Genomic DNA, 144,179 nt, shown 5'->3' with positions numbered 1-144,179 from the left:
GTCAGCGTGGAACCCTGAGGAGGGGCACCTAACCCAGCCTGAAGTGCATGAGTGTGTGTGTGCACTGCTGACTAGGTGGAGATGGGCCAGGGAAGGCTGCCCAACATAAGGGAGACCTCCGCTGAGTCTTGCAGGGTGGGTAGGAAGGGCATTTTAGGCTGAGATGACAAGAGCCAAGGCACAAAGAACAGAATTGGTATGGAATGTGCATCATCACAAAGCTGTAATCGTTCCAGGAGTGACAGCAAAAGAGGCTGGAGGTCAGGGGGGGCCAGATCTCAGGGGACCCTGCACCCCAGGCTCAGGAGACATAACGGGACACGGACGTCCAAGGATAATGATGGAGATAAACAGTAATGGCAGAAAGTGTGTAGATTGCTGCACTGAGAAGGCAGGGTGGGAGTAGAGCCCACCACACAGGCAACTGCTTCCAAGCACCGTAGGAGTGATTGGTAAAGAGGGATTCTATAGGTCGACGCCTTCCAAACTTTAATGTGCACAAGATCCGTCTGGAGCACCGTGAATGCAGACTGTGATTTGGGGCGCGGGGAGCGGCTGCTAAGATTGTGCATTTTTAACAAGCTCCCAGGTGATGCCACACTGCCGGTCCTGGACCACACTGTCAGCAGCAAGACCAGGTGGAGTGTCGTCAGCCTAGAAAGGTCATTCTTTGTTCTCTAAGAAACACTTCAAAAAGGACTTGCCCAGAGCCCAGGTGTGAACTGGTTCATCTAAGGTTCCCTGCAAAACATCTGGGCCAATGATTGGCCTGGTTTGATTAAGGCTGCTCCCCTCCTCAGTCCTGAAAAATCACACGTGGTCCTCTCCTAGGCACCTGCGCTCCCCACTGCCAGGACCTGCTTCCAGCTTCTTCCTTTGCTTTCTGGGAAAGTGGAATGAAGGGATTAAGGAGTTCTGTATAGAGAGAAAACCGATGACACCGAGTCTACTCCAGGCCCCTCGGAAACTTGGCATTTGGTTTATCTTTTAGGTCATACCTTTCCCAAATTGCTCTACTGCACATATGTATTTATAGAAATTCTAGAAAATACACATCACGTTAGCTTGGAAACCTACAGAGCACCTCTCTGGGTAAACTGAGGCACAACCAGGGAGGCTGCAGAAGGAGAGCTGGAAAACCCTACCTTTGAGCTCCAGTGAGCATGCACCGGAGGGAGGCCTTCTGCCCAAGATTTTTGGGAGACACACTTTGGGGTTTCTCAGGGTGTCTCAGGGACACCATGTTGTCATGGGGTCTTTAGGACTCACAGCTCCTGAGGCCTGCTATGGAAACTCAGCACCCTTGAACAACAGGGTGCCCGGAGAGAAGGCCTGGTGGAGATGATGCGAAAATCTGCCCGGTGTTCTCCCTTCACGCATCACCAAGAAAACTGTGGGTGTGACTAAAATTGGTTCCAGCAGTCTCTGAACAAAGAGCTAGCCTGAAACCAAAGAGGAGAAACCCCAACCCAGGAGTCATACAAAATAAACTTCCACAAGGGGTGAAATGGAGCGTGGCAGCAGCTACAACAGTGAGAATCCACAGCCTAAAAATGCCATGGGCGTCGTATCTCTAGATTGAGCTCCTTGGACAAATGCACTTTCACAGCCGCCCTGAGTATTCCCTGACCTCCCAACCTCGAAATTCCACATCACCGTTGTTATTGCAGAGGCCCCAGGAGGCTAGGTCCCAGCCATTCTTCAATGACTTACCTTCTTAGCATCTCTCCCTCCATTTAAGATGAAAAGGTTTATGTTGCACAGGTATTTTTCATCACTCAAGAACCACATATGCAGACCTTTGGGGGAAAATATCCAAGTGGAAAGACGGCATCGACTTTTACATTGTATTTTTATTTCTAAGAATTTTTCTAGTCTTCAGTTGTTGATGTTATGGGGACATGCAAAATTACAGGAAAAAAAGAAGAACCTCTTGCCTAAAGGCAGCAAAGCTGATTTGGGGCAATTTACTCTCTGGTCTCTCTGCTGGGAATTTATTTGGCATCCATCACATGCTAATTGTTTCTGAAGCAACAGGGAACATGCGGCTAAAAAAGGGAAGAGTTAAAAAGTAGATTCAGTCCCAGCTGGTGTGGCTCAGCAGATTGAGTGCTGGCCTGTGAACCAAAGTGTCACCAGTTCAATTCCCAGTCGGGGCACATGCCTAGGTTGTGGGCCAGGTCCCCGGTTGGGGGTGCATGAAAAGCAACCACACACTGATGTTTCTCTCCTCCTATTTCTCTGTCTTTTCCCCTCTCTCTGAAAATAAAGAAATAAAATATATTTTTTTAAAAAGTAGATTCAGGAGATCTTTCTAGTACATGGAGGCTGTGACAATATAAACAAAATAAAGCAATAGGTAGACTTTACTCAAATTCTGTGAAAAACCCACCTTTCCTTTGTTTTCAAGTTTCTGTCTAGCATTTATATTTTCTTTCCTTGAGTAACGTGCTGCTGTTCACTTTTTGCATTGTGCATTTATTTTAAAATTTTAAAGATTTTATTTATTTATTTTTAGAGAGAGAGGAAGGAAGGGAGAAAGAGAGGGAGAGAAACATCGATGTGAGAGAGAAACATCTATTGGTTGCTTCTTGCATGGTTGGCTCTTTCACGTGCCCAGACCCGGGACCGAACCAACCCAGGTATGTCCCTGACCAGCAATCTAACAGGTGACCCTTAGCTTTGCTGGATGAAGCCCATCAATTGAGCCACACTGGTCAGGGCTGCTTTGTGCATTTAGATGAAAACTTTGGAAAGCAACCAATTTGGTGCAGCCTGGTAGTATATGCTCCAGCTCACAGTCCCAAAAAGAACAAAGTAGCCCAACCCAATGGCTTGTCTGTAAATTTACTAACTTCTCTGCTGAGCCAGTGACTTAGTTCTGTTCAGATGGAAAAATCTGGTTACCCCAATTTAAACTCTCCACACTGAAAACCCCACATTTCTTTATACACTTACTTCAGGCACTAAGACACTGGTTCCTGCAGCTCCCAACTCATATTCGAAGCTGCTAGATAGATGAAGGAATCATGGACATGGCTTGGATTGTGGGGAGGTAGAATCCTTCAGCCTGCCCCATAAGCAACCATGAAAAAGTAAGTAATTTACTACTTTTACAAACTCCCTCTGATTCTTGTTCAACAAAAATTCCTTCAACAAATGCTAGCTGATCACCAGATATGACAGTAGTTGAAATCTTGCTGAGTTCTTGTTCCATCAGTGCAACTCAAACCCAAAAGGAGAAGAGAGAGAGAAAAAAGGAACTGAAAAAATTCACTTGAAGAAAGAAAACCATGGGGGTGTCTTAGACTGGATTCCTTGGGAAGAGAGCTGGGATGAAGCGTCAGCCGAGGTTTTCTGGGGAGCCACACCTGTGACAAGGCAGGAAGGCGGGATTCGGCTGAAGAGAGGCTGGCTCACAGGGCAGCTGCGAATGAGACCTCAGCCAGTCCTTTGTGGAGCTCTGGAGCTGGAACAGCCCTTCCGAGGGTCCCACATTGAGGCCACTGTCTCCCATCAGCTGCTCCTTGGCTATGAACTGTCCTTGGGGAAGGAGCACACGGTCCACTTCTCTGTTGCTATGCAACAACTACTCTAAACTGCATAGCTTAAAACAAGTGTGCTATAATGTCTTACAAATTTATGGGTCAGGAGGTCAGACAAGGCTCAGCAAGCTGACTCTTCCAATCTATGTATCATTGACGGGGGTTGCTTGGCGGTATTAAGGTAGCGATGGGCTAGCGTGAAGAAGGGTCCAATCCAGAGTTCACTTACATGTCTGTCCTCTTGGCAGGAGTAACTGGAAAACCAAGCTCCTCTGGGGCTGTCCGCTGGGACACTCACATGTGGCTCTCCGGCATGGTGGTCTCAGAGTAGCTGGGTTTCTTGCGTCATAGCTCAGGGCTCCAAGGGAGTTTTTCAAGTGACAGAGAGTGGAAGTTGCTTGTCTCTTAGGTCTGGAGCCAAGACACTGGTGGGGAATCACTTCTGCTGAATTCTATTGATCAAAGCAATCACAGAGTCTCCCAGAATTCAAGGTGGGTGGGATTCAATCCCACTCATCAATGGGACAAGTAACAAAAAATTTTCCACCATGTTTCATTCTACCACAGAGCACAGCCTAGAAGGGACTCCTTATGGTGTTGGGGAATCTCCAGCAATTGTGAACCATCCACAGTGGATCTTCCCAGGACCTGGGGGTTGCCTGTGCCAATTCTAGAGGGGATGTGCTGATGAACCACAGTGTCCACTGCAGGGGCAATGATATATATTCCTCAGAGTTAGTCCCCATGGGCAGTTAATGTTTGGATTGTATCTTGGGAAGGAGAAAAGATTGACAAAAGGTTTGTCTAAGCAATTTCCCTAGTATTGTTCCACGTGGGGGCTTGAAAGTTTAGGATGAAGAGCAGGAGGCCACCCAGATGTTAGCAGAGTTATCAAGAAAAACGCATTACCACCCGGCAAGTCCAGAGACTTCCTGATGGGGCAGGAGTCTGTTGAACGAACCTATTGGAACTTGGGCCAAAACCTTTGATCTGTAAGAGTCACAGGAAAAACAACAACAACAACCCCCCCCCCCAAAAAAAAAACCCTACAAAAAAACCACAAAACAAAACAAAACAACATACACAGAAAAATGGATTTTGGGTCTCTATGTCCTTGGAAAACTTTATTCCAGCTTTTAAAATCATTCACTATTAGAGCTAAGAGGTACTTGTGACTATTCAGCCCCATTTCCATTTTGCAGAAGAGAAAATAGGATCCAGAGAGTGAAACAACTTGTCGAGGCTCATAGAGCTAGTTAACGCAGAGCAAGGAGCAGAAGCTGATCGCCTGGACTCCAGCCCAGCTCCCTTTCCCAGTCTGCCAGTTTCCAGACAAGAGTTCCTCTAGCGGGCATCGGTGTGGTCTCGTGATGACTGAGGAATCTGGGCCAGGCTTGGTCCAAGACAAAGAATTTCTGACATACAACTTTTGAGCGCAGGCATCAAAAATTTATAACGTTAATGCTATTTAAAAAATTGAAACTGATTCCCCTAGGGAAGAGTGCAAACCTTTGTGTGTTTGCTATTTTTCTTTTAAAGACTGAGTATCCAAGCAACAGCACTTCATGAACAGATTAGAATTTCTTTTGATTTTGGCTCTAGATTCAATCCAGTCCAAAAGACTTTTATGGACCTCGTCAGGACAAGGCTCTTTGCTTTGTGCTCTGATGATTAAAAAGCTGAGCAAGTGACAGAGTCCCTGTTCTGGGCGAGTGTACCACCCCCTTACATAGTTACTTGAAGTCAGCCCAGCAAAGGTTCTGGAAGGTTCGTTTCCAGCTGCTCAGAGATAGTGGGGAAACACTAAACATTTTAGGCCCTAGGACTGTTATTCGATCTCGTCCTTTTTCGGAAGATGTTAGGAGCCGTTTCAATGGTCCAGATGAGCACACAGAGCCTGAGGCTCTGGGGCTAGGAAGGAGGTGGCAGCTTTATTAGGATGTCAAATGTTTCATGGGAAGAGTCCCAGCCGTAGTTTTAGTTTAATCGTATAACAGGACAAACAGCTGACTCATTTATAAACAGATTGCAAAGGCCAAGCTGTAGCAGGCAGAGTCCTGACTCTTGATGTCTCTGAGAGCCCACCCTAGGTTCAGCAACGTGGTCCTGTTACTACAGGGTCCCCAGCCTCTGGCCCACCTACGGGTAGGCCCATTAGGAACTGGACCACACAGCAGGAGGTGAACTTGAGTCTAATGCGCTTGAATCATCCTGAGACCATCCCTTCACCCCACCCTCTCCCTGGTCCATGGAAAAATTGCCTTCCACGAAATAGGCTCCCGGTGCCAAAAAGGTTGAGGACCACTGGTAGATGCCTGGGGAAGAGGCTCACCTTTCAGTCACAAATGAAAACACATACAAATAAATGGGCGAAGAAGGGCCCATTTGTCTGTGTGTGCTGCTTTACAAATGGCTCAGCAAAAACATCCCACTGAGTGTCAATCATCCCATTTTCCCCTCTTCTTTTCTCTCATTACTGTCATTATTAGTCACAAAGGCTGCTCACAAAACAGCTAGTGATTATAATTTAATGCATCCTTTCTAAAACCTGCAGGGAAATTAAAGCAGGGAGCTAGGAGCGGAGAACGGGACAGGGAAATGGGTTGGGCTCATCAGAGGCAGTAGCTCTGCGTTGTTCGGAACTGCCCGGGCTGTACGGCCAGGGCTGGCTTTAGCTTGGGAAAGCCGAGGTCACGCCCTTGGAAACTGAGCCAGAGTCTGGTGGTATTGGAACTAGGGGATCCCGGTTGGAGTCCCTTCTCAACCTGAGGAGTCTAGCGTTGTTTCTGAACATTAAGTGAACCCCAGAAATGCTGTCATTGTCATGCAGCATCTAAAGTCAGCTCTGGACCAGACAAATATGTTCTATTGGCTTCTGCTCATGGGTTGAGGCAACAGCAAGCTACAGCGTTTTCTGCTGGCCTAAACATGCAGTCCCACAAAGCACCAAGAATTGATTTAGGCCCTGACTGGTGTGGCTCAGTTGGTTGGGCACCGTCCCACAAAGTGAAAGGTTGCTGGTTTGTTTCCTGGTCAGGGCATGTGCCCGGGTTGCGGGCTCAGGCCCCACTGGTGCAGGGTGGCAGGCGGCTGGTGGAGTGCAGAAGCCAGCAGATCGATGTTTCTCACTCACATCGACATTTCTCTTTCTCCCTCCCTTCCCATCTCTCTAAAAATAAATAAATAAAATCTTAAAGAATCAATTTAGAATGAAGTCTCTCTCTCTTCATTGCTCTCTACTATTTCCTCTGTCCCTGCCCTCCCAAGTAACCTGAGGTCAGATCCAAATGATAATAATACTAAAAACCGAAATCATCGAAATGAAAGAGAAAGATATCTGTTTAGTGCATGAAGTCAATGATCTTTTGACAACAGCCATCAGAGAGATATATGGCTTGTTGCAAAAGCTCAAGACCTGCACTCTCCATTACAGTAGTCACTGGCCACACGTGACTATTTAAATATAATTTAAATTAAATAAAATTTAAAATTTCCTTCTTCAGTTACTGGAGCCAGTTTCAACTACTTCATAATCAGAGGTGGCTGGTGGCTACCATCTGGGATGGCGCAAACCTCAGTGCATCCATAGTAGTAAAATGTAGTAAAATAATTGGAAAGTGATCAGTTTTGAGTATTGATTACTTATTTGAAATACAATATTTAATAATTTTTATGACATTAATTTTTTATTAATGACAATGCTTAACAACCAGATTACAAAATTCCTGGAAAGGAAAAGATCAACTCCCCAGGCCAGTAAAAACTGTGTCAGCACACACCACTGAGATGCTGCCATCAATGCAGAAAGTTCCGTTGGACAGTAATGCCCTGAACAATATACCAGCCTACAAGTGTGGTGGAAAAATATCCAAGTAGCAAAGCCAAAAGACTTCAAGTGTTGTGGCCACCCCATGGGTCATTCCCTCCATCAGACCTAAACGGAATCCCTGGCCAGTCCTTTGTAAAGGGGAACACGCGCTGAATTGCTTTGGAGTGCACCGCTGTGCCCTGAGATGCTGTGCGGTGCTCCACCATCTGCTCCACATTCCATGGACCTCCTCTGCCTTCACTTCCTCTCTTTCTCTGACTGTAAGTCTATATTTTTTTTCTAACTTCATCATCACAGCAAGCCCGAGGCCCACGATTATCCCAGGCACCGGGCCTGTTCACCAGCGTCCCTGCTGTTTTGCAGAGAATTCAAGACAATGCTGCAGGCTGAAACCTCACCAGAATTTTATACGACACCTTAATGTTCTTCGGATTCCCCGGGCAGTCTTCCCTTGATTGGAGTCTAGGATCCATTTGCTTTCTCCAGATACCAGCACTTTTATCCCTGGGTCAGAGAACGCCGACGGAGGTTTGTTTCAGAATAGAATGAGTGCACAGAAGACTCTTTCTTGTCGGCAAACCCAAGACAGAAGCTCCTTTTCTTTTCTCCAAGGAGAAAAAGCTCAAGAGAATATTCGCAGGAGGTGATGCCAGTGATTTTCGTTTTTATTTTCGCTTAAAGTAGCCAATGGCATTTTGGTCCCAAAGATGAGTGTTCTAGGGAATAGGGTCTGGGGGGTGGGAGGGGGTGGGGCTGTGGTTCCAGAACAAAACTTCTCAAGATTTATTCTGCTGTGGAAAACTCCAAGGAGCTTTTATAAAACACCAGGGCCCTGGACCCACCCACAGAGAGTCTGACTCCCATAATGTGGCCCAGACACCGGTACTTCTTAAAAGTTATTTCATATTGTAGTAAAATACACATGAACTGTTACCATATTAGCCGTTTTTAAGTGTACCTTTCTGTGGCTTTAAGTACACTCACATTGCTATCCAATCACCACCATCCATTTGCAGGATTCATCCTGCAAAACCGAGGTCCTGTACCCAGTCAACAATGACTCCCCTGTCCCCTCCCCTCCAAGCGCCTGGCAACCAGTGGCGGCCTATACATTCGGCTCCTCCAGGCACCTCATATAAGTGGTACTAGGAACTGGTTCCTTCATATATGCAGCTGCAAAGATATGAATGCAATTCTCAAAGGTGAGCAGTTTCCCATCTAGATAAAAAAGGACTTAGCTAGAGAAAAAGAGTTTCATTTTAAACTTGCCAAGTTCTTGTTTCAAGACCAAATGTCTGTTTCATGGCCTCACACCCAACTTTACTTTTTCCTTAACCTCTCAGTCAGGGTTGCCTATGTTTCCAATAATCCTCTTTGAGAGGTTAGTTATAGTAATTTCCCCCTAAATTAGACGAGATGCTAAACACGGCACATTTTTATAATTAATAGGAAATTATAAACCAAAATGAACATTTATTAATGATCAGAACCACCCAAACATGTGATTAAGGACACTAAGGAATTAGAAATTAAATCAAAACGGGGGCAAGATGCAAAGTTGGACACCAACAAGAGTACCTACCATTTGTGTAGACAAAAACGATCAGAGTGAATTTGTTAAAGATTCTTGTTCCTTTGCCCTTAGAAGACTTACCGCTAACGACTCACAGGAAGGGCCCGGGATACTCCTCAGCTCCTGGCCCCACAGAAGGCCCCCCTATCCGTGCAGGCCCCTCAGCAGCACGTCCCCGGAAAAGCCCTTTCCCCTCCTGGATGCTCTGCCCCTCCTGCCCCAGGACACTCCGCTACCTCCCAAGATGCGGCTCCACAAACTCATATTCTCCAAAGCCTTTGACAGTGAGATGCAGCTCCTGTTGCTCCCTCCGAGGCTCTGCTTGGTCAAGAACCCAAATTAACAGCTTCTTCCCGGGAAGCACCTAGTAAGAGCCAGTGGACCAGCTTTCTAGAAGAAGGGCTTAGTGTTATGGTTTGAAGATCATCAACTCCTTTATTTATAAAATGGGACTCCTAATAATAATAATAATGATAATGATAATGATGATGATAATAATAATAAAACCTACCTGTAGGGTTGCCCTGAAGATTAACTGAGAAATGAAGCTAAAATCTCCTCCCGTCTGCACTAGGGTGTATGCCTCTGTGCCCTCCAGTAGCCAGAAATAGGAGATCTTCAATAAATAACTTTTGACAGGAGTAAGTTTTGCTTCTTTCATTGCAAGGAGAAGCCAGGGGTGGGAACAAAAGTTTTCAGTAGTGCACCTATGGCGACTTAGCTGTAGTAATTATCCCTGTCTGGATCTACTTTACAGGGCTAGTGGGAAACTAAAAAGAGCTAATCTCCATCAAAGTGCTTGGAAGGGAAAGAGACTACTTATTTAACTATTGTAAACAAGCAAACAACAGTAACAGCAATAACCCGCTCCTCAGAGCCCCTGCCAGGTGCTTTGCATGGAGCCAGGCATTTTCTGTGCCCCAGTGCAACCAAGTAGGATCTGCCATGATCCCTATTTGGCTGATAATATAAACAATAATAATAGGTAACATTTACTGAGAGTTTTAGTACATGTCAGTATTATTTTATTTTATTTTTTTATTTTTTGGGGGGTTGCTTTTTTAAAAAGTCTTGTTTATTCTATTACAGTTGTCTCAATTTTTCCCCTCTTTGCCCTCCTCCACCCATCCCCCCACCCCCCACTCCCACAGTCAGTTTCCACTCTGTTGTCCATGTCCATGGGTCATTCATACATGTTCTTTGTCTAGTTCCTTCTCCTTCTTTCCACCATTGTCTTCCTTCCCCATCCCCTCTGGTCACTTTCAGTCTGCTCCATGTTTCCATGCCTGTGGTTTGTTTATTAGTTTATTTTGTTGAATAGATTCCATTTATAGTTGAGATCATATGGTATTTGTCCTTCACTGACTGGCTTATTTCATTTAGCATAATATTCTCCAGTTCCATCCATGTGGTCACAAAAGGTAGGAGTCCCTTTTTTCTTTCCTTTTTTAAAAAAATGCACATTGGTTTTATTTATTTTTTTAAATGTCAAAATCCATTATACAATATTAAAAAATTTAAATCCATTATAAAGTCTCAGCAATTAAAACAACATGACATCAGCACAGAAATAATCAAGTAGATCAATGAAATAAAATGAGCATTCTAGAAGCAAACATATATGTATCTGTCTAACAATGTAATATATGATTAAAATGATATTTCAAATCAATGGGGAAAATAAGGCTTATTCAACAAATAAAGTGCATGGACCATTATTACTTGAAATAAAACAAATATAGAGCCCTATTTCAGACGTTACACAAAATATAAGGCAGGTGAGTGGAAAATCAATATGTAAAATCTAAGGAGTTTTAGGAGAAAATACAAAATAATATTTTTCTTATCCTGAAGTAAAACAATCAAACCCAGAAGGTATAAAATAAAACATTGACAATATGACCATATTAAACATTTAAGACTATATATACAGTAATATATATAAAAATGTAAAAACAATCAAAGGACAAGTAATAGAATAGGAAAGTATTTGAAACACGTCTAAAAAAGGGTTAATAGGTTCTCTTGTGGGGGAAAATTCTACAAACATATAGTCAAAAAATGAATAAAGAATACCAAAAAGTCATTTAAAGCTTTTTAAAAATAATAGAAATAGGCAAGAGATATACAAAACCAGGTTTAGTTTCAACAAATAATAAAGTAAACCTTAAAATAACACATCATTGTCCCAATCAGATTAATAAGTATTAAAAATATTGGTAATATCAAGTCTTGGTGACTGTGAAAGGAACTGGGTATTTATAGACTCTTTTTCTTCATCTTCTTAAAGCAGTCCCTTTAACCTATCTTGCAATGCTAGTTTGGTGGACATGTATTCTTTTAAACTTCTTTTGTCTGGGAAACTCCTTATTTTGCCTTCCATTTTAATTGAGAGCCTTGCTGGGTAGAGCAGTCTTGGTTGCAGCCTTTGCTTTTCATGACTTGGAATATTTCTTGCCATTCCCTTCTGGCTTGTAGTGTTTCTGTTGAGAAGTTAGCTACTAGCCATATTGAGGCTCCCTTGTATGTTACTACCTGTTTCTTCCTTTCTGCCTTTAGAATTCTCTGTTTTTCTTTGTTATCTGCCATTTTAATCATGATGTATCTTGGAGTGGGCCTCATTGGGTTCCTCATTTGGGTTAAAAGATCATGTTTATTCTATTACAGTTGTTATCTGTGTACTTGTTGTCCTTCCTGGACTTGTGTGACTTTTTCTCACCTCAAATTAGGGAAGTTTTCCATCATTACTTTTTCAAACAGGTTCTCTATCCCTTCCTCCTCTTCTTCTCCTTCTGATATCCTTATTATATGGATATTATTTCATTTCAGGTTGTCCTGCATTTCCCTAAATGCCTCTTCATTCTTTTTGAGTCTTTTTTCATTTTCTTGCTCTTTCTGGGAGTTTTATTCTACCTTATCCTCCAGCTTGCTGATTCAATCCTCTGTTTCAACTGGCCTGCTTTTGATTCCTTCTACTGTGTTCTTCAATTCAGAAATTGTATTCTTCATTCCCTCTTGTCTCTTATTGATAGTTTCTATGTCCTTTTTCAGGCTGAAATAATTTGCAATAAGTTCCTTATAGTTTCCCTGTAGTTTTTGTAATTCTCTCTGAGCTCACTGAGCTCATTTAGCTTCCTTAGAACGATTGTTTTGAACTCAATATCTGATAGTTTACTTGCCTCTTTTTCATTTAGTTCTCTTTCTGGGGATTCTTCTTTTCCCTTCAGTTGAGGGGTGTTTCTTTCTCTTCCCATTATTTGTGAGACTCTTCTCTTTTGCTTCTGTTTCTTAAATTGATCTATCTTGATTTCCTGACTCTGTGGTATGAACTTCTATGATAGGAAACCGCTGTTTTTTCTTTGTGGATCTGCCTCTGATGATGTCAGATGTTGACCCCATCTGACCTTAGGCAGTCTGTTCGAGAGTTCCAGGAATCTACTGTCTGTGGCTGTCTCCTTCAATTGTTAATCTAATCACTCTGCACTCAGCAGTCAGACTTAGGCACCATGGGCGGAGGGCGGGGGAGGGGAAGGACAGAATCCCTCTTGAGGGCGGGGTTATTGGATCCTCTCATGTTGCTGCCACTCAGGGGAGTGGTCTGCCTGAGGCAAATGGCTGCTACCGTCTGGGGAAGGAGTCAGCACCGGGATCCCACTGGCTACTCTCTCTGTTCTCTCCCCAAAGCCTCCTTCCCCAGTCTCTCCTCAGGTGTCTCTGTTACTCTGCCCCTGCCTTTGCTAAAGACCAAGGTAAGTGGCTGCAAATAAAAATGTATGCATTGGCCCTTTAAAAGGTTCTTTGTGTGTCCAGCTGCCGGTCTCTGTCAGAGAGCAACCCTGCTGCTTTACGCTGCTGGTTGTTTTCTGTGTACTTTTTGGGCTCTGGTGCTGTAGGCTGGAGATTCCCATTTATGGTTTAGACCCCACTATTCTCAGGGGGATCCAACTGGCTATTTCAATATCCCTCTGGCACCGCCACCTGTGGGCGCTCCACTCGCTTCCTCGAGTCTCTAACGCACTCCTCACCAGTTAGGTTGTGCTAATGCTGACTCTTCTGTCTCCGAGGTTATAAGGCTCCTCTCTGGCTATTGTTCAGTTGTTTGTTCCAGGTGATTTCTCCACAATTTAGTTGTAATTCCAAATTGGTCCTGGGAGGAGGTCAGTGTGACTTCCCTTCACTCCTCTGCCATCTTGATTTCTCTGTACATGTAAATATTAATTCATTTTCATCTTAGCAGCACTTCGAGGTGGTGATGTTTTTTAAACAGATCTGTTGAGGTATAATTGACATTAAGTATACTGCACAAAATAAGTGTATAACTTGATAAGTTTTGACATATGTACATACCTGTGAAACCATCATCACTATCAAAGTAGTGAACATATTCATCACCCCCTCAAAAGTTTTCTTATGCCTTTTTAAAATCCCCCCTCCTTCTCCATTGAAATAATAATAAAGGAGTATCATAGTCATTGCCTCCAGGAACTCCAACAGGCCTCCTACAAGACTGATACTAATTATAAAATTTATAGATCACCATACCAAGACAATTCTGATACAGGGCAAGACTTACACCACTAGTTAAGTATTATTTTAAAGCCATGGAAACTAACAGGGTGAAAGTATTAGTGTAGGTATAGATAAATGTTTCAGTGAAAAGGATGGAGAATAGGGAAACAGACAGAAGTAAATATAGCACTTTACATTGAGTGTTGAGACCACTGGTTTTTCCATATGAAAAAATATGAACTTTGATTCTGACCTTGCACCATGGATTATGATCCTCAGACATATTAATGACCTATATCTAGAAGAAGTTAAATATTCAATGATAGAAGAATAATTTTAAGACTTCAAGGAACAGAATTATTTATTAAGTAACATAAAACAAAAATTGTGGGAAAAAATGACAAAGTTGACTATATGAAAACGAAAACCTTCTGAATGACAAAAGAAAATATAAAATTAAGAGAAAAGGGAGAAACTGGGATAAATGATTTTCAACATACATGTAAAACAAATAATTTTTATTTTGAATATATAAAGAACTTGCATAACTTGATGTTAAAAAGACTACTGAATTATTAAAAGATGGGCAAAGGATATCATCAAGCAATTCACTAAAGAGAAAACCTAAAAATCTTATTGAAGTGTATTTCTTTTTTTCTAATATATTTCATTGATTATGCTATTATAGTTGTCCCAATTTTTCCCCTTTTGCCACCCTTCACCTATCTTAGCTCATGTCTACAGGTCATGCATATAAGTTCTTTAGCTATTCCATTTCCTATATTGTTCTAAATATACCCTTGTCTATTTTGTACCTACCAATTTGTACTTTTTAATCCCTGTACTTTTTCCCCACTTCTGCCCTTCCCCCATCCCAACTGATAACCCACCAAAAGATCTCCATATCTATGATTCTGTTTCTGTTCTGTTTTTTAGGTTCAATTGTTGGTAGTTATGCATTTATTTCCATTTTAATGTTCATAGTTTTGATCTTCTCCTTCTTCTTCTTAAATAAGTCCTGTTAACATTTCATATAATAATAGCTTGGTGATGATGAACTCCTTTAGCTTTACCTTGTCTGGGAAGCACTTTATCTGCCCTTCAATTCCAAATGATAGCTTTGCTGGATAGAGTAGTCTAAATTCTAGATCCTTGCTCTTCATGACTTTGAGTATTTCTTGCCAGTCCCTTCTAGCTTGCAGTTTCTTTTGAGAAATCAGCTGATAGTCTTATGGGAACTCCTTCATAGGTAACTCTCTGCTTTTCTCTTGCTGTTTTTAAGATCCTCTCTTTATACTTAACCTTTGGCATTTTAATTATGATATGTCTTGGTGTGGTCCTCTTTTAGCCCATCCTGTTTGGGACTCTCTGTGCTTCCTGGACTTGTACATCTATTTCCTTAACCAAATTAGGGAAGTTTTCTTTCATTATTTTTTCAAATAAATTTTTGATTTCTTCCTGCTTCTCTTCTCCTGGCATCTCTATGATTGGGATGTTGGTACATTTGAAGTTGTCCCAGAAGCTGCTTACTCTATCCTCATTTTTTTGGAATTCTTTCTTCTTCTTGCTGTCCTGATTGAGTTATTTTTTCTTTCTTATGCTTCAATCCAAGTCCTAAATCTGTTGCAGCTTCTTTAAAAGGAGACTCCTCAGAATCCCGCAGCTTCTTCTGCCACCCCAATCCCCACTAGTTTTTACAGCCAAGAGTTACAGGGACATATCTTCCTAGCACTGGAACCCTGGGCAACATGGTATAGTGTAGGGCTGGTATCCCTCATTCCTGAGGTATCCCTCCTGATTTTTACCTCTAACACATGGGTGTGGGACCACCCAGTCCATGTCTCCATGCCTCTCTGCGCGTCTCCATACCTCTTCGTGCCCCTGTGCCTCTCTGTCTCATCTCTGTATATCTGTCCCCACTACACACATCTGGATAAATATGGCTTCTTTAATTCCTTGATTGTTGGATGTCCATACAGCTCAATTTTCTGATGATTCTGGGTGATAGTTGTTTTGTAATCTGGTTGTAATTTTCACCATGGTTGTGCGAGGAGGTGAGATGTGTTTACCTACACCTCTGTCTTGACCAGAAGTCTGAAGGGTATTTCTTAATTTCCAAATACTTCAGGATTTCATAGTCTAATTCTTGTGAATTTTATATTCTACTGTTGTCAAAAAACATGTATGTATGTAGAACGTGTATGTCCGTTCTACAGTGCATTGATTATCTGAAATTTTCTGAGATGATTTGTGGCTCAGCATAAATGACATTTAATTGCAGCATTTAGATCAGTATATTCTGTTATAGTTGCTCAGTAAATATGTGTTAAAAAGTTTAAAGCAAAGTCACAAAATAATTTATTTTCTTGTAGTTGTACTTTTTTCCTGCCCCTTTGCTGAGAGCATCAGAGCCCCCCGCGGTGACAGTCCTCATTCTGTGAGGTACAGCGGGAACTCCCCGGAACCCAGCTGCAGTCTGGATTTTGGCTGAGTCACTTATTGAATGACATAAGCCGAACAAATTTATCTCTCTGGGCCGGCTTTCCCTTCTTAAAAATGTTTACAAAAATCTTTCTTGGGGATTATGGGTAGAATTAGGAAAAAATATGCAAAAATACTAAGCACACTCTAGGGACAATTGTAGAAACACAATGGTGCCAAGTTAACCCAGCTGTCTTAAATATATGTAAATTGGCAGTTTACTCATATGTTCATAATGCCTTCTAGATTATTGATACAATGACCCAGTTTGTTAGAATAAAATCCCAATCTGAGCATGTTCTTAAATAATACCCCCAAGTGAGAAGAAAAAATCTTTTATGGCTGCAATTGCATATCCCTCTGAGATCTTTTCTTCCTCGTGGAGTTGATTCCAGAAAAAATGCCAGTAAAACTGCAAGGGAGGTGGGGAGGAACCCTCCAAAGCAACCAACGATGGACATTTCTTGAATATTTGTGCACTTGAATTAGAGACTATTACTGAAAGCATCCAATAAACATTTTCCTAGTGAAAAGCAAATAAAGTGAATGGCTGTCAAAAAATCAAAAATATGTTTGCAGGAATATTGAGCACTACAGGTAGTAGCATTTGGCTAGCAATTCTCTGGCAATGTAAAGCAGTGAAGATGTAAATCCTTGACAATTTGTAGCCTTCAGTCAAGCCGGATCACCCCGAAGTTCGTAAGTAAACGGGTGCAGCTGCCAGTTGGCGAATTGCTGACTGCGCAACACGCTGGGAGTGAATTGCACCAGCACGGAGCAGGGTGTGATGCGAATTGGATGACGGGCAGATGCTTTGCAACATGGTTCGCGATTTAGAAAGGAAGTAGTTCAAGGCCATCGAAGGAAGCAGCTAAAATATTCTTTCTTATGAAATTTTTGTTCCTAACTTTTAAATTTAAAAAAAATGCAAAATGTCGGACTGACCAGGCTTTCTCGTAAATAGGAAAAGTTATTCAGAGAAAAATTTCATCAAATCATCACAATTGTCTATCTCATACCCAGGAAAAAAATATCCTCTTTATTTTAAATGTCGATTTTCTTTTACTTACCTACTTTCAGTTGTTTATACCGAACTCTGTCACTGCACATTCAACAGTCTTTTTTTCTTTTCTTTCTTTCTTTCTTTTTTTTTTTAAGGATGTTGGTATCTTGAATGACATTCTGCCTAAAATATTTCCTCCCTCCTGGTGCTTTGGTGTTTCCTTCATGGTGATTAGCTATTAGGCACCTAAAAGAGTGTTTCTCTGTATGGGTTCTTTAGGTGCTTAGAGGAGTATTCTTGAGGGGGTTGGGCTTACTCTATAACAATTTTATAATTTAGTGGTTTTATAACATTATAATTGAATGTCCTGTAAAAGTAAAAATCTTAAAAGGAGTAAAATGGTGGAGGAATGGAATGATTTCATACCACATGGTAGGCTTTATAGACCAGACTTAAAAAAGAAAAAATCAATGTTACGGCAATCAGCATATTTTCTTATTACAAGTTTGCTATAGTGTTTTGGCGAAATAACATCATGTTTTCATGTTGATACTGGAATTTTAATGTTTTTTTTAATTATACTTGACTTATAATAAGACTACTAGCATTAGGAATTTACACCTAGTTTTATTTTTGGGTATTTTTAATAACAATAATTAAAATCATGTTTCAACCCTCGATGATATAGTTTTCCCCTGAAAAGAAGTTCCCACATATTTAAGCCTAAAAAGCACTAATCTACATTCTTCTTCAACAAGCTGATGCTCTTTCATTAAGTACCTGATGACAAAGCCAATCAAGAGAACAGGGCTGGCCCGGGCCCGCGCGGCTCCGCGCGAGGGTCGGCGCCTGCGCCCAAGGTTTCAGGTTTGATCCCCAGTCAGGGCGTGTATAGGAGGCAGCCAACTGATGTTTCTCTCTCACATTGATGTGCCTCCTTTCCTCCCTCTCTAAAGTCAATGAACGTATTTTTACAAATTCTTTAAAAAAGCAAGCAAGCAAGCAAGAAAGGAAGAAAGAAAGAAAGAAAAAGGGGCTGCGCAGAGTCTAGCTATAAGAAGGGGATGTGTATTAGGTGATTTGGTCACCGGACACTTCGGCTCCATAAGAGGCACGCGGGATGGGGCTTTCATTCCACGGAGGTCAACATAACCTGCTTGTCAGCTGGTTGCCGTTGTCCCCTGGTTCCAGCTACTCTTTCCTGCGGACGGAACCTCTGAGGAGGTGGATCGAGGGAACTCATTGTCTTCCCTGGCTCACTGGCTTCTGAGCTTTTATTTATACGAGGCCTTTTTAATCCCCTCCCCCCCAAGGGAAAAATGTCAGATCCCTTGCTTGAAAGATAATTGTACTTTTAATGGAGCAATATATACTCACATAGATACCGTAAATTCAGTAATGCTATTAAGTGAACTTTGGAATTTTGATCATCCTAATAGCACGTACATGTTCTTTAAACAAAGAGTCCTTATATGCATGAAGATTGCTGATTCCGTCTCCTCAGAAGGCTCACTGTGCATATACATGCAAAGACCACTTGAAAGAATCCCGGGTCTGCCGAGGCCCCCGGCCCTAAGCTGGGCCTGCTGCCATGGCCGTTGCTGCTTGCAGTTTGAGCACAGAAGGTGAGTTCTCGCCAAAGCAGGCCAGCGCCGCCGTGCTTCCTGGCATTGTTAACGGCTATGCGGAGGCAACCCAGCAGGCAGATAGATAGCGGAGTAATTGACAGCTGCAATGACGTACTTTTAGTCACCTGAGTTTGTGTGCTTACATATATGTGTGTGTGTCTGATTGTACATATATCCATATAGCAGATATACACATATGTTAGATGAATACATGTCAATGTATATGTAATTTTTATTATCTAATGCTTTATTAATATTAGAAATTGTAACCAAAAAAACCCCTTATGAAGTTCTACTTCATGGGAGCTATAAGGAAGAAAGAAAAAAACCCATAAATATAGACATATTTAATTCTATCATCATTCAATTACAGACCCAAGGCAGATATAATTTTTTTTGGCAAGACTTTGGCAGATTTCCTTAGGTACGAAACAGGCACTGAAAGAGAGAACTTCAGGAAGGAGAAAATAAATTATTCCTTAAAAAAAAACAAACCTCTTTCCCTTCCCAATGTTACTGCCCTGCAATGTACAACAAACAAAACTCAAGTGGCGACATGACTTCCTTTAAAAAAAAAAAGTCTTGAGCTGGGACAGGCAGCCAACTTTAGTAAGTGGCTGAATTCCAGAGCGCTGACTTTTGTCAACTGAAATACTAAAAATGTTATCACCTGTTTAAGCACCGCTGACTGATGTATATTCAAAAGCAAATCCAAACAGTCACACCCACTTTTCAAGCCTGGGGAAACCAGATGAGGCTGGTGTCTCAGAGATTTGGTGTCAACGGATACTCCCTCTCTCTCTTCTCTGCAGTAGAGTAGGGGAGAGAAGGAAGAATTGCATTAAAACGTAATGTTTGTCAATGGCTGTGATTTTAAAAAGGGAGGGGGCAGGGGAGAAGAAGAAGAAAGGGAAAACTTCCCAGCCCTTCGCCAGCCAAGGTAGGCAGCTATCTGAATACATTGGTAATGCGAGGGGCTGATTAGTCTGGGAGGCTGCCTACAGGTTAGCAGGCCTCATTTCAAATCTCTGACAGCAATATGTGTCGTTTCATGCTTCAGCCTCATTCCCCATGTTCAACACAAGCCGGGGTCACTCTGTATATGGAAATCACTGTCTTCAGGGCAAAAAAATTAAAAAAGGTGAGATTGCCGCTTTAACCTCACTGGCCTCGGAAAATATGTTTTAGTCTGATACATTATACTAGTAGGAATTATTTATCAGGAAGATACAAGCTTGATATTTCAGAAATAATGAGATGTTCTGGTTTGGCAGCTGAAATTTTATGGTCCACGGAGCATCAGCTATGAATCCAGGGGAATGAAGTAAACTTGCAATGAGTGAGGCACCCCATGCAGCCGAAGAAGAATGGCGTTGGAGAGGGTAATATGAAAGTTATAACACAGGACAAAGCTTTCTAGAGCCCACATTCCTTTGTTGCTAAGGGAGGAAATATATTTTAAGGAATGTTAAGAAAAGGTCTGCACATAAAAATCTCTCAGTCTTTCCTTCCTTTTAATTGGCAAAATCCTAAAGGATGAGGAGACTGTAATAAACATTAGTCTATGGCTTACACAAAATATTTAAAAATTCACAGCAAAATAAGCAGAAAAGCCCCATAACCTGTCATCATTGCGTAACGAGAAACCCATACCAAGAACAACCTTAGAAATGGCACATAGAAAGTGAATAAATAGATATGATAGTGCTTTTTGGAAATGTAGATTTTGCTTAGATATTTCTTGATCAGATTGCCCCAGTGATAAAAAGCCATTTACCATATTATATTTCCAGGACTAAAAAGGCACCACTCACCCCCAGGAAATAACAGGAAAACACGAATGTAAAAGACGTGAAAGCCAGCCTCCCCCTAGCTGCTCTGGTGCATGTGTAGTCCTGAGGGATTCTTCCCCACTCCACCTGCAAGTTCCGGTCTTTCCTGGTTCTAGATCCATTTTCCAAGGTTTTTGGGACCACTCACGGCACCACAGCACAAAAAATCAGGACTGGCTGCGCCCACCACCCACGCCAAGGCCCAGCAATTTAAACCATTGATTGGCGATTCCAGTACCCCTGGGATATCTAGCCAACAAGCCTAATTAATGGCTGCTCTTCATCCAAGTACACAAGTTTGCAATGCATGCTTCCTGGAAGCTTAGAAAATAAATACCAATGATTTAAAACCCTTTTGCAAACCTAATTACCCAAAGTAGCAGGTTTTAATCAGCCTCTCACAGACCTGTGCATTTTTATTGTCAGTCAAGGTCATCAAAAGGCATTAACTAAACACTTCAGAGCAAGATGTGCTGTGTTAAGCTCTATACAGGGTATCAAACAAGTAGAAGAGATTCTGTACATCTCATTTTCTCAGCTGTGAAATGAAGATAGCCACACTTTGCAGAGTTGTTTGAGAATTAAATAAGTTAATATATGCAGAGCACCAAGGACATGGTGTGCAACAAAATAAAAATCCTTGCTAAGTGCGTCAGTTTCCTATGGACGAAGATGATTAGTTGACCCCAATGTGTGTTCTTTCTTGGTAATAGAAGATCTGATCTTCTGGCCCAGTGAACTGGCCACATGAAATCGGAACTGTTTCTCTCAGCCTCCATTGCATCTAAGTGTGGCGATAAGGTGGGCCAATGGTTTACAGGATGTGTCATGTTTGACTTCCAAAAAATGTTTTTAAAGCGTTCCTTACAGCTATCTGGAATGTGGCTGTAATGGCTGGAACTCAAGCAGCCATTCTGAGCCATAGGGATAGCTACATGCTGAGTAAAGCAGCATAAAAAGAACCTGTGGTCATTACCACTTGGTAAAACTGCTTTGGAACTAGCTTTGAACTTCCTGTCTCTGGGGTTCTTTCGTATGGAAGAAATAAAGTTTTATTTTGTTTAAGCCACTGTTATTTTGGGTTTTCATCACATGCCACAAAACCCTTTTGAAATTAAATGTCCTCTAAGAAAACTTTTAAGTGGAAAAGAAGCTTGCTGAACCGGGCATCAGAGTCCCAAGCATACCTGCTGTGGCAGATATCTCAAAAAGATAAGGTCTTGACTGAGACAGACATTTATATATTAAGTTATTAAAAAAATTAACTTGCCAGGCATTTATAAGTCAAGAACAATTGAGTTCCATTTCCATTTAAACCTTGCTTGCCTTTTAAAACAGTTCTGATGGCTTTGAGCCCTGTATTCACCTGGGGGGTGGTCTTAACCCTAGATACAGTGTATGTCAACCTGGCAGGGGAAGCAACTTTCAAGAAAAATTGAGACCATTTCTCCTACAAAAAAATATTGTTTTCAAATGTGTAAGGAGGTGAAAGTCAATGACCATAATGTAATTTGATCAGAACCCAGATATGTTTTTTAATTCTTCACCTGTGGATATTTTTTTCATTGCTTTTAGAGAAAGAGGGAGGGAGGGAGAGGAGAGAGAAAGAGAAGGAGAGAGAGGAACATCGATGTGAGAGAGAAACATTCATCAGTTGCCTCCCGTATGTGCCCCGACCTGGGATCAAACCTGCAAGCTTTCAGTTCACCAGACAATGCTTGCACCAACTGAGCCACACTGGCCAGGGCAGATACATTTTAATCACAAGTTTTCATACTGCACTTTGGATTGCCAGATGGTTTCCACAAATACAGCAAACTTGATTTCAAAATTTAAAAATATCTTAAGCTGGCATATAGTATTTGCATATATACTCTAGAAATTCCATTGGTGATTATTAACATTGCATCTTATATTTTGTATTTGATTGTACAGCTTTTTCAAATTTTTGTTTAAAAGTAGTTTTGTTCCCTGCCTCAGACGCTGTGAGCTGCTTATCCAAAATCCATGCCCTTTCCTTCCTTGCTAACTCCAGTTTTGTTCAGAATAACAACACGCCCAATTAAGGAAAGTCTTCAGTTTTCCAGATCCCGTGAAGGTGGCCACTTGACACAGTTTTATTCAATTAGAAATGAGTGCACATCTGATGTGGCCCCAAAGCTGCAGGACCTATTCTCCTGCAGTGACAGGCATGAGGACAAACACAACAGGCTAGAGAGGGTCAAGCAGAAAGCCCAAAGGTGTCCAGTTTCCTCATAACAAACATCACTGAGAAGAGGAATGAACCCTTCAATTACCTACCTCCATACTTCTTTTCATGAGCAAAAATAACCTACTTGTTTAAGCCAATGTTAACTGGGTTTTTGTTACTTAAGGTCAAGGACATTCTTAACTCATATATTCTCAAGCAAATGAAATAAATATAAAAAGAACCCCAAATTCCCTTTTTAATGACTTCACACCCAATAGGTACATAAATGAAAATTTTTTATGATTTTAGAAGATTTTGAACGAAGCACATATTCTTCAACTACAACTCCATGATTCCGTTAAAAGGAAAGCAATTTTTTCAAAAGTGTAATCCATGCAATGAAGAGAAACTTAAGGGGTTCATAAATGAAGAGAGGATTGAAAACAATTCGGATCAGAGAGAGTAATGGAAAGGGCTGACCGAGACATAAGACAGAGGAGGCTGCTATTCATAATGTATGTGGAGGACACACCGCAAGAAGAGAGGGAACCAAAGCCTAACAGAATCTTGGGGAGACACAATATTTAGAAAAGGCAGGTATAGAAGAAGGCTGTTCTGAGGGATGTAATTTACAACAAGGAAATAGCTATTGGTATATGTCCACTTTATTCAAGAAGGCTCCCAGCTAATAAGCACTGCCCATCCAAGTTGAAGTCCCTTTAGATTTTCTGAAACATAAATGGTCAACCAAGACCCACCAGATATCTGAAGGAAGTCCAACAAATCAAAGATAAACAAACAGAAAAACTGATCAGAGAAAAGAAGACAATACATGCAGAAAACAAAAGCAATGCATTGTGAAAAGAAGCAGAGAAGTCTTGCAAATTAAATGCTTGATGGTTGAAATAAAAATATTAATTGAATACCTGAAGGACAGTTCAAGAATAAAAAATAGAAGAAAAAAAATGTAGAACACAAACATTCTGAACCTAGACATACGAAAAGACAAGGACATAGCTAATCAATGCAGGTGAGTAACATATAGTTTTTAAAAAGTACAGATAATCAGAGATGAGGAAATTAGCAAAACAACAATAACAACAAAAACATAATGAAATTTCCCAGAGCTAAAGGGGACACAAATCTTCAAGTTGAAGGGGATTACTAACTACTTAGTAGGTTTCATAAAAAAACCCCCGAAACCCTCACACCTAGACAATCATAATAAAATTGCAGAATGACAAAAATAATAGCATATGTTTAAAACTTCTAGTGAAAAAAATGGGTCACTCACAAAAGACCAACAATTAAACCATTACCAGACTTATCAACAATCTGGATGCTAAGAGGCAATGGACCATGCCTTCAAGGTTCTGGGGAAAAGAAAAAAAAAGAAGAAAGCATTTTAATGAATTTCTGTGCCCAGTCAGAGCATTCATCCAGGATAAGAGGAGAATAAGGGTACCTTCAGACCCATGCAAACTTGTGGGATTTCTTTTTCATATATTCTTCTTTGGGAAATTATTTGAGGATCTAGTCCTGCAAAATGAGAGAATAAACTCAAAAGAGGGATGTCATGAGATGCAGGAAACTGTTGGTGTAACCCAGAAGAGCAAAGAGGGGAGGTTCCAGGAAGATAGTTGTGCAAGAGGCCGAGAAGATGGTCAGTCCAGACCCACGCGTGCCGAGAGACGGCTCCCTGAAGGAGGTCTCCGGCCTGAGGGGACTCCACAGACGGGGTGGCAGAAACATTGAGATGTTGGAAGAACTTGGGGATTTTCTAAAGGTATAGAGTGCAAGAGATAAAAATGGGGACTAAAAACTTCATGGGGGAAAAAAGAAAAGCCATATAAGAAAGTAATGGTCCAAACATGAAGCAACTGGTTTTATTTAGCTGAGAAAGTCAGTAAATGTCATGAAAAATAATCCAGTTGAGTTAAAGTAATAGATAGAATGAGTAAGGAGTTTAAAGATATTAAAGGTGTCGCAAGAAGGCACACGATTCTTCTCTCCTCCAGAAAAGAAGAGTCAATCAATCTCATGGAAGATTAAAAAGCTGTGCAAAGCATGATGTGACTCAAAAGCAAACAACACTATAGCAGATTTTTAAATAAGTGGTTAGATATAATAAAAAATATTCCATTTTTACAGTTGTTGACTAGGTTTGGGATAATCACTTTCAAATTATAAAGACAGTAATGTAATGATATCACAACCCTTGAATCTGCAGTGAATAATGTTTACATATTGACCATGTTTTTAAAATTTTTAATTTTTTAAAAGCACAGCATGACCAGCAGAAATTGGGAGGTAAAAGGTCAAGTAGCCATCCGGACAGAAGGACAAGGGGCTAATACTCTCACCCGACCAGTTTAGGAGTTACAATGTCTCCAGTGGATGGAACGAGAAATATAAGTTTAAACAAATTTATTTAATTGACAAAGAAAACAAAGAGGTGTACAACAGTGATACTCAAACACAAATATTAGGAATGTAAGTGAAGCCACATACTGGGAAATAAAGAAGCAGAAATGAAATAGAGATATGGCAGTATTCTACTGGAAATACTAAGAGTAGAGATTATTTGATTTCCCCTCCTCCCCCTCTCTCTAGGGGGTTTGCTGAAAAGGGGAAGGTTGGGCAAGCAACTCTTCTTTCTAGTACAAGCTCTTTCTACTGTTTTCTTTTTAGTTATATGCATATATTACTTTTATTTTAATTAAAATTCTTTCCACATAGAAATTTGCCACAGGAATTGAAACAGATCATCAAGTCAATTTAAAATGAACTTAAAACAGTAGATTATTTGCTATAAAAATATTTTCATTTATCAAGAGTGTTTCCCCAAGGGCAATGAATGTTATTTCAAAGAAATCAACTTCATAAAGAATGTTTTCCAATAGTAACACTATCCAACTTTTAATGACTTTATTTTAAAAAGGAGATTCCTCATGGTTAGTTGAATTCAAATCACTTAGGGTACAATCTGGTACATTTTCAAAAGAAAACCATTTCTGCAGATGTTTGGGTCTTGTGTACCTAGTGTTTCAGAAGCAAATGTCGATCGGATGAATCTCTTAGACATCTAAGTGTATCTTTAGGTAACACAAAACTAAATTAAATTTAAATAATTCTTATTTAAGACAATCAGCTTCGTGTGAATTTAAAACTTCCAAATATCCCTTGCCTTAAAGGAGTATGGAAAGAAACATACCTTTCCTGGAATTGGTTTCTCAGCAGGCTCCCCCCAACCCCCCAAGTCTCTGCCACCTGGCAAACCCCTACTTCATATTTCAGGATTCAGCTCATGTGATTTCCTCATTGTCACGATCCCTTTGTGTTCTCACTGTACCCTGTACATACATCTGTCACTGGGTTGTGTACCCGTTTATTCCACCTACAGAAAGGCAGTACGTACGCGTGAGAGTCTTCATTTCCCACTTGTATCCCCAGTGAAAGTTGCACCGCTAATGGGTTTTGGATGGAGAGATGAGGCCCCTGTTCTTCCTAGACCTGTTTTTGATGTGTTTTGCATATACCAAATACTCGGTGTCTTGGTTCATTTTAAAAAGTGCACTCATACAAAAAGATATAGAAAAAGATATGGTTTAAAAAAAAGTAAGAAGTGTTATGTTGTCAGTGAGTGAAGTCACACAGAAAATATTGCCACATTACCCTTTCATTCCTTACTTCCTTTTCTCCATTATTTTTTCATTTTCCTTCTTCCTTATTTTCCACCTAATTCCACCTAATTTCTGGCCAAGAAAAGAATTTGAAGTGATGCGCAGTAAAACATACTCAAATGTAGAACAGAAATAGCGTAAGGAGTAAGACAACTGTAGCACAACCAGGGTATGTATTCATTCTTCTTCGATTACTTATTGATCAGCTATGTGCCAGGCAATGCACTTGGCATTGGGGACAAAAAGGTGTTATGACCCTGCTTACATGGTGACACTCCAGTGGAGTAAGATTGTTCATTAATTGGACAGTAAATTTTGGTTTTGAGATTTCATACTACAAAGCAAAAAGAAAACACATTAGGGTAAGTTGTTTCCATTTTGCGTGATAAAGTGCATATGAAGAAAATAAAGTGAGAGGATGCATGTGACATGAGCTCTCAAATAGATGTTAGTTATTACACAGAAGACATAAGTGTTTCAACAGTGGCTTTGCTGAGGTTATTGAAGCATATGCGTTGTGGGTACCCAGTGCTGGGGCACCATGTCAGCCCTCCCAGAGCCTGGAAAAGCGGGGAGACCCTCATGGGCTGAAATTAGGTTTCTACAACGGCCATGGAATGGGGACTTAAAATGGAAATGGAATGTATAGAGCCAATGAACTTAAATGCGTTGCATTCCCGAGCTTGCGGACTGAGTCATCCCGACACACGTCGGGGCTTGCCCGAAATCGCTGGGGCTCCTTGAGCAGTCGGTAGTTCTCTGCACTGTGGACTGATCGCAGACCTCAGCGCGAGCGGCAAGCCATTTGAGCAACCGCTCTGCAGTGAAGAGCTGGAGAGTAAAGACGATGTGGACTCCTGGAACTCACGTCCCAGAAACCAGTCTGCGATGGAGTTGGCAAGAAAACTAAGGAGGTTTTACACTGTCCCTGATGAGGCACAGTGTGATCAGCTGATGAAGATACAATGCAATACATAGATGATGTATTACAGAGCTGTATGCTTGAAACTTCTATAACTTGTGTATTAACCAGTGTTACCCTAATTAATTTAATTCAATTCGAAAAGCTGGGGTGGAGCAGCCTCTGCTTAGAGAGCGGGGTCCTGTATGGCTCATGCGGGAATCCTCCGTGATGTCTCTGTGCGGTTCACGGGGCAGCTAGGAGAACGAAGAGTCGTGGGACTTCAGAGGTGTCTCCGAGGTTTCATGTTTGAAACAGCTGTCCGTTGCGTCTGATCATTCAGTCAGTGGTCCATTTGGGTGAAGCCAATTCGGAGGTTTCTGCCTTTGCTAAAAGGACGATGCCCCAAAGAAGGCTGTACATTAAGCATAATGGATCATTCACACTGACTGAGAATGGATCTTGGATAGGAAGCGATGGAGATAGCGCAAGAGGACCCTGGGCACCAAAGGATGGACAGTGGACCCATGGAGGAAAGGGGTGCCGAGAAACAGGCTGCAAGTGTGAAAGACAGCGTGAGGGGGACCCCTCGGCCTGGCCTGGATGAGCAGGCTTTGCAGGGCTTAGAAGCAGCAGGTGCTGTAGAGAGGTGAGTGTGAGATGCTTGGGATTTGATTGCATTTGGAAAGCCTGCTCTCTTATTGGAATACCGGAGTCAGTCCTCTTGTATTTATTGTCTTGACGTAGATCACCCCATCTTATGTGACCAGAGAGGACCCACAGCTTCAGTTGGCCATAGCAGCATTGTCCAGTAGAAGTGTAATGCAAGTCACCAATACGAACCGTATATGCCATTTAAAACTTTCCAAGTAGATACATATTTAAAAAGAAAATGAAACGGGGGATTAATATTGATGATATATTTTATGTAACTCCATAGAGCCAAAATATCATTTCAACATGTAATCAAACTTTAAAAATTATTGAGATATTTCATTCCCCCCCGCTTTTTTGTTTTGGTACTAAGTCTTCGAAATCTACTGTCCATTTTATGCTTACAACACAACCCAATTTGGAGTAGCCACATTTCAAGCGCTCAGTAGCCACTTGTGGCTGGTGGCTACCGCATTGGACAGCTCAGGTATGTAGTTCAAGACACACCTGTGCCAAAGGTGCATGCAGGTGGTATGTGCTTTGGGCAATTAGAAAGGATCAGAGATTAATGAAGGCTGACGTTATCAGGAAATTCCTTATGGAATTTAAGATGGAGATAAAATTATGAGGGAAGGGGAAGAGAGGTAATAATAGGCCATTCCAAGACAACAAGGCTTTGGGAGAGAGGAAAGAAGGGAAAGTATTAGGAGACCCACCAGTCAAAGGACAGAGGGAGCGGAGAGAATGAAAAATCAATCTAGTGTGTAATTAGCAGAAGCAGCACCATGACTTCTTGCTCTCTTGACAACTGTTGCCATGCTGGGTGTGGCTCCCCCCTGCCCAGCTGACCCGCTGGCCAGAGCCCGCTTGAGCTGTCTCCTGCTCTGGGTCTAAACAATGAGACTGGCCTGGATTGCATTTATCGAATGTCAACTGTCTGTACCTGGGTTTCAAATGTTCAGACTTGTCCTTCGCTCCACAGCTCGCCATCCTGCACCCAGCAGCATTTTCCAAGGGCCTCGGGAGGGATGGGGCAGGCGGAGCAAAGAAAACGTCCTCACAAAACAAAAACAGTATTTTCAGAATTCCACTCTGCTGCTTTCAGACTATTTCCATCAACCCCCTTATTCATTTTGATTTATTTCTGTCCATAAGCAGACTAACGCTTCTCTATGCTTTTATTGTTCTTCAAGAATAGGCCTTCTATTGGAGGAAAATAATGTCTCTACGACCACCGCTTTGCTCAGTGCAGATCTTCATTAATCTGCAGCCACAGAACAGGCTTTTAGCGGTGAGCACTTTGGATGGGAATTGAATTTGATATTGCATTATGGTTGTGGGACGTCGCACAATAGCCTGTGTTCTTTTCTGTGTCTGAGCACAATCAGGGAGACCCAATTAAATAATTTGATGCAATAATGGAGAACAAAAGAGTATAAGGGCTTAAAGTGAGGGCTTCAGCATTTGTATTCTCCCCTTTCTGGATCATGTTAATTAATTTGCTTCAAACCCAAAAGAAAGAATACAATATAGAACAGCATAGCTCATCTACAACATGTAGACACTATAAATGCAGATGCCATACCAAATAGTCTCTTAAGAAAGGGGACGTGTATGAGTGTTCCAGGGCCGCCCTAACAAAGTATGCCAAACTGGGTGGCTTAAAACAACAGAGATTATTCTCTGCCGGGTCTCAAGGCCGGAAGTCCTGACCCAGGTGTGGGCAGGGCCACGGTCCCTCTGAGACGCTGGGTCGCCCCTTTCCCCGCCTCTTCGAGCTTTTGGTGGGCAGCACCAATCCTTGGCGTTCCTTGGCTTGCAGCTGAATCGCTTCGATCTCTGCCTCTGTCGTCACATGGTGTTCACCCTCCTTGTCCCTGTCCTTACATAGCATTTCCCTCTTCTTATAAGGACACCAGTCATATGGGATTAGGGCCCACAATGACTTCATCTTAACTAATTACATCTGCAAAGACACTATTTCTAAATAAAGCCACATTCACAGGAACCTGGGGTTAAGACTGCAATATATCCTTTGTGTGTGGGCAGGGGTGGGGGGTGGGGAGGGAGAGATTTCAACCCATAACAGGCAGTTTATGTCATTTACAAGTAGAAAGTAAAGTTGATGTTCATGCTCATGCTGAACGAGTCCCTCCCTGCTTGGTCCAGGTGACGGTGGCCGAGCTTGCTGCCTGTGCAGCTGAGAAAAGGGAGAGCTCTGGGGTCCCCCGGTAGCATCCGACAGTGAACAGCCTGACTTTAGACTATACTCGGGGATATGAAAAGGAGCACTGCTGGCCACCCGAGAGGGCGACGGCTCGGTCAGACCCAGTGTTCGTCCAGCTGCGATCCAGCACCGCAGACAGGAGCGTGCTGGGAATTTTGACTCTCAGCGGTGACTCTGTCTAAGGCTTGTCTTCGCCACATGAAAGTGAGCATTGCCTTGCCATGGTGCTTCTGCGTGAGCGAGACCTGGATGGCAGAGCTTCACGATGCGTGGCCAGCTCTATCCCTGACCCCGAGGTCTGGCATATCCTTTTGCAAACCCTATCCTGGGTTTCTGCAAAACCTGATCAAACACATGCCTGAAAAAAAGAGGGTGCTAAAGGGAGGTGGATGTGGAGTTAGCTTTGTAGGGCAGTGTTGTCTGTCATCCTGCACCTGAACAAATGGCACCTCTTTGCACAGGAGTGTGTGCTTCTAAAACTTAGCTAAATGAATGCCCACTGTATACATCATCAGCAAGGGGGGAATGGTAATGAATTTTGGAGCTAAGTAAGCATGTTCTTTGGACACCCTGGCAGGAGAAGGAGCCAGATGGGTTTTACTGGGTAAAGCCGTGGTTTAGAGGTCAGGAGGTATTGAGTAAGTAAGCTCAAGTTCACTTTGCCAGGTGACCCAGTTTTAGTCCTTATATAAGAGGAAAGGGCATCAAGGTGTGGTGCCATTGGTTTTGGATGCCTGGGGCCCAAGCACAAGAAATAGCAGGTCTTAGAAGGATGAGCACACACCAGAGTGGCATTTTCTGGTTCCATGCCACGCATCAGGGTTTGGTTCTGGTCCACTTTGAAGTCATGTTGCACCACGAGACACATGCTGGGGCTGAGAGGGAAGAAACCTCAAGAGTGAGCACACACAGGAGTGGGACAACCAAGGATTTGGGGGTCAGACCTATTCCAGGTACTTGTTTTGTAACAGGTGACCTGGGCCATCTACTTAGTATCTCTAAACCTTAGGTTCTTCATCTTTTCTTCATCCGTAAAAGGGGATTCATAGAACTTTCCTTGTCCCTGGGCAGATTCTCATCGTTCCCTATATGTTAGTTCCCATGTTTACCCCTCCATCTTTATTGGGTCTCAGAGGGGCTATTCAACAGCTGCCTGGGCCTCACAGCTCCTCTTTGCTCCGTGCAGAGGTAGACTTTCTTAGGCGGCGCCTCCTGACGTTCCCACCATGGCTCCCGGAAATGAAAATACTTGTGTGGGCCCCCTGGGGTAAACAGGTGAGCCTGCTCACAAGCCACCTCCTGGGCTGAGGCCTGGACCCCAATGGGTATATTTAAAAAATGCCCCAGAGGATTATGATGTGTTGCCAGGGTGATATCCACTGAAGTACCTGCAGTGGGCGAGGGTCTGGAAAATGTGGGAAAGCCATTATTTGCAGGGATAAAATTATCCATATTCAACTAACATATAGTTGACATGGAAACCTGTACCAGAGGGTTTTTTTAAAAAAAAAAATCTAGTTAGTATTTTAGGGCAGTTTTTTTAAATTGTGGTGAAATGGACACAAGATTTACTCTTTTAACCATTTTTAGGTGTACAGTTCAGTGGCTTTAAGAACATTCACGATGCTGCGCAACCATCACCACTATCCATTTCTGGAAGTTTTGGATCCTCCTACACAAACTCTGGACCCATCAAACAGTAACTAACTCCTCCTTCTCTCTTCCCACCGGCCACTGGTAGTTATCCCTCCGCTTTCTGCCTCTATGAGCTTGACTTTTCTAAACACCTCATATCAGTGAAATCGTGCAGTTTTCGTCCTTTTGCAACTGGCTTCGTTCACTTAGCATAACATCTTCAAGCTTCATCCCTGTTGTAGCGTGAGTCACAATGCCGTCCCTCTTTAAGGATGAATAATATTCCACTGTACTCAGATACCGCGTTTTGTGTATCCGCTCATCTATGGGACACGGGAATTGTTTTCGCCTAACGTGGATAATGCTGCTAGGGACATCGATGTACATGTGTATTTGTCTGAGTTCCTGGTTTCCCTTTTTTGGATTAAATGCTTAGGAGTGGCATTGGTGCACCATATGGCAAGTCCATGTGGGATTTTGGGGAAACTGCTGACCTGTTTTACATAGCTCCTGCACCATTTTACACACCCGTCCGCAACGCACGAGTGTTGAGTTCTCCACATCATTTCCATGTTTTGTCAGAAGCCATCCTAATGGGTATGAAGTGGTATCTTACTGTGTGTTTATTTTATTTTATTTCATTGAATTTATTGGGATGGCATTGGTTAATAAAATAATATAGGTTTCAAGTGTACAACTCTATAATATGCCATTGGTATATTGTATTGTGTGTTCCCCACCCAAAGTCAAGTCTCCGTCTATCACTCTGGCTTTGATTTGAATCTATAGTTGCCCTTGAACAGCATGTATGTTACAGGCACTAACTTCATCCCCACTCCCCATACAATTGAAAATCCTCATATAACTTTGGACTTCCCCAAAACTTTGTTGGCCCTCCGTATCTGCAGGAGATTGGTTCCAGGGCCTCCTATGAATACAAAAATCCACAGATACTCAAGCCCCCCATAGAAAGTGGCATAGATAAATTCAGATAGTCAGGCTTACTCATCTTCAGACTCCCAACCAAGGACCAAAAACAGTATAGGCATTTATTGGGGAAAAAAAAAATCCGTGTGTAAGTAGACCCAGGAACCATAAACCTGTGTTGTTCAGGGTCATCTATATTTAGTTCTGTTGCTCATAATAACCCCATGGGGTGGGCATTACCAGGCCCTGGCTTCAGAGATAAGGACCTGAGTCAACAGACCTGCCAGGAATGACTCAGACAGTGGAGTGGCAGTACCGGGCTATGTAACTACTAGGTACATTATTAAGTTCTATAGGTAACCTTTCCAAAGAGAAAAATCCTTTTGTTAAGTAGACAATGTCCTTTCATCCTAGTCTAGGTCCAGATAGCCCTAATTCACCCAATGCGAGGTCACCTTACCCAATACCACCAGTGAGCTTTCAATTTCTGCAGCCTTTCTCAAAATACGGTAGGGCTGCTTTTCCTTCAGAGAATCCTTTTGTTTTCCCCCAAACATCAGGAAGAATTTTTGCTAGTGTTACCAGAGCCACAGTAACAGCCCTTAGGAACAAGGACCAGCTCACTCTCGCTGCGGGCTCCTGCAGACGAGCCTGTGAGGGCCCCTCTCTAATATTAGCAAGACTCCCCTTTGCCCTGGGGCTTGTGCTTGACTCTCCCAGCCCTGCAGGTGAGAGGATAACAGGTGCTCCATCATGAGGACACCCAGGCGTGAACTCACCCCCCACTGCAAAGGGGGAAGGGGAGTTTGGAAGATTGGGAGGAAGGCTAGGAGTCAGATTGTTTCTCTAAGCCCCTAAGAGAGAAGCTATAGGGGCAATGTTTTCCTACCACCTGCATGGAGAGAATGAATACACCATGAATTCTTTGTAGTTAACAGCATCAGATAATAACAGCTTACAATACTTTGTATTTCACATTTTGGAAAATAGACAAACGTAATGAAAGTTATTTCAAAATCCATCAGCAGAAGACCATTTTATAATGCAAAGTGACTGCCGAGGGAAACCCTGCCTCGGTTTGCAGAAGTGGTGGAAGAGACGTCCCTCCCATTCCCACGTTATGCTGGTTTGAGTGGAGGGAGACAGAATTTTCCCCGCACCTACTAGCTGTACAATCGCTCCGCTGGGCTGGAGGCGGTGGGCTGGGGGGGTGGGGGTGGGAATCCTGCGCTGATTGGGAGGGAAGTCAGAGCGCTTCACAGATACAGGATGTTATTCATCCTTGATACCGAGACTCCTAGGGGAGCCAATAAAACCAGTTCAAACGCTTCCCTGTAAAGGGAGGAAGGCAGGCGGAAGTGGGTGGGAGAGCGGAAGCTGGGGGCAGGCTCCAGCTCCCCCGAACCTTCTGCTTTCCTGCAGCGGTCATATCCTCTTTTGTCACCGCACCTTAAAAGCTCCGTTAGAAAGAATAGTGAAGTTACCTCCTTTATAGGAAAACTGCTAAGTGTGCCTGGATACTAAGAACATCCATTTTTTTTCCTTTTTCAAGTATATGTTATTGATTATGCTATTGCAGTGGCCCAGTCCTTCCCCCTTTGCCCCCTCCACTTGGTGTCCCCCTTCCCTCCACAATCCCCCCATTTAAGGAACATCCATTTCAATGAGCATTTATCTTAGAGTCCGTCCTTGAACTTGAAGGAGAAATGATTAGCCTTTACCTTAATAACTCAGCCTTCATGGTCATTTTGCATAAAGGATGGTTTCAGTCCCTTGCATTTCAAATGGATGATAAAATATGAACCATGCCCGGCCCCATCTCCCAACAGAATTTACCCAGGTAAGTATTTCTCATGATGCTCAAAACCCACCTGTGAGCTTTTCTCCCACTGGTTCTAGGACTGCGGTGGGGGGTGCCTCAGCGCTTGGGGGGTGCCTCAGCGGTGGAGGCCACCCTGGGGCCCCATTGGCCAAATTCTTTTTCCTGCCTCAATCAGATGTCATCACCTGGTGCCACAGATTGGTGACCCCGCTGGCCCATCAGCTCGGGGATGGAGCCGGCGGCCGTTACCTTACCAGTCCTTTTGGAGGATCCTGAGGTTGCCTGTATTAGCTCTGTCCATTGTGGTGGGTCCTTGGGCTGCAGTTGACCTAAACAAGCCATGCTGTGGTTACATTACATTTTTGACCCCCTCCCAGAGGAGGGAAGCAGATGGAGACAATATAACGTTCTTGGGTCTTACATCCCTATGAGAAGTTGGCAGGTGGGGCTGGGGAGGAAAGAAAGGGGAGACGGAGCTACACTCTGCACTTCCTCACATTCTCAATTAATTCAGCCTAAAAGTATCACTCTTATTCAGCAGCAGCTAAAATGGGCTGTGATGAGAGCATGACAATTTCCAGCTAAACTAGAGGATAATTAGAAATGCCCTGTAGCAGGCAAGTCAGTGCTTCAATTTATTTGCTGTTTATTACCGAGTGCCTGCCCCTTGGGTGTAATGACTGTGAAACCGCGCCAGCAGCTTCCCCGGGTCTGATTTAGTGCCGTAAATGGGGCTCAGAGAGTAGATTAAGCTGGAATGTGATCAAACCTTATTTGCAATCCGATTATACAAACTGCTCCTTGCACTGACCAGATTGAAGTAATTTCCCTATAGAAACGTTACACTCACTTTGGTGTAAAAATGATTAACATTTCCTGACTGTAGGTCAGCCTTTCACTTCCACTGTAATCCTTTCTCAGGCAATTTGCCCATCTCTCTCTTAGGTTTGTTGCTTTCGCATGCCGTGTGGTTGTCGCACGAAGGCATAGCACCTTGACCAATTGTCAAAAAAATTATAAGTAACCGCATGGGCTTATAGTGATGAATGATTACCATAAATAAATACTCTGGAAGAAGAGGACAAATTGCGTATTTTCTTCCAGTTTAATTGTTCACCGTTATTGACATGCTTAATGGTCTAATTGAGAACTCTTAGGGATCTCCAAAGAAATTTCTAGATCCTCTTAGAAAGGACTACTGAGGTACTTTAGAAGCAAGTGGTCCATGGGCAGGGTTTTAACCACAGACGGCTGTCATTTTAGGGACCAGCATTAATCTCTGAGTTGCCCTTCAAAGGTATTTAAATACCAAGGGCAACTCTAATCCTTCCCCTTTTAAATAATCGTCCACATAGGGTGTCTGGGTTTCTAGTAGTCTCTCCACCCTCCCCACCACCATTACCATATCTGGTTGTGAAAATAGTTTTCATCCAATTAGCCTCTGGTAATGAAATACAACCAGCTCCATGCTGAACCCTGAAAGCAAACCCTTGGCTCCTCACATATTTTTGTGACAATCAAAGAAAATATTTGAGTCTGAAATTCATTATCATAGCCTAACTCCAGTACCCGCAATAACATGTTTTGTTGTACAACATATTTAAGCTGATTTTCTTCAGACATTTTTAGCCTTAACCCTTTAAGCACCATACACTCTATAAATATGTTCTCAGGCTTCCATGGGGTACGTGAAAAATGCCAAGACAGCAGAGGTTAATTATCTTGGTGAGTGTTTCTAAGCCATTTAAAGAGATGCAGATGGCGTTCAACCAAAAGGACCACGTTGAGATAAATTCTTTGTAGAGCATTTTTGGGTGAAGTCTAAATGATAGATCAATTACATCCGAAGTCTGAGCAGATGGGAAGAAAAGGCTGCTTTTTGTATTTTTCCCCTGCCCCAAAAGACTGTTTCTCAAAGACTAGAAGCTTCAGGGTAACAAAACCAAAGTGATTTTTAACCATGTTACTCATTTTCTTTGGAGTTTACAGTCCACAGACTATGTAGGAAATTACATCAGACACTTGGACTCAAAGCTTCAGGAGCACTTCAAGGTTGTACATTCTTCTCTTTCCAGGAACCAGGGAATGTTTTGGAGACAAAAAGTACAATATCATAGGACTGAATTTGACCCTTGTCACATGGTGTATGTGTGTGTATGCATGCTATGCATGCGTGGGTGTGCGTAACAGGCAGAGTTTATATTAACAATTAGAAGTCAGCTAATTAATAACAAGAAATACCTTATTGATTTACCATCTCCCTTCATAACAATGAGTCCTTGATGAATTACAAATTAGTTAATGATTCAGAAATTAGGTCTACTAAAAGTCATTCTAAAATCTGTTCTTCATTTTTGTTATAAAAATAGCTCTGTAATATAAAGCCTAAGAAAACACAGTGAAATTCAAACAAACTTAAGAACATATTAACACTCCACTAATAAAATAAATTCTCCCTGACTGGTGTAGCTCGGTTTGGCTGCAGGTTCCATTCCCCGTCAAGGCACACACTGGGGTTGCGGGTTTGGTCTCCATTTGGGGCACATTCAAGAGGCAACCGATTGATGTTTCTCTCTCACATAAATGTTTCTCTCTTTCTCTTCCTCCCTCCCTTCCCTTCTTTCTAAAAATAAATAAATAAAATCTTAAAAACCAATAAATTCTAAGGGTTTTAGAAATGACAACAACAATAGCAACAAATAAACAAACAACCCCAATATCACACACACCTCAAAGCGACCCTTTCTGTCCATTTGCTTTTGGGGTCTGACACACAGAACATGTGGAAGAGACGAAGGGGCAGCGCTGAGCAGTTACTGCCACAATTGCCTGCAACGAACACACCTGCACCACTTCCAAACCGCAGTCACCCCGCAGCGGAGTGGAGCGAGGTCGGGGGGACAAAGCCACCGGCTGCCTTCTCTAACAGCCGTTACTATAAGCCAGGACTGTAATCCCAGGTCACTATGCAAACTTAGTCCTATGGCCAGAAACGCGGTAGCGGGGCAGAGTTGGGAGGGGACAGCAGAACTAAAGGAAATGGGGACGCTGAGGCCACCCTGGTGAGCCAGGGTCAGCAGATGGCCTCTGGCGCTCAGCTCTAACTTTGTCTCGCCCTAAGCAGGGAGGAAGGAGACCAATGAGGGAAAAGAGGAGAAAGCATCCACGGGCACCTGGGAGGGAAATGAGCAGCTGTTCAGGGAACCGCCGGAGACAGGGGAGAACCGGAGGCCACAGCGAAGCGGCTCTCACACCCAGTAGACAGCCCTTTCTCCCCTGTTCATGTCCCCACCATTCTCTCTAAACGGCCAGGCTCCCTTTGGGGACACTTTTAGGAAACAAAACTGGGAAATTTTTTGGAATAATAATTCATAAGAGCAGGCAAAGAAAATTACACACATCAAGGGCGATGCAGGGGATGTGATTATTAACAACTCGTTTTGGAGAACCGCTGAATAGATGTGATGTGTTCTGGACTTTGCTCTTAAATAATCCCACCTTGAGGGAAACTACAAGGCTGGGACAAGATGTGAAATTTATCTCAAATGTGACAGCCTTGAAACTGTCTTACTAGTAATGCTTTGTTGGCACAAATAAAATATTTTCACATTGAATATAAAGGGCAGGATCTGTTTCTACTTCTGCCCCTCGTCCCAGAGATCGTCTTGTTTCATGTCATGCATTTTTACGAAGCGCTCTGACTGGCTAATTTTGTGGTGCCATGCATAAAATAAGTAGCATATGTATTATTTCTAACGTATAAAGTCCGGTATTCAAATGTCATAAAAATCACTGATTTGGGGAACATACATATTAATAGTGTTTCGTTTCTGATCTTTCATGCTGTCCAAGTAAGAAAAAGGATCAGAGGGACTCATGGAAGTGACTTACATGTTGCTCTTGGAAGATAGTTTCAAATTGTTCAACCTTTAAAAATAGTTCCTGAGCCCTGACCAGTTGGCTCAGTGGGTTGGAGTATTGTCCCACACACCAAAATGGTGTGGGCTTGATTCCTGGTCAGGCTACATATCTGGGTTGTGGGTTCCATCCCCGGTCAGGGAGAGTATGGGAGGCAACCAATCGATGTTTCTCTCCCCCCTCCCCCCACCTTTCTTCTCTCTCTAAAATCAATGAACATATCCTTGGGGGAGGTTTTAAAAATGATTGCATTAAAAGATGGATTATTTTGGTAATATACAAAGTCTTGAGCCCTAACACACCAGTCCGTGGGCATACGTAACGGCTGTGTGTGTGTGGTGAGCTCTAATTCTGTGCTTCCGTGAGATTTCTGCAGCCGTCCTATTTTAATCCTGTGGCAGAAGCTAAGAGATGACATCGCTAAAGCTAACTCTTGCCTGAATGAAAACTCGATGTCCCTTCGTGGTTTTGGCGCTATTGAAATGGCACCATGACAATCCTAGCTGCAGCCGTGGCAGGTTTCTGCTCCAGTTTCTGAGATACTTTGGTCATTATTTTACCAGCGGTAAACAGAGATGCTAAAAACCACGCCAGGAATCAGATCCAGACATTATCCTGATCTGCTCTGTTTGTTTCATGGACCCTCTTCAGTAACCAGGAAATCTTGGGACTTCCTGATGTGGTCACTGACGGGCTCATTTGGCAGGCGGGGACAAAATTCAATTTCAGAAGTGAGGTGTTAGTCATCAGACGATGTGGCACGCACAGGCTTTGACTTAGAATTTAGGGCTGAATTTCTACAAAGCGCAGTGCCATCTCTTTTGGCATACGCCTTGCGCGCAGCTTTATGGGACATTTGTCGGGCAGAGGCACGGGAATGGCAAACTGTAAGCCTTTTATTTTAAATTAGATTGGTGTGATTTGATGTTAATGGGAGTGAAAGTATGGGCTTCATCTTGTTGTAGCTTGCACTTGGGGACAGCCTGGCCTGCCAGCTTCCCTCTGCTGGCATTTTGTGTGTCTACGGGGTCTCGTCTCTGCAAGGCAGCCGCAAAGGGAAGCTGCTGAGGACAAGATGCACGGGAACAGCCCTGGGCTGGCTCCAAAGCTGAGAGGGATGCTGGAGATGGCCTTCCCAGAGGCAGCTGCAGCTGGCAGTGGACAGTCCAGGGCTTGTCCTGTGTGATAATTGCAGGGACAGCCGGCCAACGGCTACCCAGACACACGGAATGGCCGAATGACAGAAAACATCTCACCTCCCTGTTTCCGCAAAATGCTTACATGAGGCCCTCCTGCTGGTGGCTTCCTCAGGACAGAGCCTCTGGTCCCTGAATTGCCTGCCAAGAGACCCATGTGCCTCTGCTCTCGGGCCGGCGTTTCATGCACCCATGCAAATCCTGCAGGTCCATCCCAACGCTGCAGAAAGCAGAAGAGGCGCTAAGTGTATCTGGATCCAACTTCACTGGTTGGCTGCAGTCAGAAAAGTCTACATGGGTCCTGTGGGTTGGTCTAAGTTCGTATGTTGAAAAGGGAAAACTGGGTCCCCTTAACCGGCCAGGTCAGAAAGCAGCAGATGGTCTGGCATCCACATCTCCCGGTCCTTGTGATTTGGTTACTGTTGGCCTGGCGACCTGGAGAAAGCATGGGAAATGAGTTCAAAGCATATTTCTCTGCCTGTGGGCTCTGAACCTCTCTCTTTGTGCCTGGCGTCTATACTCTATTCTTCATTCAGGAATGGTCTGGACCCCCTGCCACGTGCCGGAGACTGTGCCCTGTGCTGGGTCCGCAGCAGGGACTGAGGTAGGCCCGGCTCTGTCCTTGCTGAGCACACGCTCGATGACAGCTTTTCAACAGATAATTTTTGAGTGAATGAATATAGGTTCCTTTTTAACCAGCCTGCAGTATTGGCAAACTCACAGATTTTAGTATTGGCTGAAACATTAGAAAAATAAAAACAGAACAAAACTTGTAAGTGAAAGTGTTTAAATCCATTGGTTTAATAGAGTCTGCCCTTAGTGATTTATAGAAATTGGTGTGGATGTGCCCCTAAACTAAACTGTGTAACAAAAGACTATTATAGTTGCCTTTTAATATAATGTATGTTTAATATTGGACTACATTTTTTCCCAGAAAGTATACATTTTTCTGTAATGATGTTGGCTGGGGAGAAAGGCTGTGGTAATTCAGAAGTTTGCTGTGTACTGGGAAAAAGCAACCTGAATTAAGATAAAAATAATTAAATGCGCATAGACCGGAGAATAGATGTCCTTAGGTACATTCAGTAATAATTCTGAATTTATTTTTTTGATTTTATTTATTTATTTTTTTTAGAAAGAGGAAGAGAGGGAGAAAGAGAGGGAGAGAAACACCGACGTGTGGTTGCATTTTGCACATCCCCTGCTGGGGACCTGGCCTACAGCCCTAGCATGTGCCCTGACAAGGTCTCGAACAAGTGGTCCTTTGGTTCTCAGGCTGGCGCCGCACCAGCCAGAGCAATGTAGTCCAGTAGTTCCTGTCTGCTAATGGTTATGCCCAGGGCAAATGAAATACCTTAATGATCCATAGGGCCAGGCCCAAAGTCCCTTGATCTTCCATTGTGCAACCTGCCTCTCTATTCCCTTCCCCGCAATAGCAGGAACTGGGTTGGCGGGACCCAGTTTGATGGGCTGTGGTTGGAAATGGAGAACAGCGAATGGGCCGTATTTAAATGTTGACATGGTAACGTAAAGGTGCAATACAACTTCGCACACAGTGCGCTTTACAGTGAGGTGTGTGTCTCTGTTGAATGGGGTGGGAACACAAAGGAAGAGCAGGAGCATCTTGAATCCTATAAAGTATTCCAGGACATAGCCTTGTTGTCCTCTGTACTTGAAGAGATTCCAGAAGCTTCTAGAAAATTCCCTTGTGTTAAACATGGAAACGATAGATTCTACCTTTTCATATGAAGAATTTAAGAGTAAGTTTTAAGATTAGTCCTTATTTGCTCACTGAACTTAACATGGGCATCTAGAATGAGTCCCAAGGAAATCATTAAAGAGACATTTGCCCTACAAAGTTTTTTACTGTGGTTCTACCAAGACCCCTGCAGGGTCTGCCCAACCCCAGGCATTGCCCATCCTTCCTCAGGCCCAGCAGCGGCTAGCTAAGCAGAGACCTGGACTGTGTTCATGGGGAAGAGGATGGTAGCAGGACCCTGGTGAGTAAATGGACTGACTCCTCCTCCTTCTGCCTAGCACATTTACGCCTTCCAAGGAGTGTCTGGAGTCCACACCCTCACTACAAGGAATTTCTCTAATGGGGGTTACTCCTGTGACTGCGACTGGATGTTCCCAACCTTCGAATCACACCCCAAAGAGAGCTGCAAACTCCCCAATGCCCGGGGCAGCCCTGCACACAGAAAACTAACCCCTCCGGGGACGGCCGATAGTGTGCTTGTGTGTACACGCGTCTCTTGAGAAGATACAACTGACAACGTTTTGTGTGTTTTTTTTAAATTTTTATTTATTTATTTATTTTTAGAGAGAGGGGATGGAAGGGAGAGAGGGAGAGAAACATCGATCAGTTTCTCTACGCACCCCAAAGCTGCAGCCTAGGCATGTTGCTGGAACCGAACCCGTGACCTTTCAGTTCACCGGACCACGCTCAAACCGACTGAGCCACACCCGCCAGGGCCACAACGTTTTTATTTTAAAAAATCCCACCGGTGAAGTGAACTTAGTCTCCAAGGTTTTGGTAAGATCGCCACGGCTCGTGGCGCTAGGGAGAGAGCTTTCTGGGGTGCTTTCCACGTACACGGGCAGCGCTCTCGCCTCCTCCCTCGTGGTCCTGCAAGCAGGTCCCTGGCGGGGAGCTCCTGGGCGAATGGCTGCTTCCTCCAGGAGAACAGGGCAGAAGGTGCTCCGGGCCTTGCTTGCTCGGCCTTGCTCCCTGCCGCTGCGCCTTTGCATCACACACGGGGTCGGTGTCCTTCGTGGGGCTCTAGTATGGGGTCAGGACAGATGACATTCACCTGCGGGGCTGGACCCCTGCGGCAGGAGAGCAGCTGCCTCTCCGTCCGCAAGCACAGCGGAGCCTGCTGCTCACTGCCAAGCAGGCCGGTTCGGCCTCGAATGCACCAGGCGCTGGCCAGCCCGTCCTGGGGGGAATGACGCTAAAAAGCGGGTTTGCCAGCTTTCCCATTGGGAGTACATTCTATGGGTAAGTTACTTAGGAAACCACGAACTCTTCTTTAGGCTTGTTTTATAAACCTCTGAGAAGAAACAGCTGTCTGTATTCTCTCTGAAATGTGAGAGCAAATGGTCTGATGAAGCGGGTCTTCTAGGGACAAGTAAATTGCACACAGTAATTTGGGGCAACATTTTCTTGTATTTCTGCTGGTTCTCTGAGTTCTCAGATAAATTGCAAAACCCTGAAATTATAGGGAAATAGAAAATAGCGTGAATCAAATTTTCCCTGTAAGGTGGATTTAAGAAATATCCACCATGACTTAAGCAAACCAGGCAAAAATCCCTGGTGAAGAATTTTAAAAACTCACTGTAACCCCATCTAAGCGATGCTGGAGGTCATTGTCCAGACATAAAGAATAAATTTCAGTAAATGATTAAAATGATCTTCCTGGAGTTATGGGTGTCATATAAACCTGAATCTCTCCTTCCACTTTATTTTTGTTGACTAATCAATTCTGACTGAAATATTCCTTACAAGAAGATCGTATAATGATGTTTCAATCACTTTCTTAAGCAACATCAAACTTTCTTAAAGTTTTTGACCTAACCCATAAATAAAGAAATTCAACCAAGAAATGACATGCCATTTAAGATATCAAATAAGGAAACATTTAAAATGTTAATGCTGGTGAAGGTATAGTGAAATTAGAACACCAATACTTGCATGTCTATATAAATTAGCTCAAATTTTTAAGTGAGCAATCTGGAAATAATACATATCTTTAAATATTTTAATAAAACAATTGTTCATGCATTTTGTACTGGTTTATCATCTAAGAATATGTCTTAAGTGAATAATCAGCGAACACAAAAGTGAACATTCAGAGCTACTTAGTGATTATTATCTTTTTCCTTTAAATCCTCACCTAAGGATATATTTATTGACTTTAGAGGGAGAGAAAAGGAGAGAAAGAGAGAGAGAGAAAGCGAGAGAGACAGAAACAGAGAAACATTGATGTAAGAGAGAAACACGGATTGATTGCCTCCTGTATGTGCCCCAACTGGTGATCGAACTCTCAACCTAGGGATGTGCCCTGAGCAGGGATTGAACCCACAACCTTTTGGTGTAAGGCATGATGCTCCAATCAACTGAGCCACCCCACCAGGGCAGTGGAGCATTATTTTCAACAGTGAGGAAAAGAAGAATATAATCCCATGAGTGCAGGGGACTGGACTCTCCTAGAGTTTAGTGTGGAAGTTGATTAAAGCCATGATGATCAGGCATGCTTATGAAAATAATACCTTTCCAGGCTTACTCTTTAAAGAATCTGATTCAGAATCTTCCTTCTTCCAACTCTAAATGCTTTCTGTTTAGCAAGCCTCTGTAAGATTTTGGAAAATGAAGACACATTATGGTCCCTCCAGATGAGGGGCACTGCCTATAAAGGAAGGGAAGAGCGCAGGAAACAGGTCCCGGGACAAGAGAAGTTCTAGCATGTGATCGTCCTTCAGCTTCTCTCTGACACGGCGTCTGTGTGGCTGTCTTTTCTGAGTCTTTGGGATTACAAGAGGTGGGAGTTATTGGGATCCCCTGGGCTTAGGAACAGGAGCTACCCCAGCAAGATGCAGTAGCGTTTTCTTCCCTCGGGTCTAACTGCGGGCACGTGGATGAGACTCGACTGTTTCAAGCTTCTAGCAGCCTAGTGTTTGTGTTCATCAATAATGCGTGTGTGACCCATCATTCATCATTTTAATTTTGTTATGTAAGTGCACAACCATTAATATACAGGGGGGACCCCCAAGAAACCCAGCGTTATCTTCTGGAGGGTGGGCCCCTTGTGGTACAGGCTTCTACCACTAGGTGAGTGTTCTAGGGACCCATCTATATCCATGTACCAGCTGCTGTTGCTGTAAGAGGCTCTGTTTGGCTTCAGTACATTTTTTTTTTCTGAGGACTCTTTCAACACATTTGCCCATTTCGTGATGGGTGATTTACAAGCGTACCTGCCTATACCATACTCAGTGTTCAGCAGTTTTTGACCAAAAACGGCCTGACCTCCAACCCCCCATTCACCCAATCTCACCCTGAGTGACTACTTTTTTGTTTCCTCAGATAAAAAAAGTCCTCAAAGGGAAATGTTTTGCCAATGTCAAAGAGGTGAAACAAAGAACAGCAGAAGCACTAAAAGGCATCAGAACTGATGTGCTCAAAACTGTTTTGAGCAGCGGAAAAAAATATCTCGATAGGTATAGTGCATCAAATGGAGAGCACTTTGAAGGTGACTGACATTTAAACCTATAAGCGTAGATGAACAATTTTTTATAAATACATTCTGGGTTTTTCTGGGCCCCTTTCTTCTATGCTTTCCCCATCGCTCTAACATAGCTTATTAAGTTATAAACTTTCAGTTGGAGATTTGTCATAAATTAGTGTCATATCCTAACCCTAGCTTTCAGGTTCTAGAAGCGCACACATCATGAGTGTACAGCTTGATGGATTTGTACAAAATTGAAAGCACCCATGTAACCAGTAGGTTCAAAAGAGAGGACGGTGCTGGCATTCCAGACTCTCTCGTGCCCCTCTCAGTCACTACCAAAAGTAACCACTGCTCTGCCTTCTACCACCATATGAAATCGGTTTTGCATGCTTTTCAACTTGATGTCAATGGAATCGTACAATACGTACACTTTTGTTGTTGTTGTTGTTGTTGTTGTTGTTGTTTGGCTTATTTCACTCAGTACTACATTTGTGAGAGTCATTCATATTGTAGTGTGTAGCCGTGTTTTGTTTTCATTAGTTTAGTATGCTAATGAACCACAAATTATTTATGCATTTGTACCAGCGCTGAATGTTTGGGTTATTTCCAATGTCAGCATTGCTATGAACATTCTAGACATTCTTTTGGTACACGTGTTTACACATTTTTATTGGGTATAGTCCTAGGAGCGGAACTGCTGGATTATAAATTATACATACTACCAGCTTTAGTAGATGGTGTAACAATTTTCCAAAGTGGTTAACCAGTTTACATTTTCCCCAGAAGTGCATGAGAGTTTCATCTACCCCACATCCATGTTCCACATTTGGAATATTCTCAGTTTCAAAACAATCTGTCATATTCTGGTGGGTATGCACACAGTATCACACTGTGGTTTTAACTTGTATTTACCTGGTAAATAATGAGGTTGTCTTCTATGTTTATTTGTCACTTGACTTTCCTTATTTTGTGAAGTGCTTATTCAACTCCTTTGCCCATTTTCTAGAAATTTGAGTTGTCTTTTTATTTAAAAAAAATAGATTTTCCAGGAGCTCTTTATATATTCTGGATATGTCTTTTGTCAAATATATTAATCAGAAATATTTCTTCCCTCTCTTAGGATGATGATGAACAATAGTTCTTAATTTCAATGTGGTCCAAGTTACTATTTTCTTTTCTGTTCCATTTAAAATATTCATGCCTCTCTAAAATCAAGGTATTCTTCTTTGTTATCTTCTGGAAGTTTTATTAACTTCCCATTTATTTAAAAAATCAACAGGATTTAATCTATGGTGTGAGGTAGCTGTCAAGATTCTCTTTTCCCATGTAGATTTTTCAGTGACTTGAATTCTACTTACCCTTGGCTTCTTTGCGACTTTTACTTCTAGCCTTTTCTGCTTCTCAGTCACTACATCCATTCTGAACTCTTTTCTCTTTGCCATACCATACATTTTTTTTAATATCATAGGTGAATTTTTACTTATATTATTTAGTTTATTTTTTTTATTTTTTGAATTTTTAACAGCTTTATAAGGATATGATTTTATACCATAAAATTCTCCCATTTGAAATGGAAAGTACAATGATTTCTAGTAAATTTACTGAGTTGCATCACTGAGTTGCACCACCATCCCCACAATCCAGTTGAAGAACATTTCCACCAACCCCAAAATATCCCTGCTCCCCACTTGTAGTCACCCCCCCTGCCCCAGTTTCCACTCCCAGCCATGGGCAACCTCTGATTAACTTTCTATCTCTGTGGACTTGCCTTTTCTGGACACTACACAAAGTGGGTCATGCCGTCCGCAGTCTTTGTGTCTGGATAACGCTCGGGTCCCTGATATGGCTGTCATTCTGAAATGTAGCGTTCATTGAGCCCTGATAGTGTGGTGGTCCCTGGCCTGTATCTTGAGTGCCCAATCACAGAGCATAGACCAAGGATGGCCAGCATTCAAGCTCTCTGAGGGTGACCACATTGTCATGCCCTTTGGTTCCCTAAATGCCTAGAATGTACCACGTCAGAAAAACACTCTGTGCATGATGTAGGGAGGACGGCACCACATGGTGAGAAAAGCAAGGGCTGCGAATGGGTAGGTCTGGATTTTCGTTCTAGCTCTTACATTTCCTTGATACTGTGCAAGTTGCCTGAGCCCTCAGAGCCTCAGTTGTCTCATCTGGAAAGGAGGGTCCTAATGTCTCCCTGGAAGTATGGCTGCCTGGAGTGGAGAAGGAAGGTGACATGCCAGGCATGTCACAACCTTTCAGGGAGTGGTTTCTGAAGATTGTTTTCCTGGTAAACCAAGAGCTGTATTCAGGGTTTACCCAGGGGACTAAGACATACCTTTAAAAAAAAAACAAAAACAGCGTCTTCTGCAGGAGCTCCCGATTTAAGTGGCAAAGACAGTTAGGCTGAAGCACCGTGGCTATTTAGTGACCTCAGTGGAGAAAGCTACCCACCCTGGGCAGCTCCTCAGTGCCACCTTGAATTAAGTCACTGTCATTACAATAGGCACAACAGAGAGAAAATATACAGTAACACATCACCACCCATTAATAATTGAACATGAATTTAGTTGTTTAAGCAAAGAGCTGTTATCCTAGACTCAAAGAGCTGCTCTCCGAGACAAGGGGCCCAAGATAGGTGTCCAGCCTAAATACCTGTCTGAGCTACACCCCAAGAGATGTGTGTCTAAGAGGACACTGTGCCTTGCTGCTGCTTCTCAGACATGGAAAGGGAAGAGGAGGAGGAGAAGAGGGTGTGTGTGTGTGTATGTGTGTGTTGGGAGGGGGGGGGCGTTTTCAATCTTTAATCCTTTCAACAAATATGGATCAGGCCCCTTCCTTGTGCCTGGCGCTGAGTTAGACAATGGCTATTCATCCGCAATCAACACACGAATCAGATCAGACAATGTCTGTGCTTACACTAATAAATAGGCAGGAAGAAGTGCTATGAAAATTGCTGAAGATAAACTGTGCCTGGCTTAAAGATTCTCTGACATCTAGCCCTCACTGCATAACTGAAAGGATACTGAACAAATATTGACTGTCTCCCAGTCGAGAATCTAGAATGAATGGGCTTGGATAATGGTGCCCACTGAAAAGATTGGTTGAACCCCCTGAATGAATGGGCCTTCCCCAAAGGCTGTGGAATTTGATGGAAACCGCAACGGACCTAGAGTCCAAAAGGATATTTAACATGCTGCCCATTTGCTACATTAGAGCCAGGTTTCCAAAGCTGAAGTGCCAGGAACAATCGAATAAATCACTCAGATTGCTTTGCCTTCTCTCGGCACTCTGCTCTTCTCTCTCGTGCCCTCTTTCCTCCTGATCCACGATTACTTTTGCTTAAATTGCTTAGAAAAACTACCTAACTTTTCCTTTCCTTTTGACTACAGCGATGGGGCGCATCGGACTTCACTAGTTTCTGGAATAATTTCTTCTGTCTGTTCATTCAGTAAGTGCTAGCTGAATGGGCTCAACTAAACCATATCGTACATCGGGACTTGGGGCAACTGAACTCTGGGCAAAAATCCAAAGTCATAATCAACATGTAAGTAAGGAATGTTGTTTTTTCAGTATGAAAAATAAGTATCAGTCTATAAAAGTTAGTTTTGATAAGTTATTAACTACTAGTTATAGGAAATAACCAAAAATTTTGTTGCAGTTGCATTTTCTAACAGATACACACACACACACACTCTCACATACACACACTGGAGTATGGAAACAATGTATTTTTTCTTAAACTGTAGATTAATATATTCCCTTTGATCCTTTATAACATCAACTAGCCTTCTGCAGCAATTATATGATATAGACATTTAAATGTTTATAAACTATGGCTATGAGTTTTGGATATCAACAAACAATTGTTCGAGGAAAAAGATCTAGTTTCTAGCCCTTAAGCCAATTTAGCTTCAATGCTTACCTCATGATTCAGAAGTCACTATATCACCAGAAGATTCTATTATTTCTGACGGATGGTGACCTGCTAAAAACTAAGTTGAGTTAAATATAATAAAGTCCTTCCAACAAAAGCTGTAATTCAAAAAATTATATTGCTCTAAATCAATTTTAAAAGTCTACCATAGCCAGTTTCAGAAAATCTGCTTCAAATTCTTACACACTTTTTCTTAAATATGTAGTTATATCTTGTGTTAATTATTATGGTTAAAATTGCATAGAACTATTTGGTAAGAGCTTATTATGTTTGTGATGGGAATAATCATTTCAAACTATTAATTTGCCAGGATGCAACACAATTATTTAAAAGGTGTAAAGAACTTTATTTAACAAGAAGAAACTCTAGGCAATGAGAATACAGATAAAAACTAAGATCAATTCTTTTCCCATCACATAACACTTCACTGGTTTCAGTTCAAATGGTTAATGTTACTATGAGTCACCAAAGTAAATGTTGTTTTATTGCACTGTCTTCATAATCACACTCTTGATTAACTTCATTCCAATGACTTTTAAATTGTTGGTTTACCTCCCATATTTCCCAGTCTGGTTTGGTCTTAACTTTTTATATTCTCATAAAGTGTAAAATTTCTCCAAGAAATATATAATGTAAAAGTTTATACTTTTAAATCATCTAGATAAGATGGATAACATGTAGTTTGTTATAGCCAGTTTTTAAAACTCCCATTCAAACTCCATAATCCAATGATATTGTGAGAATGTGCTCGCCTATGTTTGTAAGTGTGTGGAAAACATAGAGACTTGTCAGATACTTCAGACCGTTCTATTTTTGTAAGTAATATTGTAATATCTTGTGTCAGTTGTGCTTTTTCCTTCAAAGAACTCCAAGTCCCAACAGAACTTGTTAAAAATCAGTGTGGCCATATTAAAAGAGCTTTCTGGCAGAAGAAAGTAGCTAACTGTTCTCTATTTCTGAGTACCCAAAAAAGCAGGGGAAAATGTACTTGGGATCTAGATTTTAAAAAATAGAAGCGTTTCTCAGGAGTGCCAGGAATGAGTTAACTAATGTGAACTTAAATTTTAATGCCATGGAGAGAGCACCAAGGATGCGCCACCGGGCACTAATTCTGTTGTGTATTTCTAAGTGTTGGAGGAGGAGGGTTTAGGGGCACAGTGCGGGTTAAGGGATAATAGGCGGCATGGGACACATGGGAAGAAAGTTTTAGAGGATGTGCACCTGAGGCCAAGAGGTGCATTTCTCACTTTGACAACTGATAATGCATTTCAGTCGCTTTCCCTCGGTGAACTACAGGGGTGCTGGCTTGGTAGAGCGCTGGGCAGGCTGGGGGGTGGGCGGCCGGGACAGCTGGGCTGGGGGTCTCATCTGTCCTGTCTGCGGGGTTCAGTAGGAAGGAGGCCGGCAGGGGCTGCTGGAGGAGGTGGAGTCTTGCTTCACCCGGGGCCAGACCGTGCAGAGCACCAGAGGACAGGGGGGTCCCGTTAGCCTGTTCTCTTCTGATAGGTCCCAAAGGTATGTATGTAAATAGCAGCACTTTATCTGAAAAAGGAGCTGGGTGCTCCTCGGTTCCCGCCACAGCTCACATCCCCAGCCCTGCTCCCCCGGGGGCTTCCGTCGCGGCTCGCCAGGGCACGTGCTCACAGCTCCGTCCCTTGCCGCGCACGTGTTCGCGTATCTGCTTCCCTGCACCACTCTGAGACGCGTGAGAACAGGGATGGGTCTTCCTATTGTAACGGACAGGTTAAGAGATGTTCTGTGTGTGTATGTGTGTGGGATACACACACACTCTTAAAAACACACACGTACACACACACACACACAAGTCATTGTAACTCTGCAATCCCATTTTTCTTATCTGGGTTAGTGATGCTGCTGCTGCTGCTAATAAAATGTCAATATATATTTATTACTTTCCATGGGCACTGCGGTGAGTATTTTATAAATATTATCTCAAATGTCTCAATCCTGTGAGATACAATTCCTACCTTTAGAGATACAGGGCTAGCAGAGGAGAGGCGATTTCCCCGAGGTCACACATGGGACCTGGCAGAGCTGAAATTCCCCCTGGGATCAGTCACAGCCGAGCGGAATCCTTCCTTCTACACCCTTCCTGTAATTTCATATGTCCCCTCAGCTCCGATGCCATGACCCTATGGGACATGACTGTCTCACTGGAAGACCGGATTGATAACTTCTTCTGGAGGTTAGGCAGGGAAGTGCAGAGACCCAAGCCTCCTCTGGAAGGCCCGGGGCGGGGGTGGGGGGGTGGGGGGAGGCTACCCGCGAGGGGAGGTCAGCCCCTGGTCAGCCTCCCCGCCTCCTATGGACCTTCTGCGGCCGGCCGCAGGTTGGCCTGCGTGCATGTGTGTTGGCACGTCTCTCTTGCCTTACTTCCAAAGGGATCCGGAGCCACTTAAAGATCTTCTAACAATACAACAAAATAAAACAAAATGTGTTTAGACTAGAAATTAAAAAAAAAAATGAGCAGCTATGGATGTGGCTAATATAAAAACACATTTTAAAATTCTGTGTCGTCGCTGAGGCAGGCCCTCGATTGGGCTCTGGCGTTTCTTTAAGTTGCAGAGTGAAGTGGGCAGCCTGACCAGCTGCAGGATTTACGGTGTCCGTAGTAAAACTAGCAGTTTCGGACGCTAAGCCCAGGAAAAAAAGGTCCGCCTCGGAAAGTTGTTTTCTGTGCCACGTAAAGGACAACAGCCTCACAACACACAGGGCATGCGTCTCCCCAGGATCTTTCTTTTACTCAGCGATCAAATAAAAGGCCATTTTCTACTGTTCACAGTTCTGCCGGCAAAGTGCCTCCTGGTAGCACCAAGACTCTTAGAAAGAAAGAAATTGAATCTGCTTTAACACCTAAAACACATATAATCAGGCCTCACGTTTCTGCTCCCAGTAGCCTGATCTTGTGCACGAACTTAACCCCATCCCTGGACCACTGAGGCTGTGGGCTTCCCCACCCCTCCCGCCTACAGAGTCTGCACCAGGCTCTGGGGGCCTGAAATATGCCCCTTCCCTTTCAGCCGGGGTCTTGTAATGGGGGTGAGTTACTGCCCAAAGAGGAGCACTCTATTCCCTGACTCTGTCTTCTTGCCGCACCAGCTACAACCAAGAGGGAGCTGGGAGTAGAGCCGTTGACTGACGTTGCACCCATGCCTGCTGCAGACAAGCCTGCAAGACCACAGTTTATTTTGCTCTGCTGGTTTCCGAATGAGCAGATGCCCCGCTCTGCTGTGTGTTCTGTTGAAACATGGCTTCCATTTTGGTCACACTGCCTCATCTTCCTAAAGCCCTTTTCACTCGGGCTTTTGCATGTAGGGGGTGGGCTTCGAATGAGATGATTGGGGTTCAGATCCTGGCATTGCCACTTCCTTTGTCCCCCTGTGGAATATGGCGCCTCCTGATTTTAACTCACAGGTGTCAACTGATGTAATTTGGGCGGGAACAACCCGCACAGTGCCTGGTGCAGAGTGAGAGTTCAAGAAATACTTTTGAAAGAACCGTTTGGAAGATGCATGTTTCTTCTCTCCCCGCTCGGAGTTGCAAGCCCCCAGTGGAGTGTGTGTTTAGGATTCATGCCGTTTCACTAGGGGACACTTGCCAGCCAGTTCAGGCTACTGATACACCTGATGAGGATTCCAAGGGCAGAGGGCGGAGGGCAGGCCAATCATTTGCCATAAAATAGCACCGAAGAACAGAACCAGAGTGCACTTGCCCTTTTCCGTGGCCCGATTTTCTAACCCTAACTCTCTTGAACTGGGATGTCAAGAGGGAAAAACAATTTCACAATTAAAATTAGAGTTCAAGTGGCTACTATTAAGTTATTAACTTTTATATTTTAAAATGATAGAGTGAATATAGCCTTGAAACTACCTCAACCACAGCACTGGGATTCAAAGGCAACTCTCTGGGAACGGCCCCACTGAGCATCAGCTTTGTTAGTTTTATATACTCTAAACTTTTATAAACATATTTAATAATGCAGCTTACGAGCCGAAACCAAATGACTACCCACACTGTGAAGACAGCCCCGTTTCCCTGGGAGCCTGTGTAACATTTTGTATGTGTGCAGATAAGTTTCATCTTAAAAATGAGTGTGAACGACGAACCCTTGAAAGTTGTTATTTTTCAGTTACTTTCCCATTTCAAGTCATTTGGTAATTAATTTTCTTTGGTTAAAACGGGCTTAGCTTTTAACCTTTGAAAACTTTATACCTTATTATAGGAAATGCAGACTACATTTTCATTATTTTACTAGACTCTTTGTTAACTATAAAATATAGGGCTGCCATTACCTTTTCAGTAAAACAAGTATTTTTAATGATGTTTTTTACTTATAAATGTTACCTATTTTTTAATAGAAAAATCAGGAAATGTGGAGAAGGAGAATTTTCAAGGAATAACTAATAAACTGAGGTGATGAAAGTTGCTCAGATTTTGGATATATTCTTTTACAATATAATAATTAAAATGTATGGGTTTTTTTCCCCCCCATAAATGTTCTTGGCATGGACATTGAGAGCACCTGGCTGGCACCATTACTTTTTAATGTTTTGTTCGCTTGTCTCTTTAAGGGTATCTATGTACTTTTCTTGGCTAATTTTAGTGTCCAAACTTTAAGTAGCATTGCATTTGTTTTCACGTTCTTTACCAAACTAACATTTCTTTCATTACTTGGTGTTTTGTTGATGTCTCTCTCTTGCTATGCCTCTGAATGTGTCAGCATTCCATAGATGTACGACACCTACAATATATTGAATTTTAGTTGCGGTGTAAGCCCAGTCATGGCGATAGAATAGATGTTAACACTTAATGAACATTTACCAGGTACCTGACACCTTGCATTGTTACAATGTCATTTAATCTCCCAACACTTCCTTGGTGGCAGGCGAAACACCATTATCGTAATATTGCTGGTGGGAAAATTGAAGTTCTGGGAAATTAAGTAACTTACCCATACATTCTGGGATATAGTTTGAAGGTAGACACAATAGGACTTCTTAATTGATTTGATATAAGGTGTGAAAAAAAGAGGGAATCCTGATGACTTCTGAGTTTTGACTTGAACAACTGAAAGATGGAGATACTGTCCCTTGAATAAAATGAACAAACAGAATTAAAATAGGAAGAAAGATGTCACATTGGAGACATCCTTGAAAATGCTCAAAAACTGAAGGAGATAATACTCCCTCTGTGAGTGAATTGAATTAACAAAGTCCAAACATCTTGCCCTGAGTGATTTGCAGACCTGAAAAAAAACAGAGTGAATGGTGCAACAAAAACCTCATCCTGCTAAACAAACCCTGCACATTGTTGGAGTTGTGCACAAGAAATACTGCAGTGTAGCTAGCAGTGTTTCCTTTAATGGAAGGATTACAAGATTGCTATCCAGGCTATGCACTAAGATACCATCACAGTTGCTTAGTAATATCCTTCATCTTGGCTTGGAGAAATACAGATGATTGACAGTTTCAATGATTCCATATGAACGCTCCATTCCTTTAAAGGAAAAAAAAATGTATATTCTTTTATCACTAAAATGAAGAGAAAATAAAGAACTAGCAAGCCCCTGTCTCTGAAGATGCTGGAGGTTTCCCCAAGGAGGTAGGCTCCCTGTCTGTGCGCATCAGGAGAAGCCTAACCAACCCAACCGATTAATCAAGTGCCTTGCATTTGGGAGGCTGTGCTCCCTTCCATTTCTGTATAATTATGTCGCTTTAATGTTTTACGTTGCATGACTTTACCTTGTAAATACCATAGTTCTATAATAAACGCTATAATTAGTTTAATAGCACTTTGACTACAGTATATTTAAGGGTGTGCCCTCCTGCATCTTTTGGAGCCGTGCCAAGGAGCCTCTGCATAGAGATAAACTTGTTTGATCCCCTCTAGGGTGAGAGGGTAAGAAGGATGAGAGGGTAAGAAGGGGCTCTAACCTTAGACTGCAACTCAAAATACTTTTCACGTGTCGAGTACGTATCTTAAAGGTATACCACCAGCTGGTTCCCAGGTTATGGAAGGCAAACCAAGGAGTCCCTGGCAGGGCAAGGCCCGTGTTGCCATATGCTCATTGGAGACCTGAAGAGGGAGCCCCATGGAAAGTCTGAGGATCCCCAAAATAAAGCTTCAGGACATTCTCTCTCCCCTCCAGGCTGATGGGGAAAGGGGGCTCCAGCTCTGGAGTCCTTGGGATGAATGATTTCCACTTCCGTCCCTGGCAGGAGAGGCCTGTGCCGCTGCTGGGGAAACGGGGACCGCACAGGACTTGAGTTCACTGTAGTGCTCCTCTCTTAAAAACTTCACTGCAGAGCGGCAGCGGTTCATCGCGACCACGCGGGGAGAGCAGTTTTCCCTCTGGGGCATGTTCTAGAAGGAATTGCTGGAAGGAAATCCTCATGAATGTCCAAGTTCAATAGCTCTGCCAGCCATTCCTCAGGTTTATCTCTTACACCATCAGCCCATCATTACCGCTGAGTCTGCCCCTTGATAAAATCTGTTTGGTTGGTGATATGTTTCACCCAAGGAGATATTCTGATTTAAACACACATCTCCCTGTAAATCACCCTATCTTCATTTTTATGGCTTCCATGGTGCCCTATTTACAGTCTAAACTTCGAAATAAATTCACACACTTAAGAATGGACTGTCTAGCGTGTGAAATCTATTTGGCATAAATGCCACTCATGGAGGAGGTGAGGCTGTCCCTATGGCTTCATTTGATCAAAACTGGAAAATAAGTCTTCCGGGGTCAGCCTTCGCCTTTGGAGGCCTTAAAACTTTTAAAGATTTCACTTTGGTAATCTTGCAGCTATGATGGGAAAGGTGGTACGGACTTCTGCTCAAGAACCAGATGGAGGCTTTGAAAACCGAAGTCTACCTATTGCCTCCTCCCTCCCTCCCTCCCTCCCTCCCTCCCTCCCTCCCTCCCTCCCTCCTTTCCTTCCTTCCTTCCTTCCTTCCTTCCTTCCTTCCTTCCTTCCTTCCTTCCTTCCTTCCTTCCTTCCTTCCTTCCTTCCTTCCTATATATACATCTATTCATTCAACAAATATGTATTGAATGCCCACAGTGCCAGAAGCAAAAATATTAGCAGGCCCCCTTGCACCCCGCTCCCACCCTTGGAGGGTTTCCGGTGCAGTGAAGTTGAGCATCATAGGATTCCATCAACTTTTGGTGGCTATAAAATAGAAACCATAATTTCTGGCAAGTAAGAAAGATTGTTAAGTGAACAAAATGTGTTTTTGCTTTCTGTAGCTTCTCTTTGCTGAACTCTCTGATCTCTTCTGGCCTGAGGTAGGTCCTGCTATCTGGGAAGTGATACGGTCATTAAACAAAATCAGTCCAACTCACAGCTTTGGTTGCAAAGATGGTGTTAATGAAAACATCGCCATAGGATTATATAAACAAGAACCATAAAAACTAGCCCTCTGGAATCTAGTTTTACTCATCACAGCTTGAAACAAATTGTTAAAAGGTGACAATGTTGAAAATGAATAATGTTGCGCTTCAAATGCAATTTTTTAAACATCTTGTACAACTTGTCCTGGGGTGACAGCACCTGAAAAGAACAGGGTACACCTGTGCTGTCTTTAAGGGACATAACAGTGCAATAGGCTGTACTGGGAAAACGCATCAACTGAAGTTGGACAGCAGGCCTCCAGGAAGTGAGGCCCAGTGTTGTCTGAGGATCCATCCTGTACACAAAGAGATGCAGTTGGTGGGGAAGCTGACGTTTAGAATCCTCACCGCAGGATTTTGGATAAACTGCCTACAGCCTGTGACTTGTGCACTGAGGATCCTCGCAGTTGAAAAAGGTTTGTAGCTTTCATAAACCACTGGAAATAGGAGGAAGGGTGCTATTTAAACTTTCAATATGGTATTTTAATACAAAGTAATAATTAGTATTGTAAAAAATATAATACAGACACAGAGTTTTTTAAAATGTTAAAATTTCCTAGCCCTCACATGTATCCCTTACTCCAACTTACTTTAACTACTGTTAGCCATTTGGTGTCTTTCTAAAATTTATTTAATTTTTCTTGTACATGATAATGAAATTTAAAATATCTAAGAATATAAAATAAAAAACAAACCTTCCGCCCACTTTGTATTTTAGTCCCATTTCCCAAAGGGAGCTACTTTTAACCGCTTCTCTCATATATTTCTCTAGTGGTTACCTCCATATGTCTGGATGTTTTACGTTATCTTTCTTTCTTGACTTGTCAGCTTCCAGCTGTATCAAGTGAATGAGAAAAAGAGAGCTTGCCTGAGTTACTTTCTCTTCCCTTTCCGTCCCCTTCCAACCTCACATGTATTTTCAGTTCTATTGGTTAATTTTATCCATTCAAAGAACTTACTTCATCCTCTACTTTTTGATCCACGGGGTTTAGGCTGTATGTCTTGGCCTCCTAGCGTGTGATCTGAGGAAATCAGAACCCCTCCCTGTCCCTTCACCTGTCTGCCCCTCTACCTACCATATTCATGACTTTAATATTCTGGGTTTTGTTTTTTTTTTTACTGTGAGTAAGTCCAGACTTCTCTATAAGTTTATTGTAAAAATTCAAAACCAACAACAGACCTTCCTATTGAAGTTTTTAACTTCCCTCAGCATACGTTATGACTTCATTGTTCTCTGGGTTCTTTTTTCATAGACTAATTCTTTTTAAATGGATGCAGTATCTTCTCAAAACTCTAAACCAAATTTCTGAAGCTTCTCTTGTGTTCACTGAATGAGCTCTGAGGTCGCTTGTTCCCTTTGGCCATCTTTCCCCTTCCTTCTGGTGCCACTGCTTATCACTGCGTGTCTGGTGGTCTTTCATTGTATATGTGCAGCGGCTGCTACCTGTCCACCGAAATCTGCTCCTCTCCTTCCTGGTTCGTGGCTAGACTTTCTTTTCCAGGCGTGCTTGCAGGTAAGTGTTCTACCCAAGGCGATGAGCCTCTTTCAGGGGAGTCCCTGTAAGCGCACGAACGTGGCTGCTCTGTGATCCCGCCCCCTCTTTCCGCAGGCTGAAGGGACACGGGACACGGTGGGTGGGTGATGGCTGAGCTTCCTCGATTCCTGAGAAGGGCCATCCACCGACAGGATGGACTTTTTACGCTTCCTCAGCCCCTGAAGAATTGCTAGGCATCTTGGCCCACCCTCCCCCATGCAGTAGCCTAATTAGGAAGCTTGGGTGGATTGGATGGCTCCTGGATGTGGGCAGTCCTGCCTTTCCTCCAACCTTTTCCCTAAAAGAAAGGTCTGGCTGTAAGAACTGTGTGTGCCGCAGGGGTGCTGACTGGCAGGCTCTCTTTAGGGCATCTTGGCAGGGGGCGGGCCCAACGTCTCTTTTCATTACAAAGCTCTGGGTGTGCACCGTCCCCTACCTCCTCCTGAGAGCAACCATCTCATTTTCACCTGAGACTGCAGCTCCTCCCCATTTATGGGGAGTGGGGTGTAGAGGAGGAAGGGCATGTTTCTGTAAATGTTCCCAAAACAAGCCTTCGATGAACCACTTCCATTTCTGCTCATTTTTTACTTCTGGTCTCTGCTGCTGCCCCTGGTGTTGGAGCGTCTCTCTGGCTCACCCGCCACGAAGGTCCCCATGCCCACTGCTCCTTCGGGAACTTGCTGACCTGTCCTGTGCCCGGGCACCGCTCAATACTATTCCTTCGGCCTCCCACCTTCCAGAAGTCGAGTGTTCTCTCTGGTCTGCTGATGTTTCTTCTTCCCCGTTCTCTCAAGTGTCATTGTTTTCTTTTTTTGTCCTCATTGTTGTAGCACAATGGTATGGAAGAACAGAGAGTAAACATATATATTTATTCTGCCATCTTGTATATAGAAGCCGAACTCATTGTCAGAAATACAGAGACATTATGGGGAGAAGGAATCTGGAGTTCATTCTCTTCACTGAGGTCTCGAAAATCAGTATTTAAGGAGCAAGTTGTTCTGTAGTCACTTCCATTAGAAAGTAATAGTAACCAGTAACCCCATGCCCCATGCTTCGCTGGCCTGTATGTACAAATACAATTGTTTCAACATGAATATTTAAGTCCCTGAAGCTCTAATCCCTTATCTGCATGTGTGGGAACCCCAATTCCTTGGGGCTCACCTTCTCCCAAACATGTCTGCTAATTGACAAGAGGCATTTGACATGTTTTCTTAAATCAATGTAGTTGTTTTTGGCCAAGCTGGGCTCTGCTACTGCCGGCTCTGACCACACAACACGACTGCTTCCTCAAGGCACTTGGAGCTGGAATGCAGCCCCTCCTGGCTGAGCCACTCTGGTCCCAGTGCCAGCAGAGCTGGCACTCCTCTCCTGCCTTAGAGGGGACACCTGCCAATTCATGCCGGCCAGGGATGATCCCGTGAAGTCTTGAGGCGAGGCGCACATTCCTTCCTTCTCTGTTATTCTCAGTTAGAAAGGCTCTCCTTCCCAGCACGGACCCTTTCGCCCTAAGAATTTAAGAGAATTTCTAGGAACAGCTTCTAATTCTAACCTGAGCTCACCCTGGCACTCCTACATTAGCATGAGTTACCATCTTGGTGCCGGTACCCTTTGATTTGCCATTTGACTAATAATGTTCTTGACCTTCACAAAGCTGAGACTACTTGGCACTGTCTTGTGAAGGGACATGGCAGATGCTCCTGGTGCCGTGCATCTCTGCTGGTTGAAAAGAGGGAGAGTCAAGTGGGAGGCGTCAGTCTCCGAGTGGATCACTTGGGCTCAATGTGCTAAAGGGCTTAGTGAAGCAACTCTTTCAATTCACAGGAACAACAGTTCCTCCGGGTAGCACTGCACACAGGAGTTCCACGTCGTCTGGTTCTTAGGCTCCGTTGCTCAGTCTGGCCCATTCAGTGCCTCTGCTTTCCTTGGCACAGAAACTGGTTTCTGTCACCTCTCCCTTCCCCAAACCATCAGTGTTGATACATCTAACTACTAGCCATGGGTGGCATTCTAGTGTCCCTCACCCCTGGAGGAGCTTCCTTAGTCCCGTGTACATCAGTATATGGAAATAGATTCTGACAGAAGGCAGGCTCGTGTTAGGCCACATGCCGGACTCCTAGGGTTGAAAGAAGTTTCTCTTTTTCCAGACATTGTTTATTCTCCCTCTTACTATCATCTATAGACCACAACTGAGTGGCTGAAATGATAGACATCTATTGTCTCACAGCTCTGGAGGTTAGAAGTCCAAAATCAAGGCAACTGCAGGGATGGTTCCTTCCAAGGGCTGTGAGCAAGAATTTGTTCCACGCCTCTCCGCCAGCTTCTGGTGGTTGACTGGTCATCTTTGTTGTTCCTTCACTTGTAAAATCTGACCTCTGCCTTCATCTTCACATGGTCTTTTCCTTGTGTGTTGTACACGTGTGTGTCTACATCCAAATTTCTCCTTTTTATAAGGACACAGTCATATTGGATTAGAGGCCCGCTCTACCCCACTTTGACCCTATCTTAACTAATTACATCTGCCAAGACCCCATTTCCAACTAAGGTCATGCTAAGGTTCTGAGGGTTAGAATGTCAACTGTAAATCAAGGGGCTGCAGTAGGAATGGAAAGAGAAACAATTCAACCCATAACATTCTATTACCTTGAACAAATTATTTTAGCTCTCTATGCCTTAATTTCCAGGATCTATGATTCATGGTTGTTGTGAGACAATAAGGTGAATAAAGTGCTTAGCATAGCAAGCATTCAGTAAATGTTAGCTATTATCGTGAGCATGTTTTTTGTTTCATTTTCAATACTTTGAAAGAGTACCACTTGCTATTGTTTTTTTTGCAGCAGCAGCGTGTGGGGTCTATGTCTCTAGGGGACTGTCTCTAGCAATGTCCTCGACCCTCAAATGGTTTCTCAGATAATCATCACATTATGGCTAAATGAAAACACCTTACTATTTTGTTGTCTCATTATCCAGATTTTAAAAAAGGATGTTTGTATTCTGCTCTCAGTAGAGCTTGGAATGGGTAGCTGCATGAAAATAGTAAATAAAAAAAAAAATTCAGTAGCTGTGGCCGGTGTGGCTCAGTTGGTTAGAGCATTGTCCCATAGACCAAAAGGTCACAGGATCAATTCCCAGTCAGGGCACATACCCAGGTTGCAGGTTCAATCCCTGATTGAGGGTGCGTATGAGAAGGCAACCAATCGATGTTTTTCCTCTTACACTGATGTTTCTCTCTCTCCCCCACCCCCTGTTTGTAAAACCAATGAAAGATGTCCTTAGGTAGGCATTAAAAAATGAAATTGAGTTTTAAGAAAACCATTAAGTATTTGGCTAAAACCCACACATGCAGCAAATGATTGGGGAGCTCCAAGTCCTTCGCTCTCAGCCTTTTGGGTTTCCTGGAATTTCTGGGTTGTTTGTTTGTGCGTTTTGCTCTGTTGGACCTTGTTTTATCTTTTTCTCTCTCTGCCCCATGTGCTCGCACACAGAAGTATGCAGTCCCGGTTAGGGTTCTGAACCTGTGTGGTTTCTTCCGCTGCCTTAATGGACATTAATCATACATGTGTATGATTTTTGTGATTTCTGTACCCGCCTCTTTTTCAGAGGATGAGTATATTTAGACATACATGCAGAATTCTGATATCTAATGTTAGGAAGGCATGCCAGTGTTCACGGTCAGCCTAATCCGAGATGTCTTCCTTGCTCACTGGGCTGAAGGCAGTGTAAGTAGGCATGGCTATTAGACAGATCGGTTTCCCATCCCACAGTGCTCATCCGGAGGCTTTTAGAAATCAGCCTGATGTGGGTTTGTTTGCCTGTGTGTACGTCTGTCTTTTTTGCCAGAGGAGCAAAGATGAGTCAGGCAGACATTATTTCTTCTGCGTCTGGAAAGAAGTGAATGAACCCTTTTTAAATAACCTAGTTCAGCCTTTCTTGCTCTGAGTAATAACTGCATATGTGGTATACAGGGTAATAGATCCTTTTTAAGAACAAAGAAATAAAATGAAAATTTTAAGTTAAGATGGTAATATGTTTAGGGGTCAATTCTACTACACATGAAAGGGCTATGTCAAATTCCCATTTTTCCACATACAGGAAGATTAGGAGATTTCAAGAACAGTTAGTTTTGTGCTCATGCCTTCTGGCAAAAATTAAATGTCATGTCTCCCTTTTTAATTTCTTTTCTTCCTTTTTCTTTTTCCCCTAGTGTTAATGAGATATAATTGACATATAACTGTTTTCTTTTTTAATAAATCACACATTATTTAAAATAAATATAAAAGAATAATAATAATTCAAATGGAAATCAAATCCATGAAAGTAGAGAGACCCCTGGGACTATATTTAATTACACACAGAATAGATGCAAGAGAAAAAGATACACATCACAAGACAAGGTTTCACTTTAAACTTCTTTAAGAAGGTTGAATGGAATGAGAACAATAAATTGCAATAAAAAATTTAAAACCATACCCCTGATTCAAAAATTTTGTAAATTATTGCTCTAATACTAAAAAAAAGATACCAGGAAAAAAAATAGCCTTAAGGGAATGACAGCTCTCCTCCAATGCCTGCTTCTCTAAACTTACATACTCTGTGGTCAGTATGGAAAGTGCAAAGAGGACATCTACATCCCACAGAAGTCACGCTGTGTTAGACTTACTGATCTTTTACTGTCTACTCTGAGAGAGGAGAAAGAAAAGCCTAGAGTTCTAGAGGCAGCTGAGTTATATAACCTCAATACATAATCAATGAATAGAACAAACAGTCTATTTGTAATATGTGTATAATATCAAATTTTTATCTTTCATCTAAACTCACACCTTTTCCCCTCCTTATTTTTGAAAGTCAGTATCAAATCGAACACCAGGCACTACAGAGAATACTGAATCCATGTGTGTGATAACACAAGGTGTATCTCCTAAATAACTAACGTGTGTGAATAACTATTTATTTCCGCAGTGTGAAAAAGTTTCCACCTGGCACATGTAGGACATCCTGATGTCAACCAGCCATTGATGGGTCACTCCAAACGCAAGGACTTCAGCCATGTATCCTACTGTTTTGCTAGAGGTTGATGGCATATTCACTGTTGCCATTACAGATAATGACTTTTCCCCCATTTAAAAACTTTTATTTAAAAAAACGTACAATATCCTCTGTAACCTTCAACCGCTCTGTGCTTACTGAACTAAAGCCTTCTATTTTCTTCTGAATAGAAACGCCTCCAGCCCAGCCTTGCGTAGCTAGGGATTTGAGTGCAATAGACAATTTCAAAGACTGCTCTTTCCACTTAACAATTGGTGCATTAGGCTAAAATGTTCACACAAATGCAATGGCAACAGAAGGGGTTTGCAATGTAGTGACAAGGCCCTTCTGTTACCTGGATCTGGGGAGTGATGAATGAGCTTTAGCAGAATATTCTCCTGGCCCTAAGGTTTACCTTGATCTTCTCATAGAATGCAAATTGAAATTATACCCACATGTCTATGGTATTTATGGCCATGGTCATGATGTGAGGGCTTCTTCAATACAAATAGTGTAAAAGGGGAAACATATTACCGCACAGAGACAGTATTGTGCCGGGAATGTATAAACAGATGTGGAGCATGGAGCGACATGCTCATAATAGGAACTGAAAGCTCCTCACTTTGTCCCGATGGTCTACCCTTCCTTTTTAAACAACCTTCCTTTTTTTCCTCTCTCTCTCTAGCTATCAATACAAAGTTCTTTTTGGCAAAATGAAGTGCATTCATGCTGCTTGAAAGAAGCTTTTAAAGTCGATCTGCGCCCACACAAAAGAGAAGCAGGGCTGGGTCGGACCCGTGGAGGAAGCAAACTCGGTCAGCGTTCATTACTCATGGCCCGACACGCTGGCCTCCATATCATTTTGTAAAGCATCAGATAAACCCTCCTCATGATAAACAACTGAAATAATTTTTCTTAGCTGTCAGCCTCCCTTTCTCCCCTTCCCAGCCTGTTCTCACACTCTTCCCTGCTCGTAAAAGCAACCAGAGCGCAGCCCTTTGGTCTGATAAATGGGCTCCTTTCAACGGGTGGCAGGCTTCAGGAAAAAGAGATAATCCTGGATAATGTGGACACAGTTTTTATTTCATGTCACCCAATTAAACTGCAATTATCCGGAGTGCAACAGCAGAAACCCTGGAAAGAATGGCCGGAGAATGAGGAGCGGAGGCACCCTGGGCTTCTTTATACCGCTCGCACCAGCCAAGATGGGTCCTGTTCTGACAATAAAGTGCCGGGCTCCGCACTCAGCCCCGCGTATCCACGGTCAGCTGCACCAGCTGCAACCTGTGGCTGCGCATGACTTGCTCCCACAAATTCCATGAGAAACCGCAGTTCTAGTCCCAGTCACTTTTTTTGTTGTCGTTCAATTATTTACATCCAAAGCGGAGGTCCGCGCGGCGGCCACGCGTGTTTCCTCTCCAGCACCCTGGTAGCCGGGCCTCTCCACAGACACACCCAGGTGGGCATCACTCCTCAGACAAGAACAAAAGACTCTCTCCACTCTGACAGCCTCAGCACCATGGGAAACACCCGTCGCCTGAAGGGTTCCACGGATTTCAGTGAACAGCTGGCTCATCAACTGGGAGGTTTGTCCTTCATTGAAATATGATGATATTCACTTCTGGAAGGACCTACCACTGCGAGATAATGAACAGAGCAAGGGATTTGTCATTTTCCATTTGTGAATTATGCAGTTTTTCAGATCCTCTGACAGGGTAAAACATTGGACCTTTAGTGGGAAAAAATGCAAACCTTAAGGATGGGGCCTAAATGTAAATAATTATGGCCGTATCTGTAAACACTGTGGAGAGAAGATTAGTAATAGGAGAATTCACTGGGGGGAAAAGCAATACAATGAAATGAAAATGACCTTTGAAGAGGGAAAAATGGTAATGGAAAAAAATAAAATAAAAAAATAAACTATTAAAAGAAAGAAGAAGAAAGTGACCTTTGAGTATGACGTTGTCAGAATACAGCAAGATATAAGGCAGGCCCCAAACTCACATACTCCGAAATAAAATTTTCATCATCGATAACATAAATCTTTGGATTTATTAATGCCCTCCTAAAATAAACTGTACAACTTTACCAACCGGTCTATTTAGCGATGAATCAACTACTTTAATCTCATAAAATGATTCTCTCGTGTACTGTTTGGCTCTACAGCTCTTCTTCCTTCCTCTTTTTGAAATAGATCCCACCTTAATCTTTCTTAGAATAGCCATTTGTGGCTCCTAAAGGTAGCAAATGTGACCGGAGAGTCTCTCGAAGCTGGTTTTAACCAGGATGACTCACCGGAGTGTGGCTGTCAATGGGCCTGGGGCTGGCACCCTCTGCCAGGTTTAGCCTGTCAGGGATAAAACAGCAGCGGGTCATGCCCATCCCTGCTTTGCCCTAGGTCTTACAGGGGTGTCCAGCCTTTGGGCATCTGGGCCACACTGGAAGAAGAAGCATTGTCTTGGGCCACACATTAAATACATTGTGACACATAATCACAAAATAAATAAATAAATAAATAAATAAATAAATCTCATAATGTTTTAAGTAAATTTACAATTTTGTGTTGGGCCATACCCACAGCCATGCCAGGCTACATGTGGCCCGCCCATGGGCCGCAGGTTGGACGCCTCTGCAATGCATCTGAAGCCCGAGGTGCTCCCTTACCCCAGGCCATCAAACAGATGCGAAAGAATGTGCCATTGTGATCACACGGGAAACTTTAAAGGAACTGGAGCGGGGTGTTGAGAAGAGTGTGAACATTTGGGTTGCCCTTCAATAATCATAAGTGCAACAATAATCCCAGCAATGATGCTCACACAAGACAACATGTATATGCCTTTCATCTAGGCTCAAAGCACAAGACAAACAATGGTCTGGGCTAGAATCCCATCCTGTGTAGCTTTATGGGAGAATCCACACAATTACAATAACATAATGACACTCTGCTAATGATAATAATAATACCTTATGTTTACCTAATGCCTATCTCTGGGAAACCTAAAACAGTTTGGAGATGCTAATCTAATTAAACCCCAGGCCCCTGGTCAGACAAGGAGGAGGCAGGTATTTTTTATTCAAATGCTGTTGAGGAAATGATGGGAATCCTAACACCTGCCCCCTCCCTGCCTCCTAGGTATTTGCGAACATAAAGGAAAAAAGATAGCTCAGATTTTAATCTTCTAACTACACGGAAGAACAATGATAATAGGAGAATATAATAATACTGTGTAGATCACTTTTCATCTGATATTCTTGTCTTTCAAACTATGGGTTAGATTCGTATCTCGTATCCTTCCATGGGAGATTTTCACACAGCTTCAACACAGTGAAGGAAAAAGGGGCTGACGGTCCGTGGAAGCGAGCCACCCTGTCCCGCGGGAAAACCTTCCGCCGTTCCTCCTGCCACGCCTCCCGGGGCATAACTTTAACGTTCCTGGGGACATCCTTCTAAACATTTCAGACTCAGTGTACAAACCTGGATTCTTTGAGATAGAGTCTTTGGGTTTTGGAAACATTGAGTTCAGGATATTTAAAAAATACTACTAATAATGAAACGGTAGTTTTGGCTCAACCTGGGAGGAACTCAGAATAAATAAAATTGCTAAGTGTAAAGGAACCCTCTTGGAATCGCTTACTAAGTTTACAAACCTGGGCAGATCACTCTGTGAGCCTCAATTTTTGCATCTGTAAAATGAGTATGGTATCTTGTAGGATTTGATAAGGACTAACTGACATGAGATTGGCGAAATCTTTATCACGGTGCTTAAACATTCAATAATTGTAAGCTGTTACTCAATTTCTTTTCTTCCCCTCCCCTTCCCCCTCCTCCCCTCCCCCTCCCCCTCCTCCTCCTCTTTCTTCTTCTTTTGCTTCAAAAATAGAATGTTAGTTTGACCTAATTTTAAAGGCCAATCTGCGCTTCTGAGATGCGTCCTTCCCCCCTCCCCCTCCAGCCCAGCCCACCACTATGGGAGGACAGACCTGTGCTTCCTTCCCTGGGACCGAAGCCCATAGCTCTGCTTTACGCACAGAGAAGCAGCCTCCGTGTACCCCCGTCCCCATTCCAAGGTCCTGGACCGTTTCAGCCCTGACCTCTGTCACTTGTAGGCAGGTGCTGCGGACGTTTAACCCCCTGCATCCGCCTGGACTATGGGGGCAGCCAGACTCTGGGCTGATATCCTCCTATGTCTGGGCTCTACCCACATTCAGGCCAGAGTAGGAGTCAATAGCAGCTGCTTCCAGTTACCCATATTCCCTGCTAACAGGGCCCCCAAACTCGGGGATCCTCCTGTCCGGGGTTGGCTGGCAGGAAACAGGTGACTTTAGGTCAGAGACCAGGAGGGAGAGGCAGAAGTGCCTTCAAAACCATTGGCCTGGCTTTAGGAGGGTTGGCCCAGCATTCTCCCTTGCAACAAACACTTCTGGAGAAAGCAGTGGCCTAAGGCACAGCGCGCCCTCCTAGAGACTCAGAGAAAACGCAAACGAGGCAGGAATCTCTCCTTTGTCCCATGTGACTGTTTTTTATTTGTTTGTTTGTTTGTTTGTTTGTTTTTGGTCAGGGTGGGGACATCCTGGGCAATTGTCCAAACTTTGTGCAACTTTTTAACAAATCCGCTCCCACCTGAGGGCTAGAAGAGGTGGGAAGCTTAGTCTTGATCAGTTTACAAAAACTGTGAGCTGATGGCACACGCCTTGTGGGGGTGGGGGGTGGGTTAGGAGAGAGGACGCCCGTCTGGTGTCCCCCAGCGACTGAATGAGGAGCAGGAAGCAGGCTGAGTGCCTGGGAACACCAGGCATCCTTGCCTTGAGAGCGGCTTCAGCTGTTACGTAACTACCCCAAGCTTCAGTTTCCTTATCTACAAAGGGGAGATCATAGCTCTTTCTCAAAAGATTGCTATACAGATTGAATGGATGGTGTGTGTCAAATGCACAACTGGTGTGTCCCAGTACAGATCAGTAAGGGCTGTGGCTGTTATTAGTGGGCTGTTTCCCCATTATCAAAAGGAGAAACAATAGGACGGACTGTTGATGATCGCCAGGTCAAATAACCGATGGTAAATCCACACCATCATAATTGGGTATGTGCAGTCATAAAATGAAATAAAGAACATTGCGCCCTGACTGGCATAGCTCGGTGGGTAGGCATCGTCCTGCAAACTGAAGGGTCATCGGTTCAATTCCCGGTTGGCACACATGCCTGGGTTGCGGGTTTGGTCCCGGGTCGGGGCATGCATGAGAGGCAACGGATCAATGTTTCTCTCCCTCTTTTCCTCCCTCCCTTCCCTTCTCTCTAAAAATGAATAAATAAAATCTTAAAAAATAAAAAGAACATTTCTGTATACTGCTGTGGAGTGGTCTGCAGGGTATATTGTTGAGGGGGTGGGGAGACAAGGTAAAGGAAAATATAAACGGTATGCTATTTATCAAAGTAGTGGTAGCTTGTGTTTTGGATGTACTTTTATACATTCATTCAAGCAACAGAAGACAAAACAAAAACGGACAGCGTTGGGGAATCAAAAGGGTCAGGCGAATAAAACTCTATGTTCACGCTTTGGGTTCTTACTAACAGTCTTCCACCGTTGCCCTCCAACTTGTTGCTGTTGTTGCCATCATCTTCATCATCATCCTCAGAAGGAACTTCAGTTTATAGCCTTCGTGATTTTAATGCTTTGCAGGTAGGGAGGGGCACCCAAAATTTTCTGCTGCTGGCTCTAACCTCAAGAGGGAATAAGGGTTATTAGTGGTCATCAGTTCCTAGGTTTCCCTGTTTGAGTGTAATTGGTGGAGACCAACTCCCCTCTCAGACTTTGGATTAACTATTTCTATCTGGCTCCTAATGTATTCTTCTCTATGTTCTTGGGCACGTGCAAAATATTTCCTGCAGCCTTTAGGAGCAGGGGTTTGCCATTATGGACCAAGCTAAGAATGGTTTCTACATTTTTAAATGGTTGAAAAATACCAAAAGAAGGATAACATTTCAACACTCATGAAAATAACATTAACTTTTAAATTACCTGGTTTACAAATAAAGTTTTGTTTCCATATTACTTGCGGCTGCTTTCACACTACAACAACTTGGGTAGATGCCTATCACCTGCAAAGTCTAAAATATTTATTATCTGGTTCTGTACAGAAAACATTTGCCTACCCCTGGTGCAGAGCGTCAGAGAAGGTCTGGGTTTCAGAGGTCTGCTGTTTTCTGGAGGCATCTCTAGGCCCTACTTTGCACATCAAAAACCTGCAAAGGTGCCCTGTATAGACAAGCTTTGAATGTGCATCATGTTTTCCTGTCTTGCTTTCATGGATGAAGAAAACCCAGTTTCCTCGTCAAAGCCTACAGAACAACGGACAAATGTGGCTTTGATTTTGAACATCGTCTTAAACCTGAGGCCCTACAAATGCATTTCTAAGCAATAAAGGAGGGTCGTAGACAATCATCACTTGTAGGTAACCACACCTGTCTGTTTTTATAGGAACATTTGCCCCTCTTGATCCAGGGACAGAATAATCACCACCAGCATTTATCATGTTGCTCTGGCCTAACACTAGCATGGTGGGTGGACTGTTGGGCAGAGGTGATTTCCATGTCATTTCCTGCTCATAAAGTGCTGTCCATGCTAGATTACTGTAGACCGGTGATTCTCAACTTTATCATCTGTAAGAATCACCCAGAGGGCTTATCCAAACATTCTGCCTGCCCCTCTCCCATGTCCCTTGATTCTGGGGTGGAGCGATGAATTTGCATTCCTCATCATTTCCCAGCAGGTGCTGATGCGGCTGGTCTAAAGACCATGAGTGTTGTTGATCCCAGGGGTCCATCTCTTCTGAGTTCAGCTATGAGCTGCCCCCTGGGACAGAGGAGATTTCCATGGTATAGATTTCTCCATTTCTCTACCCTTCCTCAATCTTGAGTACTTCTTCTCCACCTGTACTGCAAATATAATTCATTATTTATTGAGCAGTTATTACGTACAAAGAATGTAGGGCTTTAAAGAACTTAACGTCTTTGTTGAGAAGGTAGGACGTACACTTACAAAGAAAAGTAAACCGCTCTGTTGAGAAAAGCTCAACTTAAAAGTTGTCCGCTGCTTCTAAATCTAGAGGTGGGTTCAATTAATCACCTGGGAGATATTATTTGTTTTGGAAAGACTCACTTTGATGACCTTCCTTAACTATATAAATGCAAGGAAACTATACATGTATTGCCCTAGAAACAAAGATATTTAGGCCACATTTTTTTATGTTGACAAAGCACACGTTTTCCAATATTCCTTGTGAGGAAGGTGACCAAAGAGGGGTGCGCACATTTGGCAGGACCCAGGTTGGTGTTTCAGGGACACTTGTCCTAACAGTATTAGCCTGAGTCCGGAGGACCCCTTGTCAGCACTTCCTATACAGGTGCATGTTTGGGCAGCAACAGCTAAAAGAGTAGGTTAAATTAAAGAGTTTTACATTTAAAGCCAGCTTTGGTCCGGGCCTCGTGTGTCGGACAGTAACTGCAGGTGAGAATACCTGGTGGGAAAAGGCCTCCTGAGGAACTGCAAGGTGGGAGTCGTTGTCACACGTGGGAGCACCTGCTTTCAACCGGCTTAGCATGTGGCACTGACAGATGGGCTGACACCAGAGAACAAGGGGCCGCCTTGTCCGAGCTGTAGCAGATGAAGTAATACATGCTAATCATCACATGAGCATGAAATAGGTAGGTGTTAGATAGGCAGATAGATGGAAGGAAGGAAGGAGAAGAGGAAGGAAGGAAGGAAAATATAAGTTTGGGAATGGAGAAAACTTGTGGTTTTGAATATCATTTTGAATGGCTTCATTGGTAATATGAAAACACTTCGTTCTGGACAACAGAACTGCTTTCTGGGAAAATATCAAAATTCATGCAAAATTACGTAAGTTAATATGTTGGGTAACTGATGTACCTAATCCTTTTATTGGGAAGGAATGAAAACAAATGCAAATTTTATTTTTATGTCTTAGAAATTTACTCTGATGGCAAAATTAAAAGAGAAGATCTATATGAACAACTTTATCAATGGGGGATATCTTTGAAATAAAAATATGATTTATTTATTCAAATTTTATGTCATTGTTTTGATGTTTGTTCCTGACTTTCTCTATGTACTATATGTATGTCAGGATAAACAATTAGCGGATGAGGGAAAGTTTCTCTTTATAGAAGACTTTCAACTAACACATGAAAACAAAGTGATAGAATTAGAATATTAAAAATTTCTGCACCCCCTTATGTATTAATGAGTCTGGGAAACAGTCATCAATGATTGATAATATTACAAAAAGAGAGAGGCTATAAGTCATGGGGCTGTAACACACAGGGCAGGGAATATAGTTGATAATGTCACAATAACTACACATAGTTACAGATGGCGACTAGATTTACTGCGGTGATCACTTCATAAAGTATGTAAGTGTTGAGTCGCTATGTTGTACACCTGAAACTAATATAATATGCATGTCAACTATAATTAAAAATATATTTCAAAAAGAGAGAGGAGCCAGGCATTATGTGCCTCCCAGAGGAAGTACACTCTACAGCCTGTGAAGTCGTCTTGCCACAAAATCAGCAGAGTCTGTGACCATGCCTCTAGCTCCCACCACCAATTTAATATATAAACAACAGAAAAACATATGTAACACCACCATGTAGAAAATTCTACCAAGCAAGCCATCCAGTTTCTCCAAAGTAATTGCAAGGGTAGAAAAACACAACAACAATAGCAAAAACAGAAAAATGGGGGACTTTAAAGACAAATCATCAGTTACAATGTACGGTCTTAATTGGATTCAATACACAATTGGTTTCAATAAACGAACTGCAAAAACACGTTATAAGATAATGTGAAAACTTTGAATACTGACTGGATAATTAGTGATGTTAAGAAATTATTTTAATTTTAGGGTATAATAGTGGTTTTAAGTTATATGTATGTAAATTCTGATATTTCAGAGAAATATACCCAATTATTCATGAAATAACAAAATGCCTAGGATTCGCTCTAAAATATTTAGTAGGGGAGCAATGAGGAAAAGGTATAGCTGCAGCACAATTGGTCATGAGTTGATAGTTTTTGGAAGCTAAGTGATAGTGACATAGAGATTCATTACACTATTCTATTTACAATTTGGTAAGTTTAGAATTTTTCATAAAGAAAATTGTTCTTAAAGGAGAATAGAATGATAGAAATAGGAGTCTCTCTCTCTCACACACACACACCAAGACACACACACACACACACACAATCTGGCCTGCAGAAAATGTACTATTAGAGGAAAAGCTATATCTTCTATTAATTATGGTCTTAAATGCTTTTATTAGAAGGAATGAAAGATTGAGAATTAAAGGTATACGCATCCAATTTAAGTTAGGAAAAGTAACAGTATATTATCTTTGCCCTCCGAAAGTAGAAGAAAGTATATGGTAAAGGTAAGAGCAGATATTAATGAAAAGTATTAACAAATGAAAAGTTGATACTTTGGAAAAACTAATAAAATGGACAGACCTCTGGTAAAATTGTTCAAGAAAAAGAGGGAGAAGGTACAAATTTAAAAAGTTAGGACTAAAAGGGGGACATATCTATGGACCTAAGAAGAGATTTCAAAAGAAATTAGAAGATACTAAGAACAATTTTGTTAATGTATTTGAAAACTTAAATATACTAGCATATGTGTTTGAAAAATGAAACTTAGAAAAACTGGGACAAGGAGAATAAAAAGTGCAAATTGTCCTGTAATTATTAAGAATTAGTAATTTATTTTTTTCCACACAGAAAACATCAAGTCCAGATAATTTTTTGAGGTAAGTTTCACCAGACGTTCAAATAACAGGTCATATTTATTTTATAATAATTCTTCCAGGGAAAAGGAAAGAGGAACTATTGCCCAACTTATCTGATTGGGCTGGTAGACTTTTAATCAGAAACTAGATAAGATAAGCATAGAAAACACTTGTCTATCTTGCTCATAAACACAGATGCAAAAGTCGTGCACAATGCAAACACATTGTGAACATACTGAGTTTACCCCAAAAATGTACACATGATTTAACATAGAAATTTTATTAGTGAAATGATTCCTGTGACACTTTTAAAAGTAGGCAATGCCTATGCATGTTTAAAGGAGAAAAAAATACCTCAGAAAAATATGAATATGAGGAAATGTCAAATAGAGAGAGAGGGAACACTTTTTTAAAAGTAATATCTTATTGCCGTTAATAAGAATGAAATTCGTGATAAGAAAACACTATGAAATACAGGTAAGTGCTATGCAGTGGTAAGATTTTTGAAAATGCTGTCCTGGCTGGTGTGGCTCAGTTGGTTGGGTGTCATCCAGCTAATTGAAAGGTCACTGGTTCGATTCTTGGTCAGCGCACATGCCCAATTGACATGGATCTTTCTTTCCCTTTCTTTCTCCCTCCCTTCTTGTCTCTCTAAAAACAAATAAATAAAATCTTAAAAAAATGTTTTTGATAATCCCTTTATTTTTTTCTTTTTTACTTCTCCCTTTATTCTCTTCCACCCTGCACTGCCCCACCCCCAGCATTCCCTGCCCCCGCCCCCTTAGTTCATGTCCATGGGTCATACATGTAAGTTCTTTGGCTTCCCCATTTCGTATACTATTCCTAACCTCCCCCTGCCTATTTTGTTCCTACTATTTATGCTGTTTATTCCCTGTACCTTTTCCCTGTTCTTCCCCCTCCCCCTCCCCTCTGATCTCCATTTCTATGATTCTGTTCCTGTTCTAGTTGTTTGCTTAGTTTGTTTTTGTTTTCGTTTTTTTAGGTTCGGTTGTTGATAGTTGTGAGTTTGTTGTCATTTCACTGTTCATAGTTTCTGATCATCTTCTTTTTCTTAGATAAGTCCCTTTAACATTTCATATAATAAGGGATTGGTGATGATGAACTTCTTTAACTTGACCTTATCTCGAAAGCACTTCATCTGCCCTTCCATTCTAAATGATAGCTTTGCTGGATAGAGTAATCATGTATGTAGGTCCTTGTCTTTCATGACTTTTCATACTCCTTGTCAGTCCCTTCTTGCCTGCAAGGTTTCTTTTGAGAAATCAGCTGATAGCCTTTTGGGAACTCCTTTGTAGGTAACTGCCTCCTTTTCTCTTGCTGCTTTTAAGATTCTCTTCTTATCTTTAATCTTGGGTAACTTAATTGTGATGTGCCTTGGTGTGTGCTTCCTTGAGTCCAACTTCTTTGGGCCTCTCTGAGCTTCCTGGATCTCCTGGAAGTTTATTTCTTTGGCCAGATTGGGGAAGTTCTCCTTCATTATTTGTTCAAATAAGTTTTCGATTTCTTCCTCTTCCTCTTCTCCTTCTGGCATCCCTATGATTTGGATGTTGGAACATCCTAAAGTTGTCCTAGAAGTTCCTAAGCCTCTCCTCATTTTTTTAAAATTGTTTCTTGATTCTGTTCTGGTTGAATGTTTAACTTTTCCTTCTGCTCCAAATTGTTGATTTGAGTCCCGGTTTTCTTCTCTTTACTGTTGGTTCCCTGTATATTTTTCTTTATTTCACTCTGTGTAGCCTTCACTTGTTCCTCCATTTTGCAACCATACTCAACCATATCTGTGAGCATCCAGAATATCAGTGTTTTGAACTGTGCCTCTGATAGGTTGGCTATCTTTTCATCTCTTAATTCTGTTTTTGGAGATTTGATCTGTTCTTTCATTTGGGCCATATTTCTATTTCTCAGAACACCTGTTCCTTTGGAAGGGGCAGAGCCTTAGGTATTTGTCAGGGCAGGGCAACCCAGGTCGCTGCGTTGTCTGTGGGGGAGGGGTCTGAGAGGGAACAATGCGGCTCATTTAGCTCCCAGCAGGCTTTCAGTCACTTCGCCCGCTACCCACAAGCAAATTGGACCCTTCTGGTGCTGATTCCCAGGTGGGTGGGCTTATGTACATTCTAGGACCCTGTGGGTCCCTCCAACGGATACTCCTGTGAGGCTGGGGGTTCCACCTGCCGCTGCAACCCCCACAGGTTTTTTACAGCCAGAGGGTTTGAGGCTTTCTTTTCCCATGCTGGAACCCTGGGTTGTGTGGTCTGTCTCACTCCGCAGCTGTTCCTCATGGTTTATCTGCATGCAAATGTGGGACTGCCAGCTGCTGCTTTGCCCACCTTGTCCTCCAGCCACTGCCTTGCCACGTGACCTCTTCGCCCTGGCTGCCCATCTCCACCCCACCTACCGATCTGGGTGAGTGTTTCATCTTTAACTCCTTGGTTGTCGGACTTTCGTGCAGTTCAATTTTCTGGCAGTTCTGGTTACTTTGTTTGTTTTTTAAATTGGTTGTTGTCCTTCCTTTGGTTGTGCAAGGAGGCAAAGTGTATCTACCTACCCCTCCATATTGGCCAGAAGTCCAAAATTTTAAAAAATAATTCCAAATGCTGATTAATTCCTTCATTGTCTATACGTATCATAAAAGAAAGTTTATATAAAGGAAGAGGGAAAAAAGAAGACAGAACCATTTTCTTAACCAAAAAAGAACATATAAAGTTTTATAGGAACAAAATACTCAACCTAATATTTTTTATATAGGAGATGTTCTTGCTGCAGTTTTAAGGTTTTGGTTTGTTTTTTTTTAAAGGTTTCACCTACAAAGTACACACATTTGTTCACTTTTATACTTTTGCTTGGAAATCAGTCTCTTTCTTCTACTTGTTACTACAGAGTGTTATTTCAGAACATATATAATTTATATAATCCAAAATTTAGAAAAAAAGAAAGGTTAGTTAGACTTGGTGAGCCATTAAAAACAACCAAGTTATAGGGTAGCTAACTATTTCAATTGTGCCTACCTGCTTAATGGTGTGAATGTGATGATCCCAGGGGAACATTTTTTTTTAATTCTTCTGACTGCTTTATTCTCTCGTGTCCTCTTCTTCATCTAATTGTTATCCATCCATCAAGTCTTAAAAAAGTCTTCTCCTCAGTGCCTTGCTATATAAGCATGTTCCCAGTGTGCTTTATAATCCACCTTTGTAGCAGTTCTCAAATTTACCGTACTGTAAATTTCTTGAAGGCAGAGATCATGTCCAATTTATTCACCCCTGAACCCTTATCCCGAGCACAGAATCTGACACATTAAAGTGAATGAATGCATAATTAAATCATGAGTAAACAAATATTGAGTGTATTAAAAAAATGAAAAGTGATATGCAATTGGAAATTTGTATTTGTATCATTATTAAGTTCAGTGTTTACAGCCTGGGGAATGCAGCTTGAAGCTGAGTTTTTGCAAACAAGCTTATTATGTAATATTTTACAATGCGATTTTAGATCCCACAGTTAAATCTCCCATGGTGCAGGCACCAAATGCTTCCGAAATGAATTGCTGGACTACCCTAAATTTGTCAAAATTGCCATGGATGTGATTGAGAGGAAGGGTGTCTTAGCACCATCCAAAGGGCCAAAAAGAGAATTTTCCATACGTTTTGTGATTTTCAACAAAAGTTCAAAGTTGTGATTACTTTTTGATATATGAGAACATTCTCACAACAAAATCTGATCCCCTACCCTCATATGTCATCCTTTAAAAAAAGTTTTGTACTTTTTCCATTATCATTTAGCCCCCTTATCGCCCCCACCCCCACAACGATCACACTGTTGTCCATGTCTGTAAGTCCTTTTCCTTTTTGCTTGATCGCTCAAGCCCCTAAAGTTGTGATTTTTATCCCTCTGCGCGTGTGCAAGATGTGAGTGACAGTGGCCTGAACTTCTCTAAGATAACAGTGGTGCTGACCATGAGTTGCTATTTCCCTTGATTCTGACATAAAACACTAGAGGATTTTAAGCTGAAAAGTATGTGAAAAGTATGTGAAAAGTATGAGACATTTTGAAGGCATTCTGGGGAAGTGCTACTTTTTCTGAAAGATTTATCGAACAGCTTTGAAGCCTGGAGTTATTTTCACCTAATCTAACAGCAAGTAATTTTGAATTTAAAAATGCATTCAAATTCAAGTTACATTGGGATTAAATAATAGCCATGAGACAATGCGGCGGGGGAGACGTTCGGGCTATTTGCTTGGAGAAGGAAGCTCACTTTCCTGCTTTCTCTAACTAGCTATGCAACTATTAATGAGTCATTTCAACTCTCCGAGTCCTGGCTTCTTGATAGGTAAAATAAAGAGGTTGAACAAGTACACATGTAATTCTTAACACCTGGTGGCAAAAATCCAAAATAAAGCATGCTGCAAAATTTCACTGTGTAGGTGTGTGTAGCCCAATACCTTTGGAAAGATCTCTTCCAACTTTGCTTAGGTTGGAAGCAATTGTCATCCATTTCCATTTTTTTCCCAGCCGGACCAAGGGTTGATTTTAATTCTTATACTGTGACTATCACTCCCTAAGACAGAGACTCAAGAGGTTAGCATTGGCAGGGAATGCTTGCGGGCACTTCTCTCCCCTCATCCTGGGAGCCCGCTGGGCCTCTGGGGGCGTGAACCTGTAGCTGGGAAGGCAGGAGTGTTCTCTGGACTGCTCTGTGCAGGAGACTGGCTGCCAGGTAGGGAGGCATTTTCCACAATAGCCAACCCATCCCAAGAACAGTGATGTGTCCAGCTGTCATGAGTTCGAATGCAGCTCTGTGAAGTGTAAATTTTGGAGTGTCTGTGTTTTCCTCTAAAGAGCTGTTTGAGCACAGAATCCCTATCCTGGAGCCAGGGACAAAAACGAAGTGAACTGAGGACGTCACTGAATGGTTCTATGCCTTTGCTATGAAGAATTTATGTCCCAAAGAGCCCTTCTGTGGCAGTCAATTTTCTTTTGCTCCTTAATGGAAGATGAAAGGGGGGCTGCTTTACAGTTCTTTTGAAATTTTAATTTACATAGAGAGATGAATGTCACTTGTCTTTCAGATGGTTTGTTTGGCTTTTCAGTTCTGCTGGGGAACAGTGGCGTGAGGGATAGGAGCAACTAGAACAAAATTTGGTTTCGAGAATTGGTACACAATAATCATACGCAAGCCTCTATCCTCTCTACCTCTTCACATTCATGTTCAGTCATTTGTAATTGTCAAAGAAAATTCATGAGTAATTTCAGTTACTTCTGTTTATTTATTGAACTTCCACTGTATGTTAACATTGCCTATAGTGCTGGGCAATAATATATTACAATACTTAATAAATAGCAGCTCTTAAAGAACTGAGGGTTTATTAAAGGAAAATGACAAGTAAATAAAAAAATAGAAAATATAACAATATAATGTAATTAGTTCAGGTGTGTATAAGTACAATATATATATACACCTTACATTTCTCCTGAGGGTCATAAAGAAGTTTTGAATAACAGAAAGACAGAGTCTTTGTAGAAAAAGATGCATTACTCTAAAAATAATCATACTCCCTTAATTCATATATACACTTACCACAATCCTACTTAAAAGGGCAGCAGAATTTTTTAAAACTAATTAAGCTATTTCCACACATTATATAGAAAAGTAAGTGTTTAAAACACTCAAGAAATTTTTAAAAGAAGAGTAAGGAGGAGGTACCAGCCCTACCAGAAAATAAAATATATTAAGTTATTTTAATTAGCATAAATATACAAATCAATGGACCAGAACAAAGTCTAGAAATACTCAAAAACATGTGGAAAATATGCTAAGGTGGCATTCCCAACCAATGGGAAAAAGGCAATTAATTTCATATCATTCACAGATTTAGCAGATACTCAACTGTAGTACATAGCTCATGTGAGGTCTTTCACTATCTGAGGCTTCATTCAAATGATTTTACTAAACTGGTTGATGCTTTTGGAATTACATGCTTTTGTGCACTCTTACAATTTGGATGGGAAATGGTCCCAAGCTGGCAAAGATTTTGTTAATGTCATATTGAGTTAGTCTTCCTCTACAGATTGGATTTTCCAAATTAAAAGAGATTCTTGCATTTCTTCTTAATCGGTTTATAGTTTGTAAATGATTATAAATGTCTCTAGTGTGAAAGGATTGTTTTCACTTAATTTTTTCTGTATAACGTATGAAATGGAAAGCTAAATTTAAGTCTTTCCAATTTGATTTCAAAGAGAGATTGGAACCTGTAGAAGAAATGTTTCATCCACCCAAATATATATGCACTCAGTTCCAAAATGTTCCAGAAACTATGAAAATGCTGGAAATTCAGCAATGGAAGTACTCCTTTGTTTCTACGCTAACAGGGTTTGAGAGGATTGATTCTAATTTTAAAAGAAGTTCTACTGCTGGTAAAATGCCATCACACAGCATCACATGCTACAGAGAAATGATTCCTGAAAGGAAGATTCAATTGATGTCGCAAACTGTCTTATTCGTTGTCTTATTTTAAGAAACTTCCACAGCCACCTCAGCCGTCAGCGACCACCCTGCTCAGTCAGCAGCCATCAACACCGAGGCAAGGCCTTCCGCCAGCAAAAACATCACGACTAGCTGAAGGCTCAGAGGAGCGTATTTTAGCAATACAGTATTTTTAATTAAGGCACTGTTTTTTAGACATAAGGCTCTTGTACACTTAATAGACTACAGTATAGTGCAAACATAACTTTTTGTAGGTACCAAAAAATAAAAAAAATTCATGTGTCTTGCTTTATTGTGATATTCACTTTATTATGGTGGTCTGGAACCAAACCCACAATACCTCCAAGATATGCCTGTAGTTAGGTCAAGAAAACCTTAAATGAGCTTTGCACATTGAAGAACATCCACTGCTACATGAGCGCCTTGTCCTGATGCACCATGCTCTGGTAGGTTTATAAACATATCTAGTCTTTAACTGTCTTGACCCACAGATTTTCAAATCTTTTTTACCAGAGGCAAAATGACCTTGGGAGCAAGAGATGGGTTGAGGGATGCCTGTTTCTAAATCATAATGAACCCCATGGGCTCCGAACTTAGTGGGCAAAGGCAGAGTGTTCTAGGGAAACAAATTTATTTGCATCTAAATAGCATTCATGTGATGCAGAAAGGGTTTAAAAACTTAGGTACACATAAGTGAAACATCAGAAGGTTTGCCAAGAGCAAGACTTGCACGTAAAAATCAAACTTCTCTACCCGTCCAAAGAAAAAGAAAAAAAGTCCTATAAGCTTGAGTAGAACAAAGGACTAACTCCCTTCATGTCTTTAAAAAATTAGAGTTTTGTTGCAGAAACATTAATGTTACATCTGAATCAAGCAATGTTAACAGGTTTGTGTGAAAAACATTGACCTTGATATTCACAACAAAAGAAATGATCCAATCATTAAGTTATTTATGTTCTGTTTTGAAGGTTAAAAAGATATTTGTTGAAATGTCATTTTAAACCTCTCAATGCTTCAGATTTGCCACCCTTCACCCCCATCCACTGTGTATTTTGTTCAAATGCCCCTTTTGATCCCCAAGATTATACAGAATCTTCAGGTTTGAATGCGGTTTCGTAGCACCTAGACATTCAATAGAATAGCTGATTGCAAACTTTTCTTGTAACTCCAATTGATTACAAAACAGGGAAAGGGTGAATTGCTTCTCCAAAGCCGATGGAGAGATGATGAGTGAGCAAGGAAGAGAAGTTAAAAAAAAAAAGTTTAAAATATTAGATTTGAAAGTGACTCTCCCCCTTATACCCTCAGTGAGGAGCCACAATTCCATCCTGAGTCCCAGAGCAGGCATCCTTATTTCCCCCAAACACTGGCCTTTCAGAGAAAAGCGCTCAGCCCAGCATGTCTATTTTCTCACTGGGGCCGTGTGAGCCCAACCCGTGTCTTCCTGGCCTGTTTTGTCCCCTAGTCTCACTCCTTGCTGAGACTCTTTCAGTCACCACTGTAGGTTTGTCTGGATTTCATCATGTTGTACGTTTCATGCAATAGCTAAGATAATTATTTATAAGAGGAAAAAGAAAATGTCCCTAGCTATGCTAATCTTACTGTGGTAATCCTTTTGCAATATATACATGTATCTCTAATCATCATATTGTACACCTTTAACTTACACGTATTGTGTGTCAGTATCTCAATAAAGCTGGGAAAATAAATAAATCACTATCTGCCCTGATAAAGAATGAAGAGAAAAGGAACAGACAACCAAAATTGGGACTAAGGGTGGGTGAATCACTCTTGGATGCTGAGAAAATTAAAACAGAACCATGACAAAATACTTTAATAAATTCTTGCTAATTTAAAGTTTGGTATTAAGAGACATTGCAGGTGTGACTGAATTGAACACTTGGCGATGAGGAGCTCATCCTGCATTATCCGGGGGGCCTGGGCTTATCATGTGAGGCCTTAAAATGGGAGCGCCTTCCGGGTAATGAATGGAGGGCTAGGAGATGCATTGTTTCTGACTTTGAAGGCGGAGGGAGGTGGGCAGGGGGCTGGGGAGAGAGGGGAGAAGGTAAGGAGGGAGGAACAAGCCAAGGACTGCAGCTGCCATTAGAAGCTGGAAAGGGCATAGAAACAGATTCTCCTGGAGTCTCCAGAGGTACAGTCCTGCCAACAAAGATTTTAGCCCAGTGTGACCTGAGTCAAACTTCTGACCTACAGAATCATAACACATTTGCGTTGTTTTAGCCATCAATTTGTGGCCATTTTTTACAGCAACAATAGTAAACGGATACACTCCCTTTTTGGTTTTGAGTGCTTTACGGTGTACAAACACTATCTCATACACGTGTAGGCTCCTTTGAAGAAAGGGAAAGCTTTAAACAAAACAGAGTTCAAAATAATAGAAAGTTAGAAGGGCACAGTTTCGAGCATCCAGGGGTTGCCTGGTCAATCTGTGCACAAAAGCTAACATTTCTAAATGTGTCTGAGATAAAACAAACAAACAAACAAACAAACAAAACAAGTCCAGAGAACATCAATCTCTGCTAAGTAGTGGCTGCTCCTCAAAACTGTCGAAGGCAATTTTTTCCTAGGGATATTTTGAAGGCTTACAATGGACTCTTTTGTCGTGTTGCATTATACGCAGACCTTGACTCCAAAGTCCTGTTGTGGGCCAGACCCGTGGTCCCTGTCCTCTTTTCTTCTTGTCCACCCCTTACACTTCGATCCTCCAACAGAGCTGGCTTTCTCCTCTTCTTGGTAACAGATACCATCCAGCCTCCCCCCTAACCTGGCTGCAGGGCGGGTTTTCCACTCTCTGGCTGCCCCTGAAGACAAGCATCCATCTCATTTCACTTGCCGAGCCTTCCCTCTAACTGCTGTGGTGACTAATAAGACAGGAATAATATGACAAAAATAGCAAACGCCGTGAAGGTTCTTAGAGTCTATGGCTCCTAACAGATTAAAACCATACATGCTGAGGAACAAAGCTGAGAAGGAACAAAGCTGAAGAGTCACTGATACACAGAGGATACAAAATTAACATGTAATAATTGAGGAAATAAATACCTGTGATGTTTGTGCATAAATAGATATTCTGGCATGTGTGTGTGTCGTGTGCAACCCTGGACTTTCCTCTCTTTCCCCCTCCATGGTGGTGCTGTGCAATTATACAATAACAACACTAGAAGAAGCCATAGAGGTCATTTAGAGTGACCCACATTTTGCCAAGGAAAGATTCAACACCATACAGATGGAGACTTGTCTGTCCTTTGACTTCTTTTTCTTTGCTTTTCAATCTTTGCCCATCAGCTGCACATCAGCCAAATGATCGGATGAGATTATGTAGGCTGGGGCCTTTCTACTCCTTATTCTTACTGACCGTGACAATCTCTCCCTTAAATGCCTTTCCTTCCTATCTAATCTTCAGTACTATTAAACCATTTCTTTCATGATTAGCCTCTGCCTGATTTGTCTTTTACTGATAAACTGAGTCATCAGCAGGCATTTTGCTAGAAGTCAGCCTTGTTAAACGACTAGCTCATAGAAGCCTGTGACTTTCTATCTTATCCTATCTCCTGGGTCTAAGGTTTTTGTTGATCTAACTTCCTTATCATGTCAAGTGTTAATCTTCTTTTAGTGATAGAGGAATTGCCAAACCAAAGTACTTTGGAAAAATGAATACACTGACATGTCATTTCAAAGTCCTCACATCACCAAAGTCCTATCTTGTCCTATAGGCACATTATCTACTATAAATGTGAAGGCAGGGTATGAAGTCTCCAGAGTCACAGAAATCATGCAATCCTCAGAAAGAATACTCTGTAAAAAATGCAGTGAAACAATCTAAACTTGTTATAAAAAATAATGATAACTAATATTTATCCAGTGCTTACAATGTGTTTGGAATTATTCTAAACACTTTCCATAGGTTGTCTGATTTAATCCTGTGGGTTAAGTGCTATTATTGCCACCATTTTATATATGGGAAAATGTGGACACAGAGCAGGTAAGCTATTTGCCCCAAATCCAGAGACAGGTAATGGTGGTGTCAGATTTTTGAAAGTTAAGTTGAATCTAGCTTCCTAACCTCTCTGCCAAGCCACCTGTGATAGGGGAGCTACCATGAATCAACCTCCACTCACACTTCATATTTGGAAAAAGCATCTTTGGAGGCATGGTCTATGGACCAATGGAGATGCCACAGTTTCAGTCTCCATAAGCATATACAACAGGTTTTAAGGTCCCTGAAGGCTCCACACTTCCCTGTCTTGAAAAGACCCAAAGGAAAGTGTCCCCTTCCCACAGAGCCTGCTGCTGGGCCCCATGATCCAGCCACGCTGTTAGAAACGACAGCTCTTGAGCTGCCTTTACAACTTGGCGTGCACTTTATAGTGTGTTGGCTAATTCTTAGACATTCAGTGCAGAGCTTTGGTTCTAACTTGGAGAGGACACAAACTTCTGGCTTAGCTCCTGCCTCTCTGACTTTGTTGAAGTCTAGAGTCTCATTGTGCAGTGGTTCCCATCTAGAATGGGACTACTTGTCTGAGGCAGCTCAGGTTACACAGACAGCGTGTAAACGGTGTCAAGCATGAAGTGCAGCTGCAGAACAAGCCTAACTTTCTCCACTGGAAGTTAGGCCCCTAAGGAACCAGGAATAATGTGACAGGCTCACACAAACCACCCGAGCCAGGGCTACCTTTGGCCAGTTAGCCTGTCTTATTGGAATTTCACCAATTAAAGTGAGGGTAGAAGTTTTGTCTATTCTTTTGAACACCACCTCTCTGGAAATGATTTTCAACCCACTTCTTCAGCAAATGCCTCTCTTACTAGCACTTGATTCATATTTCCAACTTGGACTAAAGCAAGGCATTTTCTTCCCTACCTTACTTAAAGGGTGCCACTATGCACTAAGTTATGGAGGTCAGAAATCTACAAATTAGTCAAGGCCCTTTGCACCCCATGTCGAGTCTGATCCCTACATAAATCCCGTAATTTTACTGAAATAGCCCTGGAATCCATCTGCCCTCCCTTTTCAGCACTCTTATACCCATTGAAACCCTGATGATCTATACACTGGACCCCTCCAGTAACCTTCTAATTCGGGCCTACCCTACACCTTCTGCTTCCAATTTCTTTTCTTTACCTACCTCCGCCATTTTTCTCAATTACAGGGGGCAACCGTGAACTTCCTGTACTTAATTACAGTGTGTGTCTTCCTATGAACATAATCTACAAATTTTTATGTGGCATATAACTTCTGTCACCACCTAGTTTTGACCTGTATTTTGGTTCCTCTCCCACTATCACTCTATATCACGTCTTCACATTCCTCCAGTGAATAGTAACTATTTCCATCATTAGGTTCTCCCTTCATCATCAACGCATAGCATTTCATATACTGTTGTGTGTATCTATCTCTCCCAGTTCTAAAGTGTATACGTTTCATGAAGGAAGGTCTTTTCAACGCTACATCCTAAATACCAAGCATGGGACCTGACACTTAGAAAGTACGCATAACATTTGCTGAATAAATGAACAAAGACAGCAGTGTCTAATTTTGTGTTGACTATCAAGGATTGTTTATGTATATATACTACTCACATATTAATTAACCAGTAATTGAACATTTAGTAGGTGATAGAGGGTCAAAAAATCATCTCCACAGATGAGCAAATAAAGGAATGCAATACACACACACACACACACACACACACACACACACTCCCCACACAATGAAATATTATTCAGCCATGAAAAAGGAAATCTTGGTATTTGTGATCTCTGGGATGAGCCTGGAGGGTATTCTGTTAAGGGAAACAAGCCCAGCAGAGAAAGACAAATATTGTATAGGAAGTATCACTTACATGTGGAACCATAACAACAACAAAGGGGATTGCATAGAAACAGAATTGGTGGGTGTTGCCAGGGGCGGGGAGAGGGGCAATGAGGAGGCATAGGTCAACAGGTACAAATTTTCAGGTGTAAGAAGAACAAGTTCTGAGAGTCTAATGTGCAGCATGGCACCCATCATGAATAATTTGGTATGGCATGCTTGAAAGTGGCTGGGAGTAGATGTTAAAGCTTCTTCACACACGCGCACACACACAGAATGAACTGTGTGAGGTGATGGATGTGTTATCGTGAGCTTGGTAATCATTCCACAGTGTGTAAGTATATCAAATCATCACCTTTTTTACTTTAAATATATACAGTTCTATTTGTCAATCACTCCTCAATAAAACTGGGGGAAAATAAATAAATGTAAAAAACTAAAATCATGGACTTCGGTGTTCGATACCTGGTTGGCAATCTGAGCATTCAGGTGTATTGGCAAGTCAGTTAAGGAGTCCAGGGCGTTATTTTTCACCCGTAAAATGTGTATAATGATACGCCTCATGGGTGGGATGACGATTAAAGGCAAGACGCATGGGAGGTGACTTACCTCTGTGACCGGCACAAGGTTGGTTTTCCGCAGACGATAGCTTGGCAGAACAACTCCCGTGGGCTGACTTGAATAATTTGCAGCCTTTCGGTGCTTACTAATCCTGCTCTTGTGATTTAACCGAATTAAGCCCTCTATAGCCAGCTTCTTAATAAGGAGACAGGCTCATTTATTAACTAGATGGACAACAAAGTAGTAAAGATTAAAATGGCGGCAATTAACTAGACTCCCATTTTCCTACATCTGGCCCTGGGATAAAAAACTGCCAGGGATCCTGGCATTCCCATTGCCATGGAAATATGATGGACCTAACATTTGGAGGCCATGGGGTGTATCTCCCCACATTTTCTGCATAGGAAGTATAGATATAATGATTAAGATCTTGAGTTCCGGAGCTAGACTGAATTCAAATCCCAGCTCGCCGATTGCAAGCTGCATACCATGGAGAAGTTTCTCGAATTCTCAGCCTCAATTTCATCATCTCTAAAATGGGCTAAAAGAAAGACCTCCTTCATAAGGTTGTTGTGAGTTTGTGAAGTCAAAACAAGAAATAAATCAGACGGGTGCCTCGTATAGAATAAGTACTCCAAAATGATCCCTGGGACTCCATTATTGATCTCCAAATCAGGACAGTCCTGAGAGTGAACAGCTATGCTGTTACTAACTACTACGTCTGTGCAATAGGCTAAAATTGGCTGTGTCCTGGTCACACCCAGATGCACGATCACTCTCGCTGGGGTGACGTTGATAATAATGTGGATGACAATGATGTCATTTAGCTCGAGCTAGAAGAACTTGCCCATTAGTCTTCATGTATCCAATTGATAACACCAGCTCCCGTCTAAGGTCAGGATTCAGGCACAATCTTCCTCATCCCCGTTATTTTCCACTGCGAATCATCCACCATTAGCAGCTACGTCAAGCCAGAGGGAAATGCAATACATGCTTTTATCCCCCTGAGACCTGAGAAGGAATGATAAGGTTTAAATATTACTGTATTGAATCAGTTACTTCGTTTCATTTGGAGAGTCCAGTTTGATACACCACAATTGTGGCTGAGACTTGCTGATCAGTACAGATTTACTCTTTAGCCCACAGTGCAATTTATTACCTAAATTTCTAAACCTTAATATAGCCTTGGTTTCTTTTTTTCCTTTTTCTCTTGTTTTTTTCTTTTTCTTTTTTTAACCATGGCAGGAAACCAAACAGAGAGGGAAATTCCCAACCACAAGTTGAAACCTGCTTTACCAATTTTATCCAGCTTACAAAGTCAGATAATCATGTCAAGAATATAAGCAGCTAATGGTCTTCTCATTATCTAGTAAGCATCTACTCTGTGCCCAGTACCGTGCTAGGAAATATTCAAGATGTGGTCCACAGGGAGTTTTCAATCTGGTTCGAAACACAGAAGGAACATTGGTGAAACAAGGACGGTACAAAACTATGCATGACAGAGACAGACCTGCCATATAAATAAGTTCAGCAAGCGAAGAAAGTCAGCCCAGGCTAAAGGTCTCAGGAGGAGCCTGGTGAAGCAGGTATATTTTGAGTTGGGCATCAAGGATGGCTGGAATCTGGATAGATGGGAAAAGGTGGAAGGTCTTTTTCTTTCTCTACCAGGTGGGGAGGTGATTTGGAGATCAGACAAAGCAGAGAGTTAAGACTGAGAAATTCCTTTATGTTAATGGGATGAAATAAACCCATTTTGACAGACAAGGACGCTCAGGCAACTGAGTGTCAGGCGACAAGGGAAGACCCCGATGATTCTAAGCCTTCACTCTAGGTTTATACGATACCTGGCAGATCTGCCATTCTAATGGGACAGGGTTTTGCAAATTAAAAATAGGCAACAATATGAGATTATTATCATTGTTCCTTTGTTAACTTTTTTCCCTGTTGAGTGAGAAAGGGAACAGAGAAAAAATTCTCCCCTAGGGAGAAATGCCTCCCAAAATGAAGTATAAACTCTAATCTGCAATGTGATGTCCCGGCTGAAGTCAAATGAGAGGATTCGTTTTGAAATGTGCCTGATTTCAGGCTTGGTGTCTTCAAAACTTAGCAATGTTGCAAATATATTGGCTTCCCAATGAGGGAGAGAAGTTTTCTTGGAAGAACAGCTTTCAAATCTGGCAAATGAATTGGTTTCTGCAATGCTACCCCCTGGCAGACATTCACAGAAATTTACTGCTTGGCATCTGGATTCAACCACATATTATTGCTTAATTAAAAGTGCTTCTTTTAATAGATCAATAGACTTGCTCTTAGGAGCTGCTCTGCTGGCACCTTTGCTTTTGTTCAAAGTGACGAAAGGTCCGGAGGGATGACACACGGGCTCAATGGAGTTTGAGCTAAAATGGACAGGCTACGACATGTCGTTCTGTGTCGGGTGCACGTAACACAAACCATATAGCTCTTTGAAATAGAAAGAAAAATCGGAGCCAATTCAAACTAATGACCTGGCTCTTGTTTCTGAAGTGGGTGGGGGTTTACACAAAGCCTCTGCCAGCCGCCCCTGCAGGGTGCACCTGAGTGTTGGGCCTTCCTGAACTGGAGCCAGAGGGCTCGGCCCAGGCCAGCCAAGGGGCAGGAGAAGGCGGCACAAAAGGCGGAGCAGGACTGCGTGTGCTTTTCTAACTCTCGGCAAACTCTGCCCTGGCCGTTCTTCCTTTTTTATAAACACCGTTCCATCTTCCTGCTCTCAGACTTTCTGTTCTTCCCTTCCCTGGGAAATGTGTTACACAAGAAGTGCTCTCCATTTCTTTCTAGGGGCGCAAACCCCTGTGAAAAGGTGATCCAAACGACATCAAAAAATGGGCGTCAGCTGAAAAACTTCGCAGACATTTTGAGATCCGCAAACCCTCTGCAGTCCGTGGGGCCTCTGGTTAAGGTGCCCACTAAAGCGCATTCTGCAGTCACACTGAACAAGGACGCACCACAGGCGCTGAGAGTTACTCCAGGTATAGAGCTAATCTGAAAGGCACTTTGTTGGGGACCTCAGCTCACACAGAGGAGTGAGGGCAGCGTGCCAGGTGTCGCTGCGCCTACATTTTATCCTCAGGAAGTGCTGTGTATTTGGGAAATCTCTCTACCCTGTCTTTGGGCGGTGGCCATAAAGTTTATTCTGGGGCCTGCCGGCTGTCGCGCCCTGCCCGGACGGCCATGGTCCATTGCAAAGAAAAGAAAAAGCATGTTTGTAGATAAGATTCTATTTACTCCCTGAAAGCAGCTTTTTGTGAAGAAGTTTTAGATTAAAAACAAAAAGAAACCCTTTCAATTTTAATGTATCATTTTCTGGTTGAATCCCTTAAACCCGAAGTGAAATCCAGCTTCCTAATCTTAACACCAGGAGCTGGTCCAGCTTCTCAGTATGTAAAAGCCAATGTTCCCTTCTTCTTATGAATATACATTACGTAACAAAACTCTGATTCGCAGGACAAATAGGGCATTGGGGCACAGCCGCGTGTGATTTAATCACCTCAGAAAATGAGATGCATCTGCATCTCACTGGGGGTCGTTCTGTAAGGAAACTGCGCTGCAGAAAACGCACCTCGCCCCCGCAGCCATGTCCTGTCCGCTGGCTTCGCTGGGCCATGGACTCTCCCGCTTCATCGAAGGCCACCACCCTATTAGCAGACGAAAGGGGCTAAGCGGCGTCCGTTGCTGAGTGCGTCCTGTAAGCTTAGATGCATGGCCACAATCTGCCGCCTCCGGTTAAGCACCCCCCCGCCCCCCGCGTTCTGCCTGTTGTACAGGTGAGAAAGTGAGAAAGCCGAGGCTCTGAGAGGTTGAGTAACTTCCTCCAGGTCTTGCCGCCGTAAGGGAGCTTGTAGGCCTTGAACCTGTGCTGCTTTCCTGCGCCTTTACAGCGGCTGGCGCGGAAGGTTGGCTGAGGTGCTGAGCAGGCCTCCTCCTCTAGCCCCTGGAGGGCTCTGGCCGGGAGGGGTGGGCGCTGCTTCTGGACCTTGTGTCCGTCTCTAATTCCACTTGGTGGAAGATAAAAATAGAGCCCCCAAGCGTAGTGATGTTTTCCGTGCCCTGTGGAAGGTTCTGACTTGCTATTTCTGCTCTTCACAGGGAGTACCTTTCAGGGCATAGTAAATAAATGGTCTTTCCAGTCATTGAACGATTTTTGAGCTGAGAGCATACAGGGGTCTGGCACAAATAATGCCCTTTTTATTGCAGTATCTTTTATTACAAAATCATAAGCATGTAATTCTGTAACATAATCACACTCAAGCACACTACATGGCATTTTAGGTGAAATGTTCACATTGCTGTCCATTTCGTGGGAGACAGTCACGTACCCTACCAACCGCACTCAAGCAGGCCTCACTTCTGCCGGACCCTGTATAATCAATCTCAAGACTTTTTTGCCCTGAAAAGGTGATCCAAAAAATAGCATAGAGTAAGTTCCTCAAACAGAAACAAAAAATAAAGGTTAAAATATCAAGCAAGTGGGATTCAATGAAATTCATTCTCTAGGAGCCCCCAAACCCTGTTGTTTTCTTTTATTCCTTTTTAAGCACTTGGAGCCTCTCCGTTTCACAGAGCGCCCAGTCTGATGGTCTCTGTCACTTTCTTTGTCAATAACTATCAGGTCCCCAGAAAAAAAAATAATTTAAACATAAATAAGAATACCTCATGCATCTGTACTAAGCTTTATTTCCCGTGGTGCTTCCCTGCGGCTTCCCTCGTGTCTGCGTGCTGCAGAACGGCTGTGGAACACCGGTTTTACTGAAGTGCAGGCGCGCTTCTCATTTATCTTGATGTCAAAGAGAAACCAGATACGGGGGCAGAAGAACTTCTAAACAAAGTGGGGGGCTGTGTAAAGGGGCGCTGCTATCAGTGTGTGTGAGTGGATTTACAGGCGGCTGACAGGGAATGGTTTTAATGAGGAATTACTGTTTGTTGTTTTAAATAGATCATCCCATAAAGAAAATTAATCAAGCCAGAGTAACTACGCATGAAGGATATAATTTTTACAAACCACATCTGTAAAACCACGTTTTCAACCCAGCGCTTGGGAAATGCGTGCCTTGTGCTTATATTTTGCCTGACAGATTTTCCCCCACACTGATGTCCAACCACATGCAGGAATCTACTGTTTCTGTAATGGGCAGAATGGCCTGCAAAACTGTCTGGTGAGGTAAGAGAGGATCTTTCAAGTTGTCATTCATTAAAATAAACTTCCATGGAGAGTTTTTTTAATTCTACTTAAATGCAATTGCCATTGTTGAAATAAATGTAAATGATTTTTGCTCATTTTATTCTTTACTTATTAAATTAAGGTCATTAAATATTAACTAGGTTCACTGCTACCACTCTCAGCACCCATAAAAGGGTTATAAATATTAGCTCCAGAATTTATTTTCTTCCTAAGAGGACTTTCTGCCAAAATGAAAAATACCCCCCCCTTTTTTTTTTGTTCAGTGGGTGTGAAGTCTCAGTTATGCAAGATGAATCCATTCTAGAGATCCGTTGTACAAAGTAGTGCCCACAGTTAACAACACGGATTGTGCACTTAAAAATTTGTAAAGAGAGTAGATTGCATGTTAAGAATCCATACCACAAACAACAAAGAGGGGGGCACAAAAAGCTTTTAGAGGTGATGGGTATGTCTATTACCTTGATTGGGTGGTAGTGTCACAAGTGTATGTCCAAACTCATCAAATTGTGTGCATTAAACATGCACAGATTTTTTTGTTTATCAATTATACTTCAATAGAGGTGTTAAAAACATCATTCTCAATTTCCAGCAGGCTTAATGAGGACAATAGCCATCAGTTAAATAAATCATCGCATAAAAAAAGAAATGTACATGTAAGCATATCCCTTTAATTGCGTGAACCAGAACGAGAATGCATGTGTGATACACACCACACACAGCACTTATTCTTGACACTTGCCCTTGGGTTACATTTCCTGATGGTGAGTAAAGGAAAAGCTCAAAGAATCTGTCAAAGATGTGCCCATTTTATGTTTTTATACCTTTTAAAATACCAACTTTTCTGCACTCTGATATTTAGCATCACTGGCAAGCTGACCTTTTTACAAAAACGTGATGCCTCCTGAAGCCTTGGTACATAGCAACGTTTCTGGTGCCAACGCGCCCCTTCGGAGCCATGCGCTCTCCTTCTCAGGTGTGCCTGACGAGGGAAATGCTTGAATTCACAGGGCAGCGTGTTGGTGTCAGAGCGTGTACACACGTGTGCACGCACATGCCCCACGTCCATAGGCAATCTCTGTATCCTTGCTACTAGACTGTTTCATTAACATTTCATTTCACTAGCCAGTTGTGACCTCGCTGTTCCCAAGAAGAAAAGAAAAAAAAATGGCTGATACAAAAGGAAGTGAAAGTAACCTTACTGAACAAATAAACTGGCAAGTGTATCTAATAATTGCCTGGGTTCAGCATTTTTCTGAGATAAATGAGTAAACTTTAAATGTATCTCTGAGATGCACTATCGCAGGCATTGCCATGGGCGAGTTTTATCCAATGATGAAACAGCAAGGCCTAGTGAGATAAAGATGATAGAAGGGGTGCTATCAGGTGGCAGCTGGGTAATTACAACTCTCTATTTGGGCTCTGCAGTGATGCTGCATGTGATAAGTGGAGAATAATGAAGAAAAAGGAGTCGTGATAATGCGCGAGCTAAATGGTAGAAAATAGCCTATCATAGCCCATAGCCTTCTGAGTGCCTATGGGGACTTGGGACTATCTTCTTCAGTTTTCATCCAAGGGGAAAAAAGTACTCCCTCTCTTTCTTCCTCCTTCGCTAAATTTATGTCTGGTGGGACAAAGGTAAAAACTGAAAGGAAACCAAGGCTATGTGAAGAGAATATGACCTTTGCAAATAACTGTGAAGGTCACTATGTAATTATTCTAAAATAAAAGTATCCTGTAATCTCGCCCTTACTCACAAAAGATGCAAGAGCATTTTTAAAATGTGATTTGGCACAATTTTAGGGGGGATTGGGGCTTATGAAAGGTCAAGTGAAGTATTTCTAATTATAGCCTGTCAAGTAGAACCTCCCAACGCTCGAGCTATCGGTTTACTATTATGGAGTCCACCTTCACTGACAGCAGAAGACAAGCCGAAGACAATCCATTATTTGTAAGGAAAAAAGACTGCATCTGGCTGATATTTTAGGCCCAGGGTGTTAAAACAAAACAAACTCTGTAAAAAGTTGAGGCGGTTTAACCCTGTTCCTTTTGTCATCTAAAGCAGGTTAAGTCTGGGCTTTCCCGTGGGCCTGGGTTGGAATTAATTCTGTTAGTTCGTTTCTGTTTTACTTGGAACCATTCTAAGCCTCACACTGATAATGTATTAAATTGAGGGGGGAAAGTGTGTGTGTGTGTCTGTACATGTTGTGTGCATGTGTGTGTGTGTGCATGCAGATATGATGGCTAAGGCCTTTTTAAAGGTTTTTCTTTTCATTGTGGCAGAATACACACAATATAAAATTTACCATCTTAAGTGTAGAATTCACTGGTGTTAAGCACATTCAGATTGTTGTGCAAAAATATCCAGGACTCTTTTCCTCTTGCAAAATGGAAACGATGCTCATTGAACATGTCCCCCCTCCTCCCCTGCCCCCACCCCCGGTCACCACCATTCTGTTTTGTATTTTTATAAATTTGACTACTCTAGGAACCTCATATGAGTGGTGTCATGCAGTATTTGTCCTTTTGTGATTGGCTCATGTCACTTAGTACAATGTCCTCGAGTTTCGTCCATGTTGTGGCGTGGGTCAGAATTTCCTTCCTTTTTAAGGCAGAATCACATTCTGTATGATTTTGTATATAAATAATTTTGTATGTATACCATATTTTGTTTATCTACTCATCCATCGATGAACACCTGAGTTACTTCCACCTTTTGACTATTGTGAATAATGCTGCTATAAAGTTGAGTGTACAAATATCTCTTTGAGATACTGCTTTCAGTTCTTTTGAGTATAATCCCAGAGGTAGTATTGCTGGATCACATGGTAATTCTATTTTCAGTTTTTCTGAGGAATCACCATACTGTTTTTCACAGTAGTTGCACCTTTCTACATTCCCCTAAAAATGGGTGAGGTCTTCAGTTTCTCCACATGTTTGCCAACACTGGTTTTGTCCCTTTTATTTTTTAATAGGGCCATCCTAGTGCGTGGGAAGTGTTATCTCACTGTAGTCTGAATTATGTTTCCTTAATGACTGGTGACTCTGATCAGTTTTTCATGTGTTTATTGGTTACTCTTCTTGGAGACCTGTCTATTCAAATCCTTTACGCATTTTTTGATTGGGTTAGTTGTCTTTTTATTGTTGAATGAAGAGTTCTTTATGTGTTCTGGATACTAGATGCTTATCAGGTACAGAATTTGCAAATATTTTCTTCCATTCTATAAGTTATTGTTATGTTTCTTGATAGTATCCTTTACTGCACAAAAGCTTTCAATTTTGAAAAGTGCAATATATATATATATATATGTGTGTGTACACATATGCACAGTATATATTTTGTTGTTTTGATGTTGCTTATGATTTGTTATATCTAACCCAAGGTCACAAAGATTTACAACTAAGTTTTCTTCTAAGCATTTCAGTTTTTTTAATTCATTTTTAAAGAGTGCAATTTAAAGTTTAAATGTCCCCAGCTTGGCAGACATTTTCCAGTATTAATTTTATTCTCTGGAAAGGAGAACATGAATTTTGGTACGCCGATAACCATTTCTGCCTAGTTTATTTCTTTTAGATATCTGATTTTAAGGTTCAACTCACTGTCCCAGGCTGTAACTACATGTACCTAAATGTGCAGAGTGAGCAGGAAGTAGGGGAGCTCTCAAGACTGAGAGCAGAAAGAGTAACTCACAACTCTTAAACATTCTAACTGATGACTGCACATTATAGGAATTTTCTGGGCCTGCACTTTAAAGGTACATTATCCTAGCTGTACTATGAACATACTATACACAACTATTCATTACTACTCTGCATGTCTATCTTCCATAGTCAGTTTGCCATTTTTTATTAAGTTACGCCTAACTAAATTATCGTCAACCATTTGTTTGCCGGAAGAGTCTCGAACCACCCAAACCTTCAAAACCAACTCTGCATATCTAGAAAGTTTCAGTTTTCCTGTTTATTAAATGAACATTATTCTACCCCCAAAATGATTGCTAGCAGTTCATGGAAAGAATTGTAAAGCAATGCTGGACGGCCAGAACGGGAATGCGTGATCATTCTACTACTTTTTCACCTTTGCCCTCCTAAAATGTGTGTCCTCTTCTAGGTCCCTTAAATATTTTTTTTTTTTTAAAGGAACTTTACCTCCAAAACTCAAATGATAATCTCTTCCTGTCTCTTTTGAAATTCATATTTCTCTTCCTTAGCCATATTCTGAGATATTCTCATGAGGAAGTAAAAGTTTGCATATGTTGCAATTATTCACCATGCCCTGGCTGGTGGTACTTTCCCAAGTGGATTCTTTTAAATACATTTTAGACAGAAACAAGCCTGCTCTCAAGTCTATGTTCTCTACTGAAGATGGTCGCATGTAACACTCTTTGACTTCAGAGCAAGGTCCAGACTTCAGAGCACAAATAGTTACATCATGGTTCTTTTAGGAAGTTTTTATTGGTTCCTAATCAAGGAAAATCTAAAACTATATTTGACTGAAGAAAAACTTGTTTAACCATCTTAAGTTTTAAAATTTAGCCAGGTAATAGTGTGTGCTCCTTGTGAGAACGACAATTGATGATGGTAATAATCATAACTAACATTTGCATATAACGTATTACATGCCGGGTGCTGTTCTAAGTACTTTCTATACATTCAAATCATTCCATGCTCACAACCACCTTATGAGGCAATTACTATTTTTATCTCAGCTTCCAGATGAGAAAATCGTTATACAAGATGTTCAATGACTTCCCCAAGCCATTTGGCTCAGAAGTGGGAGAGCCAGCATTTAAACTCAGGTTGTAGGTGCTACTAACTTCTGTGCAAACTTGTATTTTGAAAAGACTAGAAATTTATTAAATATTAGAAGTAGAATAAGGCTATTAAGATCACTTAGCATCTAAGACAGTTTTCCTTGTCCCAAATCACACAGCTAGTTGATGATAAAGCTAAAATTTGCAACCTGTGCTTGCCCCTCCCCCCCATTGCTCTTTTCACAGCCCACCATGGTGTTACCACATCGGACAAGCTTCTAGAATACAGAAAACCGACACCCATCAAGGATTTTTAAACACTTCCAGCATATGAATTTCTATATTGGCCTATATCTAACATATGAATTTCTATATTGGCCTATGAATTTCTATATTGGCCTATATCTTCCAGCATATGGATTTCTATATTGGCCTATATCTATATCTAACTTGTTTCTATAAAACAAGTTAGATATAGCTTTTTTTCTTTTCGGTCTTTAATTCAAGGTTGTTGGCATATCTATTAGTTGTCAAGATACATATTAGAGATAATAAAGCAATACCTATTCAACATTAAAAATCTTTTTAGTGAAGAAAAAGTTAAATGGTCTTTTGTTTCTCGAAATAGTTGCCTATAGTTGTCTTCCTTCCTATCTTCCGCCATCTTCCCTAAAGTGGATGAAGGAAGAAAAGCAAGAATGACATTATCACCTCAATGTTTCTAAATCAGGATTCATTATCTTCCTTAAAAAAAAATGAAATACAAACACTGTGCCTCCTCACATGTTCTCCATTTCAGTGAGTAGCACCATCATCCACAGGGGCGTGCAAGCCAGGAATCTGGTCCTCATCGTAAATCCTCCCTTTCTCCTGCCTTCCATCTCCAATGGATCGCCAAACTATTGATTTTCCTCCCAACAAGATTTCTATATATATAAATCTGTCTCAATTCCCACCCTCTTTAAGTTATCCTTCACGGTCGAAATGATCTTTCTCAAATGATGTTGTTCTCTAAATTTCCATTTAAAATAACTTACTGATTTCTATTACCTTTGAAACAAAACCCAAACTCCTTGGCCTAGCACATAAATACCTTCTGGCCCATACTGTTTGAACAGTGTCACTTACTATCATTTCCCCTAAATCTCATTGTTCTCCAGACACACCAAATTTCTTAAAGTATTAAGATAGAAGATCCCACCCTTCTTTCTCTAGCGAGCTCTTACACGCCTTTCATTCCTTGGTCCACCTCCTCTGGGAGACTCTTTCTCCTCTCTTGCCTTTCCCGCCACTCGCTCGCAGCAGGCACCCTTTCTCCATGGTGTGGGTGCGTCTCCTCTGAGTTCAGCTAGTGTGCTCTGAGTATTTCCACCACAGCACTTACCATGGAGCGTTTCCGCTGTGGACCTATCTGTCTTCTCTCCCACTAGGCTGGGAATTACTGAGAGAAGAAACTCCATGCACATAAACTATTTTTTATTCTGTAGACTGACTGATAAGTAATCTACAAATACAGAAACACAGAAAAATAATTTCCACTAAACATATATCATTGAATTGGATATATAAATTTAGACAACTGAGAACCAAAACCTAAAAATGGCCAGTAGATATTTGCTAAATTATTCTCCTTAAATGATGGTTGATTTCCATAGTGTGAAAATGTTCTGTCTCAGCATAGTGATAGGAAAGGCATAAATAAAGAAAATGTTCCACTTTTTTTGAGAGTTATCTTGTATCTTGTTCACAAAAGCTGATACAATTTACCCTCCAACTCTGCGGGAGCTATTTTCATGAAGATCCAGTAATTCAATTGGCTTAAATCCTTAGTAGTTTAAAGAAAGCTATAGATCAACTGAGAGTGATAAAGGGGCTAAGAATCCTGTTCTTAAGAAACTTCAAGGTCATGAACACAACTATTACTCTTGAGAGGTTCCAATAAAACTAAAAGCATAACCAGCAATCATAATAATAACAATAATCGTGATTAATAATCATAATACTCTGTACTTAATGTCTTTCATCCATGGATCTGAAAGCTCTTTTTATAATCATTATGGCCAACATTCCTGTGAGCTGAATACTCTCTGTGTCCAGAAAATCACTGAATTACTGTTGTTGATGACAATAACCCAAACAGGGCTAAGAAAGGATGACACAAGGGGATAAGAGACAAGCTCTAGCTTTCCCAACAGATTCTAACTGTAAACTCTGTTTTCTACTACATTCAATGGCCAGCGATTTCCAGGATATTATAAATTGACAGACACAATGGCTGGCAGTTCTATGGAATTCAGGAATTGTGGTAGGAGTGATTGCATGGAGAAATTCTGATTACGAGAGTTTCCCATAAAAACAGTTCTGCCAAGGAAATGAAACTTTGTTCTTATTGACCCAAATTCAACCTGTAGATATCTTCATATTTCAATACCCCCTAAAATTTGGTCCTGAAAAATTATTTTCAGTGTTGGTTTCATTCAAAGGAAAAACTGAGTTGGGTTTTTTTTTTTTTTAATTAGTTTGCACTTGCAATGAACAGACACACTTCTGGTTTCAGCATGAAGTCTTGGAAATCTTTAAGGGGGATTTCCTGTGGTTCATCCACAGTGTAGCGGAATGCATAGATTAGGAACCATCAGGAAAGGAGCAGGAAGGTACCTGGGTGATCAATTTCTTAGGATGCTGTTCCCAAATTTAAAATACAAAACAAAACCCAAAAACAAAAATGAAACTGAACCAAAATGCGAAAGAGAGAATATTAGTGTAATACAAAAGAAAAACATTTATTCATTGAACCAACCAATTTTTTTTTGAGCATCTACCAAAAGCAAGGCATTTAAAATATTCTAAATGCATGTAGGTATGCATAGAAGATTATAAAAATAATCCCATTTCTTTTTACTTATTTTTTTAATTTTTATGTATTGATTTGAGAGACAGAGGCAGGGAATGAAGGAGAGGGGAAGAGAGAGAGGGAGGTTTGTTGTTCCACTTGTTTATGCATTCATCGGTTGCTTCTTGTAAGTGTCCTGACCAGATATCAGAACTACATCCTTGACGTATTGGGACAACGCTTTAACCAACTCAGCTACCCAGACAGGGGTAATCCTATGCCTTTTACTAAATGCATTGGTCTTGTCCCATTCTCACTATTTTCGGACAGTAGTGTTTTGTCCAGGTCAGAAGTCTTGGTACAAGATATCAGTGCATGAATCTGTTCCTTTAAGAATGTCATTTTACTCTTTATTCCAGTTTCTTCTAATGCAGGATATCAAGTTAATTGATAGAATTAATTTGATGTGTGTGTTGAGGCTTTTGTGAAACCTCATCTTTAATCCTTCATCCTGCCTAGAATGAAGAGCACATTTGCCCAAACCCTTTGGCCTGTCCACTGTCCCAATCCCTGTGCATCCTGTAGCAACTTGATCATTCTTTGCTTCTCCATCTACCTGGAAAAGGTATTTTAGTGTTGCACAGATTTTATACATCATGTTGCTCAGAACTTTCATGGAACAGAAGAGGCTTATGAAGATGAGAGTCTTTCCTAAGGCCATAAGCTAATTGATGAAGGCTTAGACTAAAAATTAGAATTTCAGGTTACTATCCTCTGCTCACTCTGTTCTACTAAATGAAGATCATGGCTGACTATGCAGCCTGGAGAGTCAATCCTTTTTAGACAAACTTCGGCAACCAGCCTCTCCATAGGCTTCATTAATAAAGAGTAGGATGAACCGATTGATAAAAAGCAATACAAGCAGAGATCAGCGCAAAGCCACCACAGCCAACTATGTTACTTTGATGAATTATATTTGCCTTCAACTAATCCCTATACTTGTCCCAAAGAGAAAAAGTCCATTTTACCTTCAATTTCCAGACATATTAGCCAGTCTAATATGTCTTAGTAAACACAAGGGTGGGCAAAGTAGGTTTACAGTTGTGAGCATGTGAAACACAGTTTATTCTTGCATTTTTAATTATTATTATATTATTTTCCACATGAACAACTGTACCTACTTTTGCCTATCCTTGTATTTAATATTTTTCTTGAGTATTCTGTTTTCAGCTCATTCTTCTCCTTTATTGAATAAGCTGTTTAAAACACTACTTGTTTTCACTTCCCCAGGTACCAAATCTATGCTCCTACTCTATCTTTTTAATCCCATGACATACAGATTTTTGTCATTTATTCCCTTTCTTTTCCACTTGTGTCAAAACCTCTTGACAAGCATCATAGCCATGTAGCTGAAGGATATACAGGTATAGAGAATTTTTTTTTTACCAAGTTTCAATTTTCCATTAATGCACCTCTCTGGGCAGTGTGGTTCAGAACATCTTTTCATTCAGTTGTGACGTCATGAGATTACTCTTCCACTGGAAGAGTCCACACAGAAATCCATGGAGGAAGGTTTGTGCCTTGGTTTCCAAGGGCTGCTGCAGCAAATTGCCGCAAACTGGATGATGTAAAACAACAGAGGTTTGTGAGTTCTCACTTCCGGGGGCTGGAAGTCTGAAATCAAGGTGTCGGCAGGGGCCGGCTTCCTCTGGAGGCTCCAAGGGGGAACGTCCCCTTGCCCCTTCCTCACTTCCGGGGGTGGCCAGCAGTCCTTGGTGTGACTGGCTTGTAACTGCCTCCCTCCAGTCTCTGCCTCTGTCATCGCAGGGCGTCTTCCCTGTGTGTGTCTGTGTCTGACTCTCCTCTCCTTTCCCTTAAAAAGATACCAGTCATTGGGTTTAGGCTCCAAACTATCGCCTTCATCTTAACGAACTACAATCACAAAGACCCGACTTCCAAATAAGGTCGCATTCTGAGGTTCTGTGTGGACATGAAATCTGGCCGAAGGTTGGTGGGGGGCACTATTCAACCCAGGTAAGTTTGCTGCTTCCATGCCTTTTCACATTCTCCTGCGGCCTTTCAGATGCACAGGCTCCAACCTGGCCGTTCAAACCTCCTCGGGAAAGGAAGCAGTCAGCGTAGGAGGTGAAGCAGCACCGAGTGTAGTAAGTCCACACATCCAGGACTGGGACCTCCCTCCACCTGCTTCTGGCTTTGGAACTTGGCACAAGCTGCATCGTTTCTTTGGGCTTCACAAGCCTCACATTCAAACTGTAGTGAAGTCTCTATCATAATGGCCACAATGAGGAGCACAGGAGATTGTAGAACCAAGTATCTTACATTCAGCGTATGGTGGTTCTCAGTAACTTCTAGGACCCTACATTCTTTCAAGAATCAGTAAGCAGGTAATGCATGGCAGGAAGCAGGAACAAGAGCCTTTGCAGATTCCCACTCTACCCAGGAATAAGACATGTTCTGGAAAAGAGAAGACGACACACAGCATGCTGGGAAATGTGACTGATGTTTGTCATTTTTTTTAAAGGTAGCTAGAAAAAACAAACTGAAGTCCTGGTGGATGATTATTATGTCGCTACATTGTATTTACCCCTGACATATGGAACCTAACATCTGAGAACCTCGAAGCTTTTAAGTAGCGTTAACTCATTATTCCCTGTGGGGTGGCTGGCAAGTGGCCATCAAGCCTACTTTATAGCTGAGGAAATTGAGGCACGGTGAGATTAAGTGACTGATTTAAGGTCAGTACCCAGCAGATTGCTACAGGAACCAACCAGAGCCATTGCCATTGCAGGATGGCGGACAAGGGCTTGAGTGCGGTGATTTAGCAGTTTCCTTTATTTGGTCCCAGGCCATGGATTCAGTGGTATGGGCAACATACTTTCTGTTAGAAGAGAAAATACAACTAAAGAAACTACAATAAACTAAATGTGGTATACCCGTGCGGTAGTCTATTCTTCAACCATAAAAAAGCACGAAGTGCTGATACATGCTACAATACAGGTGAACCTTGAAAACATGATGTTAAGCGAAAAAAAACAAATACCAAGGGGCACATATTATTGGATTTAATGTATATGAAATGTCCAGAATAAGTAAGACCGCAGAAACAGAATGTAGAACTGTGGTTTTTCTGGGACTAGAGGTGGTGGGGGAAGGGAAGTCATTGATTTGGGTTTGGGGTTTCCTTTTGGGGTGATGAAAATATCCTGGAATGAGATAGAGGCGACAGTTGCACAACATTGTGAAAAAATGCAACTGAATTATGCAATTTAAAATAGTTCCTTTTATGGGGATTTTACCTGAATAAAAAGGAGTGCTAGCCACACCACCCAGGTCCCAAGGATGACTTAGGAAAAGCAGATGACCTAAATTTGCCAAGGCCCGCCCTCTCACTTAGTTAACTGTAACTGTGTGATCTTGGACTAATTCCTGAGTCTGTTTTCTCAGTCGTACAATGGTATCTTACAGCAAATAAGTGGTTTTCAAACTTATAGGTTGCTGCTTAACACCTTTAAACCAACCCATGTAGAACATTAATATATAAAACAGACAAAAGCCCACTTCATCCTCCCATCCCTGGCAGTCCCGAGGGTACCCCCGAATGGTGGTGCCCTTGGACAAAGTTGATGCTCTCCAGAACAGGTCATTTCTAAACCCGCAACCCCATGGCCTGAAGGGAACACCTTCCCTCCCTGTTTAAAAGCAAGATAGTAAGAGGAGATGCAAATATCAGTATCATGTATGCTCTTGTTGATCAAGGTGTGGCCTAATGAAGACTCCGATAGGAAGAGCCTAAAACTGAGCATGGCAGGTGCAGCAACAGGTGGGCCGGCCCGGGACTCCCAGCAGCCCTCGGGGCGCTGGGGACTCCGAGGAGGCCCTGCTGCTTCCCCTCCTTCGTTCCAGCCCGACAGAACCTGATCCAGGGGGCCAAGTACTCAGTGACATCAGTGAAAGTTGCCCAGATGTTTTGAAAGCTGCCTGAATAAATAAGAAAGGGAAAGTCACTGCTGTTTGCTCAGGCTTCATGATTCCTCTGGGCCACCCATGGGGAGAGCTAAGGGCTTTTCATGCCAGGCGTTGATTAAGGAGATTGTGACTGGAAATGGGGAAGGTGCACATGAGAAGGCAAATCAGAGAACAAAGCAAAAAGCCTGAAGGACAATGGATTTGATCACAATGAGTTCTCCAATTTCTTCCCGTGGGTGACATGTCTAAGGGTTCTTGCGAGATTTACAGTCTTCCACAAAGACATCAAAACATCGGCATTCAGAGCCCACAGACGGGCTTTGAGAACCTGCTAGATGATATAGAAACTTAGCAACATTCCTGCCTGATTGTGCATGCCCTCCCCGCCCTGCCCCCAAAGACTTAAGATCTGCCAGGAAGCCAGAAAGAAACCAGGGGAGAGGGAGGAGCTGCAAGTTTTAGTTCAGTGGAGCCAGGTTATCACTTAACAGTCAATAAATAAGCGATGGGTGGAGAAATGAAGATGACGTTCATGTGTCGTTAATGAGGGCATTGCTCAGACACTCACAGCGTCCACAGTGTGAAAATCAACCCTGGGGTGAAGGAATACCCAGCACATTTCCAAGGTGCTAGGCTGCATAGCCTTCGACGAAATTATCATAAGGAAACGCTTCCAAGGAAGTTAGGAATGAGAAAGTCCATATTCATGTTATGCTGAAACACACTGAAGGTCAGAGTGATGGGTAGAGCCAAGTATTCTAGGCCAGTGGTTCTCAAACTGTAGTGCCGGCGGGAATCACCTGAGACCCTCTCAGAAAGACATCTTTTTACCCCCACCCCAGACCTGCTGGATCAGAACTTCGGGGGATGGGCCCAGCAGTACGTGTTTTACCAAGTCCTCCTGTGACCCTAATGCGCCTGACCCACTGAGAACCCCTCTGAAGTCTTTTCTTCCAGTGAATTCCCTTGTTTTTTGGTGAGGAAACCAAGGCCCAAAGTAGGTAAGTGGCTCTCTCATCCTCACCCAGCTGAACGGGCAAGCTGGAAAAAAAGATTAAAATGTGGAAGTATTACAAATTACATTTTTAAAACGGAGCTATATCCCGCCCCTGCCAAAGATTAAGAGAGAATTGGTGGTTCCCATTTAAAACTGGCTTCCTGCTTCATCACATGTTAATGTGCACAAGTCCAAGGAAAATCCGATGAGAACTTCCACGCTCACTGATGTGTCCCCAGCACCCGTGAGAGGTCTGGCAAATAATAGTCACTCATTAAATATTAGTTATGATACGAATCAGTTCACACAAAGGCAGTTGGCAAGCACTTCATCCATTTCCTTGGCCTCTCCCCAACTTGCAGAAACTTGCCCAAGGTGTAAAGATTCCAAAATACCATATTCTCAGGCAGGAAATAATTTAAAAAATATTTTAGAGAAACATTCATGTGAGAGAGAAACATCGATCGGCTGCCTCCTGTATGTGCCCCGACTGGGGACCAAACCCGACAACCAGGCATGTGCCCTGACCAGGAATCAAACTAGCTGCTTTTTCTTCACGGATAGCGACCAACCAGTTGAGCCACACTGATCAGGGAGCAGGAAATAATTTTGGCAAGCAGCTCAGTTTCTTCCCCACTCTACCCAAACACTTCTAAAAGTGGACTGAAAAGGAGGAATCCATTGTGAAAACTGAAAAGCTAAGAGAAGTCTCTGAAATGCTACCCCTGTAAAATTTTCCCCTAACTTTTATCCAGTCAACTTTCATACCATCTGGGCAACTTTCACCAATTTTCTAACAGCTAAAATTTTCTTTGTTTACTTTACCAGAAAAAAAAAAAAAAAACTCTGAAAAAGTGGGCTTAGCATCTGTGAAAACTTTCCTTTTAAAAATGGGGAATAAAGATTGAAGCTAAGGTGAAAGATATCAGGACCAGAGGATTTAAGAAACAAATAAATCCCCCCCCCCAAAAAAGAACGCAAAACATAAAACACCTAAATAGAAAGAATAACATTAAAATTAAATAAACATACATAATATACCTAGTCTCTTTTTCCTCCATAGGAAATTCTTGACTTCTTCACTTGAAATGTTGAATTCATAATTGTTTCTTATTTTTTTCTCTGAATTATTTGTCCTACACTAAGAATGTTATTTTAAATAGTTTTTATGTTTTAATTCTTCCTTAAAATTATTTATCCTAAAAAAAGTAACATCTGTATTGAGAGACATTTGGGGCATGTTTTATTGCCTCAGTGATACTTACATTTGTTGATTAAAACCCTTAGCATAACCATGTACTCAAGGCTGATAGTACTATTAAAAATCTTTATTGAAGAGTAACAGCAACCAAATTATATAACACAAAATCTTACAACTATACCTAATAAAAACACTATACAATTAAGCCATTGACTTAAGAACCACATGAACTTTGTGATCAAGTAATTTATATCAAATTCTTTATAGGGGACACCTCATTTACTGACAAATTCTGGACCACAAATACTTTAGGAGACCAAGAAAAAAAACTTTTTTATCTGTTTTTCATACTACATCTTGTACCTCAGTGAATACAATAGGCTATTTTGGGATAGGGACCTTGCAGAACTAACTTTCAAGGGGGGAAAAAAAAAAAAAGGTACGTAAGTGGTTTGCAGTCCCTGATCCAAAAACTGCCACTGTGGCTATCACACTCAAAGGAAAGAGCTTGTCCAGGAAACCAGCTTTACTGAAAAATTAATTTTCTCAGGGATCCATTTTTTCTACCAATGAGTCCTATTCTTGTTGAGAGTGTGAGTTCTTCCGGCCTTAGAGAGACAATGATTTCTCTAACACACAAGCTGTTCGCTTTTGCAGGGGATGGGGATGGGGGAGATGATCTGCTGTCACAGCGACGCAGCACATTTTCTAGCCCTCGGGGGCAGAGGTCCAGGCTGCCCGTTCTCCTTGCCCCTGGCATCCAGGAACCTAAAGCTACGGCTGTTGGCAAAACTCTCAAAGGAAGCTACTTCCGCTGCACTTCCATAGTAAAATACAAAAGTTGGACAAAGACACCATGAAAGTAATAAATACATAAGAAGAAAATGGTATTAAAGAGAGAACACCCAAGTTCGTGAGTGGCAGCTCTGAAACTAACCTGGCCGCTGGCCTTGTAACATTTTACGAGCGGCCCTAATTCCCGCCTTCCTGAGATGGGGTAATAAGCACACCTGTAATCAGCTCCCTTCTTCCCTGACCTGCATGGCTAGCAGCGCTCTTCTCCACCTGGGGCTCACTCCCTCAGCCACCTTTGAGTGCTCTGATTTGGGGAGAAGCCTGAAATCCCACATATTCTTGTCAAAAAATGTAACAGTATTGTATTGGAGGCTCAAATGTACATGTATCAGTTAGATGTGCAAAAAAGTCTTTTTTTTCTTCTCACTATAATTGATCTGTTCTTCATTGTTTCAATGAAATTGACCTCAGTTTGACCCCCTAACCTAACCATGTGTTTAGAAAGGAACTTAGTCTCTTTGAGATAAGTTCCGATTTTGAAGATTTCCTGTGTCTCCCCTGCCCTGAGATGGCAGCTCGGGGTATATATCACGGTGACGTGCCGGGGACAAGCGGGGGCTCGGCTCTGAGAGCCAGAAAGCCGGTGTCCGCTGCTGGCATCAGGGGCTCGGGTGGCTCGGCCTGGGCTGGGCGCCCCTTCCAAGTGAGGAGCCCTCCTCCGACCTCGGTGCCCTGCGGCCGTGACCCCCGCCGCTGTCTGGTGTAGGCAGGTGTGCTGGGGAGACCACAGGGTCAAGGGCCTCTCACCTCAGTGCGGTGACCATCTTTCCTGGAGAATTAGGGGCACATTCCCTGCCTCGACACAGTAGGGGACTGAGAGAGAGCCTGGGGACCAAGCCTAGGTCCTCCCTGTCACCTGGGGAGGTGGGGTTGAAGCCCCTTTTTGCCTGTACCTGCTCCACGTAGCCATTGTTCCCTGACTCCTGTCTTCCGACTTCCTTCTCCGCAGCTTTGGGGCTGTAAAATCGTGAGACCTGACTTACCAGAGCACCCGGGATGAATATTCTCAAAATGTTATCCTGACGACAATAAGAATTGTCCACCCTGAGGACCCTAAATGTCCCTGGAAGTGTACTTTCCATTCCTACTGCTTCCAGACGTGTATCCTTGCCAACTGATTATCAGCATCAGCGAGGAGCCTTGTAAAAATATAGATTCTGAGCTTACCCCTTCTATGTTGGGGGTGTGGAGGGGGAACCAACCCCAAAAGGGAAAAAGCAGGGTGTGGAATAGTGACTATACTGTTTTGCCTTTGAGCTAAGGCAGGAGCTAATGTTCATATTTGCTTGCATTTGACCAAAGACTGGAAAGCAACACAAAAGTAGCTTCAAGTCGCCGTTCGATGTTAGTGAAGGTATGAAAGAGAAAGGGGGCAGTCGACCTTTTCAAATGCTTTTGAGTTTAATGTTTTACCTTTGAAAATAAGTGAAATGGGTCCTGGCTGATCTGGCTCAGTGGACTGAGCACTGGCCTGCAAACCAACATGTCCTTGGTTCGATTCCCAGTCAAGGCACATGCCTGGGTTGCTGGCCAGGTCCCCAGTAAGGGGCGCGTGAAAGGCAACCACACATTATTGTGTCTCTCCCTTCCTTTCTCCCTCTCTTCCCCTCTGTCTAAAAATAAATAAATAAAATCTTTTTAAAAAAAAGAAAATAAATTACATGGTTTTTGCTTTGGTTTTGTGTTTTTCAGTCATTCCCATGAGAAGCCATGTCTGGGACTCCCTGAGCGGGGCTATTGAGAGACTGTTCTGAACTTAAATCTGGTCACCTCACACGAACAAAACCCTTCGATGACATCCAGTTGCTCTGGGATAAAAATCTCACCTGGTTAGTGCGGGCTGTGAGGCCATTTTCCATCTGAACCCTGCCTTGCTTCCCCACCGGCGCCCGCTCCCACCCGGCATTCCGGCCACCGCTCCAGTTCTTGGCACCCTGTCTCCCCCACCGCCTCACAACTTTACACTCTTTTCCCGCAAGGTGCAGTCGGGCATCGCCCTTCCACCATCGGCCCTCCCCAGTAGTCGCCAGAATAAACAGGATCCTCCTCCTCTGTCATACTCCACGACAATTTTTCTGCAGTCGCTTCTCTCCCCTCTCACCTCTAGGACAGGGACCATGGAAATCTCAGCGGTGTGGGGTTTCCTGAATAAATGAATAAATGATTTTCAGTGCTAAGGAAAAGGTCAACAAACTGTACATAGACCAGGCCTCGTTAGATCGCTTCAAACTGGGGCTGTTTAAAAGGTACATTGGTGTGTGTGCGTGTGTTTTAGGGAGCAAACCGAGAAAAATTATGGGCAGGGTAATGGGGTGTAGGTGTTGGAGTGACTGCAAAGTCTGCTAATAGGTAGATAAGAATCGTTTGTAATTGGCATGTTCTTTGTATGCCAACAATGCCACTAACTGGTTTCTCAGGCCCAAGACAATGTCAGGCCTCACTCTTAAGTCAAGAAAGTATTTCCCTTGTTGACACAATGAATTTACTTAAGGAGCTCTGTTTTCATGCATAAAACAATAGTGGTTTTACTTCTCTTCACACCCAAATTATCACAAATTAGAAATGAATTGCATGAGGTCATGCAGTGTTTACAAACATGATGTGAATTCATTTCATGCTAAAATGTTACCTTGTGATCCACAAGATAAGAAAATAGTTTATCATTTTCTATATTAAAAAATTGGTTAGATTTTGTCACTTGATCTTTTTCTCTCTGGCCTTTCAAACAAATTCTAGTTATTAGGAAATATTGGCTCTTCATAGAATTTTTATTTTGTATTTAAAAAAATAATCATGGAAATATGAATGTCATCTAACGTTTACCTAAGGTCTTCATCAAGTTAACAACTCAGGCAGCTTTTGAAATAGACGTACCTAGCGAATATCCTGCTTTCTGAAGAAGAAATGAAAATGAACAGTTGCTGTACTTTTGAACCAGGAGAATGCTAAGCCTGGTGGTGGATCAGAAAACGAACAAATATGTCTGGAACAAGACAAATTAATGGTACTTTAATCCTTCACAAAGCTATGTTATTTCAATTCAGTGATCACCTGTAAGAATTGTGCCCACTTTCTAAAGTTGAACCCAGTCTGCTAATTCCTAAATACTGGGTCATCTCTACTGATGCACAAAACAGTTAAAAAAAAAAAAAGTACCAAAAATTTATTTAGCTTCCTGCTGTGTGTTAAATATGGTTCTAATGAGAGAACTAATTTATTTTGCAAGCTATGAATCCTTTGAAATTGGAATCCAGAAAATTATATGTAGGAGACACTTCTTCCTTTCCTAATTAAGAAGGGAGCATTGTCTTCACTCTCCAGCTGGTTTCTCAGAAACTGAGTCGGCCTTCCATATAAATATAATTTCATTTTATGGGGAGTAAGTTCTCCTGCACCACACACCTAAGCTGCTTTAGACGTAAATGCCCTGGCCCATGGAGGCCTGCCTTCCCAACTGACATGCGAAACCCACCCCTCCAAATGGCTTACTATTTAACTATCAACTATTAAGACCAACAACTGCCTAAAATAAAAGTCCCTGGCATAATAACCATTTGCACAAAACTAATTCCCTCAAATAGGCATGTCCTAATGGACCCATAAAACTTGCCTTGTCGTGTCTGAATGCAGCATTATGGCCATTTAGAGTCGGCTATAATTGGTAATCGCGGCTCAGTGAAAGTGGGAGGTGGGCAGGCTTTCATGTAATAATACATGAGACTGGGCTTCCACAGGGCCTTTCATCTGAAGATGTCAAAGCCCTTGACAAGCACTAATTAATACTCACGACACCCGAGTGAGAGGGGTAAGGACTATTAGCCCCATTTTACAGATGAAGAAATGGTGAGGTGAAGTTGGGTAACCCGGTGAGTCAGGGGCAGAATGAGGAGTCCCTAATTCTCAGCCCTGCGCTCACACAAGGGCTGCAAGGGGCTGCCACTGGAAAGATAAAAGGAAGCGCGCCTCATTTTCAGATACCCCAAGGTGAGGGCATCAATTATAAACGGGAATACAATTAAGCCATCCGACTTTAACAACGAGAATACCATCTCGTAACCTTCAAACTTGGCTTTAAAATTCCAAAAACGATTAAAAGTTGTTTCTTAGGCTCTGAGGTACAAAATAAAAATTATTTGATAGTAAGAGAAGCAATTGTAGAAATGTATATTGAGGAGTTTGACAAAGTGGCTAAAAAGTTTTATTTATTTATTTAATTGTTTGTTTATTTATCAGGATGGTGGCTCATACTCTTACAGCAGCGCTCACCTTCCTGAGGGCAGAGATCCATCCTTTCAGGTTTTGTATCCCAGTGAAGAATACTATTTGGCGCATTGCTCAATCACTGTTAGTCAAACCAGCAACACCTACTAAGTGCCAAGGCACTGGGGGAGCGTGCGAAGACGAATAGGAAGGAAGCCCTCCCTTAGAAGGCCTGGGGGTTTAATGGGAAACGTGGGCTACCAGAAAGTAATTAAAAAACGAGAAGAGAGAAGACTGGATGGGCCAGGTGGTCAGTGTGAAAGCACTGAAGTTCTAGGTTCAAACTGGAATGTAAAGGTTTGGATGAATTCCCTGATAATAAGGCTGTCGCTTCTGGATGCTGCAGGAACTCTCACAAGCCATTAGGCAGCTTTCTTCAGTTCAAGTCAGCTGCCTTCTAAACAGCCTAGTGAGAGAGGGAAGGAGGGAGGGGGCAAGGGAAAGTGGTGGGGGGTAGACAGAGACAAATGTATTTGAAAAAATAAATTAAAATAAAATTAAAAAAAAACAAACAGCCTAGTGGGTTTTGGGGTTTTTTTTAATTCAGTATTTCAGATGCTGAATGGCACAGTAGATATTCTTTGATTCAAGGAAAGACTTGGAAATAGCTTTGAGGTGAGCAAGGAGCCAACCACCCTGGCTTTTGTCCATGTTCTTTCTCCAAAGTCTCCCTGCCTCAGGGCCTTTGCGGAAGATTTGCAGTCCATCCAGACGCCCTGCCCACAGTCCCTCCCACCTTCCTCACCTGGTAACTCCCCCTTCCCGCGTGCAAACATCCTTCTCTGACTCTTTAGCTCTGTGGTTACATCATCGGAAAACTCTTGGTACTTTTCCTTCATGAGGACTATCACATCCTGTAATGAAATATTTGTTTTTTTTTTTTAAATTAATGTTTTTAAAAATTAATATAAATTCCTGTTTCCTTCTCTCTTCTACCCACTCTGGCTCTTAATTTTCAAAAGATTTCGTATCTGCTTTGAGCACTGTAATACCCTTGCACATAGGAAGTTTGCTATAAACATGAGTTGAATAAAAAAACAAACACATGTTGCTAATTACGGAGAAACAGTAAACTCGTAACATCTGGGGAGAGTTCATGCCAAGAAAGAAGCAGCGGCCCCCACCCGAGCAAGCGGGTCCTATCAGGCGCCCCAGTGTTAACTCCCACGGGCCGATGCCCACGGCGCGCACAGAGAGGACGTGGTGTTTGCCTGTCAAACGCAAGCAATTTCACAGGAAACCAACGGCATTCAAGGCCACCCTGTGACCGTGACAGACGAAGACAAACACAAGAGTACTCCATCGTCACGTCTAGACTCAGACAGGAACAGGGGTATTGTCCAAACCACACAAATAGCTGAACATTCCCTGTTCTGGCTGATACGAGTGACTGCTGCTTCTTTGCCAATGAGAGCGTCCGCCTTGCTTGTTTCATTCCACTTTTGATATAAAAATTCCAATCATGAAATAGTCCCTTCTTCCTGATGGCATCCTTGAACTCTCTTACTCTCCGTAAGAGACAGCAACAGTGTAAAATGTCCCTCATTGCAGTGAATCAATAAACAAACTCTACTTTCCTGGAGGCCTTTGACTAGAAGGCATGGACCATGCAATATGGAATGGGGCAGAAAATTGACAAATGGCAATTCAAATACATCATCCCTGCCTAGAGAATGATTTAGAAGCCATGAATATTTAGCCCCAAGTAATTAATTCAGTTTCCAAGAGATTATTGAAATGCTGTATTAATATAGATCACCTTAAATTATCAGATCAGTAAACATCTCTTTATACTTGACTTTGAAAAGCAAACTATTAGGAATTACTATTTTCATAGCACAGTTTCTTACTGAATGCTTTTCTACATATTCATACATGAAGAATCAGTATCCATTTCTTGGAACTGTGAGCTAAGCTCAGTGTGAGGGAATCAGCTAGAACAGGGAAGCAAGACATGTTTGAACTGCCACGATGAATCGGCAAAGCACATACACCACAGGTGGGTGATTAAAAACCGATTACAGGTCTTTTTAGGAGTCCCTTTTCATGCTTCTCTCAACGGCTTCACGTAGATGGCTTCTGAAGGGGAAACTGCGTTCATTCTATGCTTTTTCTATTTGGTTCTTTCCTCATCTAGTCCGTTGCCTGAAGATTGAATCCGTCCGGGCAGTAAAATGTTTTCTCCTTCACCTCTAAATCCAATTCACTCCTTCCCATCAGTTCTAGCTTCAGCTCCCCTCCGCAACTCACAGCAAATTCATTCCAAACATTCCCAAAGCCAAGGGTAGAGTTTGAAGGTGGCTCACAGGAAGCTGGAGCTATGTATCTGTCTTTTTGGATCCTAGTCCCCATGGCGGGTACAGAATTTTCCAACTCCATCAACTTCCGGCTGCTGGCATACTGAGTCCTGCACCATGGCTGTGGATGCTGGTGTTCTGGTTACCCTTCAGGTCAGCGGTACGTCATGAGTCCTCCCTCCCTCCTACCTGGGATTGTCCATCTCTTCAGGATAGTGCCCATGGTAGAACTTGGTATCATACCTGAAGAGTCTGCCTATTGTTTTGATACAATTAAATAATCTGCATTTCCTTATGGATCCAAAAAGAACCTTTGCCAGACTGTTCTGGAAACATCCTTCCCAAGTGTCTCCCGCACTTGCCTCCAACTCTGGTCTAACATCTCCTTTCACCCATGGATTTCAGTCCTCTTGCCCCTCTCACTACCTCCGTTCTTTCTCTGTGTACGTATTGCATCTCAAGCTCAGCTTATTTAAAACCAAGCTCGTCCTCTGCCCTTTCCTGCCTCCAAACGAATTCCTCACACCTGCCTCTGTAAATGTCAGTCTTTCTGTTGATTTCCTTCCCCTTTCTCTTGCCCCTGCATTAAAGAAATTTTCAAACCCCATCCGTTTTCCTTTCCCGGTCCCTCCTATTTCCCACCCCTCCTTTCTATTCCCCTGGACCACTCCCAACGTTCACGTTCACGTTCACGTTCCTGTTCATGATGACGTTCAAGTTCATGTTCACAGAGGTGCTCACCTGAATGACTGCAACAGCTTCTTCTCTCTGCTTGCCTGTCTTCCTTCCATTCTGTCGGCTAGATAATCACCAAATTAATCTCCACCAAATCTCATTTCGATCGTATCATGCCCGTGTTGAAAAACTTTTTTAATTAAAGAGACACCTAACAATCTAGTTGAGACTCTAATTTGGAGTGTAGGGGGCTATGAGCCGTGCCTTGACAGGAGGAAGCTACCCTGCCCCACCCCCAGCCCCCAGGGAGCAAAGGAGAAAACGGTCTTTGGACAAAGAACCAGGATTCAAATGCAAAACTTTTTGACTCCAGTCTTCTCTGTGTAAGCACAAAGCTAAGGTGCTTCCTTGCTAAATTTCTTCAAATGTGTTTATTTCATTTGTAAAATGGACACCCCTCCCCTCACCGTGCTAGAAGGGCGGTATAACAATGTGCTTACGAAGGGCCCCCATTAAACAAGGACCACTTCTTCACATCCTCTGGTCTCTCCTCTTCCCCAGTTTTGCTGACAATGTGAAAGCTGGTGAGACAAGGACAGATGGGAAGTCACAACGCGTGAACTGCCCCCGTGCTGGCCGGCAGTCAACGGTGGCCACAGGCATGGGCACTGATAAAGCTCAGGAACTGATCGATGAGTGAGCCTTTTGAGCTCATCTCTCCTGAACAAACCTTCCCCGGTGGCTGCCCATGGTATCACTGCTATTGTGGCAAAGCAGCGCCTTAGCCTGGCAGAGGGGCCCACCTCTCAAACAGGTCCTGATTGTCCCACCCATGTCCCGCATGGAGTGACTGAAGGAAAGGTGAAGGCTACGGTCTTTCAGTTAATTTAGGAGTGACTTTTTAAAATCATTAGAAAGAATTAAAGAATGGACTTTTCTGTTAACATTTTTAAAGAACAAATATAACCATCATGATTATGAAGAGCTTCAAATGACGTGGTTAAATGCTTGTAAAATTATCTTAAGAGTTAAATGCAAAATACAAAAGGTATCAGAGTGCGATCTCAACTTTGTAAGATGTACACAGGTATTTATGGAGAGCTGAATGGAAAAAGACTGAAAATAAATATACCAGAATGTTTACAGTGATTGCCCCGAGAGAGAGAACTATGAGGGATTGTTTTTACATCCGTCCTTTTGTTTACTTTTTTAATGTTCTATAATGAGTAGGTATTACTCTGAGAATTATAAGAAGTAACATTGTTCTTTAGATATGCACCTACCTTATTTTTTAAGTTTGCAGATATCTCTGCAGGGTAAATACACAGAAACAGGATTTCTAGGTCAAAGGGTAAATGATACATTTGTCCTTTTTTGCAAGTTTTTTTTAATTGAGGTATAATTAACATATAACAGTATATTAGTTTCAGGTGTACAGCATAACGATTCGATATTTGTGTACATTGAGAAATGGTCACAATTAGTGTAGCTACCATTTTTCACCATGTAACGACGCTTGAGCGGCAGGTGCTGATGTGAGGGAAAGTGGTTTATTTTCAGGTCCCAGTAACCGGAAAGATTCGGGACTCACGGCTCAGAGCCCATCTCCCCCTCTCAGTGCAGGCACAGGTTTTTATGAGGGAGAGGGGAACAGAACAAAGAGACCAAGGGAGGGGGTTGCCAAGTTCTCTAGGTGCAGGCAAGCACGGCCCATTCCGATGAGGCAAGTGAAGGTCTGGCATCATCCGGGCTGAGTCGTCCCGGCTCCATGATCGAAGGTCAGCAAGTCTCTTGAAGCTGGGATGCCTGAAGATCAGAGTCCGTAGTTTTGAAGTTAGTTCCTAGGATTCTTACGCAAAAGTGCTATTTAACTACAAGCTAACCTATTAGTCAGAGTCAGAATTTACAGAAACAATGTCAAAAGAATGGTGAGGTGGGTTACACTTCCCTACCATTACAGTTTTCCACTGTTACAACCATACGTAGTTTCAAATTTTTTTTTCTTGTGATGAGAACTTTTCAGATTTCCTCTTAGCAGCTTTCAAGTATGTGATACAGTAGTATTAAAAATAGTCACTTACGGTGCATTACATCCTTATGACTTACGTATTTTATAACCAGAAGCCTGTACCCTTTGCCCTCCTTTCTCCCTTTCTCCTACCCACCAGCCCCTGGCAACCACCAATCTTTCCTCTGAATCTCTCAGGTGTTTTTGGTGGTTTCTTTTAGATTCCACAAATAAGTGAGATCATATGGTATTAGCCTTTCTCTGTCTGTCTTGTCTTTGTCACTTTGATAGATTGTAAAATTGCCCCCAATAGTAGGTGTACTATTTTGAACTCCCCCCAGTAATGTTGGTGAGATCCTGTTTCTCCCCCTTGCCAACACCTGTATTGTCCAACTTTTATATTTAATCTAATCTAATAAATTTCAAATGATCTCTAAGCAGAGCTTTAATCTATATTTTTCTTATTATGGGGGTGGACGATCTATCCTCACATGTTTAAACAAACCGTTTCTATTTCTTCATCTCCTTGGGTTCTTTGTTCATTTATCTAATGAACCACCAATCCTTTCCTTCTCTTTTCTTTGAAGTGCAGAGCTTAGCACTTTATCTCATCAACTGCAAATTATATTGTTGTTCTGTTTGTTATTTGTATGGAGCATCACATACAAACATCCCTGGCAGTAGGTTTTGGGGGTTTCTTTTAAATGGAGTTGAAATCACCAATCTCTTTTTAGTGAAGTTTATGTCATAGTTAGAAAGGCCTTCTCTACTTCAAGTTTGTAAAGGAATTTCTGCATATTTTCTTCTAGAACTTCTATGATTTCTGTTTTTACACTTAGTTTTTTGATCCTTTGGAGTATTTTGTGGTCTGCAGTGTGAATCTTGAGAATACAACTTTATGTTTCTTGGATGGCTACCCCATGGTCTTAGCACCATTTATTAATTTTTTAAAAGGTTTTATTTATTTGTTTTTAAGAGAGGGGGAAGGGAAGGAGAAAGAGTGGGAGAGAAACATCAATGTGTGAGAGAAACATCACTCGCTTGCCTCCCTCACACCTCCAGTGCGGTGTGGGGGTAGGGGGCTGACCTGTGACCAGGCATGTGCCCTGACCAGGAATCCGCCCGTGACCTTTCAGTTTGCAGGACGACACACAACCCACCGAGCCACACCAGTCATGGCCATTTATTAATTTTTTAAAAATTGTTATATCATACCTGTTTGAATTTCCACTTTTCTTCATACAATTTTTTAAAAAGTAATCTAATTTTAAAGAAAGAAAGAATGCACCATGGGAGCTCAAGGAAAGAGCTCATTCAGATCAACTATTTGGTGGTACAGAGAAAAATAATGTTGTTTCTCTTAAAAAAAATTTATTACACTTTTCTAAATGTAAAGAAAAAATAAAGATTCTTTAAAGAAAATCTTTAAAGAAAATAAAGAAAAAATAAAATAAATTGAGTTATCATAGCAACCTTAGTATAGATCCAGTGTTTTCTTCTGTGTCCTATATAAATTATAAATATTCATACATTATACATACATAAATATACAATACATATATATCATACATACATATATAGTATATGCATATGCACATATAACTATTTGAAAAAGCATTTTCTTAAGGAGTTTCAAAGGTAGAGGGTGCGACTTCGCAGGAAGCTGCCTGATACCCAGATAACGAGGCTGGGGTAAAGCAAGCCGAACACAGCGAGGTGGTGAAGGCCCGGGAGCGCCGTCGCCGCAGCGGTTCTCACTTACCAAGGACCAGAGACACCAGACGGGCTCCTCAAGCCCAGCCTGGCGGGCCTCAGCTCCAAAGCTTCTCTTTCAGCTACTCTGGGGCGGGGCCCCCCAAATCTGCCTTTCGATCGCGCTCCCAAGTGGTATTGATGGCACTGATCTGCGCCCCCCACCCCGCCCCCGCCTTTAGGAACCGCCAGACTCGAGTAAAACCGGGCCAAGGGCTTGAAGATGCAGATAAAATAACAACTTAAATTTAGGTTGACTAAAGGTCAGGCAGGAATTCCTTATTGGATCCTTGTGGAAATGGTTCTAAAAGGTGTTAATCCCCTTTCCACCGGATGAGAGAGGACCTGGGCCCAGGTGCCGCTTCTGAGGGGCGCCCCCTGGTTCCCCGAATTGCAGATGGAGATGATGCCAGAATATGGGCTGTTGGGTTCAGATTCCAGGAGCTACCAGGGAAGGTCATTTTAAATCCTACACTGCCGATGTTTACCTTAACTTTAGGAGAAAAATAAAGTGGGCGGACGGCGCTCACCTTCGAGTGTCGCGGCGGGAGACGCGTAGCGAACTTCGCTATAAACCGCAGCTGTAATCGCCATGAGGCGGCTACACGGAACGTGACCGGCTACGCGGAACGTGACCGGGGGTCTTGCGGGAATGCACTTCGGAGCAGGCGACCTAGGGAGGCTCTGGCCACTTCCTCCGGGAAAAGCTTCGGCTCCAGCTGCTGCGAGGACGCGGATCTGCCGAGGGCAAGGTGAGTGAGGGGGCAGAGGGCAGGCCACCAAGCGCCTGGGTGAAAAACGGTGCTGTTTGGACCAGAATGGGAGCAGCAGAGAAAGACAGAAAGCGGTTGGAACGAGCTGCAGCTCGATTCCGCGTGGGCGGTGCGCGAGGGGGGAGCAAAGGAGAGATGAAAAGCAAGTCCATGAATGGCCATACAAAAGTGAATATGATTTTTCAAAATAAATAAGTGGAGTGTGCACTTTCAAAACAATTAGAAACTCCTTCTACACAGGTTTGGGAGATGTAGCCCCCCCCCGAAATGGACTTTCCCCCCACCGCCCAAAAAGGTATCCACTGCAAATCCCTGCAACCTGGGAAGTGCCCTTATTTGGAAAAAGAGTCTTTGCAGGCGTGATTAAGTTAAGAATCTTCAGATGGGATCGTCCCAGATCTCATTTGGAGTGGGCCCTAAACCCAATGATAAGCGCCCTTGTAGAAGAAGCAGAGAGAGGCTTGGAGACAGAAGGACGAGCAGGCAATGCGACCAAGAGGTCCGGGTGGAGAGCTGCGTCCTCCGCGATGCTGGGCGCCCCCAGAAGCTGGGGGAGCGAGCAAGGCGACTCCCCTAGAGCCCTCAGACGGCGCGGGCGTCTGCCCGCCCGGCAGGTTTGGACTCCGTCCTCCAGAATGATCAGAGGGTACATTTTCTGCTGTGCTAAATCGCCCAGCTTCTGGTCATTCGTTACGGTACACCCAGGGCAACTGAATCAGGAAGAATGGAGACATGTTCCATGAATATTATGTTGCTCCGTTATTTATTCATGGGGCGTCTTCTCCACCTTCCCCTCCATAAATGCGCTCCGTGATAACCAGGATTGCTGCCCGCTGTTCCATCGCGGTCTCCGGCGCAGGCAAGTTCCCGGAGCGAATGAATAGGCGAGAATGTGACGGGAGATCCAGTTGATGTATGAGATGCAGGGTCCGGCCGAGGCGAGGCCCGCTTGGGTGTGGTTGGAAGGGTAATACCATGGGTGTAATAACTTATAGTTTTAACGTGAACCTTTCACCAATAATGTCCTACGGTGTGCTTGAGTGTGATACTGTTGTGTTTCAGAATTCCATGCTTAGGATTTTGTAATAAAAATGGGGCGTTACTTGTGCGGGACCCAGTATAAAGACTGACGTGGGGACAGGACTTTTATTCCAGCGGGGACAGTCCTGATAAAGAGGCAGAAGACAGGAGCCCTTAGCCCGGTGGGCGGCCCTGGTCCCGCTGGCGCGGAGGGTTCTGGCTGCGGGAGATGGCAGCTTCCGACGACACGGAGCGGAATCCGTCAGGACAGACCCCCGAGGAGGGGTTCCTTCAGCAGGTGGGGGGTAACCGACCCGGTAAGAACGGTAGGAAGGGTTTTATCTGTTCCTCTCCCTGGCACAGGTATTATTCTTCAGATGTTGCTTGCCGGTGGGTTCTTCTTTCTCCAAGTCTCCCTGAATTTTTTTATTATTCATTATAATTAATTCTTGTTTAATGCCATCATAACTCCAATGGAGAAATGCATCATTTTCCAGTTCTTTTGAGTTGGCGTTCATTCTGGTTTCTCAACATTTTCAAGCCATCCACGATTTCTTTGTATTTTGCCTCAGCTGTCCTAAATGCCAGCCGTCCTTTTTTATTTTTTTCAATTAATAAATGCTCTTTTCCATAGGGAATATAGTGAACAATATTGTAAAAACTATCTATGATGCCAGGTGGGCATGTGACTTATCAGAGGGAACACTTTGTGACCTGTAGAAATAAATGTCTGTCCGTTCTTCTCTCAAATAACACCAGGTACAGTAAATTTAGAGAATGAGAGAAAATAAAAAAAATAAAACAACAGAAAGGCACCATTCAGAAAAATAAAATACAATAAAATAAATGCCCCTTCCCCAGTTGCCTTTCTCCAAAGCTGCATTGGTCGTTCTGCTTTTGTTGGTTCTTTCAGTCACAAAACATGTGGCTTTGCCATGGTTCGTTATAACTGACTAGCAATATTTATAGAACATTTCATCTGCAGGGCTTTTTCCCATTTCTCCAAGGCCTCTTTTGTGGGCTTCTCTTATTTTATTTTTTTCCTTTTGCATGCACCACATTCGAGTATCAATTCATTTTCCTCTTCATACATTTTTCCTATCATCTCTTTCCCCTCTTCAATGTTCCTTGTTAAGTATTCCTGAATTCCAGCTCTTTCCCTTGCCCTGGTGTGTCAGCAACTATGAATCGTCAGTTTCTGACGAGGACATTCCCCAATTACCCAGGTTGCCCTGGGCCACCTGGTCAGGAATCAGCATGTGGGATCGTACAAAAGCATAAAATGAACAGCAAGACTTCAATATTGTCCTGCCCTGAGACTTTACATTTATGCCCAGAACACAGTTCAAGGCTCATTTTAAAATTTAGCTTTAGTCCTTCATGTTTTTCTCCAAAACTCTTATTTTTAAGGAAGAACTAGCTTGAGAATACTGCTAAGGATTTAAAAATGCCTGAGGCTAAGCCTACTGATTTGAGGATACTTACAACGTACTATCTAAGAAAAGTTTGGCAGTTTTAACCTGTGTAAGAATCAATGAAATATTCAGATATGTGTTTTCACAACATTTCAAGGACAACAAATTTCAAAACAGAAATAGAACTGTAACAGTAGTAGGACTATGCTCCTTCTAAGGTCTGCCAGTCCTTCTGAAACAAATGCACGGACTCTATACCTCACATTTCCCTCGGAGAGTATATGTGAATTTTAGAGAGCCGTCTACCTTTGGTTAAGAATCTTTACGAGAAAAGAAAAAAGGGATAATGTGATCGTTTATACATTATCATTCTCTTTGACTCCTAGTATTAAAGATTTTTTCTGTAACGAAAGCATGAGAAGCACAAATCGTTCTTCTTAAAGCCCAGGTTGTATCTGAGAACAAGCTGAAAACATGCATTTCTCTTAGGAAACCAAGCCCCACAATGTTATGAACGGTTTGGGAACCAGCCTGGGCATTTTGCTATGCAGGTACCTAGATGATCGTATATTTTCAAAATATAAGAGTATATGGGAAAGCTGTCTCTACAACTCTGTAGAGAACACGCCTTTCTAGGATGTAAGATTGGGTTCAAGTTCTCACCTTCCACTCAGAAGGTGTAAGCGCCCATTTAACGGCCATTCATCAGTTTCCTTTTTGTGAGAAATAAAAGCAAAGTGGCTGCATTTTCCTCCTTGATACAGGAAAGCATCCATTAAATGCTTTCTTTGGGCAACAGGACATTTTATTGGATCCCCTTATTTTTTCTTTGTCAGGCAGCTTTGCAATTTATATATCATCACAAACTTCATTTTTATTTTAACACTTGAGCTTAAAGTTAGAGGTCAGCAGCACGTACACTAACATTGGAACCGCACAGAGAGATTCATTAGTACAGCCCCTGAGCAACAGGGAATTGTAGCGGCCAAGGCCCCTCAGCGCACTGTTCGGAGGAGGGTCCTGTTATGTTGGTGACTCTGGTCTTGGAGTGAGAACAGTCCCCCGTCTCCCCATGTCGTCCTGGTTTGCCAGAACTGCCAGGTGCTCTCTGCTCCCCTCTGTGGAGAAATCCTAGACCACATCTCCTTTCATAATGATACAGAAGAAGAACGCTTTTCCCTGCTGATGAGGAAGACCATCAGATTAACAAACCGTGCACATACAGTGATTCTTTGTGGCCGTGTGTGGAGTGTATAAGGAACGTGGTAAGTTCCTGAAGGGCACCTTCATCTCCTGAAAGGGTTAAAGCGTGTTTTCGTACTTTAGACTGAGACAACTTTGTGACATTAAGAAAGTAATGAGATCTTGGTAATACTCTTAATAACACCATCTTAGTCATGGGTATAGCTCTAATTTTGTACGTGCTTCCAGGGTATCAGGCTACAGAAAGTGTTTTTGGCTCACTGAACCCTCCCAATCACCCTATAAAATGGATATTTATGCTATGGATGACACGCTAGTAATCAGATGGGTTGAAGACCTTCTCTGACTGTCTCATTTTGTCCTGGTCTACCATGAATATAAGCCTCCAGCTTGAATCGTTCTACAAATATATTCATGGCCGAGGGCCATTTGTGTCAATTGTTGATTGCGGGGAGCCATTGGCTGGGACTCATCTTTTCCATACAGATTTCCTGATGTGGCCTGTGTTGCAATGTATTGATGCTCTCAGTCCTCGATGAAGTCAACATGTATATTCTCAGGGAGCATTTAAATCAGGCCCAATGTTGGTTATGTATTTTCTCCTCCACAACCAGGGTTTGATGAAATAATTTTAAATTTTAAATGACTATAAAGCACCTTGCAAGTATAAAAATTAAAATAATTTGTAGCATACACTGTTAGCTAAAAGTGTTATATAAATGCTAAATAGTAATATTGTAAAGCACCTATATTTTGTAATAATGAGCACTGTATAAATGCTAAGAAGAACAAAATAGAAAATGCAGTATTTTGAATTGGTTCATAAACGTATTAGGTTTCTTTTTTTTTAAAGATTTTATTTATTTATTTTTAGCGAGAGGGGAAGGGAGAGAGAAAGAGATGGTGAGAAACATCCATCAGTTGCCTCTCACACGCCCCCAGCTGAGGACCTGGCCCGCAACTCAGGCCTGTGTCCAGACTGGGAATTGAATCGGCCACCTTTTGGTTCTCAGGCCGGCATTCAATCCACTGAGCCACACCAGCCAGGGCTGTATTAGGCTTCTTGTGTTCCATGCACACAAAAATTATATTTAGGACTTGCAACAAAAATGCAAAGCAAAAACTTACCTCAATTTCTAATTTTATAGCTGTGTTAATCATTATAATGCTTCACATTATGATATAACTAATAAGAAGAGACCTTTTCCAGTTATCTGTTACTGTGTAATAAACGATTCCAAACGTTAGTGGCTTAAATCAACAAGTGTTTAATCACCTCTCATGATTCTGCGGGCTGCCTGGGCCCAGTCAGGCAATTCTTGGGCTCGCTTGGTTCAGCTGGGGCAGTAGTCATTTGGAGGCTCAATGGGATGGAATACGGAAGATGGCACCTTCCACGGCTGCCATCTGTGCGTGGCACCTTGCACGGCTGAAGATGGTGGTGGTTGCTAGCTGTTGCCTGGCTGCTCAGGTGAGAGTCACCTGGACCACCTCAGTTCTCTTGCACTGGCCTCTGTGCAGCTCTTGACTGCTCAGGCCGTGGTGGCTGGGGACATGCCAACAGGCAAGCCCCGAAGTACAAACCGCTTACCGCGCTTCTGCTTGCACTAGGCCTGAGAACGTCCCACGGCTGCAGCAAGTCATGAGACCAAGTCCAGACTCAGTGTGGGAAGGGTCTACGAGGCAAGAATTACTAAAGGGGTGGTTCAAGGGGAGCCACCATTGCAACAGTTCACCATGGAGCCATTAACCAGGTTTGCAAATATCCTCAGATCCCAGAGTGCCACCAAAGGAGACGAGACCCTTGCCAACACTGACAACACCATCATGGCAAAGAACTAGAATAGAAAGTTGTGGGGTTTACAAAACAATCATTAGCCAGGTGCAAAGGATCTCCGTGATGGCCCCTATGAAATGACAGTGGAGGACTGGCTAGGGTGCTTGTGGCCAAGGAGTAACAGGACCGCCGCGCCCATAAGGCTCTAGAGCCCCTCCTGTATCACTGCGGCGTATATTCGGCTGCAAGTAGCATAAAAGACAACGTCAGGGACTTTAAAAATAGGCACTTAATTTTCTCACATTATGGGAAATCCCCAAATAGAGGATGACTCCAATTGGTCCTACAGTTCAATAACACGTCTGCGGCGTTCGACCTTTCTTACATGGTCGCGACTTTCTTACCCGTCCCCACTCCAGGCATCACATCTGTGGCCAAAGCAGGAAGAAGGAGGAGAAAGGGAGGAGCTAGCATCAGCTCCAGTGGAAGCAAAGGCTTTTCTACAAAGTTCCAGCTGGCTCCCTCTTATGTCTCGTTTATTGGTCAGGATTGGGTACCCCAACTGCGAAGGAGGCAGAGAAAGGGAATGTTGACCTGGGCACTTTGCTGCCCAGTACCTCAGCATTTTGTTAACAAGGAAGCTGGGTGAGTTATATTGGATAATACCAGTGTCTTTCACAACCTGGAAGTTTAAAAATGACCTCAGAGAAAGGGAGAAGCCAGAAGGCCGTCTACAATCATGGTAGAACGGGGTCTTGAAATCTCCATTGAGTTTTTCTAAAGAAAAGCAAAGCTACATGTAGCTGCTATGATCAGATAATGCCCCTAAAGGGTTAGTCCCTGGCGCATTGCAAGTGCTAGTAAATGTTAGCTGTTGTGGTAAAGGTGATGTAATCATGGTGGAGATGAAGATATTAATTATTATTACAATTGGCATGAGATAAATAAAGGTTTACCCATTCATCCAACAAAAACTTACTGAGCTTTTTCTTTATATGAGAATCTTTACAATTCAAATCCCATGAAGTAAAGAGTTTAATGGGTGATTCATATAACAAGGGAAAAATACAAGCATTTGTTTTGGATACAACTTAAGAGAAAAGAGTAAGTACTTTGGGGAGACATTCCTAATGATTCAGAATACAATTCATTTTCTTCAAGAATAAAACTATGAGTATGGGAAACAGTGTGGCTTCAGTAAAAAGATATTTTTTACATTCATAATTTCTGTGAGAATAACAGTAAAAATTTGATCAAAGCATAGAAATATATATACAAAACAGAATTGAGGCAAGCGGGACTATTCTTGTTAAAAACTTGTCAGTTTTTGTGTTGTCTTGTGGTTTTGTTTGATTTAGTTTGATTTTTAGCGTCAGCAAAAGATTAAAGTTGATACAGAAAACCACACATAAAAATTCCTCTGCCAGAATGTCTTCATGGTGGGGTTGTGCCTGCTCTTTGTAATAAAAAAAGACACAGGTTTACTTCTAAGCCCAAGCAGGTTTTCAAGGACAACTCTAAAGGCCCAGAGTGAAAAATGTTGAAGAAAAACCAAGACAGGTAACATAAGCCCAAATAAGTGCATGGAAGTTCCCTGGATGTAAGAGAAGGAACCAGAGAGAAGAGAATGGGGGCGGAGTGGTGGGGAATGATAATAAAAAAGATTGCGTGAAGGGACGTGAGATTGTGCATTTGGAAACTAGTCAAATAAACAACAGATTGAAGGTATATACATGTTACTGAGAACAAGATGAAAAATATTTCTTTAGAAGAGAGAGCTTTATCTTGAGTCTCCTAAAAGAGATAAGGAAGGAAGGAAAACGAAGAGAAGCAAAAGAGAAGGAGGCAGGAAAGGGAGGGAGGAAGTCATCAATAAATGGAATAATCAAAGAGCATGAACAACAAGCCTAATGTAATAAAATCGGAGCCTCTGAAGAAGGAAGAATCTAAGAAACAGCACACTGCTAGGCAAGGAGAGGAGATGCAATACCCACGCTAATTTTAAGATGAAAATTTGAGAGCTCTTTGAAATCACAAAATATGGTCAAAAGAGTAATTTAAAGGTGTAACCCATCTTAATGTTAATATTACATAAAACTCATGTCTAAAAGCTGGAGGTGAGTCTGCACTACTCAGAAGAGAAACAATGTAAACTTGGCTACAGGAAATGAAGGTAATTGGGTTGTTAATTGTAGTTGTTCGAAAATATAAGATAGGTAAAGAAGATACAAGATCATTAATGAGAACTGGGAAAGAGAAAAGAATCAGATTTAACAGCTCTTAATTAAGCACTTGCCATAGCTCAGGTCTGTGCTAGGACTTGCATGCATGTACCTTGGGAAATGATGCTGGTAACCTACAAGTAACCTTTGGGCATCAAATATTTAGAATCAATCTGAAAGAGAATGGAATGAAAGTATGTCCAGTTATATACAGTATGTAACATATATTATTACTTATGGTACTATTATATATAATTATATAATATGTATAGTCATAGTCTGGAACGTTACAGAGAAGTGGGCCAGCAGAGTTAGGATGGGTAAAGAGGAGGAGCTCGCTGGCCATGCCTACCCAGCCTAACCCTCCCTCAGGGACCAAATCTGGAGGAGATTTTTAACCTTGAAATTATGGAAACAGCAAAAGGATTGATAGCAAACAACTCAAACGGCAATATATGTAATGAGAACAAAGGATTTTTTAACATATAAAATATTTTATATCTGTATTTATACTTATATGCATATATGTATATACACACACACATTGGTATCTACAAATTATAGAGCGGATTTTGATGCTTACTTTTAGTTTCTCTTCACTAAAAGGCCTCTGGAGAGAATCACAAGGCCTGATGAGGGAGCAGCTCTTCTCATAGAACACGCTGGCACCGCTATGTTCACAGCAGCGTTGATCACAACAGCCAAGGGCGGGAAACAGCCTAAGTGCCCATCAGTAGAAGAGTGGATGAAAAAGCCGTGGTCCATTTACACAAGGGAATGCTACGCAGCAGAAAGAAAGAAGGAGCTCCTACTTTTTGTGACAGCATGGATGGGACTGGCTAAGTGAAATAAGCCAGCTGGTGAAAGACAAATACCATATGATCTCACCTATAAGAGGAACCTGGTGAACAAGACAGAAAATGGGCAAAACGGAACGGGAGGCACGGCAACAAGGAACAGGCTGACTATGAGCAGACGGGAGAGGGGAGAGGGGTAATGGTGGAAAGAAGGGGATGGGACTAGTCAAGGAACATGCATGAACAACCCACAGACATGGACAGCAGGGTGGGGATTGCCTGCGGGAGTGGAGGGAGGGCTGGGCAGATGAGGACAAAGGGGGGGAAATTGGGACAACTGTGATAGAATAACAATAAAATATTTATTTTTAAAAGTAGTCATAATAATAAAGTAAAAAGAGAAAAAGACCGCCCTGGATTTGCCTTCTCTGTTTCCTCCGATCCTCTGCCACGTGTCTCTCTGTTCGTGTTCTCCTGGCACCTATTCGGGAATCACTGTGTCTAAATCCTAACCATTATTTTCTACATTTTAATGAACATGTTACACAAATCAGTGAGATTAGTGCACCATTACTGATTGTCAGCATTTGATCAGAAACATTAATGTCTTCCTAAAGAACTAAGTACTAGAGTGAAATTATAATGGATATACTCATCAAGTGAAATAATTAAAAATACTATGTGCCTCCATAAATACTTTTAGATTTCACAAATACAAAGCAATAAATTTTCCCCAGGTATTTTGGATGCAAATAAATATTAAGGCAACTCTAATTCATGCTTCGCTACAGAGTGAGGGTTAGTGAAAAGTTCAACAAACTGTGACATAGTTATCGAACCTTGTCAAAAACCCGAATCTATTTTTTTCTCCCCTGACTTTTATTTCTTCTGCATGTCAGTGGCAAAGTGTGGATAAAATAATAAATTACTGTAAAGAATTGAAAATTATATGACAATTTTGTCACTCCAATGCTTATTAAAAGCTTTTAACCTGCTTACTATTCCCTTTGTGGAAGATGCAAATTAAGTATTTCTGTTGACTATGAGTGAAGTTTAAAATTCAAAACCAGTAGCTTAGGAAGATGAATCAAGCCCACACGAGTATGATGATTTTTAAGTATCAATGAAGTTAATTGTATTTAAAGATAAAATTTAGATTAAAAATGAACAAATGAAACATCACTTGCAAGACTATAGTATTTGGCCATTGGTCCTATTAAAGTCCAGCTTATTCCAGAATGTATGTACGTATGTGTATATATTTTTCTCTGCCTCAAGAACAATACATTTATAAAACGCCCCGGCACAGATGTACTTTATGGTGACCAAAAGTTTAAGCAGGGAGCCAGTTCTAGGGGTATTTGCAAAGCATATGTGTGGGCGGAACCTTGAACATAGTGCTTGATACCCTGGGGCTCAGTTTCATGGGCTGTTCTATCTGGAATACTTACTACGTGGTGATTTCTGGGGTCTGGTGTAATGAGGTTCCAGACCAGGTTCCCGGGGCTTCTGTAATTGGTCACTGGGCTGAAGTCTGCCAGTCCTCTCTTCAGCCTGGTAAGCGTGGGCTTGCCTACCTCCCTTCACCATGCTTCCTCAAAGAGCGGTTGCCACTTTATCCGGTAACAGCTTTCTTTGCGAGTGCTACTCATGCGAAATACCCTTTCACCAATGAGGCCACTATTTCTTTAGCACAAGAAGAGACATTTATCTTGCCACTAATGGATAATTAATTTTAAAAATGTATATTATGACACGATTAGAAAGAAAAATAGAAAAAGGCAAGCTGGACAATGGGACTAAATGTCCCTTCCTCAAATTGACTCCTATTTAGTTCCTCCAATGTCATCCCAAACACAGATAACTTTTCTTTCATGAATTGTTCTCCTGAATGATTTATATGTGTCATGTTATCTGAGGCTCTCTCTGGGTCCCCTGGTGGATTTAGCCAGCCATCAGCTGCATAATTGTTAATTTTAACACTATAAAAGGTTCTGATGCAGAAGAGATAGGGTGTTGGTGGAAGAATTAATTGAAATGTATCTCCCAATCACACTAGGCTCCTACTAGGTTTCACACACACACACACAAATTACACTTTAGATTTAAGGTTAAAATAAATTGACATCTTTGCCACTCATGAAGCTTTGGGTCTAGTTATGAATGGGAACGTTAATTATTTCTAACACTCATGAAGGTTTGTCACCCTGAGAACAATTCTCGGGACCGTACAGGTCACTGTCCAGTGCACATTTTCATAGGTAGGGGAGCTCCTGCAGCCAAAGGCCCATGGGAGAGAGGGCGGGGGGGATTATGGGAAGGGAAGAGAGGGGGAGAGGAGAAAGGAGGAAGACCGAGAAGAAATGAAATAATAGGGGTGACCTACTACTTAATCTCTAACCCTCTTTCTATACCTCTCAATGCTAATTACATTTTTTTTTTCTAGGCTTTCTATGCAGCCCAGGAAAGCAACATAAGCTAATAAGGGCAACATGTCAGCTCCTACACTCCCTTTCAAAGTATGTATGTGTACATGGGTAGGGTCTAAAAGAGCCGTTGGAACAGTTATATTTAGATATTTGAGTTCATAAAAAGCAAAAGCCTGTTAAGTAAGCTATTGATGACTTTTCATTTTGGGCCATACAAATCTGAGTGCTTCTGGATACCCCTCTCCATCAATCGGGCAAGGAACTTTGAGTATTTATGATGGGCTAGGCACAGGAAAGGCATGGCCCATGGAGCTCATAGGTGGGAGTAAAAAAATATTTCAAAAGAAGTTCATCCTATTTATTCATTCACTTGCCAGTCATTTCACTCAACAAACATTTCCTTAGCGCCTAGTAAGTGCCTGGCACTGCGCCAGCTGCTGACGGGGCTACAGGGCTGAGTCCTTCTGCTGAAGGAGTTCCTGTAGTAACAGGGCAGAGGGGCGAGTGAGGAAACAATCACAAGGCAGCGGGAAGCCCGGGGAGGGACACCAGAGACATTTCAAATGCACAGGTTTCCTTGTTGCGAGTGAAAATGCCACTGGATTTTACAAATGGGGCCACTTTCCAGGTGTATTTTTGTGCCTACCCAAACCTTCACCGGTGCCCATTCCTGCCCAGCTGGCAGTTCTAAATTGGCATGGACATCTTGGCAGACTGGAGCCAAAACCCCAACACTGTTAAGGAAGAGCTTTCAAAGCCCCTTACCTTTGGCTGGATCCAAGCAGGCCACCTAGTCCATCTTTATTAAACATGAGAGCTAGAAACTGCAAAGTGATGAAGGGTCATATCACTTGAATGACATTTTATCACTCGGTTAAACACGACACACATCACTTTCATATTGCACATTGAGTCTTCAGCAAACAAAAAGAGCATGCTTGTCTCTCCCTGCCTCTCTCTCTCTTTTTGCCACACAGCAGATTCAAGGATTATGTGCCTATAATTTCAGGACACAAAAGCTCAGCTTCTTAAAGCCAAAAGAAATGCCAACTGATCTGTGAACATGTTTATACATTACGTATTGTATTAAGACATAAGACTATCATCCAAGCCTTTCTCTACTAAAGCTCAAAAATGGACTGTCAGGGTCAGAAACAGGGAAAGTTTACTCATTACTATTGGTACAGTTTTCTGTTCACAGCAATCCGTGTCTTTAATTGCATTTTCTTTTTAAAGCTCACCGTAGGTAGGTAGATCTATAGGCAGAATTACAATGAAACACTCAAGAATCAATGATTTTCTAAGCCAGAGATATTGGGTGTTTAATTTTGCTTTTTAATCCATGCTGTGGTGGGCTCTTATGAATACAATAGAGAAGGAGTTATGTCCTAATCAGTTTATAAGACAGTATGGAGAAAATGCATAATAGACAAACCAGATGTATAAATACAATAATACAAAGAAACCTAATCTACTGCAAAGCTTTAATTTAATCCTTCTATAGCACAGGGGATTGAAAAGTGGTTTATGAATAGCTCAAGAATGTGTAAACTGCCTGGACTAAGTTAAAAATCTTTAATTCTAATTTACGGTTTATACAAATTATTGTTCAATTTTTACATAAAGAAGAAATCATAGATTATACCTAAAGAAGAGATTACTTATAAATAATAACCTAAATATTTACAAATAATTGCAAGACCAAATTCATAATGTCAGCAAGGGTGAAAATGTTTTGCACATGCGTTAGGATCTGTGTATATATGTTTGCTTGTCTAACAAAAGGTAAAGATGAATGAAAATAATGTGAAGCAGTAGAAAGTCACATTTTAATATTTTGTCTTATTATTTTATGTGAATAGCAATAGTAAAAGATAGCCAAGGTTGTATTCATACAATAATATCTACAAAACAAAATAATCTTGTAACCAATGCAAATACTATTTGACTTCCTTCTTTTTAAGGATAATGAAAAGTTGAGCTAGTGAACACAATGGGACTTTAAAATAAGTGCATAAAATAAAAGAGAAGTCTGTTATGATTTTAGCAGAACTTATCTTTTAATCAAACCCTACGTTTGCCATTTATGAACTTTTGTTGGTGAAGGTTTCAGTTAATCTTCCTGAAATTCCATTCCGTACTAACAGTACCTGACTTTCTCGCGTTCCTTGCCTCCTTTGGTTTTCTTATTATTTAACCATAGTCCTTCTGACTGTCCTCTTCTTTTTAACCGTCCTTAGTGTCTTTCTTCCTTTAACCCTCTTCCCATTGCAAAACTGAATGAAGTTGTAACAAGCATCATGTCATTGGTCTGTCAGGTCTCCAAACATCCCAGAAACACAGAGAGTAGACAAAGAGGAAAGTGCTCCAGAGAAATATGCTTCTGAATCGCCCCTCTTTACTTTCCTGTGATGCCTTTCTCAACTCTTGTAAATATATAAGTTTGACTATGTTTTACATGAGTATTCCTGGTAGCATGCATATTGTGTATACACTATAGTTACTTAATCAATAATGCTGTACTTAATGAAAGCCAATTGCGGGAAGCCAAGTCTCCCAGCTGTTATGTTGGTCCCATGACACTACTGGATAATGTCACTGCCTATGATAGAAAGAAGGAACGCTTCTCAAATGGAATAAGACATAAACGTCAACTGCATCTGAAATAGATTCTGGCTGTAAAAGTGGGATGGACACACATAGTGCCCACTGGAAAAAGATGGTCATGTGTTTGCGATGGTGGTGAGGGAGGAGATGGATAAGGATTTTGGTCTCTGCAGGTCACGGTTCTGTTCTTTGTTCAGTACACATGTGACTCCTGACAATTTTGTAATCTCTCCCCATCAAATAGAAATATGCCATCAGTTTAACAGCAGTTCCACTTGGTGTCTTTACACATGAATGTGTTTCAGAAACCATTGCCTTTTGTTCTTATTTGCCCATAAGAGTCTTCTGAGTAATCTAAAGGGACAATTCAATGTCATCAAATTAAGAGAATATAAAACAGGGACAACTGATACACTAAAAGGATTTGTGAAATTTGAATCAAGAAAGAATAACATGACTAAATTGTAAAATTTGTTTCTTTTTAATCTCAAAACCCACATAGAAATTGAAAAAAAGTGAGAGGAGTTATAAACTCAAGACGTAGCAATGCCTCCAAATCCCTTTACCGCAACTTGTTTGTAGAATGTCACTGTTATTGGGTCTCAAAAGCAATACAATACTAAGTGAAAGCTAATTAAAGGGGCTATATGATAGCAAAATGCCTAATATTTGGGATGTGAATAATTTTATCAGCCTCTGAGAGAGACAAAATTTTTAATGGGAAAAGAACTCTTACTTCAGATAGTTGCTTGATTCTCATCTCCAGCCCTACTTCCTCTCCAAACAAACCACCGAAGAAAGAAGCAGCATGAAAACACACCAGTAAACAACATGAAAACAAAAGGGAGAGAACTAACTTAAGTTAAAACACACTAAAGAGTCCTGGCCTGCATGACTCATTTGGCTGGACATCATCTTGCAAACCAAAAAGTTGCTGGTTCAATTCCCCCTCAGGGCACATGCCTGCGTTGTGGTCCTTGGTGGGACGTGTGCCAAAGACAACAGGTTGATGTTTCCTTCTCACATCCATGTTGCTCTCCCCCTATTTCTCCATTCTTCTCCTCTCTCTAAAAAATTAGGATTTTTTAAAAAACACACTAAAGAGATGGCAATCGTAGGTAACATACAGGCCTTGTTGGGATTCTGATTTGAGCAGATCAACAATTTAAAAGTTTTTTGGAATGAAAAATGGATATAGACTGGGTATTAGATTATGCTGAATAATTATTACTAATTTTGTTGGATGTGCTAAGACACTGTGGTTCTGCTGAGGGGGGAAAAAAAGTCTGTATCTTTTGGAGGTACATCCTGAAATATTACTAGTGAAATTACATGATCTCCTGGATTTGCTTTAAAATATTATAGAAAAAAAAGATGTGAAATAACTAGATTACAAAGATGGCAGAATGTTGATAACTATTGAAGCTGGGTGATGAGCTCGTAATACAATTTTGTCTGTTTCTGTTTCTGTTTAAAAGTTTTCATAATACAAGAATAAACAATAGCTAAAACGCTTGACCATCTTCCAGGCCAGAAGTAGAATCTGTGGTGCTGGCCAGAAGGATGGGGTGGGTGACTATTTTCAGGTCAGTCTTTAGGGGACAGAGGCCCAAGGGCAGAGTGGCTGCCATGTCTCAGCTTCTCAGCTTCTTCCGAGACTGACATCACCATGGGATACATTTCTAGCATTGCTCCAGCTTCAGGACCATGCTGCCTGGCTGCCCAACAACCAAAGCTTTCCCCAGACAACTTGTTAGTAATGGATAAAACAGTTCGATGGGCAAGGAGAGCACACGTTAGCTGCGAGGTTAAAAGGTGGCACCTTCACTGAGGGTCCACACCTGCAGCTCCATCATGCCCACTCACATCACAGAGTTCATATCTAACGCCTGGTTTCACTTTCCCTGAGAGGCTCACATGCTGAGGAAGGGAAATTTCCCAAGCGACTGTCTGATTGGTGTCCTGATGGCTTGTTGGTCTGTCCGGCCGTACCCTGGTCAGCAGGTCCGTCAAAGGAGTCAGAAAAGAATGAAGGCTCATTGTTTAATTGTCGAAGGCTTTGGTGTATGGGTTAATTTAGAGCTATCCTATATGTGTTTTTTCTCCCATGTTTTAGAATCTTTACCTCAACTCTCAGAGTCGGGTCTCCTTATTGTAAAATGGAGAAAAAAGTTTTAAAAAGTATATACTTCCTAGGGTAGTAGTTATGAGGATTAAATGATCTCATTCAATTGCAACTTTTAGCACAGATTTCAACACATAGCTCTCAATAATATGTAGTAATAATAATAGTAAGATACAGTCTCTAAAATAAAATAAATTACAATGTTCATTTGATCATTAAGAAGTAAAATTATTATCTTCTTGCAAAAAAACCCAAAAATACTCCTTATCTGAGTCAAAATAGTAGCACTTATACCAGGGAATATGTTGAGTTTTGATCATGAGAAAAATTCTTGGGAGTCACAAAAATATGCACATAGCCATTGCTAGAAATCTGACGTGGAAGTCTCCCTGTCATAAGGAGTTATTTGGGGGAACTCAATTTTAGAAAACCTATCTGAGTATCTTTTTAAATTCTTCTATCTTCACCCTTATATGTCTTTGATGCAATAAAAGGAAAAATAGAAAGCAGTTTTCATATGAAAATCAAGCAGTTTTTGTTTTCATAAACTGTGAGTGTCAAAGATGAACATTATTGTATGGGTTTATCTCATACTGGAAGCTAATAATAAAGCTCTTATAGATCTGGCGGGGGAGTGGGGAAGGAAGCCCTTTGTGTGCGTAACTTTAGTTGAATCTGTGATGAATTTCTCTTGCAGGCCAGTGTATGGTAGTGTATTAGGCTGGGTGACTTAAGTAACAGACATTTATTTCTCACAGCTTGTGAGGCTGGAACATCTAAGATCAGAGTGTCTGGGGAGGGTTCCTTTCCCAGCTTGTAGATGGCTGCCTTCTTGCTGTATTCTTACACCTTGGAGAGAGAGTCACCTTTTGTGTCTTCTTATAAAGACATTAATCCCAACACGGGTGGGGGGGGGGGGCGGGGCTCCGCCTTCATGACTTCACATAAATCTAATTACCTACCTAAGGCCCTACCTCCAAAGACCATCACATCTAAGATAAGGCTTTAACATATGAATTTGGGGAGGACCCAAACAGTCAGTCCATTAGGGGCAGTTATTATTGTTGTTGTTGTAAATGTTGCTGAGAACCAGAAGCTGGGGAGGCACTAAAAGCAAAACAATGGAAAGTCTTTCAACATTTGCCTAGTGTAAATTCCGGAGCAGAGCTGAACCTATTAGTAAGGGATTAAACAGCCTAAGCTTCAAGTAAAGGGAATGGAAGAACAAAAGTCAAATAGGCCCGTATGGTTATTGGAACCAATGAATTTTTTGAGAGGAGAGACATCTGGGTCCAAATTTTTAGGTATTTAACATTCTAAGAAGCATGAGTGAGTATTACCCATTTAGAAAACATAAGAAAGATAATTGGTTCCTATATGACAATTATTATAACAAGACTCACTATGTACAGCAACAGGATTTTTTTCATTATAGTATTCAGAGAAGCCCAAAACTTTCAAGCCATTCATATCAATAGCCAGATGTGCCATCACCTTCTGCAATCAAATGTGAAACCAAGCTCTTACTGTGAGGTATAAACATTCTCTGCATCAGATACCTTTACCTGCACCAATAACCACGGAAATACTGTTGTACACCCCTTCCCACCGTGTGACACAATGCTATGAACCACATGAGCGTAACAGATCGAACTTTAAGAAAATGCTTCCAGACGGGCCACTCTTCAAATTACATATTGACTAAGGACAGTGTATTTCTCTTTTTCTAATTTTCTGTAGGTTGTATTACACGGACGATTTTAGATGGCATGATGATCTAGTACATTAGAACAAACTGCAAATTTTATTATTTTTCTCTCTGACCTGACTCAGCCCTTTCAGCTGAGCAGTGCTGGACTAACCAAAAGGCACCTTTCCCTGTTCCCGGCTGAGCCCCGAACTATTTGCCAGACCAGCTCCATCCTGCACCCCAGCGTGCTCTCAAAGCTGTGTTCTAATTTCAGAGCTCGTTCCCTCTTTTGTGACTTCCCCTCGTAAGGCCCGGTCCTGCCGCTTTTTCATATCTGGCCCTGGCATCCTCTTAGCCTTTCACACGTGTTGTCCTTAGGTCACCTTGGGGTCTGTGTTCTAGGATACCCTATTGCAGCGCATTTAGCCCTTCACTCCTCTCTATTGCTCACTGAATCTATGATGAATTCCACTTGCTGATCAGTCTTTGGTGGCTATTAGTAGCAATGTTTTTGTAAATGTGCCTCTAGCCAGGTTTAAAGGAGTCTGTCAAAAAATACAGCACACTTCTGACGTTACCATTCACAGCTTCGTGAAACGTCAGCAGATTCTGCTGATTCTGAGCTTATAGATCAATCCACGTTGCTTAAAATTTACTTCAACACATTAAAAAAAATTCATATGAACCAAATTTCAAGTTGCATTTCAACTATTATTTTTAGCAGTGTTCAGTTTTAATTGCTAGTATGTAAATATATATACACATACACTGAATTGTTCTTAGAGGATGCTCCGTGAGCACTTATGGTCCACTTCCTGGTACCTTTATGGCTACAATCTTCAAAGTAACAAGGACTGTGCTGTTCAAATGCCATCTTAAGCTAGACAGTTTTAAGCAATGGTTTTAGGAATTTTTGCTCCTACAAATGAAATGGCTTTTATCTTTTATTCCTCCCAAAGTCACACTGTACATTCATGCAACATCTCAAGTTTTTTTCTCTTTTAACCTTTTCCCTGGAAGGATACAGGAGAAAACACCGATTCTAAGCATAACTTAAGTTATCACAAAATAAGCCCACCTACCTGTGTAACACCATCGAGTTCCAGAAATAAAACATTACCAGCATTGACGCCCACAAGCCCTCATCGTACCCTCCCCATCAAAAACCCACAATCTTGATTTTATTTTTTTACTCCATGTCTTAGCTTTTACAATTTTCTGTATACAGAAACAAAGAGCATGGAATTTTCTATGTCTAAATTTTTTTGTGACTGAACATTTTTGTTCAATATTATGTCTGTAACACTTAACCCGAGTTGTTGCCAGTATCAGCAGTTCATTCTTTTTCATCGCTGCGTGAGATTCCATTTTATGACTATGTTGTGATTTATTTCATTCTACTGTTAACGAACATTTGAATTGCTTCTGTTTTGAACTATTACAAATAATGCCTCTATAGACATTCATAAACATGTCTTTCAGTGAATGTGTGTTTATTTTTGTTGAGTCACTACTTAAAAGAGAAATTGCTGAGTCATATGTTAGGTAGATGTTCAATTTTAATAGATACTACCAAAATTTTTCCAAGTAGTTGAATCCATTTATTCTCTTACTAGGCTGAATGAGAGTTCCAGAACTCCATAGCTTCTTCAGCTCTAAACCACTCTGCTACGTCCTGCCAATGATGTAGAAACTAGGATTCTGCAAATTTCATTTCCCAGGCTCTTTTATCGTCTGGTGTCCTTGCTTTGTTCTGTCAATAGAAGGCCTAGTGGCAGATTGAAAGATGGAAGAAGGAAAGAAACCCATCCCCCTTTTTGGTGTGATCAGCATGACCCCAGTGACAGCAGCTGGCTCCAGCTGCCATCTGCTCTCACGCCACCAGCGTCGTCCTTCCAGAGACACGGGCAGCAGGCATGTGGTGGCCCCTACGTAGAAGTCTGAGAGCCATCTCTGCTCGACCCTCTCAGTTTTCTAGATTCTGGTCACCTCCATTTTCCCTGTATTTCTCTTGTTATAGGAGAGGTAGTGGCTCCCTACAGTTAGTATTTCTGGTCACTCCAAGAGGCCCGTGGGCCCTTTCAGTCTCTCATTATCTGTGTAACAAATTCCATAGCTATAGTCCCATCGGTTTGAAAGCCTAGTGCTGTTTCTGTTTCCCCAATGGGACCTGGCTTCGCTCACATCCCAAGTCCCAGGGATTGGTCCCAGTTCCCTCAGATGCCCAAGTCCCAGACAAAGTGTGGAAGCTGCAGAGGGCCCCTGATTCCGGAAGATCCGAGGGCACTGTGTAGAACCCAGGAATGTGAGGAGACACCCGCAAAACTGATGTTAGGCTCCCCGCTACCCTGGTTGTTTTCCAGATCTAGAACAGGTTTATTCCTAGAAAATAGAGAGCAGCGGTACTTCTTACACACCTGAGAATGCAAGTTGAGATGAAAACCAAATATATTATTATTAAAAACCATCTCTGCTGACAAACACACTTTCTTCACTTCTGAGTTCTCCAGATAATGGCAAATATGCCAAGTTCCCTAAATTTGTTATTCATTTCTAAAAGAATAGGAATTTAGGACTTTCATTTCAAGAACTAACCTTCCTCCTGGCTGATACTTTTTAAAATCTTATTTTCTCTTGACTTCAATTTAGAGAACATGTAAATGTGTTTTGTTCAGCTAAGTTGTAAGCATCTTTATAAGTTATAGCAAATCATTTTAGACACAGAGTAAAGTTCTTAATTTATTAGCTATTTAATTAACTTTCACATCCAATCTTATTAGTGAACACTACTCACTGAATTTTCTGTATATCCTTCCAACGCTCCACTTCATTCCATCCGTACACACACGCAAGTGCAAATCATCCAGGTAGTTCGTAGACATCAAGCTTCCTCTCTGCCGCACGGAATCATCTTTTTAAAGATAAGTCTGATTTAGCTTAGACAGGCACTCATGCCCATGGGTCGGTGGCATACCGGCCTCTTTAGGGGACCAACAGAAGGCTCTCCTTGCCCTTCCTCCCTCCCCAACCTTGTTTCCATTTACTGTCTACCTTGAATTCTGGGCCTACTGGACTTTTATGAGTTCTTCAGACCCCTTGGGCTATCTCTGGTCCTTGGGCTTTTAACATGTTTTTTCACTACTTTCTAGAACTTTCTTTCAACATCATCTCTTTTTCAACTGTCTCTTTTCAGTTAATGCTTATTCGTCCTATGAGTTTCAGTAGGAAAACCCTCTCCTTTAAGTTAATTTCCTATTGTATTTTTTCCATTATTGTTTATCCCCTTTATGACTTCTTCCACTTTATCCCAATAGGGTTGATTAGAAGATCCTGACTTATATCTCTTTCATGAAAGCCGTTACGCTTGTTGTTATTTGTTTAAGTGTCTGCTGCTCTCATGAAGGCAGGGATTATGTCTACCATGTCCACTGTTTTTAACACAAGGCTTCACACTTAGTAGATAACAGTATTTACTGAATTAGTGAATAAGTGATTACTCCAACTATGCCATTTGTAATCATGAAATTTTAGAGCAAGAAAAATACCTCTAGAGATGACCAAATCCAATCCTTTTATCAATAAAGAAGTTCAATAGTTTGTTCGAGAAAAGTCGTATACAAATAGTTCCTCACAGTTAGAAAGTGTTTTAAGCACAGAAAGTAAGTAAATCAGGGAAGGGATATGGCAGAGGTATATTTAGTATCTACCTCTAATTTTAAAATATTATCCTTGGAGATTTCACATAATTCTATGGACATTGATAAATTACACCAGCTCTAAGGAAATAATTACATCAATGAATAATTTGGGTTCTTACAGCTTTTATAAATTATATGTCAGCTTTTCACAGGCAAATATTCCTTCTTAATTCTCAATACATGTAATCATAGTATTTTTCATATTTAAGCAGAATTTCTTGTATCATATAATAAGGTCTATATTTCCTCTCTGCATTTTTTTCATGCCACGGTAATAGTTCTCTCTTTTTTACTTTTTTATCTAATAATATTTCCTTTCCCATTTGTAAGAAATGCCTGAATAATTCACCCAATAGTGGTGACAGATTTATACATATACAGCATTCTCTCCTCACCCCATTCTAATTGTCAATTAATTAAATATAAGGAATTAAAATGTTAGACTAGAAAATATTCTCTTAGTGCAAAAGTCGTTGAGAAGGAATAGAGGTACAAAAACACATGAGACATATAGGAAATAAAGGGTAAGTTGGCAGACAAACCCAAGTATATCACTGATAACATTACATCTTAATTGGTCAAATTGTCCTATCAAAAGGCAAAGATGGTCAGACTGGATTTAAAAAAAAAAGACAAGATCCAAATATATGCTGTTTATAGGGGATACATTTCAGATCCAAGGATTCAAATTGGTAGAAAGTTAAAGGATTCAAAAAATACCTTATGCAAGCAGTGACCTTAAGAAAGCTGAAGTGTTTTATCAATATTAGACAAAATAGAATTTAAAGAAAAAAGTTAATAAAATTAAATATGGACATTGTATAATGATAAAAAAGCTAATCAGGAATATATAACAATTTTTATATATATTTGTTATATATATTATGTATTATTTATATATATAACAAAGCCCAAAATACATTAAGCTAAAACTGACAGAATTGAATGAAAAGATAGATATTAAAACAAAATATTTGGAGACTTTAATACCCTACTTTCACTAATGGATAGAACTAGATCAACAAAGGAATAGAAAAGATGAATAATACTGTACTAATTAGATAAAAAATTTATAGAACATTTCACTCAATAAAGGCACTATATATTATTTTCACATGAAATATTCTCCAGGATACCATATATAGGTCAAGAAATAATTTACAATAGATTTAAAAGAATTTAAATTATACAAAGTATGTTCTCTGACCAAAATGAAGTAAAATTAGAAATCACTAACAGAAAATTGGGAATTCACGAATATGTGGAAATTGAAAAACATATTCCTAAATAAGAACACACAAAGGAAATTAGAACATATTTTATAATAAAATTTAAGCATAAAAATGTAAGCACTGTATAACAAAACATGGCTTGCAGCTAAAGCAGTGCTTAGAGGGAAACTTATAGCTGTAAGAGCGTATATTAAGAAAGAAAAAAAATCTCAAATCAATAACCTAACTTTTTACCTTCACATACCAGGGGTTTTTTGGGGGGGGAGGGCAACCTAATTCTAAAGCAATAAGAAAGAAAATAAAAGTTAGAATGAATAACAGTGAAATAGAGACTAGAAAACAATAGATAACATCAACAAAATCAAAAGTTGTTTCTTTAAAAAGATTAACAAAATTGTCAAGCCTTTATCTAAACTGATCAATAAAAATGACTAAAATTACTAAAATCAAGAATAAAAGAGGAATATTATTTCCAACCTAACATTAGTAATGGATTATAAAAGTTAAAAGAATTATAAGGGAATATATGAACAACTGTATGCTAATAATTTAGATGAAGTGGAAAAATTTAGAAAGATAAAATGTCTTGGAAAGGCAAAAACTGATCTAGGAAGAAATAGAAAATATATATACTTTTAACAATTAAAATATGAATTAATAATTTTAAAACTTTTCACGAAGAAGAGCCGATGCCCAGATATCTGCATGGTTGATGTCTACCAAACATTTAAAGAATTAATACCGATTCTTCACAAATACTTTAAAAAAACTGAAGAGGAGAAAACACTTCTCAACTCATTCTATGAGGACAGTACTACCCTCATACCAAAACCAGACAAAAACATCACAAGAAAACTATAGGTCACTATCTCATATGAATATAAATATTAAAATCTTCAACAAAAGAATATAAAACTGAATCCAGCGACATAAATAAAAGATTATATATTATGGCCAATTGGGATTTATCCCAGGAATTCAAATTTGATTTCCACAATCAAGGTAATACACTACGTCAATAGACTGAAGGACAAAAACAACATGACTATCTTAATCGACGAAGAAAAAGCAATTGACACAATTCAACACAACTTAATGATTAAAAACAAAAACTCAATAAACTAGAACTAGAAAGCAACTCTCTCAACTTGATAAAAAGCTCAGAGCTAACATTGTACTTAGTGATGAAAGACTGAAAACCAACCGTATCTGTTCAACAGGGTACTGGAGGTGCTAGCCAGAGCAATTAGTCATGAAAAATAAATGAAGGGCATTCAAATTAGAAAGTAAGAAGTAAAACTTCCTCTATTTGAAGATGACATGACTTTGTATATAGATTATCCTAAGGAATTCAATAAAAACTATTAGAACTAAAAAGTAAATTCAGCATGACTGCAGGATACAACATCAATTTACAAAAAAAAATCATATTTCTATATACTAGCATCATAAATCTAAAAAATATTGTGATCAATTCAATTTATATTACTATAAAAAAGAATAAAGTACTTATGAATACATTTAACAAAAGAAGTTAAACTTGTGCACTAAAAACTGTAAAGCATTTTTGAAAGGAATGAAAGAAGATCTAGATAACAGACATCCTATATTCCTGTTTCCAAAAGCTTAATGTTGGTGAGATGGCACTCTTCAAACTGATCTACAAATTCAGCATAATACATACCAAAATTCCATCTGGCTTTTTTGGAAATATTGACAAACTGATCCTAAAATTAATATTTAAATACAAGGGACCCTGAAGAGCCAAAACAACCTTGGAGAAAAAAAGAAAACAAGTTTGGAAAACACACACTTCGCTATTTAACGAACTCTTACAAGCCAATCATAAAAAGACACCAGTTAAAAGTTAATAAAGAATCTAAATAGGTATTTCTCCAAAGAAAACATACAGTTGATCAAAAAGCACAAAAGAAAAAGTTCAACATTATTAGCTATTATGTAAATGCAAATCAAAACTACAGTGAGACGCCATTTTATACCAACTACAATAGCTGTAATAAAAAAGACAGATAATGACAAGTGTTGACAAGGAAGTGGAAAAATTGGAATAGTTAAACATTGCTAATGGGAATTTACAATGATACAGTTACTTTAGAAAATAGCTAACCAGTTAATTAAGACAATTATTATTATCATTGTACAGATGAAGAGTTCATCAAAAAGTTAAATATAGAGTTACTGCATGACCTACAGTTCTATTCCTAGGCATATAAACAAAAAAAATTAAAATATACAAGAAAAATTAAAATATATGTCCACACAAAACTTCTACATAAATATTCATAGCAAAACTATCATATTAGCCAAATTATATTTGTTTCTTCAATAGAAACAACTTAAATGTCCATTAACTGATTAGTGGATAAATAAAATGTGATATATTCATGCAGTGGAATAATATTCAACAATAAAACTAAATAAACCTCCCTAGTTGGTGTGGCTCAGTGGTTTGAGCACCCACCTGCAAACCAAAGGGCCGCTGGTTTGATTCCTGGTCAGAGCACATACCTGGGTTGTGGCTGAATCCCTGGTGGGGGGAGGGGTCACATGAGAGGCAACCACACATTGATGTTTCTCTCCCCCTCTTTTTCCTTCCTCTCCCCTCTCTCTAGAATAAAATAAAATAAAATAAAATAAAATAATGAATAAACGATTGATACATGCTACAACATGGATGGACCTTGAAAACACTGTGCTAAGCAAAAGTCTCTCACAAAGACCACATATTATGTTATTATTTTTTGCATGAAATGTCTAGAATAAGGAAATCTACACAGAGAGAAAGTAGAGTAATGGTTGCCTAGGTTGGAGGTGGGGCAGCTAGGGAATGATGGGGAGTGACTGCTAATGAATGTAAGGTTTCTTTTTGTAGTGATGAAAATGGTCTAAAATTGAATTGTAATGGTCACGTAACTCTGTGAATACACTGAACACATCAACCTGTACACCTTAAATGGGTGAATTGAATGGCGAGTAGATCATATCTTAATAAAGAAGTTATTAAAAAAAAAAAACAACCTCTTCATATAACACAACAGTTCATTTTTATAGATGACCTAGTTCTGAAACAAGTGAAAGTGGGAATCAGGTTGACTACGGTGGAGACAAAGTAAACAAGCTTTGTCATGCACCTTCAAAATAGAAATAAAAATAAACCCTGTGGGAAAAAAGAACATGAACAGCTCTGGCCAACTCATCCTCAGGAGGCTTCTGCCAATTAGTCCTAATGTCCAGTCATTTTTCCCCCACAGCCCCAGGTCAACGAGGAACATCTCTGGCGCTACTCTTGGTTTGGCCAGTGAAGAGGTATTTTATGTAAAAAAAATAACAGTTTACATTTATTTGCATTGCCTCATTCCATTCTAATCTTCACAGCAACTTTATGAGTTAGCTGAGACAGGCGTTACTGTCTTCACTTACCAATGAGAAGGCTAAAGCTCCAAAAATTAAGCTGGCAACTATCAGAAGGCAACATGGAACTCAAACATGGAATGTCTGCTTCCCAGGTTAGTGTTCCTCATACTGTGCTGCTCCTACCTGCCTTTTTAATACATATTGATTATTATCTAAGATAGGATTCTATTCAGACTGTTTATAATTTAAAACTCATTCATTGCAGTATGTATTTTAATTGATGGCCTCTGCTGATGTCAGAAACCACAAAACCACTGATTCATCAGATTGAGTAGGAGTCCAGTCAGCAATGGAATTTATTAATCTATCTCTTCAGACATTACTAATATTTTCCTTAAGAAACATATCCCTGAGATGAAAGTGAAAAGCTCATGATTAAAGCAAAGAGGGTGGCATTCCACCAAATAAATGTCATCGAAGTGTGTTGTTACATGTTAATTTTTTGGTAAAGTTTTTGTGTCCTCTAGCAATGTCTTCTGCTTCCACTCTCTCTTTTTCTTAACAATATCATCATTAGATGTGTAATTGGCTCTCATTATATAACAGATTGTTTTCTCAGTCCAATGGAGTGAATTTATTCACATATATTTCAAAATAATAAAATCAAAAATTAAGAGCTTAAAAAGAAAAAGAAATGTAATCGTGAACATAACCCCTACAACTGGCATTGTGGTTAGTGGCTCTAGAATCTTCCTGACACTAGACAAATATTACCAACAACTATAAAATATTTGAAGTCTGTGTATTTGTCTTTTTAAATAAAACATTTTAATACTCTAGATTTAGAGCACTGATTTTTTAAGAAGAATTTTCTTCAAACTATAACCCTACAGGTGAAAGTGGCATGTTGTGGTCATAGAAAGCTTGTCTCTGTCCTTTGTGGAAAGCAAAGGGCTGATGCTTGACTAGCTACTCTCAAAAAATCTAGAAGCAAACATAATTTTATCTAGGCAGCGATTGAGAAAAGGCTTTTTTTTCGGTCACTGTTGAACATAAAGGCCCATTAGTGGGAACCAGAAGAGATTACAACAGAGCAGCCCCAGCTACGCATGGGTGCTCCTATCTTCTCCCTTTCCTTCCCCCAAACTGTCTACACAGTAATTTCACAAGGCGGGGAGGCTACAGGATTTGGTCACCTGTTGAGCCATTCCCTTTGTGACAAGAGAAAGTCTCCCCTCCAGCCTGTGTAACTTCTGTGTTTTCCTCCTTTACTTTAAATATGGCTTCTCCAGGTTGAAGGGAACTAGGGAACTTCAACAGAATCAGCTTGTAAAGTACTAGATAGGTTTGCTAAGTTCATTATTATAACTCTGAACTTTGATGTCCAGATGAAGATTGTTCTAGTTATCTATTGCTCTGAAACAAGCTATCTCAAAACTCAGTGAATTAATACAAGCATTTTATTATATCTCAGAATTTTGTAGGTCAGGTATTTGGGCTTGGCTCAGCTTCTGTCCCACCTGGCATGGGAAGGGTCAGATGGTGGTGTTCTGCCGGTAGATGAGCTGCTCTGGAGGATCAAAGACAGCATTATTCTTGTGTC

The sequence above is a fragment of the Pteronotus mesoamericanus genome, unplaced genomic scaffold (assembly GCF_021234165.1).
Source record: "Pteronotus mesoamericanus isolate MK-2021 breed Mesoamerican mustached bat unplaced genomic scaffold, CSHL_Meso_final contig_94, whole genome shotgun sequence".
NCBI lineage: Eukaryota > Metazoa > Chordata > Mammalia > Chiroptera > Mormoopidae > Pteronotus > Pteronotus mesoamericanus.
The sequence above is the reverse complement of the archived record's forward strand: the minus strand, read 5'-3'. Positions refer to the sequence as shown.